The 103,218-nt window shown below is 41.9% G+C and overlaps 1 protein-coding gene across 5 annotated transcripts; it reads right to left on the minus strand.

Annotated features, from left to right (window-relative positions):
• Positions 1-877: 877 nt before the first annotated feature.
• Positions 878-89,845, minus strand: SLC25A26 (solute carrier family 25 member 26). Of its 5 annotated transcripts, none has more exons than XM_056334342.1 (10): positions 89,657-89,845; positions 87,692-87,848; positions 85,951-86,060; positions 69,452-69,556; positions 67,942-67,989; positions 27,514-27,558; positions 15,967-16,036; positions 7,718-7,782; positions 6,180-6,253; positions 878-1,349 (listed from the first exon to the last, which is right to left on the minus strand). In XM_056334342.1, the coding sequence occupies exons 1-10, from the start codon at positions 89,687-89,689 to the stop codon at positions 1,253-1,255; spliced, it is 804 nt and encodes a 267-aa protein (XP_056190317.1). In that variant the 5' UTR covers positions 89,690-89,845; the 3' UTR covers positions 878-1,252. The 5 variants fall into 5 exon arrangements, with proteins under 5 accessions (XP_056190317.1, XP_056190320.1, XP_056190321.1 ...); XM_056334345.1 differs by lacking the exon at positions 89,657-89,845 and adding an exon at positions 87,011-87,113 and having other exon boundaries at positions 87,692-87,829; XM_056334346.1 differs by lacking the exon at positions 87,692-87,848.
• Between the last annotated feature and the right edge of the window lie 13,373 nt (positions 89,846-103,218).

Genomic DNA, 103,218 nt, shown 5'->3' on the forward strand with positions numbered 1-103,218 from the left:
TGCTCGCCCCTGTGTGGCCCCCCATGGCCCCTGCGGCAGCCAGCACCTACCTCCTCCCCGCCACGCGCGAGGAGCCCCTCAGCCTCCGAGCAGCAGGGGTGAGCCCCCGTGAACCGCCACCGCCTGACCTGGCCCCCTTGTAACACCGCGCCGGTACAGCCCACCGAGGGGTCTTTTTGCTCTGCAGCAACTTGGCTTTGCCGTGCCCCCACAAACACTTTCCACACCTAACTGTTTTCAAGCACCACTTAGCCAAGTTGCTGGTGTAAACCTGGGGGCCCCCGCCCCAGACTCCGGTGGTAATTTTAAGTGATTTCAACAAGGCCTTTACACCAAGCTCATCCTTGCACCGTTTTGGCTGCTACAGCTTCTGTTTCCTAACATGAGAGCATTTGCTCTGCCTGCCAGCAGCCTCCCGAGAGCCCTCGGGATCCACCTGTACGTCGGCAGGAGAACCTGCGTGTTCTCTCTGCCCTGCCTTCCCAGCCTCCCTCCTGGGCTTCGGGATTTCCAGCCTCCTGCTCCTTCAGCTGCTGAGGGAGGATGACCAAAAGAAGGCAGAGCTGCACATCTTTGCACAAGCACAGCTGTGAAATAATATAAACCTGTGCTTTTACTGGAGAAACGTGAGTCTAATTAATAAAGCTGCACTAGCTACCACACAGGAATGCTTGCTGAGCACCTGTAGGCATAAATAGGAATATAAACTTCCACAAATACAGCTCAAATCAGAAACAAATGGATTATTGTCTTTTACAAAGAGCTCTCCCAACCAGGAATACTCTCAGTGCTGCTGGAGGGCAGCGGGCTGTAACTCTATCAGCCCCTTCCCTGCCCAGCGAAACCCTCCCCGCGGTATGAGGCAGGTGCCACTGAATTATGAAAACTTGCTTTATTTCAGCCTCCCCGCTCAGCCCACAATCTGGAGGTTTGCAAAACATTTCCCCTGCAGGAGTTCTAAGAACGCCTTTCTCAGCCACCGTAATTAGCTGTTTACCCCCCAAACATCACTTTTTTGGCACAACTCTCACAATGACCTCACTCACTTTCCATGCAGGAAAATTTCATGTTTGGGAAATTGGATTATTGGAGGATTTACTTTTCTTTAACAGTGAAAGTGGCTCTCAGCCTGCTGAACAGCTGCGGCGAAGGGGCGGCAGGAGGAAGGCTGTGTTCTCGGCCGGACTCCTCCTCCAGCTCGGCAGCTTCTCCAGCTTCTCTGGGAGCCACCAGCAGGACCGGCCAGGCTGGGTCAGAGCAGCAGCTGGCGAGTCTTCTCATATGTCCCCAGGAAGATGAAGCCTCCCAGGCTGATAGCTGTCATCCGTGGGACAACACCTGCGAACAAGCTGAAGGCAAAGGAAAGGCGGTTTCAGAAGATGAGCAGAGAGCGGATGCTGCACGGCTGGCTGCAGGGGCTTCAGGAAACAAAGCCAAGAAAAATTCTCACTTGCTGTTTTCTTAAATCCCACCCCACTGCTCACTGACGGAACCTCTTTGGACTTCCCTAACAGAGTAGTCCCAAGCCTTGTGATTTTTAACCTCTCTCCATACTCCTCAGGTGCAGAAGCAGAGGTGCAGGAGGCTACGGGCCACACTGTGGAAAGAGCAGCTCAGACACATCTCCCCGAAGGGCTGCAGGCAGATGGGAAGCACCCCATCCTCCACAGCCCCCAGCCAGCCTCGGCAGGGAGACCCCCTCTCTGCCAGGAGCTCCCCCACTGCACAGACAGCCCTGCTCACCGCAGCGGCTCGTTCCCAACAACGTACAAGGGGGCGGGAGCAGGCACGGCCGCACATTCAGCCGCCACGATTTTTAGGTGCCTCATCCTAATAGTTCTTGGAAGTTAACAGGAAACTCGTGCAAAGCCAATTGCTCGAGACAACGAAGCTTATAGTTGGTTTAACAACCTCAGGATAGGCCAGAGTATCCTCCCGGAGGACTATAGGCTTCCTTCGCTGCAAGCAAGGATTAAACATTAGGCTCAAACCTGTTTGGCATCCCCCTGCTGATCTGTCACCTGCACGGCAAGAGCCCTTCACAGCACCATGTGGCTGAGCTCCGCAGGGATGCTGTCCTCAGCTTTTTTCAACCGCTGCATGTCCCCGCTCAGTGTCCCCATAGTGGGACAAGGCGTAATTCCCAGTGTCCCCTGGCTGCACAGGAGGTGCACACCCCCCAGGGCTACGCCGGAGCTCTCTGCTCCCTGCCTGGTATCGTGCTGCACTCGGGAAACCTCTGGCTGCAGTAACTCTGGTTTTTGTTGTAATGAGCTTTGCTAAGGAGCCTGGAGCACACAGGCAGATGGAAACATTTTATGGCTTTACTAGACAGCAATTGGGTCTATTACCATAATGACAGCTTTAAAACAGAGTAATTTGTACAAGGCATGTATGGACAGAGTGCTGATAGGGTAAATCCTACGGCGCAGCACCGCGCTCGGAACGCGCACCATCCTTCTCCTGCTGAATTAGGCAGCCCTCATTACAGAAGCAGGGGCAGACATTCATTTACAGAACAGCCCACTCGAGGCACAGCTATTACACAAACAGGGGCAGATAACTGAGTTAGACAGAAGCTGCATCCCTGGCAATCTCTATTACTAACCATCACTTCCAAGAATCCCAGCCTTGCTCCCCTCAGTTTCCTTTTCCCACCTGCTACCCGTGGGCTCCCTTCTGCAGGAGGGCAGAGCTGAACGGCTCCAGGGCTGCCCCGAACCTGGAGAGCTGAGCTCTTCTGTAGGCCTGATCCCAATTGGTCCGCACTGGGAGACACCTGCCCTCATCAGCAGATGAGATAAATGTGGTTTTTTTCTGCTGGCCCCACCAGAAATCACTCTGGTGAACTGCCTATTTGTATTTGCTATCTGTTTGCAGAGATTTCACCTGCCACTCCTCTCTCCCTGCCTAGACTTTTCCTTTTGCTTCAGCAGCTCTTCCTGGTGGGATCCAGCACCAAGGGCTGGAGGGCATCACCCCTGCCTTCTCATCAACAGCTGCAATAAACACACAGCATGTCAGTGACCGGCGAAGACCAAACACGGGCTTCCAGGTACAGACACGTGGTGCTCTCCACAGCCCTGTGAGGAACGGATTGGCAGGAGTCACATATCAGGAATCACGTTTAAATCCCAGAGTGAGGTCTGGCTGCAGGTGTTAAACCTGCATGGTGTGCCCTCCCCAACGATGTGCATACCCTTCGTTTCAGGGTTCCCAACCCAGCAATACACCTAGCCCCACAGTCCCAGCAGTACAGGTGACATTTTTCGGTGGCAACTCTGCAACCCAAAGCAAATCCTTTCTCAAAAGACTAGCAAATCCTTTCTCAAAAGACTAACCAAGACCCCTGAAGTTACCCTTTAGAAAAGGCACTGCAGGGTCTGGATACAGCACAGAAGGGCCAGCACTGACAAAGGACTGCGTGCACAGCCACAAAACCTCCATATTACGGTCCGGTCCAAAGAGGCGGCCCTGCTGAGAAGCACCGCTGTCATCTGACTACAGCTCCGCAGTGAGTCCACTCCTGCGGGCAGCTTGCGTTTCACACAGCAGCAAGCCCTGAGCACAGGGGCTGCTTTCACCACTTGCATTGGTGAGATCCGGCTCACGGAAAGCAGGGTGCTTCGCACCTGCCATGCCATCTCCACGCCAACTGGGAAGCTCATCCAAGGAATGGGACACCTGGTGCAAACCGACAGCTCTGTCCTCAGCTACACACAAGCTGGGACAAACCATCTCACCACATTTACCAGTCAAATAATCCTCGTCTTTCTCATCAATGAGTCGTGAAGCCTAATCCACAGCTTTCAAACACCACAACCTCCTCACATGAAAAGCAGTTGGACAAGATATAAATTTGCTTTCACATGAATGGCTCATCTAACCCACTGGCAAGAGTGAAGAGGTGCACAGATCTGCTCACCCCATCCCTCTCCTACCTCCTGCCACAGGCCTGGCTCTCCCCAGACAGAAAAGGATGTGAAATTTCTTGGCGTGAAGCAGAGGGATTTACTAGGTGCAGACCAGGAAGCTGAGCCCCGTGCTCTGGTTTTAATAAGGTGGCAATAAGCAATGCTTCTTTCTGCCCTCAGAATTCCTCCTCTTCAAGTATGAGATTTATTAGAGGAGCCATAAATCATTTCATGTTGCAACTGGCCAAAAAAGCCCGACACTTTTATTGTTTTTGATTAATAGATTTATAATTGGCAGCAGGCATGGCAGCCTCTGCGTTTATTTTTCCCAAGACTTTCTTCCTTTTCCTTGCAGCTGACGCAGCTTGGCCTCCTTTACATGTTACTTTTTCTCCAGATCACTTATTGTTTTGATTTCAATTGAATCATGTTCCCTTTGGTCCTAGTGCACGGGTACTATCTTTAGGCAGAGTTTAATTTTGGGTGTTTAGAAAAGGGCACTGCTGAAACACCCTGAGAAGAACACAAACATAGATTTCTGTTTTCTGCTGTTGGCTGGGAAAGGGGGAGGTTTCCCCAGCCAAATCCATGCCTCTTCACACCCTTCAGAGCTCAACTGTCATCAGCAGCAAACCTGGCCTCACTTCTCCCAGTCCCTTTCTAAACATGCCCTGGAGTTCACCAAGCCACGTAGGACCCAAAACTCATCCATGGCCGCATCACCTCATCACCTCCAAGAGCAAACCTGAGACAACCCATCTCCGAGTGCTGCCGGGGGGGCACAGCTGGGCGTCTTCCTGGAACTGGTGTTCAGGAACTTCCTGCAATTTGTTTTGAATTATTTCCCACATGTGTAGAAAGAGGCTTGAACTTTTATTAGCTGGGCGAGCAGAGATCAGATGTTAAGAGAAAACTGTCTCCCGCAAAGCTGCAATGTGCATGCTGCTTTGAGCAACAGTTTACAAGTGTTAGAACAGCACCCTGAAAGTATCGGCCACATCAAGCAGATTAAAAACCTATGAGAAATTCCAGCAAAAAGCCTCAAGTAAAGCTTCCAAAAAACCCTCTGTTTCTCTTCCAGGCCAAGAGCAGGTGGGACACAAGCCCTACCAAAGGAAGCACAGGCTGAACCTCATGGACTGGAGGAGTTATTTAAGACATATATTCACTATGAGTGGCCAATAACTGGTATGAGTCATGCACTCAACGAGGGCAAGGTAGCATAAATGAAGCAGGTGTCTGTAAAAATCAATAATAATTTATAAGCTCGTAACACCTCAAAACATTCTACAACTGCTAGCAGAGGCCTTTGTGTTCGCAACACTGCTCCAAGGTCAAAAGAGCAATTCTCTGTCTCAGGACCAAGTAAAGTAAGCAGTTAAGAGACTGGATCAACATCACCCAGACTTCCACAGCTGGTCAGAAGAAAGCCCAGAACATTTCTACGCTCCAGCCACAGCAGGAAAGTCACTGGAAAGCCACTCTGCAGGTGCTCAGACTTAATCTTTGCACCCAGTCTGCCTCAGAAAACTTACATTTTTGCAACAACTGCTTCACTGGAGAAATCCCAACGGGCATGTGCTCAAGCCCAGACCTGACAGGAGGCTCAAAGGACAGGTCAGGGAGCACACGGCTCTCTTCCTTCTGCTTCAGCTTGTCCCTGCTGCTGGCACCTGCATCGTCTGCTCCCATCACACTTGGCAGTAAGATCAGTGAATATAAAGGAACCGGGGAGACATCGCTGGTGTTTTCAAATTGGTAGGAAATTGCCAGGAGGAGGAAAAGACTGTCCATAAGGGACACACAGAGGGCTCCTATGTTGGCCTTTCCTGAAATCTCAGGAGGGGCAATTCACACACCTCAAGACGAAACTGTGGTACCCGTTGCTACAAGATGTGCATGCCTGAAGTTTAAATGGATGCAAACACAAATGCACACATTCACGGAGCAAAGCAGGTTATGAAACATGAAACCATCCTTGCCTCCGAAGCCTGGAGCTAAGCTTAGAGATTGTACCATGGATATTCTCCCAAAAACGCCCCGTTTCTCTGCTCTCCCCTGGACATTGCTCTCAGCCAGTACTAAGGTAATGACATGAGACCTCCCTGGAGGGACTTGTTCTTAGCTACCTGACAGCTGCTCCCTTGCCACATGTACAGAAATTAGAAGTCTTTTCTGTATGACAGCGTTTAAATATAAGCAGACCATCCTCCCTCTCCCACTCCCCAATACACACACAACACCTGAAATGTAGCACATCCTTACCCCGGCAGGCCTTGTGTCCTCCAGATGCCACCAAGGGCAGCCAGAACATTCCCACTAGCGTTGCTGGAACCAGCCTGCACCACAGAAAGAGAGAGAGAAAGCGATGGCAGAGAGGTTTGGTTATTTACTGAGCTCCCTGTTCCTAGTTAGTGCTACATTACAGGAATTACAGACACCCTAACGACCTCCTTACCCCAGGCACAGACAAAAGCGCCTTGTCTCCAGGAATGAGGCAGAGGGCAGAAAGGGAAACAGAGGCACAGAAGAACAAAACAGTCACTCCAAGGTCACAGAGCTGGTTAGATCAGAACTGGGTATCCAGTCCCTTCTGCACTACACTCAGCTCTTATGTCCAGCAGCTGACACTAGAGCAAGATGTTAATAAAAAGACACTCTCTAAGCACTCAACAAGTGACTTTGCTACTTATGCAAGAGGACAGCATCCTTTAGATTTACTTTAAAAAACAACACGAGCAGTGTATTGCACGTGAAGATTGCCTTGAGTGCAAAACAGAAGACGAACAGCAGGACTACAGATAATTAAATTACATGTGTAATCTAGTTAGTGTGAGATGACTAATATAAAGATGCTGTTAAAGAGGCTGTAATATAGAGATGTTGAGGTCTCGGAACACCTCCAAGCACCATCATTCCCTTACCAATGCTGACCTGGTTGCTCAGGACAGCAGCAGACGTAAATGAAACCCAGTTCTTAGTTCTACCATCCACACTACCCAAAAGCAAAGAAGCTGCAGCAGGTGCAACACCCAGCAATGAGAGATACACAACACAGCAACATGGCAAGCACAGATGTGCATGACTCAGCTGGGGAGGGGCATGTCACCAACAAGAAACACCCCCGCGCTGAGGGACGTGAGCAATAGGGTAAAAGCTCCACACAGAAATACCAGGATGCCTGACCTTTGCCAACACAACTCTTTTCAGGGCAGGGAAAGGCTTTAGGAACATCCACCCGCTGGGGGCTTTTTTTAGGTGTGGGGCTGCTTAGCTCTGCTCTGGGTCAGCAAGATGACGATGGGAACACTAGACTTACTGACAATTTAACTACTTACTAAACTTACTGGTCTTATAAGCAAACTTCCTTCTGCCCTGGCTGGCAGACGTAAGCCATCAGTATCTCTATGACATAAAATTTTAGGACAGAAAATCCAGTGCCAACCCCCTCCTCAGAAAAGATACGCACCCACACGCTCAAGCCCAACAATTATCGAAACAACAGAGGAATAAATCCCCGATGGGCAGTTTAACTTTGGTGCATGAGACTCTGGAAGTCTAGCACACACACATGCTCTTCTCAGACAGCTCCTTTGGGAAAGGACCTGAAGAGCAATTCAAGCAAAGGAATACAACAATCTCATTAGTTCTGCATGCAGTACCTGTTTACATCTAAGCCTTCAAGGACAAGCGCAGAAATCGTTATTAAGGGGTGCTGGATTTCATTCTGTAATGACCATACAGAAACTCTGGAACTACCCGAGCCATTCACCTGCATGTCTCCTGGCCTCCTTCACTCTTACCTTTGCCAACATAATTCTCGTCTTCGCTACATCAAGAGGTGTGGTGACTGCAGCTGCAAATCCACCTGAGCAAATTAAAATACCAAACACAAGTGAGACATTGTTGGGTGAATACGAATGCCACACTGCCTAGAATTCCCATGGCTGTGGTCAACACTGCTCCATTATTAATGCCTGCGGCATGTTTCCTCAGTCAGAGTCCAGGTACGTTTGTTGAAGGTCTGTACACAGAGTGTTTCATTCCTGTGTATTGACTTAAGCAAACAACTCCACACTAGTTAACTGTAAATCCAAACATCTCAGTTGAGATTGCTATCCTTTTGTTTTGGACTCTGTACACATATGAACATATGAAGGCCGTAAGGATAACAGATTCTGCTTCCAACACCTACAGACAAGTTTGAAAGGAAGGATTTGCTTACTCATTCGCAGAGATGGGAAAATAAGCTAATCACACTGTGTTCTGCCTTGAGAATTAAGTCTGACCATTTAAATGCTAGAATGATAGAAAGAGAAGAAAGATGCTCTGCATCTGAAACACACACGCTTCAGGGGCAAAGCTATCTGCAAGTTTTGGACAGACTGGATCTGGACTTCAACTGCTAGACCTGGGACTCAAGCAAAAAAGACAAGCCAATGTTTGGGGCAGGGCTCATCTCTAATGAACAAAATCAGTTCCATTTTGGGTAACAACAATGTGAAGCTGCCCAAGGGTCTCTGGAAATTGTCAGAAGTCTGCTGCCACGAGGGCCATCTTCCCCACACGGGCATCTTTATTGTCTCTAATCACTCCCAAACCTCGCTCTTGGAGCTCATTACTTTCACTTGGAGCAGCCAGCTCAGCTGTGGCTTTCCTCCTGAAAGCCAGAAATCTTCAGCTTATCCATCTGCATGTCTCACCCACAAATGCGTGTGTGTCTGTCTCCATATTTTAACCCTGTGGCTACAGCCTGGCCTCTTGTGCTATCTAGGGACCAGCTTTGCTGCTTTTTCTCCCAGGATCTTATTCCCTTTGCCTTATTTCCCCATCCTAAAATTAACTCTAATCTCTCCTCCCCCCATTCATTTCAACAAGTAATTTACACTGAGGAAGAGCCAAAGTAAAGAAAACTTTTAAAATGCAGGAGCAGTCCAGAAGTGAGTGAAGAAAGAAAAGGGAAGATGGGGGGAAGAAAAGAGAGACAGACTTGTTCAGAAACCTTTTTCTTCTTCATCCTGCTTTTCTTCTCTGGAGCTAGTATAAATCCTGTATCTGCTAAAGCAGGGAACAAAGTGACTCCAAAGACTAAAGCCTACACAGTACCCTGGGAATAAACTAAAAATAATCTATTTTCTGTTCCAAGTTTTATGGAATGTAGAAAAATTGATCTCTCTTTCCTTGGGATGGGAGAAGGGAAAAGCATTTCTTCTAAAATCTGTAAAGCAATGAAAAAATCCATCTTTCCTGCTGGCTCAAGTTTATACCTGCATCTCTCTCTCTCTCAATCACCTTAGCTTTAACATATTAAAACCTTGTTTTATGTCAGAAAGGAGGCTGGCCAGCTGGCACCCTATCAGTTAATTAAGGAATGTCCCATGACAGTTCAGGAGATGCACTAAGGCACATGTGCAGTCCCCTGGATCTCAAACCAGAACTAGCAGGCAAGCCAAGTTAGCGAGCAGCCCCAGCTGCCTGGTTTAGGAGCCACTCCTGCTCATGTAAGGTTGGCCCATCTGGGTCACTCTGCCAGAACTCTCTAGCAGTGATACCTCGCTAAAAAGCAGAAAAATGGTTTGTATTCAAGAAGCCAAAGCAGAAACTATGAGCAAATTAAACTAAATTCCAGCCTTTTCTTGGACCTCCTTTAAGGTCAAAAATCTTTTTTATTGTAAGCCAGTTTTTGAGTAAGTGACCCAAAGGCTTTGAGAGAATGGTCTGGATAGAAACTTTGGTACTCATGTCAGCAATGTATTTTTAGAACAGTAAAAATAATCTCCATGGAAAATAGTGGCTTTACAAGTCTGGATGGAGAAGCCCTTCCTTTGCCCACAGAGCAAGAAAAATTTAGCAGTGAACCACATGGTTGTCAGGCCTGTATCAAGCAAAAAATCTCAATGCATCACTCAGCTATAGAGCTGACGGTAACACTTCAGTCAGGCTAACTTATTTCCCTTATCAGATCCTGGTAATTTTTCAATGCATTTGTTCCTAACCGTTTCTTATTGGCAGAAGCTTCAACGTTGGCTGATAGAGTGATTAGAACACACACAATTTATCCTGATAACATGTTCCCAAATTCTTATCTGAAAGGTTTAATCAAGGCTGATTGGTTTTCATTTTTTCCCCAGCTAACTGGATCTTTCAAGACTCTTGTTATTAACATTTCAATGTTCCTCCTTCCATCACTGGGAAGTATTTGGTACAGATTTACCAATCAATTTAGAACGACAACAGCAACAATGAAATGCTTCATAAGCACAACAAGCAGCAGGACAGCAGCTAAATTAAATGCAAGTTTGCGTATGCCTGACAAGAACACAAGACTAAAGCCAGCGTTTGTTGGGAACCACATTTCATTTAAGGCAGTGAGTCTGACAAAATGAATTTGCTCCGGCTTTAACTCTAAACGTCCAAGGTGATTTTAGAGTGACCTCTTCAACACTGGTTACATAGATAACCAAGACCAGGCTACAGTGCTGGCGAGGTACTGCTCAGTCCCACCTACTTTAGCTGGGTAAAACAACTTTAAAAGTGACTGTATTTAATAATCAGATTAACACAACAGATACAAACTGATACAGCCAGAGTCTACTCATTCAAAATAGGAGAGCTATGCGCGGCACTAATACACACCAAGGCCCAACAGATCTTTTAACTCACTTCTTCAGTCTATTCCTGTTGTCATGGAATTCTCCAAGAGCTGCCACGTAGGGCTGGAGCCTGCTCAACCAGTCAGCAACCAAGAAAAGTAGGTATGAAAGCATCAGGTGGGCAAGAAAGGCCCAGACACATCCAGCCTTAACACCCCTAATCATTCCGGTTTCTCTGCAGAGTTGCCAGAGAAAAAGGCACCTTAGCAGGCAGTCTGTGCCCAGACAGACAGGCTCACCAGCTCACTCTGGATGAGGCTTTCTCCCTTGCCCGAGAAGGATCTGGTGATGACTTGGGCTCAGCAAGTAGGCACAAAGAAGGACTTTCACATGAGGAAGGCTCTTGACTTGTTAATACTTCTAGCAGAGTGACAAACTCCTCTATTAGGAAAATAAAACTTCACGCAGTAGCGGAAAATTCATCACCAGTCTCCCAAGAAGACACAATGGACGCCATATTCACACATCAGCTAAGCAGCTAAACTTTACCAAGCTCAGGATGTTAAACAGAAAATCCTTCCGCTACTCACGCTTTCCCAGTGACCAGTTCTTGATGGAAGTGCTAGTGGCAGGCGTCTGCAGAGAATGACCTACCTTGATTTGACAATAAGAATAAAAAGTCTTGAAGACTTAAGATATTCCCCCAGGTTCCTGCTAGCATTTCCTACTCTTTTTAGCTGTCATATGCAAATAAAAATTGAGAAGTATCAGAACAGAGTGAAATAACTTCACCTGAGAACAACAGACAACCCTAGGTCCTTGAAGTAAGGTGGCTGCCTGCAGGATTTGCTGCTGCTGCTGCTTTAGGAAAATGTTTCACGGGTTCTTTGACACACTCCTCAAATAAGGTCCTATTGAAGGAAGGAAGACAAGTTCTTCTGCAGTCCCTGTATCTTCCTTTTCTGTACCATTTTACCTTCTGGTCACCCTTTCCAAAGGAACCAGGGAGGCCTTCTAGCCATCACAGAGGCTCTGTCCTGATTCTGTGTTTCTGTCACGTGGCCAGACCCCCGACACTTTCTTCTGCAACACCAGCCCAGTTCAATATAGGTCAAGCTCATTTCAAGAGATAGGAACTTGTGCTTGATTAATGTCCTTGTTTGAACTAGGCCAACTTAGGAAAATTAAAAAATCCAAGCTGAGCCGTATTATTGCCTTTCTTCATTACTGTTTTCTGTACTGACATCTGAATATAACCCAGGACTGATTCAGGATTGAATCCCAAATCCAGACTGAAAAACTGAGTCACACAGGTCCAACACTAAACCTCACAGAATCCTCTTACACTGACTTATTTCCAAGTTCACAAACGGTCTTTTTCAGAACTCTTCAAACAATCAGTTCCTTGTTTTGTTGCTGTTTTGAAACTTTTATTTTATTGATACTATACTGATTTTTTTATTTTTTTTTTTAAGAGGAAGTTCATTCTGGCCCTTTATCACTGTGGGAACACCTGCCAATGGTAGAGCAAAGTTACCCAAGAACCTCTTCGGATTTAAGCAGAAATACCAAGAGGCAGAGCACTGCTCCTCCAGCGATTTAACCAGCTCAGGGTTAGAAGCATGGTCCAAGCAGGGAAATCTTGAAAACTACTCAAAAATTTATTCAGAGCTATAGAGTTAAAGAGGCTTTTAGACACGGTGTGTAATCTTGTCAAAGCCGATAAGATCAAAACAAAAGTGACAGGAAGCCTTCACTGTTAATGTGCAAAAAGCTCTCGTTAGTCCTTTGTTATGCACAAGACTTGCACCTCCATTCTCAGTGACTCTGTCACCACAGAGCATTAATGATTAATGTTCAGGCACTTTTTTTTTTTTTTTTTTTTTTTACAGTAGGGAGTAAGAAGGCGCCTTTAACAGAGGCAATTTTCAATCACACTAAATGGACACTCAGGTTCTCTGACAAGCTGGACATCGCCTCACTGCTCCAGGGCAGTACTTTGCTCTCCCAACAGTCAATACCTGATAGTAAGATTTCCTTGCCACTGGCCCACTTCCACGGAGGACACATAAAACCCACCCAGAAGCTCTTCTGGGACAGCCTGCCCTGGTACAGTGCAGGGCTAGGGTGCAGTGGTCCAGCCAGGCAGCCTAAGCCCAGAGAAGACTCAAGCATGGAGTGCCACCACAACCATGCCTGGGCTGCCCACAGCATGGGGACACGCTTCCCCCCTCTGCCTCCAGCCTGCCAAAGCCTGTGCCCCAATCTGGGCTGGCATCCAAACAGCTCTGACATGAGGCAAGGTTTGGTTCAAACTCAGCCTTCGGCTTAGAATATCATGTAGATCTACCCTTGGGTTCCTCCCCACCGGCTGCGCAGATACCACCTTCTCTCACTCCCCGACTGCTTCAAACATCTCCCCTAGCTGAGACACCAGAGATGATGACAAAGCTGGACAAGGCCTCCAGGGATTAAATTATTAACAGATGAGACAGAAAGGATTCCAAATCTCTGATATTTATGCTATGCCTATTACGTTTCTATAAAAAGCCCATGGATTGCATACATACATCTTACACATGTGCGCTCAACAAGGAGGAGTCAGGCCTCTCACAGCACTCTGGCTGAAATTGCTGCCATTTCACAGGCACTGGGGATGGAATTCAATATATTGTTGCTCTTTGTTCTGTCTTCGCCAAATAATCTATTATGATTTAGCTAGGAACTAACCATTGCACACAGACACACACATATATGTGTGTGCGCCATAAAGGGAAGCCAAACAGGACTTTTCTTTCAGTTTGTTTCAGCTTATTACCCTTCCCCTCAGGACCTCTAACATATTTTTAGAAAGTATTGAATTCAAGCAAAGAGCACAGGAGAAAAGCATGTCTGTGATTTCACCATCCCACTACTACCATGGTGGCATTTGACAGCACCTCTGTGTTTAAAGATTCTTCTTTGGATAATTTTCTCCTTTTAAGGTGTATAACATGATGATTTTAAAACACTCGGATGCACGCATCCATCTTATTTTATTCACAAGGTATGGGTGAGATTCCGATTTGATTTTATTTTTTTGTTTTGGGGTGGAAAGAAAGGAATAAAGAGTTTGGTCTGTTTTTTCTTCCCTTGTTTGAAGCTATATGTAGGTAGGTAATGATTTTTAACCATGGAATCCATTTTTCACAAAGCAGGAAATTATTTTTCAACTGCCTCCATTCAGCAAGACTAAATATTTTCAGCGAAATAGAATGGATGCAGTACCAGACTAGATCAATACAGGGCCTGCCTGTTACGTGTCTGCAGAGGGAGGCAATGGAGACTGATGGGGAAGGTTGTGACCCAAAAAGAGTTGAACCTCAAGAGTTTTGAAGCAGATCTTCAAAGGACACAGAAGAAAGGAAGTTTAAAATACTGCTGGTGAAAAGGGAATTTCAGGGAGACAAAGAACAGAGAAGGAAAACCTGGCTGGAGGAAGGGAAGCTGGAAAGATAACTCAAGAGAATATTTATCATCACCAACTACAACACAATCTACAAAACAGGACTCAGGCTCTGCAAAGATTTGTGCTTGGGGAAGCCTCATTTGAGCCTATGAGGACAATGAGGCTGAAACGTCTCATCTGCCACCACCATGGACCTGGAAGCCTGTGCTGCTCCAGGACCTGGTGTCTCCTCTAGCACAGCGTCAGGTCTCCCCAGCATCTGCCAAAGGGCAGTGAACTGTTCACACATAGCCGTGCCTCTGGAAGCTCCTTCTGCATTATTTCTGCTAGAAAGCAAGCAGACAGTACTGAACCCCCATCAAAAAGTAGCAAGCCCAAGCACAACTGGTCAGAATCAAGACATACAGAGAAGGCACTGGAGGTACTGGGTTAGATTTCCAATTCAGGCACCAAATTGGACTCCAGGAAATTACTCCGCAAGGCCTTGGGTAAATCAGATAACCTTTCTAGTTCTCTGAACGTGCCTGAACACAGTTTTTGTATCAATCTGACTGTAAAAAAATCAACAGCGCTAAATTAATGATCCCCTATCACACCTGCAGACGTACAGATTGAATTTTAAAGCATTTTTAGTCTGATAGCTTGTTTTGTTTCAAAACAAAAATGAAAGATGTGCTTCAGCTGGTCTGATTTTGTTTGCACTGATTTGATAAAGTCAGTGTAAAATCCAACAGCAGATCAAATTTTAAGCAAAATAAAATTCCCTTTCACATAAACATAGAAAATACAGCTGGACAAGACCACAACAGATCATCTAAAATATCCCCCTTTGCCCCAAAATGGAATCATTCTACCTAAACCATTCCCTCACAGCTGACATGCCCGATCTACTAAACTGTGTGCAGCTACAGTCATGCTCCCTTCTCTCAGACACAGTTATAGTGCCCATCAAAATGAAGCCTCAGTCTCTGCTGGAATTCTGCTGCTATTTATACTTCAATTCCCCTAACAGAACTTATTTAAAAAAAAAAATTGCATACGATGTAATGGCTCTGATTTTGTAAATCATCAAAGAACAAGCTTTGCTTTTGATAATCTCTATTTCAAGAAATGCTATAATTTCTCTTTAAACAGGACTTATTTTTTCCACACATTCTGTTACTGGTTTGGAATCTCAAAATGTAATTTACCTCCTTGGGGAAAAGCTCTGACTATCCATCTCTTAACTACTAATCTGTTTTTTCTATTAGGACAGTTGAGTCTCTCCTCCCTCAAACTTGTCAGCTATACTGATGAGTCATTAATTGATTTTTTCTTTCTCCTCAACACCCCCCCCCCCCCCCCCCCAACTACAGTAGGCTAAAATCAAACAAGAAGCCTACTGAAAAATTCAATTAACTTCTGGCTTGTTTGGTAATAAATAGTGCAGTATTGTATTCTGCCACTCTTTATTCCTGTTCTAGTGTCTGGAGATTGCCCAGATGTTTCGTCCTCCTTTTCTTTTTTTTTTGCTAAGGACGGAAGGCTTTTGCCTCCAGGCTGTGCAGTGCTAGCCTCTGCTCTCCTGACTCTAGTTAATCTACATGGCTGTCAGAGCTGTCACATGAATGGTGAATCATGGCCTCTCACTGCAATCGCTTCAGCCCCTGGGGAAGTGCTCAGAGCAGACAGCTGCACAAACCCCCACCCAAGCAAAGTTTCTCCTGGACGAGGATTTTACAAATCAACTTTGAAATAATCGTAAAGCCTGACTGACAGGCCCCTGGTTTTTAAATAACAGAAATTTGTCAAAAACAAATTGGTTGTCTTTCAAACAGACACCCTGTTCGAGTCTTTTTTTTTCCCTTCTCTTTCCTTTGCTGACTTTCCTATTTCCAAACAACAACTGGATCCGTTTTCTTCTAAACAAACTTAAATTACAAAGGAATGTTGTTCTGCTATACTTAATAGATTTGCACATTTTTCCCTTTCTTCTTTAGTCTTTCCCAGTATAACATATAATCCTTTGCACCTGCAAAAGCTCCACAGACTGCTGACTGCCAAGAATCCACCACGTGACCCTGCTTCCATGACCAGAGATCCTGTGTTTAAAGAGAAAGGAAAATAAAAAGTTATTAAATGTTTGAATCTATCTGATCCCCATGTGAGTTAACTCTGAGGATGGGAACTTAAGTGAAAAGCTATTTTTGTGGCATTTTTCAGTGATGTAATAAGTGATTTTTCCCAAGGAACTTGTGTACTTGAACAAGCAGATGGAGTGAGAAAGACGTCTGGAACTGAGGAGGGCTTGAAGCAAATTGCTTTCAGGGATTTCATATGTATGTATTTAAGCCTGTGGCCATGCAACTTTGCAAATATTTTGTGAATTTATTTTATTTTTGGCAGATAAAACAGTGCAAAGCAAAACACTGAGCAGGGGGGCGGCATGCAAGAACCAATATCCGTTCAGCCCAGATGTACCAAACACTCCCATTTAAAATGAACAGTCCCCAGCACAGCGAGATAGAAGTCCTGTTTGCCCCCCTACATTTCTTAAACAAACCCTTCCTTCCCCTTGCACTCCCAAAAAAACCCCATCGTTAAGAAATTACTCTTATCACTCCCATTATACCCCAAAGCAGGTGTGTCTGTTTTTCCCTTGGCTTCATTAGGGACCACACACCCTTCTCCTCTCCACTGCTCCCACACACCATGCTCCAGTCCATTAACTCACAGCATCATTTAAACACGCGCACTTAAAAACACCAACAAGAACAGTGCCTTCCAAAAACCACCTATCAAGAACCATGTCAAACAGTTTGATGAGTCCAATCAGTATCAGCAAGAAAGGCCAATGCGTGCTGGGATGGTTTTTATTATGCCAGTTACGGTTACTTTGTTGTCTCCTCCTCTCCGCTCCATCCTTTCCCATCTCCTGAAATGCTTAACATGGGAAGTCCTCTGGAGGAGAGGTTTATGATGTGAGGATCAGGGCTGAGCAAAAAGGAATGGGATCCATGGCCCTTCTGACGCCTACTGCAGAGAAATCAGTAATTTCATTTTATAGCTGTGGCACTATCTCATTCTTTTCAGAACTGTATTACTTCTATACTATAAATTTTTTTTAAAAGCAACCCGATAGCTGTGCTAGGCTGAGATACTGTTCCTGGGCTCCTGGTCTGCAATACAGCCACTTTCCACTGGGGCATGAGACGTCGTTTCCCTCATTTGCTGACTCTCCATTTAACACACTGTCCTTGTGACTTGCTTCATCCAACTTGGCTGGTGGTTATATTTCAGTTGAGTGTTTTAAAAATCAAACTGTTCAAGCAACAATGGCCAGCCACAATGTTGTTTGGTATCCTGCCATAGCTAAATAGCTGCAGCTCTGCTGTACGAAAGCACTAAAAGGATTACAGTCTCTTTAACACTAGCCATTCTTTTCCTGGTGTTTTCAGCATGTGCTTCTATTGTGCTGTCACCCACAGCAGAAGATTATTTTCATTTCATAAAAAAATAAATAGGGATAATTCTTCAAAATCCATAAGATGCTTTTCTGGAATAACTTACACTCTTTGGACACCCAATTTTCTTGAAACTCAGTCCTGCTGGATGAAGGACACATGCCCCCTAAGACAAAAGGTGTTACCTTCCAAAGCATCTAGGTATTGTCAAAGCATAAATCCCACCTTCAAATCCCATTTTCTTAAGCACTACAGGTACTTAAGAAACCTCAAATTGAAAGCCAGGGTTTAGAAATTTAAGTGCTGGAGCCACTTAATAAAAACAGGATTACTGTAATTTTTCATTAAACATTCTCCATATGTCTATACATCTACAACTAAGAGAACTCAAAACAGTTACTTCTGTCATGCAAAAAAGCACTATGGAAGATCTGCTGGAGGACTAAGAAAAACCAGCACATTAATACAGATATTCATGGTTTTGCCACAAGCCCAGCCTATTCTCAGTCATGATGGGTTTTTATGTTAGTGGCATATGTTTATGTTTATGTTACGCTAATGTCCAAAGAAGCAGGAAAAGGTCATTCTTATTTCTTGGCATGTGGCTCTGAAGTTGAGTTTCTGATAAAGCCTGGCTTCCCAGTACAGTTCTGCACAAAGAGCCTTTGCCAAGCAAGGCAAACGGTGATGAATTCTCATCTGTTATGCCTGCAAATTGGCAACAGGTATTTGCAACAGTCATGCAATACAGAAAATTGTTTAGAAGGGTGGAGCCAGGAACAGTTCAATTAAATTAGGGAAAAGGAGAATTGAGGCTGGAGAACAGGAAGAAAATTCCCCAACAGTGAGGTCTACTGAACAGCACTGCCAGCCTCCCCGGGGAGGAGAGGAAAGCCCTCTCCTTTGAGTCATTTAAAAATAGACTGGAGAAGGCACTCAAGACTGTACTGTGGAGAATAATCCTGGGTTGGCAAGGGCAGGATGAGATGACTTCATGCATTTCTTTCCATCTCTGATTTCTGTGAATCACCCAGAGCTCCAAACCTGAACATGCAGAAGAGCTAGAGAGAAGCAGGGCATGAGGACATCATCCCCAAGGAAGCCAAGAGGAACAAGTGTCACAGGACCAGCAGGACTCTGGTCCAAATGCTTTCTAACCACACTCACGCTGTGGGCCAAGCTGATGTGCTGAAGGTCACACGTGTTTTCTCTCATAGCCCATGGACCCACACCCACCAATTGACAGAGCTTTGTGGTAAGTTGGGCTTGTAAGTTCTTCAAAATCACTTGCCTTTGTGCTGCACTGAACATGGTCTTAATACCACTAACACAGGGCAGAGCACAGAAGCTATTAGAGGCTTGTAGATCACTGTAAAACCAAGGCCTTGATCCTGGAAAGAAATACAGGATTCATATACATATCTCCCCAAAACACCGACTCTGGACAGAACTGCTGGATTTTTGCAGTGTCTAGATCATGCTCCACCATCCTAGGTGTTGCACAAATTCAGAAGAGCCTTCCACTTGGGGGGTAACAACGAGAGCTGAGGTCAGGCAGAAGACGGGTGTCAGAGGCAGGCTCGGAGCCCATGGGTCATGGCTCCCTGCTCAGGGCCTCCAAACACGGCAGGAGCACCCACATAATGTCTGTAGGAGCCCTGCAACTACACTGCTTTTCCTACACGTGCTCTGGCAATATGAAACATAAACCGGGAACTACAGACAACATAACTGCAACAACTGGATCAGCCTGGTTTCCCCACCATAACCAAACGGCTCCTACCTGCTTACACTGTGCTCCTCCCGCAGAAGGCTGCAGGAGATAACAAGACTTTTCCAGGGCAATACCCATTCCCACTAGTATTCACAGCCTAGGAAAGCAAAATGACAAGGAGCACATTACATGAAAGCAGGCCGCCATGCCAAGCCTGTGTCATGTGTATTCTATTAAGCTGAAGGCTGAATAGAAGACTTTGTTTTCCACTTCAAAGGACCCCATCCCAATCTCTCGCTCTTCCCTTATGAATAACAAATTGGAAATAAATCTTCTGGCTGAAGTGCATGGAAACTTGTACAGTTGGGGCCCTCTGCAGCTTCCCAGCTCAATCACATGCTAATTTTTTTTGTAAACACTTTTATGTGATATATATGTAAATCTCGCTGTGCATTGCCACACCATGTAAAGCAATACAGCGGGTGTGTCCTCAAGGGATGGGACACAGTGGGATGCCTGAATGCAGATTTCAAATTATTCACAGGGATAATGTTCACAGAGAAGGGTCAAGTTTTATATCTGGGCAGAGCCTTACTTTTCTCCCTAATGATCCCATTTCATACTGTCCCATAGGCCAGTGTCCTCTACTTCTCACCACAAATGTTATTTAGCATTTTTGATACTGACAATACAAGGACACTCCAGTTTGCTGAGCAGATGGCGCATTGGAAGAGTCACTCTTAAGATATACCAAAAGCTTTTCAATCTAAAAAACAAACAAACAAAAAGAATACTACTGCCTTTAAATACAGGGGGGAAGTATATGGTGCCCACAAACATGAACTCCTTGTGTTGTGGACACCTGGCCTCCAGATGGCCAATAAACTTCGACTAGTTCACACAACTCCTTACCTGTGCATGCCTGTCATCTCTGCTGTACATTTGTGCTAAAAGTTTGGGGCAGAAATTGGCTGTCAGGTCCATACTCCCAACACAGTTGGGTCTTGGTCTGTATGCAGGACACCTAAACTACAGTGATCCTGGGAAAGTGCAACACTCTCATCTCTCTCAAATCTGATGACCAGACCGACACCCCAAACGCTGCAGGAAGCACTGCAGAAAATGAGACGTCTCTGCCTTGGCCTTGCTATTCTTCAGGCACTAAAAGGCAAGCAGACTTCATAGCATACACTAAACTTGAGGCTTGCAGCTGAGTAAATATTTCAATTCAATCCAGTGATAAGCATCTGTACTATTTCTACGTACCCCTCTGTTCAAGGCAGTGTTCAACTTCACGATAACACGGAAGAAAAATCTCTCTGAATTAATCACATGGATTTGTGTGCGTGTGCAGTCCTGCAGACTGAGGAAAGAAAAGCAAATTTCACATTTGCCTTAGCTACTAGGTATTTTACTTGCAATGTGGCATTCTGCATGGCTGCCCCTTACAGATGCATGGCACATTAGCTACAGGACAAGCAAAAAATTCATAAGCCGATTGCAGTTACTATACGTAAAGTCAAACATAGAACATAGAGCCAAATGTCCTCCCCAGTGAATTTTTATGAACATATGTGCAGCATATGTGCAAGTACATGCGTATATTATCTTGCAGGAAACATGCAAGCCCAAACATGGGAAAAATTCAATGATCTAAGATCACTGTTGACATAAATGTTGAGACTCCATTTGCAGTAATGGAGTTGTGCTCACTAATGCCAGTACTGAATTTGGCCCTGGAATTAAACCCACCCAAATTCTAGATAAATTGAAAGAAAGAGAAGTTGGCGTACATGCATCAGCATATTTTTCATGTTAAAAGCATTTCATTCCCTTTTCTCCCCATATAATACTACATGGATATCTGTGACCCATTGGATGCAAATCAAAATGAATGTGCTAAAAGCCTGGTTAAAGAAAATGTCTTCCAAACAGTGTTCCCATGGCAAGGCAGAACATAATATACCAGCTACACTCAGTTTCTGTGGCACAAAGGGTCATATATGTGTCCAGGGAGAAAAACGCGCTTCTGAAAAATCACTTTGAAGTTAGGACAGCTTTCCTTGAGCATCTGCACTGCTACTACCTGCTAGGAAATCTGTGCTTCATGCAGGCTTGTGTGAATAAATTACATGGAAGAATTACATGAGTCTTTCAAGGTTCTTCAGCAAGAAGCAAGCGTCTGAATCAAATGGTGAGCCCTTCACCCTGATTACTTCTATAATCTAGCAAACATCCCCAGACATCACTGGCAAGCTCAGCAACTTCTAGAGAACCGCTTATAGTCTAGGCTCAACCAAGAGACTCAGTCTGGCTCTGTATCTACAGACTGCGCGAGTCTGTTTTACTTCTGCCGTTTCAAATGCTGCATTGATGATCCAAGACCATCTGACTTTCTCAAGCGTGTCTGCAGTGCTGTAAGGATTGCATTTGTTTCTTTCTCTTTGGTGCAGATGGCATATAACATTCCTTCGACTGTGCTTCAAGACTGTGTGAATGACACTTATTGTGACACTAATAAAGCGAGGGCTGTTTGCTGAACAGCTGTTGGGTACATTGTTCTTTGCAAGAAAAATGCAGCCGTTATGCTAATGGCATGCACACGCCGCACTGGCCACAAGTTACATCACGCCTTGAAACGCCGCTGTGGAAATCTGTTTTCCTGATACAGCACCTAAGCAAATGGCAGACACGTTAGCGTTATTTAACGATTAGGACTTAATCCCTAAATCAGCCCAATCGTTACTCAAAGAGGGAGTGAGGTATGGTAGAACACTTACTACACTGCCTGCAAGGAAATGGGTTTAAAGCTGGGCCTGGGTTTCATTTACTCTCGACTTACATGCAGCTGAGCACAGCAGAAAAGAAATACTAGACTGCTTCTCCAGGAAAAAAGGAAAGGTGTAACCTACCTCTAGAGCAGGGAAAGAGCCATTTTAGGCCCAGTTTGGCTACATTCCTCTATTTTCTACTTACCCTGTTAAACAGCAACAGATTTGATTGTAAATTTTAGGAGGGAAATAGCATGTGGTTTATTGTTTCAGTGGTGGAGTTATAAACACGTATTACTGCCGAGAACCCCAGCTGCCTGGGCAGCAGCATTCTGTAAACTTTTTATTCTTATTAACTTTTAAAATCAGGTGCAATGAGTTCCAACCAAGATTAGAGTCCTCACTCTCCATGGAAACCCACCAAACAATCTTTGCACAACATGCTTCAAGGTATGTCTCAAAGGTATATCTGCACCGACAGCTACAAGCAAGGCTGAGCCCACCCTTGAACCAGACTTTTCACACCCTATACTGCCTACATCAGCCCCCGGAAGTTGACCATTCTGGAGGGAAAACCAAGAGAACCAAGCAAATGAGTACACATGCCAATGCCTTCACGTAGATGTACAGTTCAGTCCACCAGCAGATTTCCCAAGCTCTGTTCCTCTCAACAGAAGTGGCTTGTGCCTGGGGTGACAGCTGAACCTGGACAGAAAACTAGGGACCTAAGGAAGCATAAACCCAATCCCAAACCTGCTCTCCATCATGTTGGCAGAAACCATTTTAGAACCAACATGGGGAACTCCTGGTCTGACCCAGCCAACTTTCTGATACTGATGAGCCTCACAGGGGAATGGCTGGACCATTCCCTTTGCTATGATGCCCCGCGTGCATCATTTCAGGGTGGAAATATGCCTGTGTACTTTTCAAACTGTTCTCCTGAAGCCACCAAAGCATTCCTCTTGTTCAGTATCTGACAGCACTAGCACATGCCACCATAGTCACCACAAGGTCCCACAAGAGAAACCTGTCCATGTATCTCAGCGCTCTGTCTCTAGCTATCTCCTCTGAAAGTCCAACCAAGTATCTCACTTTGTAAAACACTTGCTAATTTGGGAGACTTACAGATTTGAGAAAATTATCATGGCTAAAACCAGTGACAAAAAGACATATGAGCTCTCTGTAACTTCAGAAAGTCTAAGAGCTTTAGCTTTTGCCCAGCACCGAGACAAAGGGAAATCCTGGCCTCGCTGGGTGCCAGTACATCACCTTGAGCGTGGTCAGTCCAAAATTTTTATCTTTCCTTGCAGGTCTTGAGCCAGCAGAGCAGCACGGCCTGTGCCAGCCCTCCCAGAGAGGCTGCGTGTACAAGAGCAGGACCCGCTGGCACACACAGCCTGCAGGGTAAAGTCAGCCTGACCCTGGCGTTGTTAAATAGTCTTAGCAATGTCCATGTGTCTCATCTCAGAATCGGATGTGTCTAATGAAAAAGGCAAAAGTTATCAGGCTAGTAGGTTTGTTTTCCTTAAAAAATCCCCACTAAACAAAAATCCCCTTGTTTTTCAAGTCTACTCATTTGAGACCTATGTCCTCCTGTCCCATCCCTCCTCACTGGCTACCAGAGCCTTTTCTCCAGACATACAATACATTTGGTCTATAAAGAGAGCATTCTCCATGTACAGCTGCATTTGAGTAACTCTGAGAGGCTCTGAAGCGCAGCCAACATGCAGAAATATAAAACCCAAGAGGACTGAGTCTTGTTTCACCTGAGAAGGGTTTATCTTACAGCACTGTTCTCCAAGGGAGCTGACTATTTCCAATCAGCCATAAAAAGCAGGCATTTCTGACAAGATGTTTCTGGATTCAAACCTCACCAGAGACTCTTAATTTTGTGAAGCTTTTTTAAACTCTGTTTTGTTGGGAAATAACCTGATGTCCACAGCAGAAATTAAAGTTGTCTTTTTTTTTTTTTCTCAGTTAGGTATAAAAAAGAAAAATTACAGATTAAAACACAACATGAAACAAATGATAAATCACTTACATACTGTTGGTAGGTACTCAGATATGACGATTGGAAGTGCTGAATAAAATTACTGAACAGAACAGAAAATAATACAAAAGAGATGCCCTCCACAGTGCTACAGTCATCTGGGTGGAGACTACACACCCCTGGCAGCAGGGTGAGAGCAGGAGAGCTGTGCTAGACTCCCTGCAACACACAACAGCATCACACCAAATACACAGCCCTGTAATATGCAATTCCTACAATGAAGAACATACATATAGTACTTCCAAAGCAAGTTACAGAGGCACCTTGGAAATTCCAGGGCAGCATACAAGGGGACAGTATCTTACAACGTTATTCCAGAACTTGAACTAATATAAATAAACTCGAACTAAAATAAATAAAGCAGCGTGCTTGGCTGGCATTTGGGAAGCGCACATCTATGTTCTGCTGCCTTTCCTCATGGCCACCTGGCTTTGAGATGGGAACAGAAGCATTAGACCCACCTAAAAGAACCTAAATCTGATCAAACTGCCACAGTGGTAATCAGCCATGGTGCTCTTCTGAGGGATGGTGTAGCAGAGAATGAATGAGATTTGAAATGCCCCTTCTTTTCCTGAACTCTGAGAAGAATTCAAAATTGGATTTAGCCATAAGGCTTGGGCTAAAAAGACAGAGAAATGCTACACTAACTCATCCTAGTACAGAATTACAACGTCTGTCTGTCCTAAAACCTGACACGCCATAGCACAGTTGCCTTCTCCCCTTTGGTTTCTATCAATAACCTCTGTCTAAAACGGAATACTGAAAAATGAAGAATTGGGAAAAGGAAAGACACTAAGCATGCATTATAGGAGTGGATGCTACCTATGTCCAAAAAAAGGAGCTGGATTTTGTTTTATTAAAATCATCATTGTTTCTTTACTGTTGTTTCTCAAGTCATAGTGAGCTAAGAAAGGAGTCTTATTAACTGTTTCTAAATTGTGTGTTCACCTGGCAGTAAAGCTTGTCTTTGAAGCAGTATCTGTTTCTTACTAATTACTGCAATAGTCCCTTTGCCAGCAACCCTTAGTGTACGTGACCTTCTAGTTCAGTAATCTACACAATGCACTTTCTTCTTCTTCTAACTTAGTTTAATGCATGATATGCAAGTTTACTCTCACATAGGACAGGTGGTCTACATTCACAGACAGAAGAAAACTGTGCACATAAACTATGTGGCTAAAGCTTTCTGGAAGCATAAAGAATAACCAGAACAGCTTGGAGCAAAGCAGATAGAGAAAATGGCATACGGAAACACCTGATTTGCTACCTATGACAAGCCTTTATTAGGTTTCTTGAAGTTTAACACCCTGCTGCTGTCTGTGGCCAGTACATAAGTGAAGGAAAAGGAAACTTCTTCAATGTGCCTCACTAACTGTCCTTTATAGTGGGAAGATATTTTTCCTCATTTTAATGGTATTTAGCTTGTTTGGGGATTTACAAGACTGACTCTATTATCCATCAGATTGTGTAAGTTTGTACTCATGGCTTTACAAATGGCACAGCCACAGCACTTGTTCTGTTCAGCGTAAGATGATCCACACACATCATACACAACTGCTCCTGCATTTACTTTCTCAAGTAATCCCATTAATACAGTGCAGAACAGATCTTCAGCCATTATCTCTAACTCTTCTATGTTCAGGCTTTGTGCTGTTTTTCTCTTGTCCTTTGCACTCCTACCTCTTCTTAATTACTGTCTCCTCATGCTCCCTTCATGCATGCGTGAAATGCCCTAGCCTGAATCATAGTCCTGTTGATGCTACTGGTCACATCCAACCTGCTGATGGGACCATAATCTTTTGTCCTTTATTGTACTTTCAGGGCAATTTTTTAAGAGCTTCATTCAGATAAACAAAATGTATTCTGCTTTCACTGATGTGACAAACCTTGAACTCTCTCCATGTGCTGAGCCAAAGCGACTGGAGCATGCAAGACTGACTTTTGCATTTTTCTACTCTTGGTTCCACAGTCAGAAGAACATATTGCAACAGGTTCGTAGAGCAAACTGACCTGGTTTTGTTTCTCTTCAGATCTGTGCTGACCTCTTTAGATAAAACATGATGTCTCATCCTAAGTGATTCACTCCTGTAGCTAGCTAAACTCAAACTGTATTCTTTAAAGCCTGCAATCTAAACAATACATTTTATTGTCACAGCGACGTGGACATTAGTTAAAACAACTTTACATTCTGAAAACAGCCACACGATGTTGCTGGTTTATATGGTTTTGAAAAGAACACTGCACTTTTTCTCCTTAAGCACTGTCACCTCTTTCTCCCAAACACAGCTGCTGCACTAAGAATTAACAGCTCAGGCCACTATCGCTGCCGAAGAGTTTACAGAAAGCCATTCCTAGACACTGACAGGGAAAGAGATTCCTAATAAGGCAGCCAAAGCTACCCTGTGCAATGGGACGATACCCAGACACCGCATCAGGCTGAGTGCACGAAGTACCTACAGAATCTTCTACGAAGCACAGCTCAGTTCTGTGAAAGCTCTTGCTGTATTTCATGCTCCTCCTGTCTGTGGAGTCCCTTTTATTTGACTCCCTGAAGCCTCTAGGTACAAACACTTACACTGAAGGCTCCTCCCCTCAGAACAACCCAAGCTAATGACACCCAGCCAGAGGACAAGCTATTGTCCCAACCCAGCGTACAAGGACCAAGAAAAATGTAAGTCCTCCTCCCTAACCAGAAGCAGCAAGAAGCAAGGAAGATCATTACTGGTTCCAACCTTCCAGTACTTCTGCCGTTTGGGTCTCAGTGCCAAGTTGCTCAGAAGTCCTGCACCTTCAACCAGAAGCAAGTCACTCTCTCTCCAGCTCCTCTCTTATAAATATTATATTTTTCTAGAATGCTTTTAATGATCTGCAACAATTTTTCTGTACTTTCAACCCAGGATCTCAAAGCACCTGAAAATCCTTTCCTTCATCTTTTGCTGTGACTTAAAGGAAAAACAGAGGGACAGAGAAATTACATGTCTTCAAATCCAACCCTGGGCTCAAAAATCTAGACCCTGACTCTGTCCATGATAAACAAAGCAATCAGCTGGTGGGAGAACAGTACATTATTCTGAAAGGCTACGGTATTAAAACATCATCCATTGACACCTTCTTTAAAGGACCTTTAAATAAACTATATAGAGCAAATCAAAATGGCTTGTCAGTGACACACTGTCTCTCCCTGTCTACAAAACTAGATTCAATCAGTTTTGTCTGCATCATTCACAATTTCCTGTTACCTTGAAGAGTCAAACACAAAAAATTAAAATAAAAAAACCCTATCACACAACACAAGATGGTTCCCACTCTTCTTTAATCAGTAAAAAAAAAAAAAAGCTAGAGCAGAAGATAAGATTTTTGGCACGCTGGGGAGTAGAATTTAGACCACACATCAGTGGTTAGATATTCCCTGTTATTTTTCAGATATTCAGGCAGATGATTTTCACATGCACGGGTAGGTTGGAAAATACTTATTGATTCTTGGACATGCCCATAATTGTGATAACCAAGTTAGATAAGTTACCATGGAAAGCTTTTGCAAAATATATAGTTTATATTTCTATCATTAAAGAGGACTTACCTTTAAGGACTCCCAGAGGGGAAACTGCACCAGAGAGAAAGGAATCTAGAGAGGTGGGAAGAAGAAAAAATACACAACAACATAATGTTACAAAAGTAAATTAGGTTGGCGTGTTCCTCAGCTGGCTAAATTAGGAACAGTTATTGTTCACTCAGTGAACTGCAGCTTATTACATTTACAAATCTTTACGGACACTATGTACGCTGCCATTAAATGACTGGTTTCACTAAAACAGTTTTACTTTGTTTATCACATTCCCCGCTGAGAGGTTAATGTATTGTTACCAGGGTGGCCTCGAAGAGCAATAAGCAGTATGATCTAGTGCAGGGACATTCTTGGTTTGATGCTCAGCCAAGAAAGCCGTAAGGATGGTTCAAGAAACATGTTCAACACCAGGAACACAGCTTGGCAAAAAAACATCTCCAGCAATACACACTCACAAATACTGAGCTGAAAACAGTTGTGCTCCAACCAGAGCTTTGCAGTGGGGCATCAGCTGCAGAAACTTTCCTCAACATCTCCCAGTGATCTCACATTTACACACTCCCTTGAGAATTAAAAGCAGGTTGTGACAAGCTACCACAACCCAATTAAAACTCAAGGGATAAGCTTGGTGGTTCTCTTTTCACAACCTATAACAAGAGGTTCTTCTGTCCAGCAACAGCCTGTTATGTTTACCTAGGCTCATTTCTGCTGTCATGTGTCCCCAGCACTGCCAACGCATTTCTAGCTTCTTTACAGATTTTGCCCTGATAAATACCTCGCGACCAACCCTCTTAACGCAAGGGTAAAAACGCAAACATACGTCTCTGTCAGCTCTGTAGGCTATGTAAGGCTAATACATGTAGTAAGCCTGTTTGTACCACCATGAACAGGGCTCCTTTCCAAGAACACTTTCCAAGGTTGTATCTCCCCCTATAGTTTCTTCCTCCTCCAGTCTCTCTGCTAAGTTCTTCTGGCTCTTCCTCCTCCTTCATCACTCTAAAAAGCCCTGTCCAATATCCACCTCTGGTGTTGACCCTGCCTTTGCTATCTCCAGCCCAAGTATCCATCCCAAGACATCTCAGAGAAAGGGATCCCTATGAAAATACTAGCCTGTGCTAGAATTGCCCTCCAGCTGCATCTGCAGGTCCGCTCTGTCCCTTCCTTAATGCTTCTGCAGGTATCTCCCCTACAGCTGGTCAGCCCCAGTTTCAAATCTTCTTCCAGATAGCCTTTTTCTTCTACTCTTATCTTCCTGTCCAAGAACAATGCATGTTGGGTTAGTTTTCCCCCTTATTTAGGCTGATTTTGCAGGTTTTGCATCATTTTATTAGTCTCAGAAAGTACTTACACACCTTTTGCCATGAAAGTAGTAGACACTCAAAATGGGTCACACTTAACTAACACACAAATCTTTGCTCTTTGTAATCCAAGTAATGTCAGGTTAAAAACATTCGCTAGAGAGATGAGTGGCTTATTAAACCCAAATTAAAGCTACACAAAAGGAATCTGAAATGGTACATCCATTCAACATCACAAGAGTTAAAGAGTATTGTCTGCTTCACTGTCTTGCAACTAATGATTAATAAATGAGTCTATTTAGTTAATCTGCCAGGCAAAACTAAGCTTGACAGACACCTGCCACATAAAATTTGTTATCTATTCAGGCAGGAAATGGCAGTGAGAAGAAATCAATGTCACTGCTGTACACTGAGCTGACAAACTGAAATCTCAGAGGAAGTTCGTCATCTTGAACAATGAGCGATATCCCTGGTGGCATCTCAGAGCCCCACAATAAAGGTCAGACATGGCTCTTATTTATCAGGGCCTTGAAACTCTACTGTAGCAATTAAATTTCATCTTTAACACTGGGCAAAAAAGTCCAGCTATCTGACAGTAATGTGTGGTAATATATTTATGAGAAGATATATATATATATCTACATGCTGCTGCATCATTGTTGAATTGGCGTTAAATGGCATGATTTCTTTGCAATGCAAAATGAAAAGCAACATAAACTTCTATTATCTAGGCCAAGAAATAGAAAAAAAAAAGGAACAATGCCCACTACATTTGTTTCAAATTTGTTAAAAAAAGAGAAAAGGAAGCGCTCTGTATCCAGCTGTACACCAAACAAAACAAGCTTTCAAGTACAGTCTCCAAGTTTTGCTTTTTTATGCTTGTGAATGAGCGGTAAAATTATGCAGCTGTTAATAAGACAACAAGGGAAGTTTTTGACATAAACCCCTTTTTATCTCCTAGCTAGAAGTATTTCAATCACAGGGGAAATTTGTTCATGACTGCTGTTTCATTTTCGATGTTAGTGGTGTTTGCTTTCCATGTCCCACTCGGCGGGGACCAGAACTGGATGGGGTTTACAGGTTTCGGTTTTCCCCATGCACCCCATGAGATGCTGCAAGGACAGAGGGAAAAGATGACAATTGGTGAAAATAAAATTTCTTATTCATGTTATGAAAGCATTATCACAGGACAGCAAGTGTGCCAGAATTGCCCTGATGATGCCATTCAGGATATAGCCACGCAATTTAGCTGGGGGTACGAGTGAATGTTACTTTCTGTCAAAACAATGTATGAACCAACGTAAAAGAATTCATACATGTACTAATTATGACTGATGACACTGAAACCAATTTCTCTGTAATATACTGACTGAGGTCTGAACTTTCTTTTTGCCTTGAACAAGTTTTATGCACAGGCTTCCAAAATGCCTGGGAAGACTTCGGATGTGTATCAGTGGGATCTGCACAGCTGCTGGGCTCCCTCCTCTCTCAAATCCCTGCAGGATAAGGGCCTAAACATTCGTAAGTTTGACTTCAAGAGAGTTTGAAAACTTGCAAAAACCAAACAAACTAGGAAGCACCACCAACAAAACCAAGCAAAACAGCACCTTTGTCTGCACTAAGATCTTAATGAGGTGTCCTCCATTTCTGACAGTCATCCATTGAAGCCTATTTGACAGCATCCCGACTTAAAAACAAAACCCACACAAGCAATTTCATGGGTACTGGAATGAAAGGGAGTCTGGCTTCCTGCAGATTTGGTTTTTGTCATCAGGTTCTCTGAAGCCAAACAATTTCCAAGACACACTTGGTGATCCTCCCACGACAGGGACCTCCATCACATTCCCTCTTGACATCTATTCCACAGCCCCTGTTGACAGTTCAGTTCCTATTGCAAACCTTCCCTAAAACCCCTTAATCGCCTTTATTCTCCCTTCACAGATATATTTTCAAGAAACTTACAGGAACTTCTATTTCACTGCAGCCTCTGCCTTTCTGCCACATTGCTGTCGCCAGCGCATCCAAGGGCTGCACAGGCTGCTGTGTGTTCACGTACGCATACACCCTGTTTGCATAAGCCTATTTTCCCTAAGAGACCAGACTAAACAGCCCACACCCAAAAATGGGATTAATATATGCAAAAATAAATAGGTTTGCGAGGATAACTCATCCAACAATGAAAAAGCCTTTAGATGGCTTATTGCCCTTTACTCCTCTACCACAACAGACGTGACAAAAATCTTGCAGTCTGGGGACACTTCTTAATTTGAACATTTACAGAATTTCATTTCATATTTTGCTTTTTAGAAGAAAAGCTCTTCAGCAATGAAGAGAATCACACCCTGCCAGGCAGCAATATTTATGCCTGAAATAGGCTAAGGCAACAATAAAAATGTGGTCCACACATGTGGGTAACTTTCTGCCAGCAAATATGAAACCCTGGCAAGCTCCACCAGCCTCTCATTGAATGTTAATAAAAAATAGACAGAGAGTACCAGTTCTCATGTCTGGTCTAATGTTATATAACTGTGCTGTTCGTTCGACAGAGGCAACTCTCACACCAAAAAAAAAAAAAAAAAAAAAAAAATTAAAGCCCTCAGACAGCTGTAAATCATTACTCTCAAATGTTTTATAGGTTAGTGAAATTATCATTTACTGTGGTCCCTGTATTCCTTAGCACCTGATGCCTAACCTAATGTACCGAATGTTGCAGATTCTTATTTCTACAGATCTACTTAATTCTCCTGCTAGAGGAGGATTTTAAAATATTATTTTGGCACTTCACAGCCAGAGCAACAGATACACATCTCACTTCTAAAAAAACCCTAACAACAAACCAACCTGCAAGTACTGAAAATTGGTAACAGAGCAAATGTCATCCCACCAAATACTGTTTAATTATATAAAAGAAGTTTAAGGAGGAGCTTAATAATATTCAAATATTCTCAAATAACTCAAAATTCACCCATTCAATATGTGATGCTAAATTGCAAGCTGACATCGTCCCGAAGGGAATACAGCAGCCAGGGTGCAAGGAGAGCATGCTGAAGGAATGGCAAAGAAGTGGGGGAAGGACCAAAAGGGGAAAAAAACCCAACTGAAAAACAAAAAACCCAACAAAAAACAAAACCAACCTCATCAGCCCCTTCAGAACTGGGATTCCCTTCCAAATATGAGAATTCTTTCACACAAAGAGGAAACAGATGTCCATGGCTGGAATTTGCATGTGGCTTTATTCTCTTCTAGGATACAATAAAACTACTCTTCTTCTTATCCTTCAAGCTAGAAATTAAACAGTGGCATGTCATGCAGAGTCCAGCTGTGCTTTCCACCTCCAAATTTTATTAGCAATATATTTTAAAAGAAGAAGAAAACAGAGAGACAGAAAGAAAAGGAAAAACTAGAAAAGCATAAGAAATGAAAAACTATGTGGTATGTGTTCTTAAAACAATATAAAACCTACAGATGTTCTTGGTAATCTGTGGCACATGTTTGTTTATTCAGGTTTTCCCTGCCTCCAGTTCAGCGGGCTTTGCTCTCCAGAACAGCTATCTGTTTTTAGAAATGTTAGAGTAAATACTGAAAAAAAGATTGGCACAAACAGCCAGAGGAACAGGCTCACCTTGTAAGAGCTTTCTCAATGCCCCTGAAACTGTACCTCCATCCCATAAACCGCTCTCACCCATACCTCCACTTTTCCCTACATTAACAGCAATAAGAAAAAGGCTAACGGTTAGGAAGAGGGTTTTGAGAGTATGAATATCACAGAGGCCAACAGTAAGAACATCTGTTCACTTCAGGGAGAATGTACCGCAGTTGTCACGGGGTAGTTCTCAAACTTGCACCTAACCTGTCACTTACACGCACTTTGACAAGGCTCATAAAGATGCTATCACCGTTGAATCACTCCACCACAGTGAGCTGCAGGTGCCAAACTGTGGCTCCTCCATTGTAATTAGAAAGAAAAGTCTAATAATCCACTTCTGAGGATCAAGAAATATACTGTTTTCCAAGGATACATAAACTACAAATTTCAGGAGAACAATCTTCACTTTACCTAAGTCGCTTTTACATTCCTTTTATTTTTTTTTAATCGGTTTTTTTATAAAAGGTGGTTCTTTTCAAATAGGTTCAAGATACAGTAGACTAAAGCAACTTTGTCTGCCCACTGGAGTTAACACCAAAACATTTCCATTAATAATCACAGTAAATCTGGTTCGGTGTCTTGCCCTTCTAAAATTCTTCACACTCTTGCCCAATACATCAGGTGATGATAAACTGATGTTGCAGCTATAAATATACTTTCCCCATGTTGGGATTTGAAAAGACAGCATGAAATGAGGTAAGCCTCTCCCCACTCATGTCAGAGGGGATAACAAAAGACACCATTATGAAGACCTGTAGCTTTCTACTGTGCAGCCTGAAGGTGAAGGTGTAGAGGAGCTCAGCACAGCCATCATCGATAGTATACACCAAAGCTGACAAAATAAGACTTATTTTCTTGCAAAGCTTCAATTAACGCCACCTGCCAGATCCTCCTTGATAAATTGCAGACTTCACAAGCAATTTAACAAAGGTAATTTGTCATCTTAACACGAATGAAAGACCGTCAAAGCCATCAGCCACGTTCCTGCAGCTCTGAGAGATGCACGATGCGAGTGTGGTAAATGAATGGACAAGTTTACATGTTAAATAAATTATGGAGGGCTTTGTTAATAAACACTGCTGCAATTAGAAACAAAACTCTTCAAGCTAGTATGACAACACTGGTATAGCAATGACCAGAGAAGACCTTCTCTTGGCTGCATTCCTTAAGGGACACAGTGAAAGACCAAGCTCACATACAGCACCTTCCTATAAGACGGCACAAAGCCAAAGAGAGGTGGAACCCCATGGGAAGCTGGGCCATCACAGGCAAGTCTATCAAGTTGCATTTGTGACAAAAAACTTTTCACAGCTCTTTGGTGTTGAACGTGTGGCTCTGCAGCACTGCCAAAGGCAAAGGAACAGCATTTAGGGTGGTAGAAACACCGGTTTCAACAGTACCAACAGTATTGTTAAAACAGAGGTTTCAGATCATGCACCGGCAGCCAACTAAGGTAATCAGCAATTCCCTCATTTTACAAGCAAATAACATTAACTGTGCGCGCTGGAAGACAATGCAAGCTATAAATGGGAAGAAATACAAAATTACTGAATTATGCTCATTATTCTGATTCAAGCATCCACTAACCGTCAAATAAATATTTGCACCTTGTCTACTCTGTTTCCACAGCTCTAAACCTCAAGTATTTCCACTTGTCACTCTGCATATGTGAATGTTTGGAAGTAAATTCCTTTCTGAGACAAAACATCATGTACCCCACAAGGCTGCTTAATTTGGTTTCAAGCCATTCTCACAGACGTCATGCGGACCTGTGTGGCAGACCTGACTTGCAAAAGGGTTTTCTTTTAAACAGCACCGCACACTTGTTACAAAAGCAACATATAAGGACATTATGTAGAGACAGATAAACACAAGGAAAATTCTATCCAGTAAAAAAAAAAAGTTTTTCTGGAGGTTCAATGTTGACCAGCAAAGAGGAGAGGCACGATCAGACATCTGGCATGACCGTGTGTGCCCAAAACACAGGAAAAAGAGCAGCACTGAGGGAGACACACAAACTGAATGCAGGATGGACTGATTTAAGAAAGCCTGATGATCACAGAGCCCCAACTTTGCACACGCATTACAAACACCATCATCAAGCTATTGAAGGCTCCGTCCTCAAAGCAACAGTATTAATAGTCTTCAAATCCCCCACCTTTTGCACCAGAACCTTACTTTGATGGGAGGACAGAATCACTGTTAGGAATTGTATAATGTTAGCCACATAAGTTGATCTTACTGGACTTCAAACATAAGATGGACTGACTGGCCCCTAATTAAACAAATAATATCCATGTCCTCCAATCTTCCAACAAACAAGCACTAAAGGAGGTGCCTGTTTTGCTATTCATTCTCAAAAACAACATATCAAAAAATCCTCAACAAGAAAATGAATATGCTGACACTGATTTGTACATGCTGTTTTCAAGGCGCAGATAAAAATCTTGTAGGATAAAAGATGAGTTTAGCAGCTCTAGAAGAATGAAGGTATTGTTTAACAGGAAGCAGATGTATGTCAGATGGCAAACTCATTAAAGTGTCCCATCGTTAAAGGAAACGGGATAACAACGAGCCATCTGAAAAAACCTGAACTGATCAGGAAATACACAAGCCGCAGCTAATCTCCTATTTATTGGTAGGTAATGCCTTTAAGTCATGCACATGCATTGAGTTTAGGACCATGAAGGACTAATCTTTGTTCTCATGAAAAAAACATAGGAGCAGAACCCTAGAGCGTGGAGTGCAGCATTTCTGGAAAAAGTCTTCTGAAGAAAAGCCCTAACATTTGGAGAAGCTATTACACCAATATGTGGGTGCACAAACACACGCGTGGTTATGTGCTGCTGTCTGGGCAGCATGTCAGTTTGCTAACTTTGAAGGCATTTTAATATATGTTTTACATACATGTAACATTTTACATCTAAGTATAGTTACAAAAATGCCTTATAAAAGGCACCTATTAAGGGAAAGCCTCTAAATACAAATTTTTAAACTCTAGTCAAAGAAAAAAAATGTACAGTCAAACACTGGACTGACAGATTCACAGTAGCACAAAGTTAAACATTTCCTCAAATGGGAATTTTGCAGGAGATACAAGGACCCAAGCACAAGGAATTAAACAAGCAGTGTTTGATTCACAAAGCAATTGGATCTATGGAGAGGAGCAAGAGTATTTCTTCATCCAGCAAATATTCAATCAAAGAAACTTGGCAACAGTGCAGCTGTAACTGCACTGACATCACCATAGAACTCTTGTCCTTAGAGTGAACAGCCACAAAAAAAAATTAACAGACTGGGAAGAATCATGTGTTTCTCCCTCCCTGGATGTATCTGAACCTATAGCAGTTTCATTACAAATATAACACAGCAGCTCTTGCCATAAAAATTAAATACATCTCTCACCAAGAGATTTCTGAATGTCACTAAAAAAATTTCCACAGGAAAATCCTTTGCATATGGGCCTGACGCAAAGTTCATTGAAATTGCTGGGAATTTTGTACATGTAGCTTTGATAGCTTCTCCATCAGGACCCACACTGGAGATGGAGAAAAGAGGAGAGCAGATGCAAGGGTTCTAGCATATAACACAAGGATCAACTAATTTGGATCCTACTACATCCTTCCAAGGATGCACAAACTCAGACTCAGGGTGAGAGCAGGATCTAGGATGTGCTCTTCTTAACTTCATATGCAGGAACTGCTGCCAATTCTCTGCTATAACAGAAGCCTATACAACAGCCCTACTAGTAGCTGTATCTGAGCCAAAACTCTGTACATTTAATTACAACTTAAAGTCCAAATAAAGTTAATATAAGCTAAGCAAATTCTTTTGAATGTTTTATTAAATCTGAACTTTGGAGTTTTGCTGCATTGATAGCCCTGATTATTTGGTAAGGGTATTCCTACATATTTGCCTTTTTTAGGGAAAAAAACCCAACCCCACACCAAAAAACAGAACATGACAAGTAATCAAGTGTTGCTTTAAACAAAACAACCACACAGATACCATGAGAAAATTACTTCCATCAAGGCTAGTGCAAAATCAACATTAACGGAACAACTCTTACAAACCACCAAGTTGAAACTTCTTTCTTTGAAGTGCATGACCCATGCAGCACTATTTATATAGTTTACACCATTATCTCCATCATGTGGCAGAGAAAAAAAATGCAGATTAATGTCAAATCTAGAAAATACTATTCATGTAAAGGTATACACAGTGTATACACATTCAAAATGTTCTCTCACAAAATGGGCCACTGCTAAGCTTCCTTCTGTGACTGCTATTTTCAATTATTTAGGAAGAGCTGTATCTGCATTGCACGCTACAGGTAGAAGAAGACATAGCCTTGTCCTGCAAGGTGCTTGCCATCTCCCAGGCAGTGTCCCAATGGGTGCCAACGACACAATGCTCAGGGGAAACACAGAGGAAGCTTCAGTAGCCTGGGGTGAGCAGTCCATCATACAGCAGCCTAAATGGCAAGTCAGTACAGGCGGAGTTAAAGGACTGATCTTCAGAGACTCCTTGAAAGAGCTCCCCGTGCGTCATCTCCATCGGTGTTAGCTGAATAGTTGTTTCTGCAAAGCACCAACACACATGCCTAATTTCCAAGCTCTTTATAAAAAAGCAGTTAAATATGTCCTGAAGTCCTGTACTGAATAGCCTGACTGTTCCCTGTGCCTGAAATAAGACTGGGCTATATTCTATCCCTCATCTACCTTTTTTATTTTTTAATAAACAATTGCATTGCTTTAGCCCAACCACAAGACATGCTCTTGTGGAAGTCACTGAGTAAAATGACAATGGGGGACCTACTAACTTATGACAATGATCTCTCCTGGCTTTTATGTATTAAACATAAGCTTTCCTGAACTGCAGCTACAGTTCCACAAACTTTAATCTGATTCTACATTACAAAAGACCTTCTCTAAAACTCATTAAAGTGAATTGAAAAATCACAACAAGCATTTGATCAAACCCAAACAAAGTTAGACAATGCATGTACAGATACTGGAAGGATGGTTCCGTTATTTTTTTTTTTTTCACCCTTCATAATGTCTTTTTTTTTTTTTTTTTTTTTTGACGGTTTAACCAATTCTGCAGACTCTGTAACTATTTAAACAGGAAGCCCCCTGGACCCGGCAGACCTCCCTGCCTATGCAGCTGGAGCCTGCTCTGCTCCTAATGGAGCATTTCTTCCACCCCCACCCAAAGGCAGCAGCTGTACGATGTCGGGTCGGACACTGCTGGGCCACCTGGGACCCCCTGCCCTCCCAGGTGTGGACTTGCAGACTCGTCCACAGCAATCGAGCCCCTGGGAAAGCTGTCTCGCTGCCTGCAACCCCCAACTTCCTGCATGTCAGCAAGCTGGGAAAAAACTTTAGTTGCCGCTGGCTGCATACGCAAATCCAGCATGCAGAGAGCAGGGAGGGTTTGCCTTCAAGAACCTCTTGTAGGCTTCCTCAAAGGAGCCTAGCTCTGCTTGCACAACGGCACCACCATCATAAGAGCTGTGAAAATAAAAGCCATGACTCTCAATTACTTGTTTTAATTCATGTATGGAGAAGTCGCTTTCACCATAAGCCTTTGATTTCGTTTGCATTTCTTCACACAGCCACCTCATTTCTGTCTGCCTTGAGGATCTATCATAACCACAATGGTAAACCATAAAGCTACACCAAAACAATTTCTCACACTGTTACCCAGCTTGGACATGAGAAAATTGTACCAAACTAGAAGAACATAGGAACAGGATCCAGAGGAACAAAGGTGCTTTGGTGGGCAAGAACTAAACAACTGGAACGTCCCAGACACACACAAGCCCTTATTTTCTTCATTCGCTCATCCTGCATGGCTGTTCACATACCCCAGCTATAGTTCTGGTCTATTTTCAGAGCCCAGTGGGAATACAGAGTGCAACAGCAGATAACTCTTGTTCTATGAAGCCCCGGTTATAGCTGCGATCAGCGAAGTAGACACTATTAAGTGTCCACTTTACCAGTATAAATCATGCCCTCCACGCTTGGCAAAGCACTTAAGAACATGCTTAGCTTTCACTATTGCTGAATAAGAACAAGATTATGCTTTAAAAACATTAAAGACCAGACCCAAACAAGTTCTTAGACTCCATATTCTTCTTTACGCTTCCAACTTCGCATTAATCTAAAAGCTCTTCCACAGCTGGAGCTGGGCCAAAGTGTTTTTGTTGAACTGACGCCTAAACAAAGTTTTCTGCTAATTTGGGGCTGCAACCAACATGGTGAATGAAGAGAAAAGCCAAATAAAATAGTCTAAACTTTTCTGTGGGTTAATGTAGATATACAATAAAGCACTCAAAGTGACCTCCAACACTCAACAGAGGATAAGATAAGCCAAGGTAACGACACAACTGCAGCTCCACCAAGCAGTCAGTGTGGCTCCCAGGGCCCCACAAAGGGATCAGATCCCACCATTTCCAGCATGCTCCTCTCTCAGGCAGCAGGTCTGAGCACAGCATCTGTTACACTGATGGTCCCTTTAAGAAACTTAGTTCTGTGGAAAACATTGACACCAAAAGGAAAAAGCCAAATTGCACGCCCACTGCAGCATGGCCTCTAGAGGAAAAAGGACGGGAAATGCTGCTCTCGCAGCTTTAATTCATTTAAAGGCCATTTTGCATCCAGAAGGTTCCACCGAGATGATTTCTTTTCCTCATTGGTTTTGCAGCCATGTCAAATGCCCATCACAGCCAAGTGGCAGATTTGCCAATTCCCTGCTGTCACAGGTAGATTCATAAAACCCACAGTGCAATGGCTGAGGTTGTGTTGCCTGGTATGGGCTTTTGTCTGTGATACACAGCAGTAGATGGGATTTACAGATACATGATTTGAACCATAGTCTTCCCAATTGTTTTCCAGCTGGAAATCAGAAAATCAGCAATTAAATAATTTTCATGCTAACAGGCATTACTTGAGGGGACAGAAAATCAAACAGAAAAATGTCAGTTGGGGAAATAGCCAGACATTCCCTAACCATGAGGAATCTCCAGAAATTTTACCTCTTCAATGGACAGTATTTTAGTATCTGCTTGAGATACCTGCCCTTGGATAGGTCTCCAGAACTGTTTCTGCTCCTGCAGCATTTAAGATGCCTTATTCTGGCTGTCACTCACAGACCCTATAACGCACGTGTGATGCTCCTTTCACCCTGAGACTGAGATATATCTGTCCAAATCAGTTCAACAAAATTGCAAGGCAGCATGTGAAGAAAAAAAACAAAAACCTGATCCTGATCAAAGGCACAGTGTCCCTGAGGTAGCGCTGCATATACATAGATGGACTCAAAGAACTGGGCAACAGGTAATGCAGTAAAGAAAAATTAGCAAGTAAGGTAAGGACTGAAGGGCAAAGGAAAGAAAGCAGTGCTATTGCCTAATACAAAGAATGAGCTGATCTCAAAGCAAATGCCATTTCCAGTGTAATGTTCACAACCTTTTGGGCTGAAGTGGAACAGACTGGTATTAGCAATGTATGATATATTCAAGTGACTTAAACCTGTTTTTTTTCTAATGAGATTACCAAGGTATACATTGCAATTCCCATAATGTTTCAACCTCAAGGCATTTTAATTACTTTTTTTATTTATCTTCCCTGGGATTTTCTGATTTGTGCCAGAATGCTTTCTTCACTTATAACACAATTTTTATCTCAGCACAAGTACTAATAGAACTCTTCAGATAAAACCACCAAAATTTGCGGAACTCCCACAAGAGCAAAAATTAACTGTGGCTTTCAATCAAAAGATGTAAAACCATTAATACCTTTCTTTAAATAGTACCACCAAATGCTGCTAGTGGCCTTTGGGATCATGAAAAGAGTTAAGAAACCTGAAGAACAGTGTGCTAATTCTGCATTTGCACATACAATTTTAGAAACTCAGCTGACATCATGCCAGTACGTGATCTGACTTCATTTGGAAGTCCTGCTGTTGTTGGTGTCTTAGGCCTAGGACTAATCTGGGGTGGAAAGGAGGTTCCCAAATTCATGCTGAACTGCTGATAGACATGGTGAAAACAGCCTGTTATGCTGGGGAAAAATTTCCAGTAGCCTAAGAAACAGAATCTGATACAGAATGAGCTCTACTACTACTGTCTGCTTGTACTTCCCCTTCCAGCTGCAGCTGTGGGGATAGAGGGCGGGTTACAGCTTTCATTCCGCTCCCATGTGCTTATCACAACCCCCGCCACACCTTAGTGTCCCCATCTCTCCCATGCACTGGTCTGGCTCCTCACGTAACTGCTCCATCCCCACTTCATGCCAAGTAAGCCGGGTTAACGATGGCAGCTAGCAACAGGGGCTGTAACCTGTTCAAGCTGGCTGTGTAGACAGAAGAGGATCTCTGAGCACAGCCTAAGGAACAGACAATATTGGCTGATTTCACTCTCAAGCTTAAACTAAGGATAAGCTATTCCCACCACCACCACGGTGCACCCAGCAGCGGTCATCCTAGAAAAGATCCCGACATGATGCCCTGTGCCCACAGAGCAGCTGGTAAGCACCTATTTGGAAAGTGTAGCTGAACACTGGGAAAATCCTACCCTGAGAAACAATCTTTAGAGGATGTGCTAGTTGAAAAAAACCAAAAAAGCAAAGACCTCATGCCTTTGCTTTGCAACACGTAGCAACTCAGTAAGACAAATGACAAAAGCCTTTACTGTGGCAGGATGGTTAAATACAATCACAATAAAATTCCACCTGTCAGCTCCAAAAGCACCCCACATGTAGAATTTACACAAGCTGAACTGGAACTGGTTCAGGGCATGTCATAACAGTCATTTCTGCACTGTGCACTGTTAAAATTGGCCTCAAGATGAATTGAGTGCCTGTAAAGGGTAACCATATTTCAAGCAAACCAGGACATGCTCAGGGTAGTTGGGCTGCCCCTTCAGCTGCATTCCAGAGTGTTTAATTTTTGCCACTCGGTTTTCATGAAAAATATTTCCCATACACCTCCAAAAAATACTGCAATCCAGTAAAAATACCTTGTGGTAAAACTCTGGAGAAGAAAAAAGAAGAAAGGTATTAGTTTATATTGAAAGGGTTTTGCACAGCATTATTTAACCTACACTCCTAAGCTAAAAGTAAGAATCACAAGTATTTTTTGCTCACACAAGTTACTTGCTATCTGTCAGTTCCCATAACTAAAACGCGGCATTTCCAACCTAATAGTATCACATTGGGTTTTTTGAATGGCAGCTTATTTTGTTTGTGTTTGTGATGCTTTCCAGCAAAAGCATCACACTTCTGGCATAGGAGACAACATTAGTAAAATGTAAATAAAAAGGGCACTGTAAATGATCTCACTCTTACTCCGGTTTTTCTCAAGAGGCTTTAGCTTAAGAAATCTTCTCACTGTTTGCAAAAGACTTTTGAATCAAGCCAGTGGTGCTGAGCACCTTCATCCCTTTTTCAAATCAACTTAACCTCAGGCAAACAAGTATGGGGGAAATAATGAGGCATGGCCCTTCCCAGAGGCTGCGCATTAGTGAAGTCAGCCTGACATGAATGGAAAACCTCTTGGGCTTTCTCAGAAATTAATGTACCAATAACGTAAGATTAATATGTAATAATGAGACAATTTCCTTCCATGTCACACAAACTACATATACTGTATCGGCACACCACGCACACTTTGAAGCCAGCAAATTACACTGTCAGCAACAAATGCATTTCAGATGTAGCAACTAGAACAGTTGTTAGTGGCAGTTTTGCAGGGAAGGCTGCAGTGAAGCCCATGTTCCCTTTACCCACACAGCTAAATTAAGTCTTTAGATGCTCTGGTGCACAGGTCAGACACTTTGGTAACACATTTTTAGCAGGGCATTTGCTTGATTCTGAAGGTAAATATTTTTGTAAATGATTCACTTCTAAAATGCTGCTATTCTCACATTTCTTCAGATCTAAAAATTGCCCTCTCGGAACCTTCAAAAACAGATCTTTAAACTTGTATCATTAAACAACAACTTAAAAAAAGAGAGAGAGAAAGAGACATTCAGGTATCCTGGATTTCTTCTTATTCCAGGTAATTTACAACGTACACAGTCCAGCCAACCTGTTAAAACTTCCCCCCCTCCTTTCTATTTCCTGATGCCACCAACACTCGGTTCACAAAAACCACCATTTGGAGAGATAATGAGAAATCCAAACAGCCAGCTGGGCTGCACAAGGTTTGTGGTGTCCTCTGGGGAGGCCAGAGGCTCTGCCGGGGATAAGTCATTGAGCACGGAATGATGGGGCAGCAAGATGTGATCACACGTTAGAGAGAGAGAACATGGGAAAAGCAGCTATAATTTTGTTGCAGGTCACTTACGTACCAAACACCTCACAAACAACTGAAGATTTGCCCCAGGACCTACAAATATGGGAAGGAAGGGAAATGTCATTGCTTAATTCACTTAAAAGAAATGCAGCACAGACACTGCATGCTTAAGTGCCACTTTGATGACAGCTCATTCTTGATAAATAAATCATTTATACACCTGATACAGCTCATTTCTTCCTTTCATGATAATTACAGTTTTAGAAGCCTCATTTAATGGGTGCAAATTAATTTCCAAATTCCACCTACTGCCAAAGAATGTATTTTATTAGGTGATTAATTACCTGCAGGAGCACTGCAGGAGACACCTTGGAGGCAAACAAGGATTGCTGTGACAGCTCCTTTAAGATATGGCTCCACTCCTAAAGCCTGATGAGCCCAGAGATAAAATAACTGCATACAGGTGTTATCATCTACAGCACCTTGGGATGTTTGTGCTTCAGAGAAGTGCATTTCCCCCCTACAATATGCAAATAGTTGCCTTGATGCTATAGCCCTTGCTTTGTGACAAGTCCCATAAAATGCCTGGGGTTGGGTCTGCTTCCACAGTGAGGCAGAAAGCAAGAACAGCCATGGGGAACTACTCCTCCCCCAGTCTCAGTGTACTCCTGAAATCTCCTGCACTCCTAAAACACAGACCAGTTGGCCTTCTCCAGCTTATATGCCTGGATGACATACAACAGGTTTCAAATTTCTGGGCCAAAAATACTTTTTGTAAGTTTTATGTAAGTCAGTTACAGAGGTGGCAGGATTTGTAACAAATTTTACTGCAATTTCCTTGCAGTCATTTCAGACCTCTACACTGACCAGAGCTTCCAGCAGACCTACACTCTTCACAGTACAGCAAAAAGATCCATACACGTGCCATGTAACTCCTCTTTGCAATCAAGGCTGGTGCCCAAAGATCACAGTGAGAAGAAACCAATGCAGCCCAGCACAGCTTATATACATACCTATGCACCTACACACCACAGTCACCTTGACACATCATGTAGATACTGAAAACATCTCCATAGAAAAAAAACCCTTACTGGAAGACAAGTGGAGAAACACAGTGTTTAACAAATTTTATAGGCTTTATTCATCTGTTTTGCTTCAGTCTCTTATTCTACGCAATATCCAAAGCACTGCTGCCACAAAAACATCTCTGCTCCCTTGCAGTTCTTGTTTACCTTCTCTTACAACAACACTTGCCTTTCCTAGGAATTACAGTATTATGGAGAAAATGAGATCCAAAGGCCGTTGACCAAGGGCAGGGCCTGTTCCAACACATTTGTCTAACCTATTTTAATGGCCTCTCCTGATGGATGGACTGCACAGATGATCAGCTCAGGTGTTGCTTTGTTGGATAGTTCCCCAGAGCAATTTAAATCATTACTTCACCCTCCTATCACAGGCATAGGCACAGATTTTTCTTTTCTCTCCTTCGCAGAAAATTTTCAAGTACTTGTCTTTATCTATCATTCTTCCTCCCTGTGGCTTTTCCAGTGCTCTTCCTCCCTTTCATACACAAGGACATCAGTCTCAAAGACTGCCAAAGGCAATCCTCACTGTGTATTTCATCAGCAAGCTTAAGCCAGATAGTTAGAAAAAGCCGGTTAAGTCTAAACCAATATTAACCCTTCAAGTTTGGGAGCAAGAGAGAATATAGAGTCCGAATAGCCTAAGAGAGATGCTCTCATCTAACAGCAATAAATTCCTCCTGATTTCAGGCTAGTGGGACGTCACAATCTCCCTTCAGCATGTGTGGAAAAAGGAACATCAGAGCTGAATATGGCTAAGGTAGGAGAAAAGAAAATAAAACCAGATTTTGAAAATCTGAGAACTTACTGCTTTCTAACGAAATAATAATGAAAGACACAAAGTCTTTTCAGAAGCATTTTGCAAAGCTGAGGATACAAGGTGAAGGAAGGATTGCTCTGGACTCTGAAAAGACCACCTGAGGTCAGAATGTATCCATAGCAGTTGTAGTTTTCAAGATGTGGATGCCTAACCTGACTTCCTATTACAGAAGTATAAGCCCTCGATATAACTCTCAGCTAAAACAAGATCAGAAGGCTACGTGTTGTACTTTCTCTCAAAAAACCCCCAACAACCTACAGCAGCAAAACAAAACACCCCAAAACTAACAACTACACAAACTTCCCAGAAAAACAATCAGATCCCAGTGAAGATCAAACTGGAGCTTACTGCTCCAAATCTGCCCTTGATTAAGTACGGAGCCTTCCACCACTGAACAGTTGTTACAAGGTTATAGAGAGAAGTCTCATCTAAAATAACCCAAAGTAATTAACCAACTCTGACAAACACTGTACTACAAACCTACTTCAATTTTAACCCATATCGTATGCTAGAAACTTCCAGTCAAACATTCTGTATTTTCTCATTTGCCCACATACGCTTGTTATTAAAACCACATGCGGGCACCGAATCATTTCATGGTTCGTTTAGAGACAAACACGCAGAAAATTGTGGGAAACAAGTATAACCCTAAGAGTCTGTGCAAGCCTGTGTATTCCGAGGCATGCTGCGGTGCAGAAGCTTGAGCTACAGGACTACGTTATTCTGGGGCTCAAAAGTGAACAGGAGGGAACTCACCATATATGTACACTGAATTTCTGAGCAGATCGTTAGCAAAGTCAGTCAGTGTGACAGTTTCAACCCTCAGTGCCTTGCAAAATGTCACATGTGTGCTCAACTCAGTTCACAACAAAAACCCTTAAGTGAGGCAGTAGGATAGTCTTTCCATTTCTGAAGAATTCCCCAACTGCATAGGAAGTTAGGAGCATAACCTCAGGCAAAGCATTCAATCTTTCTGGATCTGACATCTGGAAAAAATGGTAGCCCTTCATCTTGCCCATTGGACTAGAAGGTCATGAGCTCAAAGATGACCTTTTGCCAAGAGGACAGTCAGCAAAACAGTAAGGCTTTGCTTTTGACCGAGTTTGTATGGATTATTCGTATCACAGCACTGGCCGAAGGGCCCAAACATAATGTGCCAGCTCAGATGTGCAGTGATAACACACATGAAGTCCACCTGAGAACACAACCTCTTTCCATTAATGATTACTGTTGCATTCAGAAGCATCAATTCCCTGAAGGGAAAAACTTATAGATAAGCATTTTCTATAAGAATACATCTCCATTATGGATCTTATTGCCCAGCAACACAAGGGATGTTCAGATTATGTCTGCAGATTTCCAGTTTTGCTTCAAAGCCTAAAGCAGCAGGTACATTATCCAGGCTTCTTCTTGAGCCCTCTGTAAGGCCTGTAAAAGGTCAGATCCTGACATGATAACACAAATTTTTAGTAGCTGCAAGATTTCAGCTTTCCTCTTACTGGAGTGTATGTACACACATACAAGAGATTTTCCATGGAACCCAAATGCTTCAAGATAAAATTAAACCATTAAGTGATGAGGTTTTCCAGGAAGTTCTAGGAGAGACCTCTCAAAGACAACTCTGATCAAACAGCTGTCTATTAGAAAGCTTTGCAAAAAGGTCATCTGTGAAGACAGACAAGGAAGATGATAAATCTAAAGCTCTATAAACCATCTGGCCAGACAAAGCACACATTTCTCACAAGAACACTGGCTTACCTATAGCTTTACAAGGACAGTAACAACACTCAAGAGCACTAACCAAAATTTCAGACTTCAACCTTCTACTAATGTTTCCCCCTTGCTTTAATGTAATACTATAAAGTAGAACTTCTAACTGGTATTAATGAGGCAGTGAACAACCCCTTTCAGAAAAGGGAGCTGTAATTTCAGACAGCTGCATACGTAAAACTCTATCTCATGCTAAATAGCTGATTCCTGAAGAGGGAAAACAAAGAAAACCCAGCCAGGTTCCTATGACTGAGACTTCTGATCGATAGTTGGAAAGGTGGAGGGGAGGGGGGAGGGAAGGTCACAAGACTAGCAAGCGTGTAACAAACACAGAACAGTATTTATCAAGATTTTGATTATTGCAATTATTTCAAAACTAGGGAAAGAGGCGGCTTTAGTACCGAAAGTCCTAAGTATATACCAAACTTCTTTGACCAAGCTTGTGGGGTAATAGGAAACTACATTTGCTGCTCTGTACTGCTCTAGGAAGACCTATTTATTCCCATCTCACTTGCAACACCGGTGAGCTGCGGACATAAGACAATCCTTTTCTCCTCTGTGTTTCTGAGCAGAAACAAAGCTTTTTCCATGAGGAAAATCCATATCTTTGAAGGAAAGAACTTTATAGTGCAATCTAAATGTTCATCAAAGCTCTACTTGTAACAGCAGGAACTTAGCACAGGGAGGCAGGTGGGGTCAATAAGAATTTATGGGATGTCTGTAGACATATTAAATATCGTAAGTTCTTCAAAAAACAGGTAACACTGAAATGGAGTTTACAGACACAGTTGATTTAAAATATGCACAGTCTCAATCTATACTCAGTACCTTCTCATATTAGAATACATTCAGAAGATACCATCTGCTCTTTATAGGCACTAGCAATCAAAAGGTTTTCTGTTAGTGTAAGCACAGGCATTAAAGGATATATTGGGGTAAAGCTCATGCTAAAAAAGGAGCAATGCTCAACTCTGCATTCTTTCATCCAAAGGTACACCTGTATCCTTGATCACAAAGTTTATTCAAGCTGTGGCACCTGCACTGTGCCCATATTCACAATACTTTAGTTTACAAAACCTGCAAAATACTTTTGGTCAATTGGATTTTCTAATCTTGTCATTTCTTTACTGTCAAAGGACCATTTGATCATTTCTCTGTTAGACAACAAACTTTTATTTCCTGATTATTCTCATGGAAAAATAGGAGGAGAGAGACAAGGTACTAGTAACTTCCCTTTAATTCAACATACTTCACCAAGTAAAGAAGCCCGGGTATCTTCTATCTAGATGCCTGGAAGCAGCCTGACCCTGCAAACATCTCATTTAAGCAGTTCACACTTAACAGGAGCTTGGAGAGCAGAACAGCTCTTAATGTACAGAAACGCCAACAGTTCCATTTCATTGTGATTTTTCTTTGCTGTACTGAAATACTTCAAAACACACTTGTACAAAAACCTTTTCCATTCCAGTACCATGGAATGTTAAGATGTGGTTGAACAGAAAAGCTTTAGGGTCACAAAAAGCTATCCAATTTTACTGTCTCTGATCCAAACTGTAGCCTGGGTATCCATTTTCAAACAGAACCAAAACACATCGGGAGCTTTATGCTCTCTGAAATGTTGTTAGGCTGCGCTATAAATTTAATTATGGAAACACCTTTGATGGAACTAAATAGTAGTGCTTGTAGTCAGCAATAAGATCACCAATGGCAGAAATAACATTGATAGATTTACATAAATCTACCAGTGCGAAAGCTTAAAAGTGGCAAAGTACCCTCCATCTCAATTGAAAAAAATTTCTAAACTCATTCAAGTACCTGTAAGAGGTATGTGGTATGGATACAATTAATTAAAAATAAACCAACAATGGCAAAACTCCACCTCTGCAAACATGCAGTATTTGCAAGTCTGATTCATGATGGGTATGGGCCATTACAACCCAATGCACATACAACACCATACAATTCTAATATCTTGGCTTTAAACTCCCTGATCCTCTTTTATAGGCTGGTTTCTTTTCCTTGCTATTTCAGGAATTTCACTCTAATAAACTGTGGAATTCTGCTCATAGAGAGAAAATTCCTTAACTAAATCTTCAATTAAACAGTCTCATATCTACCAGGAAAAGGTAAGTGGTACCTCAGACCAGCACCATCGTTTGGTTACTCACAGACTATCCATAACTACTGAAAGGACATCTGCGCTGATCAAGTTTGAGAACATTTTGTACCAAAAAATATTGCTCATTTTTAACACCTGAGTGGTTTCAGGAGTGCCCTGAACTAAACCTTCAGCTTGTTAATCTCCACAGGTATTTGGACTGTAGCCCATGTATTTTCAACAGGTACCTGAGACAAGATAAATTACAGTATTTGGTTAGTACAGTAAAACTCAGTGCCTTTGCCAATTATTAATACCGTAACATGGTCCTGATCCAAATTTCACTGGCATTGTTGGGCTTTGCCTTCCACCAGCTCCAACTACAGAATATCTGGATGGTAAAATTTTAGTTAATCACTTGGATAATGATACTTAACCAGTGCTAAGGTTTCCACCTCCACTATATGCTTATAATCTGGCTCAGAAAAATTAATTATTTCCATCACTTACTGGTACAGCAGTGAACAAGCCATTCAATAGGATATTTATTGACACCTTGTCTGACTGTATAAAGCTGCATTTTTAGACTGGTTTGCTGTTGAAGCAGTGCATCAAATTGCCCTCTTTTTCCCTCCTCCTTAGCTTTTGAATTCATCATCTGATTTTAGGCAAGTAAGGCAGAGGAGAGCCAAAGCTCCCAGAACTTCTGTGAACATAAAATAAACACCTGAAACACATCTCTAAGTGTCTTGGTTGAGACGAGAGACTCAATCTGGCAATGTTGCAGGAAATGCTGCAGAAGGAGCTCAAGAATTTTCTGTGTGGTTGCTGGCTGGGCAATCAGTGGATATACACAGGCAGGCAACCAGCACACAGATACCTGGGGAAGCACGCTAGCATCTATTATCACCCGCTCAACCAACAGCTCAGGGCTGTAGGAGGAAGTTTTGAGGCCATGAAAGCAGCACTTTAAGGCAGCACAGTAGGGAAAGCACAGGTGCTGTGCATCACAGGTCCATAGGAAAATGTGTTTCTTCTGTTTATAGAACTACTTCAGTGAAGAAAAGGTACTATGGCCTTGAGAACACGCTGATGCTCATATACTGCACAATGTGCAGAGATGACTAGGTGAACATCCAGGGAAAGCTGCGTGCATGCAGCTAAACAGCCTTTTAGAATTTCCTACAGAAAACAGAACCATCCAAAACACAGCAGGGGGGATATCACAGATGAAACAACAAAGAAACAAAAAGCCACTGCAGACCTGTGTAAATAAATGGTGAAGCTGCTTAAACCCCAAGGATTTCTGGTTTGTGGTGCTGGATTAAAGAGTAAAGCAAGATCCCAAGAGATTCTGCCTGTACTCTGCTCTCAAAGGAAACATAATGCACAAAAAGATCCGTAGCAGAAAGAAGATCCAGTGTTTGGGTCTCAGCGTACAACTATTAAAGCTGAAGTGCTCTTTAACAGGGTTCTCCAAGACATAGCCTCTGTGGGGAAGCTCTGGAGACCATTTATAGAGCCCTTTCCCAAGCTCAGGGCACCACTTAAGTCTTTCTTGGCCACAAAATGTTATCTCTGGCTGTTTAGAATGTGTTCAGAGTCCTCAGTCCTCCTGAGGAGATGGGGAAATCTGTGAGGCCAACAGGCCAGCAGACATCTGAGGAACAGCTGCTGAGAACTTTAGAAGTTCCAGGGACCTTAAAGTTGATTAAAAATAGAAATAATTTAATCAAGGTCACATTACTGCTCAGAAAGAAGGAATTCTCTTTAAATACACAGTATTTTGTTACAGTAAAAGTACTCCCTGTGTTGGCAATTCATGGGCCTTGGGAAAATAAATACTTTAAGTTGTTCTAGGCCATCCCGTTTCAAGATCGTCATTTCCAAGGGGACTGAGCTCAAACATCAACCTCAACAAGTGGTCCCATGTTTCAGTGCCTGCCCCTTAATACAGGCAGGATCTTCCAGCCACCTACTTCGCACAAAATTCATATTGGATACTTCAGTTGGCTTCTTTCTACCAATATTTCCCAGCTCTGCTCCCTTTTTTAATTAAAAATGAGGGGAAATTCCAGAGAAAGGAAATTTAGCAATGGGAATAGTTCCCTTACACACACAAGAGACATTTCCAACTCATATACTTAAAGAGCTAAACCAGATTTAAGCACTTAAGCAGCCTTACTTGTTTCTGGAAGTACTAAGCTCCTTCCTCACTGTTAATGGCAGCTCTGCGCATCTGGTGGTTTTGAGGAGAGCATGAAGGTAAAATGAAATCACAGGTGAGAGGACACAATCTTTTCAGGTCCCTTAGTAATACACAGGATCGCTGTGTCCTGAAGTAGTTAATTCCTGAACTGCTGGGACTGTCAAGAAAACCATGCAAAAGCATTACCTTCTTTGTGTTCCCTTCTGTTGAAGTAAATTAACAGAAGACATTAGCTTGTCAAACCATGGATATTCATAGGCTTAGCTGAAAGTCATCATACTTGGTCTTCTGGAAATTTTTAAATGGACACAAAATTAAAACAGGATAAAATGAGGAAAGGTACTTTGAGTCACTCTGAGCACAGGACACAAATGGACAGATTGAATTTTCCTAGCATTAGCTGCAATAAATACATTCCAGGGCATGAGGGGTGACGGAGCAGTGGAACAAGGAAGTATTCTTGACTGATTTGCAAGGTTTTCTTTGTGCCCAATGGCTTAAAAAATTTGTTCATCCTTCCTTGAAGACGACATTTGTAATGCTGTACCGTTGCCAGGGTGAGTCAGAGGTTAAGTTACTGGCCAGATAAATCCCAACAGCACAATTTATGTTCACCTGACCCATGGATCTGTGCAACATACTGACTCAGATATTAGAGTAAAACAAAAGACTAAATATCTTTTGCATCTTGCTTTTCACCACACCAAACACAGTGTGCTGCAAGGTCTTGGGCAGAATTCTCTCCCCATCGTATGCCAAGCCCAAACTCTTTTTAACTTTTTCTTCCTCACTCAAATTGTCATTGTTTTCCCTCATTTATTTGCTCCCATAGGCATCTGGAATATCAAGGCAAGGTGAGTTTGCTCTCAGTCACCATGCATAGAGGCCATGGCAGTTCACCAGCCTCTTAAATCACACTACACTCACTGCTTTCCTCAAACACCCCCCTACAATTCTGAATCAAGCATCACCAATCATGAAATAGGCTCTAAAAAGTACAGGAATGAAAACAAACACATCAGGGCTCTTTTGTTGGCTGGCATTTGAAATTGCACCACGGCATCTAGTTCACTTCTCAGGCATTTTTTTTCCATGGTCATTAGATGTATACACACTTCTGGTTTTTAAAAGCAGCTCATACTCTACATATTCACATCAGTCAGAGACATGGATCTTAACAGATACAGTAACATCCAAGTTTATCCAGAGAACATTTATCCACCGGGCACATTCATATTGTCTCTCAACAGAGCGTATGACATGTATCATAACATCAGGGAAGGGAATGCTTCAGTGATTTGTAGAGGCACTGTGAGCTTTATTCTTCTTCCAGACAGTGACAGTTGAGGCCAGAAGTGCCTGACCTGCCACAGAAATTCCTGGGCTTAGTCTCTAATTGCATTCTTTCGGAAACTACATGTTCTGAAAATAACGGTTAGTACCATTAAATATTCAAAGTCAGCATCTCTCAACTATCTAAAATTCAAAACGAACTGATTAAACACACATCTAGACTTACAACCAAAGTGAAAAAACAACAGAGAACACTGGCAACAGAGCTGTGAATCCAAAACAAAATTCCTACTCATTACTTTTAAGGTGAAGCGTTAGCACTCATAGAAAAAGTGCATACATTTCAGAGCACCAGAAAGGGTAAATGAACTGGGGGGGGAAGAATAACTAAAAAATGCATAAGATATAATATTGTGGGATATAGTTCTGATACAAATACTAGAGACAACCAAAAGAGGAAAAATGTTCTTCAGAATCTAGATCTAGTTCTATCAGAATTTTCAGATATTAATTTACAAAACAAATCCTGCTGAGATTCAAGCCTAAAGCCTTCATACAGACACCCCTTTTACCTTCTCAGAGCAGTCCTCATTGTCCTTTTGCTCATCATACCTTCTTAGCCAGTTCCAAGCTGAGCGAGCCCACCTCTTCCCAACTGCTCAAACCAGAATCTTTAGCTTGAATGACCAGCTGATCAAAATAAAAAATCAGTAGCTCAGTGATACCAACTACTCAAGCTAAAGCTAAGGAGTAGAATTTCACTGAATTGTTTCTCTAAGAAAATGCAGAGCCTATCAAAACTTCTGAAAGAATTAAAACCACAAAAGATAGATGGTCCCTGCAGTGGCATTCTCTCTTTGTTTTTAAAAGCCTGTTCAGAAACCAAAGGCGTTTAAAACTGGCAAGAAAAACCCACCACACTGAAAGTATCCACAAAGATTTCTCGTGCTGAAAACTACAGGCACTACCCATTCATTGCCTTTGCAAAACACAAGGCCTTACAGCCAGCCAGAGCACATGACAAGAACCCTCAAGTGTCCATGAGCAAGTGCATTGCTCCCAAAAGGAAACCAATGGATAGGAAAGCAGAAAATCAGTTGAAAATTCTTGCTGCCATTGGCATGTTTTGACCAAGTCTAGAACTAAACACGAGACCTTACACAACACCAAGAGCACCAACTCCTTTCACTGCACCTCGGTGTTCTCGCTGTTGCCACTTCTCAGGTCTTCCTTGTCCTCTGCTTTTGTTTCCTTTTTCGTGACAGCTCCAGCTGAATTTTGATGTTAACTCTTCCTTTCATATCACACTGTACCTACATACCTCAGGGTTTGTTGGATGCATACAGCTTTTTTTACCAGCCCTGACACGGAAGTGAAATCCTCTGCCAAGCATGGCAGGTGTGGGATGAAGTTGTTCCAAAGCTGCCAAGAATTTTCACGGTGAGAACTTCTCTTTCTGAAGCATCTCCTCTGTCCGTAGCTTTGTTAGCTGTCTTTCTGGTTCTCACTTTTCAGACAAGAAACTGCACTGCTGAAACGATTTTGAAACAAAGGTGAGGGACCACATCAGCACCCTGAAGAAGCCTCTGCCACAAAGGTTCAGGAGACACATGGTTGTGGGTCGTGCCCCAACTTGTTGGCTCACAATTCTGCTGAGAGGGAAGTCAGCAGGAAAACACTGATGAGAGCATGATTTAGCCCACAAAGTTTATCTGTGTAAGATGTTGTTTTGCAAGGAAGCATACAGAAATAAATAAGGGTGTTTTGGAGGAGAATCTTGAAGGGAAAGATAAATGGGGAATAAGTAGGAAGAATCATTTGTTTTCCCAGAAAATAAATACAAGCTGCCCCCCAAAAAAATATCAATCATTGGTGTAAAAACTCTGAGCCAGCTGTATCCATTCAAAAGGGTTAATGTAAAAGTTCAGGATTTGCAGTACCTACTTCTACAGTCATTTTTGTTTGGGAGTGCTGGTAGGAACAAGGACTCACTGAAGGGAGGTTGGATGCTTGCCTTTTAACAGCTGCCAGCTGTGAGCCTGAAACAGCAGGGCACCTTTCCTACCTCCTGACTTCCCTGAGGATTTCACATCTGGCCCCAAGGACAGACAAGATACTGGACTGGACAAAACATAGGTCTGATCCTGTCAGGCAAAGTCTAACATGCCTGCTCATCTGCCACCCACTAAAATAAATGCTCCAAGTGTGAGGCATCTGGCATCTCATCAAAAGACTATAAACAAAAAAGGACAGGGTTGCTTAGAAAAAAGAAGCTCGTCTTTCAGCTAAGTTTCAAACTTTTGGGTGGTTTGGTTTTTGTTTGGGTTTTTTGGGTTGTTTTTTCTTTGCTTTTTGGGGGCGGGGGGGGGGGGGGGGGAGTGGAGAGTTGCAGTGAATTTTCACCAGGTACAAAATTATATATTAGGTGTTGCACAGGACAAGAACTTTATCTCAGCAGACCCCAAAGCACCATGAAAACAACTCTTCAGCATTTGTGTACAACTCAGGTAATTACACTAACTACTCAGCAGAAAACAACCCCATAGCACTACCACTGAATACTGAACACTTCTAAGCAAAACACTGGGAGTTTAATTAGTCGCAATGGAGTTACCCAGCTGGAAAGTTGATGGTTAAAACACTGAGAAGCCATAATTCCCCACATTCCTTTGCTACCAAAAAAGCATACAGCCCTTTTATAGCTAATTGGTAAGCTCAGAGGCAGTGCGTTCAACAAACTATTGAAAGGCAATGATGCTTATTGAACTAGGTCTGTGACTGTGTATATCTTTAAGGAGTAATACATAGCATAGCGCCTGTCCAGTTATCTCCAGCTACTGTCTGCTAGATGGCACATTGTAGTTCAAACCACTGCAAAGTTCAGAACTAGGAAGAAGGTTGCTATGTGCAGGCTACAGCAGGGAAAAAGAGTTACTGAAGTAAGCTACTACACGGTGCAGTGAAAATAAACCTTTTTATTACTGTTTTATAAAGAATAAAGGAAGACATCCATTGCCATCAGGTTGTAGAGGATCTGCAGTACAGGAGATGGCCGCTTTTGACTTCACAAAGCATCTGTTGATGTGTCTGGGCTGCACATTAAGACAGAGAAATGTTAGCTGCTTCTCTTAAAACACGAAGAATGAAAAGAGCTATCTTTGGTTGCTTTCTTTATGAAATCTCAAAACATGAATAGCTTCATTAATCTGATTCAAAACTGTAACTAGAAGTGAGGTCTACATGTAAAAGCAAAAGTCATGAATGCGTTTGATGTATTTTAAGTAAGGCACTGAACTGCAGTTGTTATTTACAGATCAAAGAAGCTCCAGCAGTGTCCTGAAACAATCTAAGTGAGAAATGCCAAAATCTGATTTCATCCATGTCCATATGTTGCTTTGAACTCATAATTCACAGAATTGGTCACTATATTGAACTAATTATCAAGCTTAACGCTTGCCAATTTTGATGGCTGTGCTCCCTTATAAAAAAGTCAGGTTTGAAGGGAAGTGGAATGATATATTGGAAGACATGCAGCCTTTACTGAAATCTGGGGAGGACAAGCAATGAATATAGAAAAAAAAAAAAAAAGGAAAGAAAAAAAAAAAGACACCCTCCTGCCAAAACCCAGACATAATTTAGTTTTCTAAATGGTTGCTGTGACACAGATTAGAAAAATAAATAGTTTGCATTAACCAATACATATAAAAATAAAGTGGTTAATTCCTCCTCCCTCATAGGAAGCAGTTAAGTGGAAAAATATCTATGCTATCTAAAAATCTAATGATGACATATTGTACATGGAAGTAAAACTAAAAACAATTTCACAGCATAGCCTTGCACATTTAATTTAAAATACTAATAACAGTGAAAAGAAACACTGATAAGGTATTTCTGCAGTCAGGAATATATAAGCAAAGTGTGTTCTGGTATCAGTAAAGACTTTAAAAATTACTTTTTTGCCAATTAGTTACAGTGGTTGGAAAAGAACACAAACATTGGTTTGCCAAAGAAGTGATTTCAGGAATCACACAGCTTAGGCTATAATTAAAAAGCAATCTATGGGAAATAGGTTATTACCTGCATTTAGCAGCTAATTTGTTAGTTAATGCCTTAACAAAGCTCTCCTTTGATTGCAGTGGAGGGGGGGGGGGGGGGGGGGGAACAGCTTCAAGAGGATTATTTGCTATTAAGACTTGTACTCAATTATTGAGAATGCTGATGTGCCCCTGCAATTCCAATTGCATAGCAGTCACCAGGAAAACTAGATGGATTCAGCCTGTGCTGCAGCCAGCAATTCCCACATGCAGGGCAGAAGAAGTCTGGCCTCTGAGTTTTAAGGACAAATCACAAAGTACCCTCACAAATTTGAGTGTCTGCTAATTAACAGAGAGGTACGAGCTGAATGTTCCTTGATGCCAATCACACATTTTATTTTATTATCACTCACATCAATGTGAGTATTTTTTCCCCTATATTCTTTCTTTCCATTTCTGAAGTAGTCATGTAACCGCTGGAGTCTCTAGATAACATTTTTCAGCAAGATAATATGATATTCATTTGTTCACCCTTCTGACAAAAGTAACACCACAAAAGGTATTTTCTGTCAAGTACTATGAATTTAAGTCACATTAAGTCAGTAAAAAAGAACAGTAACCTACAAATACAGTCCATGTACCAACAAGTTATAATTGACTCAAAGCTACTACACTTGCTACTATATCCTATCATAGTTACTATCCTGCTGATCAGAGGAGGAATTAAACACCTCACTAAACTCCAGATTTAACTTCAGTCACAAGAAACATAACCAACAAACTTCTAGGTAACAGAGGGGAAAAAATCCACACTCACCCATATTTATAAGTTGTTTTTCCTGCCAATACTACCTCTTCAGGCTATTATTACCATATTTCAATTGCAAAGACTTTCCTATAGCAAAAGCTGTGAATAAAAATATCTTCAACAACGTAACTGAACCTGTGGCATACTTTCTATGCAAAGGTTGGTTTGGGGAGCTGTAGCACAGCTGACACAGAATCTCAGGAAGTCTTCAGCTGCAGAGCAAAGCAGAGAGGCCTATTAATCATATTTATCAAGATTGTCTACCCTAGCTTTCATGCAGTTAGGGGAAATGTGCTATTCTACTTCAGCAACAAGGAGCAAGGCTAAAACAAACTGACCTAACCACATGGGTCATTTCCAGAAATAGAAAGTATACTAGCAGCACAGCTGTACAGGCCAGAAGGCAAAATGCTGGGAGGGCTGGAGAAAAAGTGGAAAAAAACATCCATCCAAAACTTGTGAGGTATGTAGCCAGTGGCAAAATTAACACTGGGCCAAATTTTGCTTTAATTGGCATTAAAGAAACAAGATTCACAGTTAAAGTGCCTTATGGTCTTGTATTTCACACAACTCCTAAAATGTTTTCTTGACCTTCAGGATTTTGTATCAGCAAAAACAAGAACGAAGCTGATAACTTTCTGCTAAGGTACGAGCATATTATTTATTTTGATATGCATGGATACTTCTTTATTTGCTCTGCTCTTTTACATCAAAAGACTGTACAACGTCAAATGCAAACACAGAATACAACGTACTGGCTGTTCTCCCATGGGAAGGCAGGGGTAGTATCCTGGCTTACGTTTCTTATGTTTCACTCTCTCTTTGGGGGGGGGTGGGGGGTGTTCTTGAGATGCCTAGTTTACTCATGACAGAAATTCACCCATGTCATGTGTTGTGCATCACTAGCAGCCTTTACCTGGGAAAGATTCAAGCCTTGGATAGCCAGATCTGGCAGAGTGACCCAAGCATTGCTGCATCTGCAGTGTGATGCCAAAACATTCAGGCCAAGCTCTACTTCATTGTAGCTAGACCTGCTGGCTTTGAAAAGCAAGAACACAGTTTTCACATATTCAACTGGCATAAAAAGAAAATTTGCAGAGCTTATACTTTATTGGCTTCTATAAAATTAACAGAAAAATAAAAGCGAGATAAGAGCCTCGTTTAATAACACCATTTCCATCTGCAGTATACACACCAGGCCTGCTTTGCCTCCATTTCTATAAAAATAATGAAAATCACGTTACCACCCGTCTCCTGTTCTATCCCCCACATGCATTTCCAACTACAAAGTGACAAGGGATTCTCAAATTAAGGTGCACATTATGTGGGCATTATCCCAAATATTATAAAGCTTATTGTATTTGTCTTAAAAACAGAGAAGCTAAAGAAATTCAGAATCTTGGCAAAAACTGGTGCTAAAATAAAATTTAAAATAGCTTACTACATAACCTATAAAGTCTCACCGTGGACAGTGTAATGTGTCACGATCATACAACCTCCTTTCTCTTCTTTATGATCACATAGACATTATTCCACTGGGCAAGACTACAGACCTATAGACCTTATACAATCAATTCATATCAAATGAAAACCTAGTCAAAGTTAAAAAATAGGAATCCATAAAAATCACTCCCAAACGAAATCTCACTCCATTTACTCACACAAGTTAGTCCCAGGAAATTCAATGGGACTAGTCCCCAGAGTCAAATAAAATTAATAACATTTCAAATTTTATGTTTCCTTTGCAACTGGGTTGAGAGGCAGGATTAAAGCAAAGTCAATTCCAAGATCCACAGGTCATGCTAAGACTGGGTCCCCTGCGACAGGCATTTCCTTGGGCTGACACTGCAGCAAGTGCAGGCAGCGTGTGCCCTCTGGTGTCTCTGACAGCTTGTAGCACAGAGGCAATACACCCAGAGCAAGGAGGAAACGAGAAAAGTCACTGTGCTCCCGCTTTTCTTTTCTTTTTTTTTTTTTTTAAACAGAAGCAAGAGATCCCATGCCCTGAATTGACTTATTTTCCCTTAATTAGCAAAAATGTTTACTATAAGGATTGAATGCTAGTGCACTCCCAATATTCACCTTTAAACAAGCTAAAAAGAGTCGTTTTATCATTCCGTCCCCTAAAACTAGCCAAAGCTGACCCACAAAGTATTGTGAAGCTAGGTATGACTTTCAGTATTTTCTTTTTTTTGGGTCACTTCCTACACTCAAAACAGTGGAATTAACTCCTGTTTCCTGCAAGATAATAACAAGATAGTCTTTCAAAAAAATTGAAGTATGATCTATATTAAGCATTTGGAAGAACGGTTCTTGTAGCGGACTCTCACAAGTGCCCCACTGGCCATGCTTCCAAACATTATCATAACTATGATAAATTACATAAGCTCTCTGCTGCAAATCTGGTTTCTTTTCACACCTTCACAATAACCTTTGGGTTACAGATTCAACTTTTCAGTTTCCTATTTCTCAGTAGATGCCTAATATTTATACATAAACATTACATGTAATGTAAACAAGTAACAGAGAAAGTATTATATATCTAATAAATAAATATATAAAAGTAAATATTTAAAAATCTAGTGGCCTGTCAGGATCGAGTGGAATTATTTATGGTCAAATGAAGGCATGGTTTCAGCAGCAGCTTAGACTAAAATCAGTTTCCCCTCTCCTACATGCTCACTACTGTCTCCAATGATCCGCAGAGAAATTAATTCGAGTGTTTAGGCTCCCACCAAAACCAGCACCACCAGCAGGCACGTTATTATGGATACACACAGACCTGAATTTTCATATTGAGAGTACAGATGACACATTCTTGCAATCAGCGCTGGGATGATTTAAGAGATTTTCCCCAACCGCCTGCCTCACCCCACTGCTAGAGGTTCCTTCCCCTGTACCAGAACCAGAAGAAGCTAGCATCCATCAGGCCCTCCTTCGAACGCTGGCTCAAAGCCCACTGCTTCCTGCTGCTCCAAGCTACAGAGGTGCTAACCCCACCACAGAAGGGAGGGGATTCTCCCAAACAAATCACTAGAGCTCATGTGTCAATGTCTTCAGACCTCCCTTGCCGAACTATTTCACCCAAGCTACAGAACACGAAAACATTGTCTTTCTGAAAACACCATCTTTCTGACAAAAGAGAAAGCAAGACGACAGCCACCGCTCCATTAGTGCCTGGAGACTCACAAGTGCTAAAGGCTCTCGGTCACTGCCAGGTTCAAGGGCAAGCAGAAAGCAGACAGCCCAGGCTCCTGGGCCATGCCAGCCCTGCCCAGAACTCCCACTGTGCCCTCGGGTCCTGAAGTGCATCTTCTCTTGACCAGAGCAGACACTCGGCTCTTTGTCTTAAAGCAGAACTGCTGGTTGAGATAACATTATACAAGGAATTTTGGGAAAAAGCTTTTGATCTTGGATTGCTGATTCTTTTCACCATGCTTCTGGGTTTTAGCAGATGTAGACAATCTAGGTAACAGCAGCCCAAGTATGAAAACCAGTTAATTGCTATTAATACTGACAGCAGCGTGATTCTGCTGGTGGAAGCCTTCCACTGTAAAAATCATGTTTTGGTCTACTTCAGGCAAGAATTTCATCCTTGAAAGAAAGTCCTGTACTTTTAGAAAATTGCTAAATTGCTTGTTGTTCCAGACAGATCACACATTTATAGGACTAGTTGCTTCAGAGAGTCCAAGACCCTTGAGACAAGGTATTATCAAAAACAATACCATATTTTACAATTATATGCATCCATATGTTGTTTTGCACAGATTTTATATAAACAGATACAGCACGCACATGTCTTTTTAGGGTTAGAGAATTACCCACTTCAGCACAGACATACAGAAATCGTTTCACCCATGAAAGAAACGTGGTCTTCCCCAGACACAGTCCAGCAACCCTTTAGCCACTGGCAGGATTACTCTAAAACCTAGTAAAACAGGAAATCTCGTCTCCCACTGAGAACTACAGAAAGAATTTAGACAGACAAAATACAGTTGCCCATAGCGGAACGGAGCTATGGAATTAAAACTAAAAGCCACCACTCAGCCAAAAATTCCACAAATTGTTTGATTCTTTCTTTTTGGCTTTTAAACAGTCACAAGTGTTAAGGCCAGCCAAATTTTACAGAAGTAGGCACAACTGTCTAATCTCATTAGACATGTAGTGGTTTCCCTTGACTTCAGTGTCATGCTAGAGACTTCAATGACTGAAGATTCAAAGTTATGCCATTAACTCTAATATCCTTAGTTTACTCTGGAAAGCTTTAAAGATGTTACTCATCCAATGGCACTATCAGATAGCTTGTTGGGTTTTTTAAAACTACCACCTGTAATCACTTTTATTTGCTACTTACTACTTCTACTATTTTAAGCCGTTTCTCCTTTCATGAGGACTCTGTCTCTTGGTGCTTGTCCTCCTTCTTGTTACAGTCCCACCTTCTCATCAGGGAAAGGGACGCTTTCTGTGTGTTCTCCTTCATCAGGGATTTGCAACCACTTTCTGATCCTTTATCACAGGTAGTTTTATTCAGGTGGGGAAACAGAGGGGGGAAAATTCACATTCTCCACTGGAGATAGCATGTGGAGTATGCTCTTCAAACTACTGTGAAACATGTAAAAAATAAAAGCAACCAATGTAAAGAAAATAGTTCTTAAGTTGTATAAAAATTTTTAAAAAAAGCACAACAAAAAAACCCCAACCAACAAGAAACATCACAGCATGTTGAAAACCAGAACAAAGTTAGACATTTTCTTCTTCTCAACTTGTTCTTGCCCACAGTGTTGCTACTGACCCACAAAACACATTCCTACGCTGTGAATGCTGCAGAAAACATCACTTGCAAAAATTCTTAAGTAAGCTGCTTAGAGAACGTATGGAAATAGTATCTCTATTTCAAGCATGCAGCACAGTATGCTTCCTGCATGACTCTGCTTGCATACACATTCATTTGGAAAGAATGTGCATTATCAAGTCACATAAGCTGTTTTTAGCGCATATAGTTTTCAAAGCATTTTTTCTGTTCAAAGACCCTAAATGCAACACTGTAGTTTTCAAAATACAGAAACACTCTGCATGTACGAAATTCTTTTCATCTGAAAATATCCACTGATGTCAGACAGATGCAATAATTGTATGCTCCACTGGTAAACTGCAAATCAACGGTGGCAAGGGTGGCTTCTTCTGCCTCTAACCAGTATATACGGATACTGCATCTAGCCTGAGAGAGGGAGCATTCTCAACTGGAAAATCTGAGATCATTGCACATGCTTGACAGGAGGTGGAGGGAGAAGACATCACCCCCCCTGAAACTTCAACAAGGAATTTGCTTTAGATCTCTATAGGTCTCTATCCATCCCGGCCAGTTTATTTACCATTCAGACAATTCAGTCACAAAACCTATTTCCCACAACTGGTAAAGTAGAAAAAACAGGGTTATTTTGTGGTCTGTATAAGTAATTTGTAAGTGCTTTTTGAGATCTTCATTTTCACTTCCAAGTGCTATTCCAGCATTTGCAGGGAAAAGGTAACGAGCCTAACCTACAACAGCAAAGAACAGTTATTCCTTTTTTGTCCAGTTACCAGTGTTCCAGGTCACAAGCTAGGATGTGTCTGAGCCCTTACCCAAGAGCATGGACTTGTCTCCTGCTCTTACTGCACAAGAGTTATCTTTAACCTTTATATACCTTTCAAAATGGTAATCCCTTGAATATAGGTATCTAGAAGGATTCAAGTGTAGAAGTGATACAAGAGCTGACACAACTCAAGTGATCGGCTTTCCAAGACAGAGTAATGTTAAGGGGAGGGGAAAAGAGGGACTTATTTCTCCCATTAATCATGTCACATAACTTCCGCATAATTTTCCACATGGCAGGGACTAACTAGTTAATCCATATTACAGTTTCTATCCCTTTGATGAGACTGTTGTTGTTCTTCCTATATGGAAACACCGAAGCCAAAGAAATGCTGGGTGCTCAGTAAAAGTAAAAAACAGGTGTTACAGATCCTGCCTGGCAAATTTCTGGTTAAACATAATCTATCTAGAATCACAAAATAAAATAAAGCCAGCTCAGTTTTCCAGAAGGTAACAAAAGACAGATACTACACATTTCATTAAGGAGGATGTTTGTTTTTCCAAATATTGCATTAAGATAGCATCCTGTTTGCCTACTTCTATCGACATCTGCTCTGTAATATACAGAGAATGACAGAAGATCAAAGTTTTAATTGTGCAAGTAAAAGAATGTATTAATAACATTCTTTCTGTCCTACAGCAACAGAGATAAACTTTAAAAAAACTCTAACAGCTAGGAGAACAGGATATTTATATAAAGATGTCCTAACAAAAGAAAAGCATGCAAAACTACCTCTAGTGAATAAACAAACTAGGCTGCCTGTTTGCAGACTGTTCCTATCAAGCTCAGCCCTCAGAGATCCCCTCCCTCCCCCAGTTGCAGGGTCAACATAGCTCAGCTGGGTTTCACATTTTTATACAAACCCTTCTCGGCATCCTTTGTTCACAGACCCTTCAAATTTAGGAAAATGCAGCAGGTGTGCCTTTAAGGCCCGTTTTACTGCTAGTTGCTTTAGATTCCCTCTCTCCCAGGTAGTAAGTCATTTAAGAAGGGGTTTTTTTGTTGATCTTTCTGCTAGCTCCTTCTTCATCTGCATAGGCGGTATTGTGTATCCTCCACATCCCTTTTGATACACTCATTATAACAGTACACTAGCTCTGCAGCATACATACAACAAACAGTACCTCCTCCTCTGGAGACATTATTAGTTCTTGGCTTTCTGAGATTGAGAAGAGCCTGAATTTGTGCCCTGTTTGTCACACTGCTGCCACTCATTAATGCAACAGCATACTCTGAATTAGCTGTTCTTCTCCTCCCCAAAATTAATGTAGCATGGAGTGTTCTCTTCCTCCCAAGACAGCAGTAGCTGCCTTTATCCACTTAGGGCTTTGACTTGCATACAGTGAAGGAAAAAAAGCAAACACAAAAAAACCAACCCAACCCGCAACTGTACTAACTTAAAAACCAAGGACTCCCAAAAGCGATGACTAGGCTATCTCACTGGAAGTAAGATCAATAGGATGCTGTAAAAGTGTGGGTTCAGATTTATCAGTAGTTTTCTTTCAAATTTAGAGCTCTGAGATGAGTCCTGAGGAATGGAGGCCACCACAAGTGGATAATCTGCATTTTCTCAGGAAAGCCTATGAGGCACCACAAAGGACAAGCCCACTCAGGGCTACCTGCACCGCAAGGACTGACATTTGAAAACGATTCTAAGCTCCCTTTCAAGACACCTGTGTAAGGATCCAGTCATCCTCCATACCCTTTGTCTTTAAGGAAGAGTTTCATATTAATTTTAGCTCCTTTTGAATCTACTTCTGGGCTAGGGCCCAGTCCATCTGCAGAATTTTTAAGTGACAAATTAAACTAAAAATACACAGAAAACTCACTCAGTTCTTCCAATCTATGGCAACTCAGAACAGAAGAGACACTACAGTTAACCATGGCACTGCTTGTGCGAAGCTGCAACCTGCACGCAGACACACAGAGGGTGAAGTAACTCGTTGTACAGCAAGCTATTGTACACGGGGAAACTGAACAGGCACTTCATTTTCTTTTGTGTTGTCCTCTCATTCATAATGTCCTTTAAGACATCTGCTAGACTCCTGTAACATTAATGGAAATGGAAAAGCTCCAACAGGAACTCAGGGGTTTCTCTCTTTTTCCCATGAACTGAACATTATGGAATTTTAACAGATGTTCTACTTGGTCATAGTTAATAAAATGAATTATGCAGGAATTAAAAATCTGGCTCCATTTGCTTATATAAGATCTCAGCAGCAGAACTACATTCCCATTAAGAAATTCTAGAGGATTTACAGCAGATTTATAGTCTGCTCCTGCCTTGTTATAAGATGGCTGGAGATTTTACAAATGAACTTGTGTGTGTTGTGGAAAACATGAATAAATTTACCTGCACATTGACTGTTCTTAGTACAATGATCCAGTTTCCACACCGATGCACACTGGTACACTACAACCATAGGAAAGGACAATTCTCACTTGGATTTGCTTTGGAAATGACATCATGGGAATTCCACATCGTTTCACAGCCTCCGATTTCTGCCATTTACTCAAAGTCTCATTCAGCAACCTAATAGCCATACTCCCACTTTGTGCTTTTGCACAAAAGCTTTCCTCTTGGAGCACGGATGTCTCTTTCAGGCTACTACTGCCAACAGAATGAGGCACTGTACCTCACTTCCCTTTCAATTTTAGGATTAGTTCAGTGTAACTACATCAAAGATAGATGTAAAGACCAAAAATGTAATGGAGGTACAAGTGAGAGAAGAGGCACCAAAACGGAGGTAGATGAAAGAGTCATAGCCAAAATTTCCAAGCACTGAGGTTCACTTGAAGTTATTTCCAAAAGCATTACATATTTAGCCATCTTCTTTCTCTTACAATATTCATCTGTACAGAAAGTATTCTGATGAGAAGATAAAGGGAATAAGTGAAAAAGTGAAAATAAAAAATGAAGGATGAAACAACTACCTTGCACCAGAACACCAGAACAGAAGCAGCACAGCAGCTAATGCAAATTACATGGAGCGGAATAAGGCTGTCTTGAAAAGATCTACTATGCTATAGTAAAAAGATAAGGTTTCAACATTGTACTCCATTTACAAACAGACTCATTTTCACTGAAGTCCAAGCAAGTCACAAGCAGATCTCTGTCCAAGCACTGAAATCCGCTTTGTGTATTACACAGAATTTTAGCCTGATGCAACAACTAAAATTAACCTTCCTTTTAAAAAAAAAGCATCAATATTACCAGCCTCTTCCAATTATTCTTTTTTTAAATTAAAAATCATGGACTGAAGCCCTCTATCCAAAAAACCCACTCCACTGTAACTAAACAAAGAGTTTTGTGTAAGTAAAGAACCAAAGCATGTAAACAAACTCGGTAAATACAGAAGTCAGCTGGAATTAAATATCAGTCTATACATACTATGCAGCTACCTGGATGTGTGCAATAATGAATTAACATAGATTTTTATCTGAAAACAAAGACTTTTCTTAAAGGAAAAAGTATACTCAAATAGAAGGGAAAATACAGAGATTAAATGTCAGGCTTACAACAGTTCCAGCTGAAGGTTCAATATGCTGTTCTTACTCAAGTGGACATTGCATTACAGTATTTGTGTCAGAAAAATGCAATGGTCTTAACAGAGTTAAATTCAAAGACTTATATTTTTTCTTAAACATCACTTATGATTTGTTTCATTTTGAAGAGAAAGCACATTTCATTTGGTAATCATTTATTTCTCATTCTATTGGACAGATTCTCCCAAAAAGCAATACTTCAACTGAAATCAGTCCTGAAGGATCTTTTATGAATATACATAATGGAGAAGACCCCCATTAAATTTCCAACAAAGTGCTGCCATTTTGAGTAAACAAAGTTATCTCAGCAGGGTCACACGCTATGCCATGAATATGGTCTGCAAATTAATTACCATCCTGACATATGTCAAAACAAATTTTAAGGGGAATAACACCCAGTAGTAACCATGTGTTTTATCTACCTGTTAGTATGCAAAATCTGTATTCAATGGGATCTAAATTTATTCATTTATTCAGAACCCCTCAGAGAAATCAAAATGATTCGTTGGCCTTTTTTGCCTGCCTCCAAATGAAAACTGAGTGAATAACGTGTTTAGTGAGCCAGAAAATAAGTATAGGACGAAGCTATCTATGGTGGAGGTTACATTTCAGAAAAGCAGGTGCTGTCTTTGCACAAGTAACTAATTTTTAAGCACTCAAAACTGCTAAAATAGACTGCAATGCATTATCATTTGTCAACACGTTTAGGAACACCACATTTGGTATTTCTTATTTTGGTATTTCTTATTTATTACCCATCTTTATTCCATAATTGTAACAAGAGCTGGCTAACATAACTGCCTTTAAAACAGTTTTTAAAATAAAGGCTTTTAAAAGCAGAGCTATTGAATGAAGGCTTAAAAAGCCTCTGCAACTGGCTTTACTATCAATGGCAACACAGCCAATAGATCTGATCCTGTGTTTAAAAAAATAATGAACCCAAGATCCAAACCTGGTTTACTCAGTTAAGTAATATAAGATGACAAACTGTGTTCAATGTGGTATGTGTGGGTAAGTAGAGAACCCTTCCTGGGCAAGAGCTGTTATGATTTCATAGGAATCAAGCCTCATCTCTTGATTTGAGGTACTCATGGTGCAACTTCTGCTTTGTCAAAACACAACCTCTTGGGATCCGATTCTGAAACGCTTTTAGAGTGGGCGTTCATCAGTATGGTTTTCTACCTCTTTTATAATCTGCCTTCAGTTCACACAGCACGTGAAACAATTACATGACACCAATACTGTAATTCACAGTACATTTACGAAGAGATTTTACTTTATGAACTATTTTCTGCCAAGCAGGCCAAAATATTTTTAGCTCCATTTTTTTCCCAACAGTGATGTACTTCTGATTTAGAGTTAAGTAATGCCATATCACATCTATAGACTGGATAACTAAATGCATTTCTTTCACACGTTTAAAAAAAACCCAACAAGCACAATCCTCCCTATATACAGAAGACTGATAATCTCTTGGCATCTGCTGATGAATATATTTAAAGAAAGCCTAAATCTGTCTATGCCAAACTTGGCCTGATGCCACCAGTTCACCATTGCTGGCATACACATACTTCACATGATGCAATCATAAGACTTGGGGAAGTTTCCAGTACTTCATTTTCTGGTTTTCATCATGTTAACATATACATTTCCATCCTTTTACAATTAGCAGCAACAGAACAGAGAGACAGCATGGTAGATGATTTTTTGCATTTAACACAGGTTTTCTTAGTGCACATTATCAGTATTCTATTTAAATTACAGACTAGTAACTTATCTAGAATGAAATACATTAGGGCTTAAGAATTTATGGTTAGAGCAATTTATCTCAATTGCACTACTTTCACTTGTTAGAAAACAAACTGAAGCAAAGGAATCAATTAAAAAAAAAAAGAAAAGTTTTTTACCTCTCTTAATACTGTGCTTTTATAACCCCGATAAAGTCCTTCAATACCCTGTAAACCAACAAAAGAAAGCATCAGCTACAGTGAATTAGTTTGCCAAAGACCACAATTTATCAGTGATTACAAGGCAAGCATTACAACCTTACTGAATGTCAGACATGAACTTCTTGCAAATTGACTATATTGATTATAACATTGCATACTATATTCCATGGTTTACAATGCCAGAGCATTTTATGTTTATTTCAAAGATCATTTAACCACTGTTCAGAATAATCATTTATAGAGAAGATAATATACCTTACAGTTAAAATTAGAAGGGCAAGAAGGCACAGAAACACATTACTTCAACCTCTACTTGCCCAATATTTTGCTCTAGAAGTATCCACTATCCCATAAGTATTTTGAAACTACTACTCTTCTGTTTAAATAGTCTGCATAAAATGAACCAAAGAATGACAGCTTCCTATGCCCACCTTCTTAGCCTTGATTCAGAGCTTTTATCAAGACAAATATTTCATATTTTAAACCAGCTGATATAAAATAAATTGTTTTGAATGTTAAGTGTATATAAAATTATGTTTATTATCTTACAGGACAGTTTATTCAAGTGTTTGGCAAGTCTTATAGTTCTGTGGCCAGTTACAAAGAAGGGCAAAACCATACTGTTTTGAGAGCACCAGCTTTTAGAGCAAAATGACCAGGTCACAGAAAGAAGTTCCAGCAACCCTCTTGTGCAGGGTTATCACAATAGTTTTCATTTACAAGCAAATAAAAATCAAGTGGATCATTTAAAGGTCATATTTATTATTTCCGTTTTCCTGGCTTTTACACATGGAAGTGTGTATAATATTTTTCCCCACAGCGTTTTCTGGAGCCAGTTTCTTTTATGGAACACAATTTGAAAAACACCCCTTGTGAGACTCAGTAAAAACAGCCCTGAACAGGTTTTTACAGGAAGGAAGAGTGTAACTACTGAAAAGATGACAGAAGCCTTTATTTTTCAAAAGTTACCAATACTGGATGAGCACTCATTTCCAGAGCTCCTACATACCCTCTCCAAAATGGTATCTTTAGGACATCCTCTACAAAGCCTGCTTCAAAAACTGGAAACCATTCAGCAAACTCTATATACAGAGACCCAATGTTCTGTTGTCCCAGACAAAGACTGCTTACATACATACAAGCAGAGCTTTGGAAACTGGAAAGCTAAATTCCACACCCTACTTACTTTTTTTTTTGAAATGTAGGTACCCCTTATAAAAAGAGGAACAAAAAGAGTTGTTTGAAGTGTGTATGTAAATGCATTCACATGAGGGAGGTAGAGGTTTGGTTTCCTTAAACATAACACGCCAATTGCTTTTAACAACAGAAGAATAGATGGGAAAGTTCTGGGAGAGCACTAGAGAACCACAGAAAGATCCAGAATAAAGCTGTAGGAATGCTTCTGGACATGTATGGCACTGAGAAGGAAGAATGAAGCAACTTATTTGACATTGTGCTCTGAACTCACCTCATGATACAAGGTACGGTAGAGAATCTGGAGGGTACTAGAGGAAGGAGAAACCTGGGCCCTTTGCTTGATGACCTCAGATGGCACCCGTATGAGGCATGCAACCTGCAAGAGAACCAGACATGGAGAGAGCAGTTCCTTTTGCTGCCTTGCTCTTCATATAGTGGACACATTTAGAGATTGTTCCAAGGACAGAGAAATGAGGAAATATTTTTTGTAATTAAATGAGTTTGACTTAAAAGCTGTTTATGAGCAGCTCATGGATTTGCATCGAGAGCTACGTACTTTCTGAACATAAAATTGTACAAACAGAAAAATGGAAATACCCTTGAAATTTTTAACTTCCAAACCAGAAGTACATTTGGGTGGGGAATATCACTGATGAAGCTAAAATTTTGAAGCCATCTTGTCTTTTGGCAGCCTTAGAAATTCCATACACACACCCCTGCCACCCCTTTCACAGATCTAAACTAAAGATTCAGGAGTTGAAGAACAACAGACTTCTTCCCTAGGTAGTTCCTTTGAGCCCTCTAGTGACTGACCGCAAGAAACACTCCCGTTAGCTTTAGATGCAAATGATATATTCAAGGTTTACATAGAAACACGCTGGACTCCATTCAAGGTGAAGCATCAGATTGATTCTTTCCTACACAATGAATTTATTAGGCAAGAAAGGCCCCTGCAGCTGGATATAATAATGTGGCTGCCACCACAAAGCTCCAGCTTTTCTGAATAAGCCAGACCTGGCTTTAGGTAGGAGTTAAGCTCATGGGTACATAATTTTGAGGAACGGAGGATCCCGAAGTGTCAGAGAATTACAAGCTTCTCATCTCTCTACAAAATGCCTGTTTATCAGCACTTAAACTTTCAAGAAGAGTTTGTCTTCAGCTGGCCCCAGGGATACTTAAAGCAGTCCTGGGACTGGTGGCCACAACACCAGAGACACCCTGGGCCTTTGCCAGATGTTTAGCCTTCCTCAGTCCCACACTGTGCTGGGCTGGGGAACACACTGTGGTTCCTAGATGTATGGGTGATCACCGAGTACTTCAAGTCAAAAGCAACCTAAGTGACAGCTGTCCATCTGAAGTGGCAAACCAAGCTGCTAGCTCAAAGGCAGGCACCAAAGTTAGTTCAGGAATTCACTGCCAGACGGCAGAGAGACAGTAACTCAAGTAGTCATTTGTGGGTAACAGTACAAGGTTTAAGTTCCATTTTCTCAGAGACCAAGAAAAAGCCTGCTATCCTGTTACATTCCTACAAGTTTACCAGACAACAATATCCAAAAGTCATTACAAACAGATCTAACTCCATGTGCTCTTCAATTCTCAGGGTCAAAAATAACAAGTGACCCCAATCTGTCAAGAAAATAAGAACTGTCAAGTTTTTTGATAGTTCAGCATAAATATTTATAGAACTTCATGCTTCATAACACTCCATGTGCTTCATAACACTCCATGTCCTTATATTAGCTTTTTATTCCTTAAAAATATGGAGGCAGGAGGAAAGCTTTAAAAAGGCTCGGATGAAAACAATCCAGTCAATCAAGACCAGACAAAGAGCGCAGCATGGCTTCCTGACATCTGGGGTGCTGCAGTTTTGGCAGGAGAAGGGTGGCTACAAAGTAATGTCTCCATTTCCCCCGGACTACTTGGGGTGCATTTCATTTCAAATTAACTTTGATGTTTCTCCCATTTGAATTTGCACTTACAAGGGAATCTGTGGCTGCACAAGAACAAAAACAGTGATTACATTGTGCTGTTATGAAAGGAAATAAAGGCTTGTGTCACCCGGGCTGCGCTGTCAGATTGGCTCCATAGGGCACTTCTGGTACTAAAAAAGCCATAAGCTACAGCTGCCAACATCAGACTTAACGGTGACATTTGTGCTGTGCACCTGAACTTACAATGTGTTACCTTATTTGTTCCTACATGTGTACCTTACTATCAATAACAATCTGAGTAGTCTTTTGATGTCAAACACAGGTCTCTGAAGTAAAGTATGCAAGATTAAATTCACATGTAGTCTTACTCGCCTACAAGGTTGAAAAAGAGTAACAACCTGGGACAGATGGATGCAGAAAAAACTCCAATCTATTACACTTAGATCTCAATCACTGCAGCACCTTCCAGGTAATGCTGCCAAAGTTGAAAGAACACAATGCACATCTCCGCAATTTGCTTTCTTGGCTAAACAGGTTCAAGCAGCACCAGTATGATAATAATGAACCAAGAGAACTCATACTTAAATTTTCAGACATCTGAAACCTATAAGCAAATTGCAAGAGCAAGGATGAAAGGCATAATTGTGTGACTGCTCTGCAGTAACTGTTCACATATATGCTTTTACCTGCACCGGCTACTAGATAAACAGATGCGGAAGTCAGACAATAATGCGACCTCGCATGGTAGGAACTCATTCACCTCCCAAATCACCTAGATCCCAGGAAGAAATTGCTTTTTAATCTCTTGGCTGTTCACAGAGATGTAGCCTGTGGCTTGCCACAGAAGAGCACAATACAACCTGCAAAACTCAGGCCATTCCTCGTGCATCCTACTGGTTTGGGGGATGACCCTATGCCAAATCAGCTCTCTGTCAAACCTCCGCATAGGCAGACATGGAAAGGGTACAGCAGTGGGCCCTCAGCTACCTTGGCCAACATCAAGGCATCAGACAACAGCACACGCACACAGTTGATAGGGGCCATGCTAATTTTTCCAGACAAGCTCTGGAGCCAGGAGTTATTCCCACCTTTTGATGGGAACAGAAAGACAGAATCAAGACCTTACAGAATAAGTTCAGGGGAAAAATGAGTGCTACCCTGTAAGCTCCTACCTTATTTACCAGGTCAGGTAATACAATTGTCCAGTTTTCAGACTTTCCCCCATGTCAATGCACATGCATACATAAGGGCAGGAAGAATAACGCTGAAAACAAAAGGCTCAAGGATTTTAGATTTAAGCTTTAACAAAACCCAGTTTTACAGCTACAAGCAAAGCTATTATTAGTTTACAGAGCAGGCATCCAGAAATGACATTAGCATCTATTACCTTTCTAGCCTTTTAATACTACAACCACTTCTGTACAAAAGAGTACTGAATTTCAAAATCCTTGTCTTAAATCATTACCAGGTCAAAGGGTGACTCCAATATTTAGACACAAACCTAACTACATTTTTCATTTACTGACTTACATTAGCCAGTTAGGGACAAAACTAAAAATAGGACTATTTTGTTAACATTATCTATGTATTCCTAAGACAGTGCATCTTCCAATTAGATGAAGGTTATTTTTTTCCTTTGCGAGTTCAGGGAAAAGTTTCGGGTACTCCTTCCATGCATCAATGCTGCCATCTCCTGGTCAGATTCATGTCGGACCCAGGCTTATCCTGGTAGCTCTGACCAGTGTCTTCTCGGCTGATCATGAAGAATGACCAGTGCAATTAAAGGCTCAAAAGTGCCTTGAAGTCAACACAAAGCCTCTTTATATATACCGATTTAAACAGCTTGTTTCAGTGTATCTGAAAGCAGTTCCTATGTGGCTGTAGTTAACAAGATCGGCTGCAAATAGCACCAGGAACCTGCACGAAGCCTTCTGAATGGCTTCACTGAAGTTTACTGGAAACACCTTATCTTAAAGCACTAACTTCGGTATAGGCACCAATCCTACTTAAAGCTGGAGCAGCTGTTCAGAACGAGGCAGTACTCATCTAATTCTTCAGCACAAGGCTACCGAGCATTTTTCTGTAGACAATAACACAGGACACACAATAAAAACGAACAAAGAGGGTATAGCCCCGCTTACAAGAGGGTTCGGTGCAAGTAGGTCATCCAGGCCTTGATGATTCAATAGCCAGGGAACTTTAAAAGCTGCAAGACACACACACCTCATTCAGGGAAACCAGCAGCAAACAGCCTCCTGTGAAAATGGCTGAAGAAAATTCCCTATCAAAAGGAGATTTTTATTTTTTTTAATGATCTCATGGTTAACGTGACAAAGAATCTGAAGCAGCTGGTTGGACTAGACAAAACCCACTGCATTGCCACTGCAAGTTCTGTAGTAAGCACTTCCTTGCAAACCACCATGACATCATTTTTAGCTCACTAGCAGGTCTATGCTCCTCTACCCAGTATGTTCTGTTCTTTAGGCAAAGCCAAATACAACAACATCTTTAGAAAAGATCAGAACTCCTCCTGGTCTTCAGAGCTACTTTATTACCCAAATATTAACATATTCCATTTAAATTAACAGCCTTTTGCTTCCATCCTTTGTGCTCCAGGTTAACCATTTTCTACACGAATGGTTTTGTAGGATTTATTAGAGAATCAAAGGTAACGTGCATTTGTTTTTAGGCATCTATACTACAGTTAGACCACCAACCTTGCAGGCATGATCTGCGCATGAGGTGTATCCAGAAACGTTTGGAAGAGGACAGAGCAGGTGTTACTGCTGCTATTAGGGGCTTATGCTGGGTATTTAAATTGCGTTGATGCGTGGCAGGTTGTTCTCAGAACCAGGGACACAGCTGGTACAACACCATTAGCAGCTCTGTACCTCTAAGGAGAACACTTGAGAAAGCATTTCTTTATGCAGCCTGGCATGCACCTTGCACAGCTGATGACCTGACTCACACTCTTAAAAGCTGCCACAATCATACACTCTGAGTACTTCTTATCTTTAATAAGAGACAGATATTACCTACACTCTTAAGACAGGCTACTGCAGGGCAAAGACTAAAAGCCCATTCTGCTAAGATGCTGGTACCTGATGTGCTCCTGGCTAACAAGCTGATCTATGCTCTGCACTAGCCTGGGCTTGGGTGAGGATCAAGACCAATTTTTTTCCACTTAGTAATTAGCCAGCCATTCTGCTACAAGGCAGGAGAAGAGTCATCTGAGGACAGAAACTGTTCTGGAATACATTAGTGGCTGGTGATTTAGGAACCTCCACTCAGTGACACTGAGCAAATCTCCGACTTGCATAGCTAAGCCTGTTTTGAAAATTGGGTACAGAAGCACATAGCAAGCTCCAGAAAATTCTGTGTTGCAGCTTTAAACCCTTTAGAACACTTTCTAAAGGATTTTAGTTTTAAATTTCCCAAGAAGGAGGTTAGTTTTAATGACTTTATCTGTCTGAGTAGTCTGGGAAGCTTTAATTGATGCTCACCATATAAATATAATTTAATACTTAACACAGAACTAAAGGAACATACCTGGGGAGAGTTACTCTTAAATGTCATTTGCGTAAGTTTATTCTTAATCAAATAAGAATCTAATTTATGACACTACACAACTTCGTATCCAGAGAGCAGAGACTTTAAACTAAACCTCACTATACCTGTGCAATCTAATCACTAACCCATTCAGGAAAAAAAAGCTGCTGCACAAAAATTACAACAAAGAGGCTATGACTTAGAAAAGGACATATGTTTAAATTGCAGACAATCCAGTACCAAAATCCTAATCATTCATCCCATTCTTGAAGCTCAGAAGGATTGCTCTTTCTACACGATGTTGGACCAGGCAACAAAAATGGAGCAACTCTATAACCCCATTCAAAAAGAAGAAGGAACAAAGACATTTTTGGTGGTTTGGGATGCTTGTTTTTTGGTTGCTTTTTCGGTGGGTTTTTGTTTTGAAGTGCAATCTGCATTAGCCCTAGTCATACTCCTGCAAACAAAAGCTACCTTAAAGTTCAGGTTTGTTCTGTTGTTGGTTTTTTGTCTTTTAATATAAAAAATTGCTGCTTCCCAAAATAGGTTAATAAATATTACACAATCTGAGCATCTCGATTTCTGTCAGATGCTACCTGCTAAGTAGGAAGTCACATTTTTAATCTGAAACATTAAAAATGTCTTTTTTCCATTCCTCAGATAACTGAACGACTATAATAATAGGCAAATCTAAAATTAAGAGATAGGCAAATCTAAAATTGCACCGATTTCCTTTGAATCCTGCAAAAGAAAGAGGAAATTTCCCTCTTGGTTGAAGTCAGAGGCTCTCAACAACTTTGAATTCAGTGCTGTAGCTTTCCGAGCCTCTCCAAACCTAAGTTTGTTTGGTTCTTCAGACCTCAGCAGGATTCCCCTCTCCAATGAAAGTAAAAAAGTGAACTTTTCAGTGTAGTATTATAAGATTAGTAAAGTATTTCATCCTCCAAATAATTGTTTCTAAACTCTGGTCACAACCTTTGGATTAGGAATGTTTGATAGCAGGCAAGTTGGGGAGCACAAGATATATCTGTAGATGGAAGATGAACTGCTTCACCCTTTCCACCATCAGGAAAATTAATAGAAAAGCTCAGAAACATGAAATACACTTTTGTCATTTGGTTTCATATTTTCTTTGAACAAGGAAGCCTGAACTGCTGCAATCATGGACTCATAACAGTTCAAACACCAATAAACCTTCATCTAAATAATTGCTGCCCTTTTGACCAACACAGAACAAAAATTTAAGTTTCTATGGCCTGTAATTTGCTATGGGTCACAATGCAAGTTGTGAACAAGTCTTTCCACATGTGCTTGTCAGCAGGCTGTGCTACCTGCTAAAGCAAAACTGAACTGGAAAATTGAAGCATTAACACTTATGTTAATGAGGAATGTCTCCAGCGATGACAGAAACTGCCCAATATATGTACTGTTCACTGTCAGTTTCTGCTTTAAGTGCCAGCCAGAAAGTGTTCATCTTTAAAGTAAAACCTCAGAATATGCTAATCTTATTTTCCCCTCCCACATCCATGCACAGCACAGATGTGCCCTTCCAACATAGTTAAATTCAGTCCTGTGCAAAGCTGCTGGGGTCATGAACAGGTGACTCCACTCCTAATTTAAACCCCATGGAGAGAACAAGTTTTGACTAATGGGCTCTGGATGGGATACTTTAGACAATGCCAAGCTCTTTGTCCCATCTTTTCCTCTGACTGACACAATAAGGCCTTCATTAATTTAACTGCAGCTCCCCTGTATGCTGGCAGGAAACAGCTCTTCCAAGAGCAATCTCACCCAGCAAGATCCCTCAGATCTCAGCACTTCCCAGAGCTTAAAAACATATTATTTCAGAGATGAGACCATTCACGGGGACCAAATGTCACAAGCATTTGGAAAACTGGCACTACTGCACAAATGTTTTCAACTTCCTCCAAGTTTCTACCTTGGATGACTTCACCTGGAATCTACAGAGCTGTTTTGCAGGGTGATATTTTATCCTGTCATTGTCAAACTTCAGTCCACTCCTTGGTATTGCTTTCCAGAGCTCACTTCTTCCTGCTCCAGAGCATCATCTGCACCACCACACACTTCTTCCTTCACAATAGCCAGATCTGCGTGTATCTTCAACTGCTCAGCTACACACCCTACAACCCTTGCTGTGGGTTTCCCTACCCCTTCATCAGCCATGTCAGGTACACCTTGAAAAACTTTTTTTTCCTCTAACAGTGGAAATTTCTGCCAAGTTCCCTTCACCGCAAGGAGAAAATGTTACTCCAATTATATCAGCTAACAGGCAAAGAACAGGGAAAGTCTGTGAAACTGACAAGACTAACACTAAACACTTCCTCATGGAAGTACTTCTCACAGCAGATGTTTTGAAAGTATGAGTGGTTTGCCTAAACAAACTAGTCTTTCAAAGTTTAATCAATGTAGAGTCTTATTACCTTTTTAAAACTAAACCTAAAACTTACTGAAAGTGGCCTGATGTTACACACATCTCTTTTGCAGCACAAACTAAGTGTTCCATAAATGTTGAAGTTCCTCAGTACAGTCACAAGCTGTTGGCTTAAACTTGAATGGCAAAAATCAGACTGCTGAACAGCTTTAAAAAAACCCAACCAAACAAAAAACCTTCCTTAAATTGGTTGATGCTTGCATCATAAATTACTACCACGTTTAAACACAGAAAGCCTTAAAGCTGAAGAAAAGTAGACCTTTAATTCAACCTACGTAATTGTCTGCATGATCCAATCTATCCCAGCAACTCTTTCACCACTGAGAGTCTGTTAAACTTATTTTAAAAGGCTTAAGAAACTAACCACATCCACCAGCCAAACCGTTCTTTCAGCAGAAGTAGCATGGTGTATCCCATCCGACATAAAACTGTTTTCAAGGAGCCAAGTGGGGTCAGGCTGTGTTACAGGAGGACAAATGTTAATGAGATTCCAGGCAAGAGAACACAGGCAATATTTTCTGAAAACACATTAAGTCTCCTGTTGAAAGATGACTAGTATTTTAAAATTTGCTCAGTCTCTTGAGGTTACATTGGCCTGCAACACGGAAATTTCAACTACATTGTATTTTATCAAGCATTTTCCTTTAATTGATCCCTTACTCTTTCCTACAGCCTTTTCACTCAAAGAATTACGGGCTTGTCCACATATAGAGGTATTCAGAAATAGCTATTCCTGACAAACCTTGTACAGAACTTTACTTTGGAATAAACTTCCTTAAACTACCTCAGACATTTCCAAAGCTAACTCTGGCAGAGTATGTTGCAAACCAGGAAATCCATCAGGAAATACTTTTAAATTATTTATTTCTCACTTATACCCTTTAACCCAAACTAACTTTCCCCTATAGACACTTTGAGCTACAAATATTTCTAAATCTGCTGAATATCAGCAGACTGAAAGAAAAGAGATGACAACCATCAAGCTCCTACTCTTTACTGCGAAGTAGTATATCCTCTAAGTCCTGAACCAAGTAGGAATCTAGGAAGGGCAGCTGATGAAAATGAGGCAGTACATGCAGTTAACATGGAGCATGCAAGAAAAGTTCAGTGTGGGTGGCTGGTTAGGTGTTTTGACAGTTCTTAATTTGATGTTCCAGCCTTTAATTGTATGATGAATTTGTTGGCAGCATTTCTGGATTCATGCCTCCATTCATCTTTATTTACAACCATTTTCAGCTGCAGCTCTAATTTGAGTTTTCATCCAGTCTAAATATGCTCCTTCTCCACTAGCTCTTAATGGCAGCAGTCTCACCTTCACAGCCATCTTCCAACCACAGCTCAGCTATGCTTCTACATAAGCATTTGGTGAAAATCCTACAGCACTTGTATTGCAGACCTGACCTCATCTTGATTAATTTATGAATATTTCAAAATCCACCATGATTAATTCAATAGACCACCTGCATTGCTGCACTCCACACCACTGTGCATCTTGCCAGGGTCAACACGTTCCCCTTCTCATTGTCCTTATGCACCTAGATATACACACACACAAAAGACACAGTCACATCTAAAATGACAGGCACTGATCAATGAAAACATCAAAAAATGCTTAAGTACTGTGGAAGAGGTCACATCAGACTGACTGCTGTCACACTTTGGATACTACTTTGAAGACTATGGTCTGCCAGTCGATACTACATTGATTGAGAGGAGACAGGATGAAGAAGAAAATGCAGCTTTTCATTTTTAAACAATTTTGTCCATTTATCAGTTCAGCTCTTAGAAAATGGATAGTTAAAAATTCAAAGCCAACAGCCTAAAGTCTAGACACAGTAAGTACTAAGTCACTTCTTCGTTGCAGCAGACAATTGGATTTAGAAGCAATTCTCCCTAGCGTCCGACTTGCCTGTTGAAATGAAAAGCTACATCTTCCAACATGCAAGTTTTGGAGTTTCAAATAGCTAGAATCTTAACTCCATGTCTGATGTGAGTGGCTGTTTCATCTCTGTTAGGCTGGGCTCCCGCAAGCTGATCTTCTAGGGCTTACAATGCTGTCAAGCCTGACCAATTATTCTGCTGGAAATTCTTTCTTAGTATTACTCTCTGGATTTGTCTGACTCATGCTTCTGCCTTTTCCTCAGAATGACATTAATAGCAACTTTCTTCTTGCAACTGACCTAGCCAGTTCCTCAACAGAATTCATACCAATACACTTCTTCTATTAAATAGAAACCAATTAACTCTTTTAAAAGATACTGCCAGGGCATTGGGAAGAAGGGGCTAATTCATGGACAGAGATAGACACCATGATGTTGTCCATTATGACTAAAAGGCCTTTTTTGCCAAAAAAACACAACCCACCCAAGCCTAACAAAGAAGGAAAGTGCATGTTCTATGTTATTTGAATTAAAAGCACACTTAAAATGTCATTCTACAGGACGGTGATTTGTAAACCATAAACTTGCTTGCATTTGGGCTTGCTTCTTCTAAGAAACAAGTTAGGTCTAGTAGAGAAAGCTAGCTGAATTCCCCAGAAAGATAATTCCTGCATTAAGAAGCTTTCCTGTTTGACACATCCCAACAGCAGATAAAAAATTCCCAAGTTATTAATACCGAGGGTCAGATGCTAATCACAGATGAACCACACACTTTGCTCTTATCACAAAAGTATCTTATGTGGCAACCCACTGGAATACACAAGTGAGCTTGGAATTTCACCTTGAAATACCTGTCCTCACCTTGCCCTGTAGAGCCACATGATCCTCTCTCCCCATTGAAATGAAAAAATTTTGGATGTTTTAATCCAAACTGATTCAAGATCCCCCCTTTCTCAAATTTTGGAAAAATTTAAGTGTGAGGCTGTGTCAAAATCCTTCTTGCTGAGAACAGCCAAGCCTATCATCTTTGAAGGGAGTAGTCCCTACCTAACCATTCTCTGTCTCAGAATACAGCTGAAGTTTCCATCTTTTCCTATGAGGTTCATGCTCCACCAAAGCCTAGTACGTAGCCTGAGTTTTAGCATTCCTGCAGCCAGACCAGAAACACTTTTCTAGACCCACGAGCTTTTCCAGCATTTATACAACTCAAAGGACCACACTGCAGAGACAGCGAAGCAGAATGAAAACGAGCCAGATGAGGAACCTAAAGTATCATGGCTACATCAGCTTAAAAATTTAACAGGACAAACAAATGCAGGCACAGTGTCAATAATATGACTAGGCAGCTTTCAGGATCTGCGTTACTCTGGTGCTACAGCATACTCTGTAAACACACCACTTCATTGCAAATAACCTGGGATCTGGCAGTCTTGGGGATGCACTGCACAGCATCAACACATCTCCAGTGCTGTAATCCTAAAGTGTTCTGGAAAGTTACACAAGAACAAAAGCAGTCAGTAACCTCAGCTAGTAATCGACTTCCAGAGCACAGTCATTACTGCTAGCTGCCAAAAGAACAGGACATCTACCTCCTATCCTGGTCCTCAGTCCTCCCGTACACTTAGACAAGTGAGCTGAAAGTCACTACAGAGTATGAAAAAAAAAAGAAGAAAAAAAAAAGAAAGAAAAAGACAACATCACCAAAAATAGCAATTAAAAATAAAACAAAAGGTCAGAAAGATAAGAGGGAACCTGATATTTAGAAGCCCAAAACTTTCACCAAATATCTTGCAAAGTTCAGATCGTAACCATAACAATATCTAAACACTAGATGGAAAAAGCTTCTCTCGAACGTGATCCAAACTACTTTACTCTCACCTCCATGGAAAAGCCAGCAGGACATAAAATTAACTGTGCTGGAGCCAACCATGTTGGCATTCATGAAGGAAACCTCATGGGTCAAACTGGGACAGTCTTAAACTTGTCCCATAAAACCATGTTTGCAAAAGGCTGGTGGGGGAAGCCCAGAGGAGAACTTCTCTTTATCAAGGTTTCTTGTAATTAATAGTATACACTGTCATATTAAACTGACATTAAAAATTCTGTACAACTCAATCTGGAGCTGTACAATTAACTCTGGATCTGCAAGACGCACCTGGTTACTATTTAAAATGGGCACTAGGAGGTTAAACATAATGCTCCTTCTTAGAGTTACTTATACTGCCTTAGAATATTAAAAGTAAAATTTTAGAACATCTGGTTTTCCTTTCCACTCCCTATGATATCATGTTTCATGTTTTCCAAGCACATTTGGCAGCTCACTGTAAAGATACAGGCAGACTAAATATACAGGACAATGCAGAGTCAAGATGAAAAGTTCCAAAGCCCTGGATGCCGTGTGTTTCCTATCTCCCAAGTTTCAGTTACACAAGTGGTGTAATAAGGGTTTTCCCCCCATTGGTAATTCATGTATTCTTCAACCTTCTTTTTCCTTGAAGAGACGAGATGATATACCATATATCTGCCCTCTAGAGTTTTGGCTGTGTCTTTGTAAGTAATTTTGCATGTATTATGGGATATTCCAAGTCCCTATACAGCAAGATTCAGTTATAAGAAAAAATTATGTTTAACAGGATCAGACTTTGTATGTACTTTTCTTTATCTCACTTCAGGAGATGAGGTTAGCCTTCTATATTCCTTCTGCCTGAAAGAAAAAGAACACCAAAGCAAACCACACACACTACAGCCATTGCCTTTTCACGGCTTGGTTTTGTGCCTCCTAGCCTGAAACTGAGGATTTGGACCAAACCAGTTCCAGGACACTGTGTTTCCCATGAATTTATACAGGCTGAAAATAATACAGAAGAGTGGCTGTTATAAAAACTAAAAGCTCCCATTTGAGCAATTTCTCCCATATATTTAAACAAATCTTGATGCAATCTTTGCATTTTTTCCTTTTTACTTATTTTATTATTTTTACTGGGTCACATTCAAAACTTAGATTAGTCAGCATTAACACACCTTCAAACTTAGCACATACTCACATTTTATTGATGCACAAAAAGGTAGCTGACTCATTTATGCTCACCAGTAAAGGAGCACCAAACTTAAAAAATCCAACATCAGTTTCTTGCTCTAAATCTTAATTTCTCCAGTTTGTAAAAAGACAGTTTGGAAAAGCAGAGATGAGTTGGGAATCCTAACATGATAAGAGTCTTTGGTTTATTATTTCACATTTAAAAGCAATTTATATCATCGTAATTATTAAAGTGCACAAAGGAGGAAAAGTACGTATTAGGGAAAAAAAAATGGCAAAATAATAGTCCCAGTGGTTATACCCTGATTAAAACTTAATGACAAATCAATACAACTATAATTATAACTTTCACCCTGACGCAATTTGGAATAGTTTATATATATCTATTGATTGGTTAAGACTTTATATAAAACAAGTATGAAAAGATCTTGCTTTGTCCTATTTTTATTACAGGTTTGTTGTAGCAAATCTCTAAATCCCTACCTCAATTATTTTACAGCTTAGTTCTCCCATAACACAAGTGGAGAAAAGCTAGCAAAAAAGCACAAGCTTATATTAGTTGAAAAATGGCTGTTACAACATCACAGCTTCCACACCATAAAGTCAGATTGCCATTTCAATAGCTATTATTATATATTTCTCTTAGAATATGTAATAAATGGCCTTAGAGTAGCAAAAGCCAAGCACATCAGACAGCCCTGAGCAACTCATTTAACTATGCTGCATCTCTGTCAGCATGAAAAGGAAAGCAGTAAGTGCCTGGGTTGTGAGTGTCACAGGACTACAGACCACCTTGGAAAAAAAGGACAACAGGTACTGTAATCATGAAAGGAGTCATCTGTAGGCAACGGTTCTTTGTCTGCTGATGATTAAATTACCCAGTTACAGTTTTCTCACAGAACCCTCAGAGGCAGAGGACATATTCTATAGATAACACACTCATAAAAAAAAAGAGGGATTTTTTTAGAGGATGTTATCACAGAGCACCTCTTCATGAACACTATCACCATTCTACTTGATTCTAAAAGAGTACTTGAGAAGCTTAAAACACCTCTCGGATCTTCTGTTCCATAAGACATTAGGCAAACAAGGAATTCAAGGGCCATGCACTGCTATAGCGGTGAAGAACCTCTCACTGATTTCTAACAGCCTTTAGAGAATTTCCATAGAAATAAGTTCTGTGCATTGCCTTAAGTTAGAAGTCATAACCTGACAGCACAGGCTCAGATCAAGATCAAAAAGAATCCACCTGAGGCAGGAACACAAATGTATCCCACCCAGCCCTAAATCTATCACTTTCTATCTCCTCCTGCATATAACCACTACCAGAGTGGTTAGTAAGTGCTGTATTCACCTATCTTCATGTGCTTGGTATGTTAAGTTCCCTGGCTAAGTCCCACTCAATCTAATCAGTATCATTTTAACAGAAGAATAAAAAATACTTTGGAATCAAAGCTGAACCCACAAAGAGCAGACAGAGCTGGCCTGCTTCCCATGGGAAGGAGCTAGGCTGTGCTGCTGTAATAGTGAGGCACCTGGTGCTAAGCTAAAATGGCATGGATCTCTCTGCACTCTGGTAGCTTGGCACCGACCTACAAGTAAGCTAAGCCACCACAGGGAGTATAAATACACAGCTACGTGTAATGGAGAGAAAGAAGCCAGTGTCACAAGGCACGAAAAAACTCAGTTATTAAAAGCAGAATGCGGAACCACAGACAAATACACTTTTCTGCCCCACATCATGGGCTAAGTTTAAGTTGCAAAAGAGCCAGAAAAGCTAGCTGCATACAGCCCACTTCCTTCCCCCAAGCTTGTGAGGACACAGCAATTCACCCCATTTCATGACTGCAGTGCCAGAAAACACCCAGTGTGACAAATGCAGAAGAAAGGAGGTGGACAGTGCTGGCAGGAACAGCAACGGGACTGTTGACAGCTGAACACCTAGCCCTGAACACTGCCAAGGCACTGTGCCAACTCTGCAGTTAAAAACAAGAGAAGTATCTGGGAAAAAAAGGATTTTGCTTAACCTGGAATGTATTTGATTCAGCTAACCCAAAGCAACCTTGCCCTTGTTATTTGCAAATAACTTCAGTAACAGTTTTTAAAAACACAACACTCAAGTTTTAGGATAAAGTGTCTTCAGTATTTACCTATAGTTAAGTTTGTGTCTGGATCAGATAGGAATGGTCATCATTTCATCACATCAAGAAGTGTTCTCTCTCAACACCTGCTACAGTCTATTAGCACAGGAAGTTCCTGTTATGGAGCACCATGTACTAGCTCTTCCCAGTGCTAAAACTTCAACTCATTGGATCTACAGGTTGTCCAGTCATCCTGGCATTGCATTTTGGCAATGAAGTGAATGTTATGATCTTAAACTGGAACATAATGTCACTTTCAAATACAGCCTTGATATTTCCTTAATACTGAAAAATTTTTCTTCCCTCCAAAAAAATAAATTAAAAAAGATTTCTAAAGAGTGGTGAATTTAACCTGGGAAAGAGCCTAGATATGCCAGATTGGAAAGTCATGAGGGCAAGAGGTATTTTGTTGCTTAAAGATGTTAATGCTATTTCATTTTTAACTTACAATATAAAACAAACAAACACCTACCCACGCACACAATCAATTTCTGCAAAGTACATGGTGTTAACAAGGCAAGGGCGACCTAGGCATCAAAACAAGCGAGGCTTCTCTTGTGAATTCCCTTAATGATCATATAAATCAGGGGTCCTCAAACTACGGCCTGTGGGCCGGATACGGCCCCCCAGGGTCCTCAATCTGGCCCCCTGGTACTTACAGAACCCCCCCGCCGGGGGTTGGGGAGGCGAACCAAGCAGCCGCAGATGATTTCCTGCCACTTCATCCATGTGCCAGCCCCCTGTTTAAAAAGTTTGAGGACCCCTGATGTAAAGTGTTCAATAGAATCTGATCCTGATTATTCTGGGTATTGTATAAACCTTGGCAAAACAAGCCATTACTCGCAGCTCCAGAACCTGCTATAAACAAACTAATGGATGTAATGGATATGAAACACAGAAACTTTTCCAAAAAGTGGGGGGCAAGAGTTTTCAAAGAGCTTGTATATAGAAAGTATTTTCATTATTCACATGTATCTTTATGCTGCAATATCCCAATGAAAAAACTAAATTAAGGACTATCAGTGAGATCATGTGAAAAGCTGTCACCAAAATATAAAGCTGTCCATCCCATGGGGAGGAGCTTCAACACATTACCCATGCCACTTTTCACTGAGACAAGTTTCATCAAGAAAGCATTACCTGTCATTTTGGTACGTGAAGTTACACAGCTGCCAGTTGCCCTAACCTGTCATGTCACTTTGTACATCCACTTAGAGAGTCTGTTTAAAAATACAATAAAATATTTTGGTAAAAGGTATTGACTGAACGTGAAAGCATGGAGGGGAGATTTATTAATTAGTTAATACTGTTTCTTACGCATGAAGGTGCACGCATTTCAGATGATGGCACCTACCTACTTTACATCTAACATCAGTGTTTACAGCTATTTTTAAAATAAAAATCCATTCCATGACTACCTCACATGAAGTTGAAAAGCTCTAGAAGTCTTTCTTGAATGTTAACACTGATGCATGACGATTACAATGTGAAGGTGTGTTCATGTTTTGGAACAATCCATGTTTTTACTGTCTACTAACTTAGTAAGGTCAGCCAATAGGCCTACTAAGAATTGTACTACTAACTCATTTACTCACTTTGAAACAATCCTTACAAGTGCCAACACTTCAAAAAAAAATAAGTAGTATCTTTCTAAGAACTCTCACAAGTACAAAGATGGTCAACACTCAAAAAAGTAAGATGTGACACCTAACCTTAGTTTTCATAATTGAATGGTTTCCACTCCTCTCACAAACACACAATATATGAACTTTTTTCTTACCACTTCTCCAAGGGAGGCAGCCACCATGTGTGTTGCTGGAGTCAAGTAAGATGTAGAGTCATGGTGCAGCATGGATTTCACATTCTCATAGGTGATAAAAAATGCAGCAGCTGAAATTCAAGAATACATGCAGCTGTTTAACTGTTCCTCCTTCACAGAACTAGCACAAAAACATTGAGACATGGATTTTGTCACCTATTATTCTGCAACTGTAGTTGAAAACAGGGTATTTTTGCCCGAAAAGAGTACCACAGTACCAACACAATCTGTGAGATAATTCCTTCAGAAGTTCATGCTCCTGGCTCTCAATGGCTAACCTCCCATTAATATCAAAGGTGTCAAGACTTAAGGCCATATTTAGTAACGAGATAAGGAAAGATGTGTTAATTAGTCATTAATGTCCAGTTTTGAAAAAATGTTATCTTCCATATTCATAGATAGGAAGGGTAGAGAGGTTGTTTGGTTGAATGGTCTTTATTGGGGGGAGGGGGGGAGGCGGGACAGACACAAATCAGTTGATTAACTGAAAAGAAAAAAAGTAAAAATAACTCAAAAATAACCCAGAAATCATCAAGCTACTTGATACAAGTTTGCTAACCTGCAACATGCAAAGCTGTTTCAGTAGCAGTTATTAATAACTTCTTCCTAGTTATCATCCATTTAATATTTTGCACTTTAGCTCCATAAAAAAAATTCTTCCAGGCTTCTGAAGGACTCATAAAAGTCTTGTCCATGAACAAGAAATGTACAAAACTAAACAGAGCATAGCAACAGAAGCTGTGTTTATTCACTGCAAGAGTCAACTACAAAGGCACTTGCACCTTAAGGGTTATTCCTCCTAAAGATAATTTCAGTTCTCAGTCATACGTTGGAAAAGTAAAACCACAGTTCACATTTTGAAGATGTAAATCCTGAAAAAACTGACATGTCTGGCGGGGGAACAGATTTTAATTGTAAAGAAGGGCTATGTGAATTGCCTTCTGCTAATCAAAAGATGCTTATCACCTCAAAAGGAGATAACAGAGCAGACAAGATAAAGAACTGAATTTTTTTATATCACCTTATGAAGGACATCAAAGATCTGAAGGTGTCGGTGGATTTGTCAGCAAAATTCTCCTAACATTCACTACTGACAAGATAGCTTGCTGCTTTTTTACCCCTCCCTACGAAGACAAAATGGACAAAGAGATTAGGAATTTTAGGTGCCTCTTCTCTGCTGGACTACAAAAATTTACTTTTTTAAGGCTTTAGCTTTCAAAGTATTCCTAATGTTTTCTCATTTTAAGTGTTGTAGATGCTTCTAGGGAGAAAGAGATGGGCAGAGCATCCCCAGGGCAATTAGCTCAAAGACCTCCAGTGCTCAGTCACTCTGAATTTTGCTCCGTTCCCAAAGCCATGGAAGAATGGGTTGCAACAAAAATGTCCAGGGCAAGCAAGACTCAAGTCCTCTTTGGCAGTGGGAAATGCTTCAGGGTGCACCTATAAGTAAGGACAGGCTTATATCCGGGAACACTTCCAAGGAGTAAGGGTTACTTTTCAGATTAAACATGCAACAGCCTTCATTCTAGGCTCGCTCAAAGGTTTGTTCAATAACATACAATTCTACAAACTGCTTTTCACAGCTGGACATGGACTCACAGAATCCAAACAGTCACCTGCAGCAGAGGAAGCTACAGGCATGACTGTCCTATACTACTTGAGTTCCCAGTTAAAGACAAAGCACAATCCAAAGAAAATTTACCATTTGGAAAGGATCCTATAGCAGTGGAAGGGACACCAGCATAGATCCCACGAAAGCCACCAGCCTTCCTAAATCCTTGAGGACTCTGCAGTCTTGTTTTTACAGTGTCCAAGGGAAAAAGGATCAAGTCAACACAGACACCAGCAACTCCACCAGCCTTCAAGACAAAACCATGGAGTAAAGTGCATTAATATTCATAGGAGTGAAGCTGTGGTGCTTATGCGAGTAACTGAGGCATGCCTAAACCAAAGTACTACTGACCCTATCCTTTCTGAGGTCGAATTATAAACTAATAGTCTTACACAGACCTCAATAGCTTCTATAGCTATAAAGATGCTTCAACAAAAGAGAGAAAGCAATAGATATTGCAACTTTGAAACCATTTTTAAGGTAGTGTCAAAACAATCTCAGTGTTTTCAATAGCATAAGCAAAGCAATGCAACACTTAGCCACTACAAATAAAAACAAGACAGTGAATGTCATTTATCAAGATGACACAGCACAAAATGACCCACACCTCTAGGAAGTTGTGTGATAAGATCAGGTAAACACAGAAGAAACTCTGCTTCCCCCTTAAGCATCTCTAGAAAGCACATGCACATTTCTCTAGCAAACTTCTCTATTTAAAGTGTTACCCTCCCCTTTCCTTTGTTGAACAAAGCCCAAACTAAAACGGCTTTATTTTCTTTTGCTGACAAAAGTCTACAGGAAAAAAAGTCATATTAAATAAAGATGGTTTTGAAGTCATAAAGAAAAGGGGAAGGTTTTTAGCCAAAGCAATTCTTAAAACCAAACTTAAAAAAAAAAGGGTTTGACTCAAGCTCAATCTTTTCCATTGTCTATGTTTCTAGATGACTTTGTTTTTCTAGATGACAGGAGGAGGAGACTAAAATAAATAGAAAAACTCATTTCACAAACAGAAAAATAATCAGTATTTAGTATTAATCCATTATGAGGCATTACTTAGATGCACTGTTAATCAGAATGGAAAACTTAGTTTGAAGTCTATTTCACAGAAAGCTGCGCACAAGAAACACACAAGAAATGCACAAGGAACAGCTGCAGATTTTTAACTCTGCCTGAAAACAAATCACATGTGTGTTACCATTTTTTTTTTTTCAGGGCCAACAGAGGATTCAGAGAGGTGTTCACTATCTGCTACTAAAGTTTTAATCAATAAGTTAATTACTCTTTTAATCTAGTTGGCTATTTTGCATGCATTGATTTTTTTTTTCACTCCTTTCATCAAAATCCTTATCTGCTCACAATAACATTGATCAGATTTAATCTAGCCATCTGTTAAAACATGAATCAAAGTTACTAATTGCTTCTTTAGTTTTCAAAGTTCTGTATCTTAAATGTCATTTAAATTCATGAAGCAGCTCACAGAGCACCTGCCAGAGGGTGACAATACCTGCGTGCTCAGGCCACCTGCAGAAAATAGCAGTGATTTTTAGATAAGACAACTAAAAGGCACCTTCTCCCCCACCTTTCAGTTACAATAGCATTATGAGAAGTCAAAGAGTTGAAAAACCTTTACCGGGAGTGGGACGCAGCGGTTAAAGCTTACTCCACCAAAACGATTAAACAAAATTAGGCCCGAAGGCAGCTGCACCCAACCGTGCCCCGGCGGCCCTGGGCCCGCAGCTCTCCTCACAGCCACGACTTCCCACACAGCGCCGGGAGCCAGCGCCGGATACCCCCAGGGCAGGCCCTAGCTACGGAGACCACGGGCTTTTACCCTCTTGTATGTGACGCTGTTTGAGAGCACACGTCGAAAAGAAGCTTTTAGGGTGGGAAATGCTGCGCAAAGCGTCGCCAGGCTGCCGCCAGGCCACGGCCCCTATATGCCCGCCCGGCGGCGGCTGGCGAAGCCATGAGGGGACGAACCAAGGCGCGCTCCCGCCGGCACCCCAGGCCGCCGCGTCGCCGTGGCAACGGGCAGGCCCGTGCCCGCTCACTCACCGCCAAGGCCGCCCAGGACTCCCGCGGCTCCATGCAGGAGTGGCGATACCGGGCGGCGACACGGCGCAGCACAGACAGACCGCCCCCACCGCAGGACGGGACTAGACGCCCCGCTGCAGCCGCGTCCCGGGCGCGAAGCAGGGCGCAGCCATGTTGCTGCCCCTGGCCCGCGGTCAGGCGGGAGCGGGTTGTCACTGCGCCTGTGCCGGCGCGCCGCGCATGCGCAGGGCGGGCAGCGACGCCGGTGCCCGGCAGCGTCACCCGTCCTGCTGAGGGAGCGGGACCCTCGGCCTCGCAGACAGGGGTTGCCTGTCTAAGGGCCAAAGCAGCCATCAGCTGTCAGTAAGCGCTGATTAGTTATTACATAGTAGTGATCTGTAGATCTGGTTTCGCTCCAGAAAAGGAGGGAAGTGGCGCTTCCTTCAGCCCGGGCTCCTGCGCTGCCACTGGGCCCAGGCGGCCCTGAGGCGTGGGTGGCCGCCATGCTTCCAGCCGCCAGCGACTGGGATCTGTTCTGAAAGCAGATCCACTGGAAAAAATACGACATTTTTAGGTGAGAACATTTGTGAAGTCAGTTGAGGTTTTTCCTCAATCGATATCTGCGGCGCAGACGCCCTGGTTTTGGTATGTCCTGCTGACACCATCCTGCACAGACTTTCCGTGGGCCATTCCTACAAAGAGCAGATTGGAGCAAGGCATAGCTCCGAGGAGATGTGCTGGCTCTCCCTGGAAGGGAAAATGCCATTTGTCACTCCCATCAGAAACGCTTTTGTGTTTTGCATTTGTGTCTTGCTGAGGCGTCTCCACAAAGGGCATTCAAATCAGCAGTGGTTTCCAAAGTTGCAGAGAGGGTTTTGGCACAGAGTCCTCTCATAATCCTAGCCCAGCAGGAAACTACACTTGAAATTATAGGATATGGAGAAGGGGTAAATGTTGGAAAGCACCATTGTGCACACAGAACCAGAAAATAAGCAGGCTTCAAGATGCCCTTGGCTACAAGCACATCACATGGGATGACTTTTGGGCCTAGCAGCCAAGGATGTGACGATGCCTCACATTCTCAGCATCAATAACCACCTACAAGCAGCTCAGCTGCTCTTCATCAAATTGCTCAGGGTTTTTGCAGGTGGGAAGCACCATGCTGTCCTGTCCTGTACCATCTGCCTGCAGCAGCATCGTGATTGACATCAAAGAGTTGCCAGCTTCAGCAAATTTATTACAGCTCTCCTGCAGTGCTGTGGGTTTTTTTCCTGAACTGCCTCAGACCCCAGAGACAGGCAATGTTAGTCTTCATTTCATTTAGTTTTCATTTTCATTTGAGTGAAAAACTCAAAAGCTCTGCAGGCAAAAATAGAAAGAACCTGAATGTATTGTATGTCTCAACCTCCTTTGAACCAAGGCAGCTCCTTGGTTTTCTGGTCCTAACTTAAAATTTTTACAATAATCTGGTGGATTATCAGTACTTTGTTTTAGTTTAGGCTTTGTTGTGTTTATCAAGGATCACTTCTTGGTTTCATATCAGGACATGAACAAACAAGTGAACTCCTTTGACATCACTAGCACACCTGTTTGCAGTATGGCTGTCTGACACTCTTTTATTCCAAAGCCCACAATGCGTGTGAAGCTTAAGGCAGGCCAGTTTGCTGTCCTAGGAATTAATTCCTGGAAACTTTGATTCTGATCTCTGGAAGAAGCAGAAACCACCATTACATATTTCAGCTGTAATATAGCAAAGACTGGACTGTGAGCAGTTATTATAGTAACACCCAGCAGAGTACCTGGCTTTCTGAAAGAACCCTGCTATTCAGACAGAAATAAAAATGATCTGAAATCTACCATTTCCAGCTGGTGTTCTGGTAAGTGGCTAAATAAACACAATAGCTGAAAGTTCCTCAGTTTCAAGGTTCACATCTGTCATTAAATTAGGTACTTTGGAGTGATATTGAGGGAAAAATCAGACATCTGCAGTAAATGAAGCATGCTTTTAGAGTTACTGCTATCCCCATACGACCCAGTGATGGCAGCACTTAAAATGAGACCTTATTCCCCTTGTGTGCCCAGGAGGTTTCTTGATGTAAAGGTTCTTGGGGTCATAGCGAGCATTTTTCACATTGTTCAGTGCAAAGCGTTCAGATACACTCTGAGGCAGTGACTCTTTTATTTATCACCTTCTGTCAGGACAACTGCTGCTGCATCAGAGGGGTCATAACCTCCCATTCTTCCAAGCCACTGTCCCGTCTTAAATGACCAAGTTCTGCTTAATGCCGCAGGCCAAACATTAATCTTTGTGCTAAGTCCTTCAATGGACTCCCTCTGAGCTTGCAGAGTAAGTTGAGTGAAGAGAGATCTGCTTTCTCATGTCCTTTCTTCCCTGTGCAAAACCACTGTGGGTGCTTCCCAGAATCTACACTGCAAGTGAAGAAAATGGGCTGAGCACAAAAATCTAGCACAGGCAAAGGAAGTGTCAGTGTGCACCTGAGCGATGGGTGTTTGTAGTCCCATACCTTCACTCAACCTTGTTTTCAGCTCATTCATGGTCGTGTGGCTTCTTCCAAGCCTGCTTTCAGCTGTAGCTGAAGCTTGGGAACTGGTGGGCAAGCTGGGGAGGCTGAGGAACAGCCACACAATGCTTTTCCCAGGCACTGCGTGTGCAATACCCTGTAGCAGAGAAGAGAATAGACAGTTGTGTCCCTGCCCCTGCCAGAGCTGACTCAGCCAGCACTGGAGCAGCTTGGTGGCCACCAGGTTTTTCCTCAGCCCCTCCTTCCACCTCCTTTTTCATTCCTTGCTCCTCTCTTTCTTTGCCCTTCCTTGCCCATGGCTGCAGGCTGGTAGGAGTGCTTTTACAAATGACCATTATGCCTACAGCACCTCACCTGCTTTCCTCAGCCTTTGCAGCACATAAAAGCCTTGGCAAGAGATGAAAAGCCTTTTAATTATAGTGTGATAAAGAACATATTGCATCTATGGATGCACTGAGTGGGATATGAGCTGCCAACAACAGCAATCCTCTAGCTTATACTCTGGAAAAAAGAGAGGTTGTAGGGAACAAACATGAGCCACTGATGGGTCTTCTTTGTCAGGGCTACTTAAGCACCATTTTGAATCAATTTCATATTGTTAATCCTTTCACTGATACAACTATGTACACATATAAAAATGCCGATATATGTATATCTGTATATATGTATGCATGGCTATATGCTTGTTTGTGTGTATTTCCTCCCTCAGTCTCAAGCTGCTATAGCATATCTGACACCAGCAGCAGAAGATATATTGATCTGGTCATAGCATATTAAGGCTGCTGAAGAGCAGATGTTAAAAACAGACTTCTTGGCATATATCTGCCCCTGGCGGTATCAGTCGCACACATGTTCCCGTTTATTTATTAAAGCAATTGCTCTTCTCATTCTGTTTATTATCTTTCTCCTGGGCAATGCAGGCACATCAGAGCCAGCCCCTTCCAGTCAGTCAGCCCTTCTTGGACCGTCATTTTTTCTTCAGCTCGGACAACACCCTGCATCTCTTCCTTCCTGAGAAACTGGGTCTGTCCCACTGTTCTTAAAAGCAGATGGAAATTTATCAGCTGCAAAAATTTATCCTGGCATAAATATAGTGAAAATAAAGACTCAGGGAGCCCTTTAGCCCTTTAATTTGATACTGTGCAGGTACAGAATGGGGCCAGAGGGTCATCTGAAGGGGGAGTTTCAATAATAAAGCCACATACAGGACCCAAGAGGTTGTGATGCACCACAGGAGCACATCGTGGCAGAGGGGGCCTGTTAATTGAAAAACAAGGAACAAAACATAATCCTTTGGCCATAAAAATCTTGTTTGTCCCATTTTATTACAAACAGCTGCAGAACTGTGAAATTAGTGCCGAGCCAAGGGCCTTTCCTGAGATCACATCAGTGTATAGGGGAGCGGGTGGCTCCATGCATTGGAAAAGTGTGACACTGGTCCTTCTCCAGGAGACAGGATTGTCACCAGCCTCCTTAAACACCTGATACGCACATGCTAAGGTGAGGGCTTCTGCCATACTCTTGCAGAAGCACAGGCTTCTTTATTCTGCAGTTTATTTTTGACTGGGATAGGGCAGCAATGTTCTTGGCCATAGCTTCACTGTAGTAAATCCAAGAGGTCCCCTGACACCAAGTGACCTGGAGCGCTTGCGCAAGGAAGCTGAGTCCTGTGCTCAGGACTTACCACCAGGACTGGTACTTGCCTCTAGCAGCCACCACATTGCCTGGTGCCCCATAGCCCCTCTGCATGCTCAGTAGCTGTGCTGCAGACCTCTACCCACTTCCCTGGCTGTTGCATGTGCTTCTGGAGCTGCCTCCTTCAGAAAAATGAAAATTATTATCCTAATATCTAGCCAGCAGTGGACAGCTGGACCTGGACAGGCAGCAGTTTTTCCAGCGTCTCTTCATTTTGTCTCCCTTTTGTTGCCTTAACCCTCCTGCAAACTACAGGGAAGGCTGATTTAATGTGGATTTTAGATCATTTCTTGCCACTCAGACACCATAAGCTCCCCCTCATGCTTACGGTAGTGTTCCCTGTTCTTAAGAAATCTGGCAGGTTTTAGAAATTTTGCTGAAATACTAATTGCAGTAAATTTTTATGGAAACAGATGGAGGAACCAGACAGCCAGAAATTTAATAACTCCTTTGAGTACTTAGCAGCAGAAACACTAGTCCCCGAATTCATTAAGGAAAAAAGTGATTAATGAAGATATAGATTCTGCATAATGATAGAAAACCTTAAACTGTACGGATTTCTGATGCTTCTCATTTATTCTGCCTTATTGGCTGCCTGGACAATTGAAGATGAAAGGTCTGGGAGAGACAGAAAACATGCATTTTAGCTACTGGCTAAAGTAAGTGAAATAACGATCCAGTGGCAATGTAGTGACCTTTTCCATGTGAACACATCTTCCAGAGACTCTGCAGTTAGTCTTACAGCACAGCTGAGTTAATCTAATATTTCCATTTAGCATGTAAGAGAAATGGAGGAAAATCTTAATTACACTTGCATTTGTGGTTGTAGTCCAAACCCCTGACACTGGAATCACTCACATCTGTTCTCAGCTCATTTCATGGGCTGATGCAATGACTTAGTTGACTCAGGAAGCAGAGTTAAGAAGTTTGCAGCAGGATGGCCCTAAGCTGTCCAGACAGTTGTGCATTTCTAAACGGTCCCAGAGGAGCATCCCTGACATTCCTGCAGAGTGGCTGGAACTGGGACACTGGGGTCCTTCAGTCACCAAATTGCTTGAGTTATTCTGGTGATTTAGTGCTTTCCTCTGTTTAAAAAAGAGGATTAACAGACCTGGTCTCTTCCAAAGGCTACAGACAGTGTTAATGAAACATGGGGTGGGTTGTCCCCTCCTAGGAGGAGGAGTGGATGCAACATTAATGCTGCACCCACCGTCCCTCCCCTTCCAAACAGTATTGACCAACAGGAGACCAAGGCCATCCTGGTAGACGACCGGCATGACCCCTTGGGCTATTTCACTGGACCTTTGTAATAAAAGGCTTAATTAAAATTGGATTTCCTTGAATTTCATGTTTTTGGAGAGCTGAACATTGACCCCTCCCTGTTCCACAGGGATGGATGAATCCTTCATCCCAATGCTGTGGACCAGCACTGCCCTGCAGCAATGGTGAGCCTGGCTCCTGGGAGAGGTGTGTGGCTCCAGCTCAAGGACAACCCTTACCTCCACTGTTCAGCTCCATCAGCCTTCTGGCTTAAATAAATTGCAATTTTTTCTGTACAGACAAGGAGTAATATTTTAGAAAATTAGTTCATTGCCAGATGTTTGCTCAGCTCAGAGTTTTTATCAGCTAAATTCATTCTCCAGCTCCCAGGGAGCATGGCTGATGGGAAGCGCTTGCAATGACATGTAGAGCAGCCACCGTGGCTGAAACGATCCACCTATTGGGAAATGCCAATCAGGTGACTGACTGAAGAAAGGAAGTTAAGGGTTTATTTGAACAGCTGAACTTCAGCATGTAAACTACAGCTATTTTTTAAATGTAAACTGTAAAAATAATAGTTTGCTTTAAAAAAAAATGTGCTGTGCGTTTGGTGCTGTGTACTTGATAATAATTAATTTTTACTATCATTTAATTCAAGGAAAAAATTTTTCTCAAACTGTTTTGACTACTCAGAGAAGGACAAAGAACAAAAGTACGTCATAGGGACAGGGAGCAGAAGGATGAAGGGAGTACAGACTCTTCTAAGGACTAAGTGCTAGGGCACATGTTGCTTGCACATCCCATTTTGCCACCACTGCACACTGCCGGCTATGTCCTGTAAGACTACATGGGGTTCCTGCTGCTTCATTTTCAAATTCTTCAGGGCCAGGGACAGCAGTGGAGTGGATGAAGGCGACTGCCTCATGGAGAGTTTGATCCCTAAATCCAAAACAGAGACAGGCTGTGTATGCTTCCCTGACCCTAAGGAGGAGTTCAGCAGTGAGGAATGAAGGCTGCCTAAACTCAGTCTTCCTTTTCCATGTTCTAGTAACTGAGTCATCGATTGCAAGGCAAACCCACAATGATACCCCTGGGGGAAGGTGAAACAGCAGCTCCAGAAGAGCAGGGAATGGAGCTTTGTCCACACCCAGCTCCATTTGGCAGATTGACCGTGTGCCACAGGTGCCTGCTCACAAATCCCAGACTACACAGTGTTATTTGTGCGGGTGAGTGGCTTTGAAAACTTGGTAGCTCCACTACTCTTTCCAGAAGACTCACCATGCCTCCAGCAAGCTGAGGTCTCTGGGAGGACACACGTAGCTCTTCCACTGTCTGAGGACCCATGGGCCAGCATTGCCCAGCTGAGCTAGCAGTGCCCTGCATACGCAGCTCTCCTCCTCACTGCTGTGCTGTGGCTCATCACTTTAGCTGTCAAAATGCTGCTGTTAACTGACAAAGGGACAAAAGCAGCTGCGCTACTCAAGGACTGGGTATTTTGAAGGACTGCAGCTGCATGAGGCTTTCAGCCAGCACCACCAGCATTTGAGTGGTCTATCAGAAGAAACTAAGACAGAGTTGTGGGTAGCAAGTTTAAAAACACAAGACCTGCAAAAGCTGCAGACATCCATGCACTGAAAGAGGTTGGAAAGCTTTGCCTAAATGTCTTGAGGGACTTGGTGGGAGGGCCTATACTGCTGTTGGAAGCTCAGCTGAACTTTTACATTAGAGAAGCATCAGTCCGGCACAGATTATACCTCAGCCTGGACAAGTGCAAACCCCATCTGTACACAATGCTTGATTTTTTGATTATAATCAAGCACAAGAAGTGACTAAAACTTTTGTGGGCCTACATGTTGGGCTAAAGTATTAGTAGTCAAATGATGCTATGATTACAGTGATAGAAAAGTGAGATAAAGCAGGATCCTGAGAGCCTCAGTAGTGCCTAAACATTTTCAGGTTCATAAATGCTGTTGACTGCAGAGACTTAACCTTCTTGGGCATTTTAGACTATCCCTAGAGGCACCTACGTGCATCTGTAGATACCCAAACCCCTGCACCATTGCTGTAATAGCCACTGAATCCAGCAGCCAAGCCCAAGCTTGACAGTCAGGAGATGATCTGCCATTACAAAAAGATGTTGGTTTATCCCAATAGCGCATGAAACCCCTGGGCAGCCACACTACTGCTCTTCTGCATGAGGCTCCCACTGCCTTCTCCCTCTGTGCACCTCAGTCTTTACTGAGATACTTCAGTCTCATCTCAGTCCTGGATGTGAGACATCTTCCATGTTTTCTTTGATGTTGTGGAGCACAACCCTTTGGTGAGAGGCAGCCGAAAGGTCCTTCCCAGGAACAGCGGAAGGAGGCTGATGACAAGAAAGTCTTGTTCACCTTCCTGCAGCTTTCCAGGGCCCTCTTCCTTTTCCTTCTGTTTTGCAGCAAGAGAGACTTGCCAGCTCCTCTCCTCTCAGTAGGATTATCGGAGCTGGCTTCCGATGTGAAGTTTCCCAACAGTGAAAGTTTCTGATGATTTCTTCATATCATACCATCGTGAGGCGCATTGCCATTCCCAGCTGATAACCTATCATTAGTATTCTGTTGCAGAAAAGCCATTATCTAAGGGAAACACAAAAGCATGGGAACACAGGCTGTTTGTACATGGGGAAGGAGAAGCATATGACATGTGAATTTGCCAGACGTTACCACTCTGAATCTTACTAAAATATGCCCTTTACTGACCACGACTGCTTTATCTGTATGTGGAAGGAGTTGGAAGATAAGAGGCATTTTTACTAACAGCGCTGTAATGGCCTAAGTAGGCAGCCTGGGAGAAATTCCCTGACACAGCATCACAATTTCTTGAAAATATACAGGCTGTTGACCTGGGTTTTCTGTAGTCCTGACCACTGCTTCATTTGACAGTATCCTTCCTTTGCATCTGTTCGGACTGGAACTGTTTTCCAGAAAATTATACTAGCTCCCAATATGTACATTTGGTTTATAAAGGGACCTGACTTTTGTCCAGCTCAAATGATGTCTCAAGGCATGTTTTAATGCTCTTCTGACACTGTCTTGTGTTTGTCTAGTTGGAAATACTCCAGGTGATTCAAAAATTACAGAATGCTTCTTAAATCTATTCGGTATATATTTCACATATTTTAATTTTAGAGGAGACTGATCCAATTCTCCATTCTGCCCTTTCCTCAGCCCCTCCCGTCTCGCACCTAGAAGCGCTTTGGGGCATGCTGTTGGGATTGAGAGGTGTAGGAGAACCTGAGCTTAGCCTGCATGCACTTTGATCTGGCTTGGTCCACACTAGGTTGGATGCAGAAGACTAAGAGCCACATCAGGTCCTCCACAGTCACTCCTAAGGCTGTACTATTCTGTGCACAGCATATGAGCAACAGGTAGGGAGAATTAACGTCAGTCCATCCTCCTCCATTTTCCGTCCCAGGCTTAGCGATGCTCTCCAAAAATGGTTCACATCTACCAATGGTCCAGATCTATGAGTCTTCTTTTAATGCAGCTGCAAGTTCAGCTCTCTATTCTAGACAAGCTAACTCCTCTGCAGAGCATCCACCCTTCTGGTACAGGCAGGGCCCATGCAGCTGCCTGCAAGCGAGATGTGCCGGCTCCTGCTTGGAGATGCCAAGAGAGCCCTGCATTCAGCTTCCAACTCAAGCACCTCCAGGGCAGATATTGCAGCTGCCAGACCTCCAGCATCCAAGTCTCTTTTCTTTCTGCAGGCGAAAGTCTGAATCTCCCATGCCAAGACTTGAGCCCAAGCTCTTCTGAAGTCTGCAAAGCCAGAGAGTGCCCTTAAGTGGTGCCTGTTTATTCCTTATTGCCTTTTGTTCTTTACAGGAAACAATATGGGGAGGCTGTGCCAGAAATACATATATTGTAATTATTAATTTTATTATTATGGAGTATGCACAGGAGCTTAATATTTTTAAATCAGGTCAGCTCTGTACCCTGCAGTGCCTCAATTTGGAAGTTCACACTTGAAGGGAGAGGGAATTGCATCCATACTCATCATCTGTCCTTGTCAGCAGGCACAGGGCTGCACTGATGAGCTCTAATCACACACGTGAGTCCAAAACAGGGAGAGGCAGCATTTCTTTGTGCACAGAATAATCAACTCTGAGTTAAATGTAGTGCTTTAAAGTGATTTGTATCCATTCTCACCCCCAGCTTCTCAGTCTAATTAACTCCTCTAATAGAATTAATCAGCACACTAAATATGAGACTCGCTAACGACTAAAAAAAACATACCGCTATCTATTCCAAAATACAATTACACTGACAAACTCAATTACATGCCTCAGTCGCTTCTGAAATTACTTGCTGATATTGGCCTGCACACAGTTTAAGTTTCATTGTTGAAAGAAATCATAAACACTTTCTAAGTCGTACAATGTTTACAGAAATACACAGAAGCACAGCTTTTATTACCCATGTGGCAAAATTAATTTGACACATTGAAAGCAAATGAATAGAGCTGGAGGACTCTATTCAGGCAGTATTCTTCCCACTGATACAATTTACACTGGGGGAACATCTGACACATTAACCTTATTAGACTCTGATGTAGGTAAATAGCATTTCAAAGGGAGGGAGGAGGGATCTGAATCAAAATCTTTTCTGCATTTGAATGGGAAACATCAATTTCTGCATTTTGAACTGTTCATTTAGTACAAAACTCTCTTTCACTTAGTAGGTTTTTTGCACTGAAATCAGGAAAAAATTTACAGCAAGGGCAGTCCACAATATGCAATTATGGTCTTGGGTTTAGTCTTTTAAGTCTGTGGTAAACTCTTCAGCTGAAAATAAACTCCAATCAGATTTGATTATGCAAGTTTAGCTTAATTTGCAAATCAAAAGAGGAAGAAAAATGCTACTTTTTTTTAATAACCCAAGTTTATCAAAGTTCATCTTGATGTGAAGATACAGAGAGAGGCTTCCTGAACTTTTTCTTTGTCTGGTTATAGGCAACACCTGCTTCTCAGTTTAATTTCTTTTCACACTGTTATACCAGTCAAACAGTAATATTCCTAACCTAAGAGGTAGAGCTGCCCTTGCTTGCAGTTGGCCACAAGTAGATAAAGATTCAAGCTCCAGGCTCGCAAAGCGTGTGTTGAATTTGAAACACCCATATCCTACTGCAAGCAGCAACCTCCTATGCTTAGCAAGAGTTTACACCTTGCAGAACCAGTACCTGTTGAGCCTAAAAATTACAGTGGCACTTGCCTAGTAGGGATTTCTCATCTCAGTAGAGTAGGTTACTGAAGGAACTAAGGATTGCTCAAAACTTACTTGAAAAAGAGAGGCCAGCATCTTGAGATGTGCTCCAGGGAGGCAATGAACATCCTGCTGGGTCTCGCTTTCTGCTGAATCTGAGGGAGACCTGGGACCTATCAAAGGAAGGAGGGAGCAGGAGTCCCACTTTTAACCAGAACATTAGAGGTGTTAGACATTTCGAGACCTAATACCAGCTCCACTGGCTCTTTTCTTCTGGCACTGGGATGATGGTGGGAAGTTGTGTGTGTACCTACATGTTTGAACAGACTGATCCCACATGCTGTGCTTTGTTGATGTCCATCCCTCTGGGCTCCCCCATCCCCTGCTCTAAAACAGAGGAGAAACCAAAACATTGGAAAGGAAGATTGTTAAATGCAAAATGGTGATTGGCCTGTATTAGCGAGAAAGACTTTCTCCTTCCATTTCCCTTAAAAGCTATTGATGATTGTTGTATGCTGGGACAGTAACATTTTAGGGCAGGGGTCCTCAAACTTTTTAAACGGGGCTGGTGCACAGATGAAGTGGCAGGAAGTCATCTGCGGCTGCTTGGTTCGCCTCCCCAACCCCCGGGGGGGCAGGGGGTTTCTGTAAATACCGGGAGCCATATCCAGCCCACGGGCCATAGTTTGAGGACCCCTGTTTTAGGGGATGAACAACAGAAGAGGAAGGGATCTCCAGAGGAACCAATCCCACATCTTCTGGGGAATGTTTGTCATACTTTGGCTTTTGTACATACCCATTTATTTCACAGCATTCCAGTGATCCATATCCTGCTTTACTCCCCTTCCTGCCAGAGCTCCCTTCATGTGCAGCCTGCCAATTCACACCCATCTACTACCTATTGCTCCCTTCCTCTGCTTCAGATATTTAAAGGTGGTAAAGTCTTTAATCAGATTTTATTCTAATCGACATGTTTGCAGCCCCATAACCACTCCTATTAGAAGTGCTTGACCACATAGCTTCACCACAACTGAAGATGCACGTTGGGATAAAGACAAATCAATGGTATGAAACTGAGGCCTCAAGCAAAGAGCTTCTTTTGCTGGAGCTCAAGAAGAAGACTCACTTTGTGAAAAAATATATTTTATACTTTAATCAGAGGAATATCATACATCAAACTGAAGCCTTTCAGGAAGATTGGAAGTAGGTAGCTAGTCCACATCCAGGCACCTTCTTTATTAATTCTACACATTTCTGCAGTCACCAGTGATGCATTAGGTGACACTTGCAAAGGATTACAGATCTGATACAATATTAGATAAAAATTACAAGTGAGAAGCTATTTTACTGCTATTTATTTTCATCAGCTAAGCATCGCTCTCCTAAATGCCATTTTAGTTTGGTCGATATTGGCTTTTCAGGCTGCTGAGAAGTTTTGTAATTCTTTTTTGTTTGTAGCTTATGTATAGAAATCAATACTGGTTTGCAATTTGCTGAAACTTAAATGGTCATGTTAGGAGTAACACATGCCTGATTTCTCCTTGCATTCTATTCCCAGTCCCCTAGCAGAGTCAGAATTGGATTCACTTCTCAGTCAGCCTATGATGTCTAATAATTAAAACCGGTTATTTCCACATCCCACACACATTTTTTAACCTCACACTGAAATATAACTGAACAAAGCAAGCAAGGAAGACTCACAGCCATATTCCTAACATTACTGGTGTCAAAGGGAGTCCTTTCTTTGATTCAGGGAAAGCGGGAAGAAGCTCCATCCCCAGCCAGCACATCTAAAATAGCCTGAACGTTGGTTAGTGGGGAATGAAGCCAACTAAGTCTCTTCTGCTTCAGTGCTGCTATTGAATTCTTCTGTTCTTGAAAGTTTAATATCATATGTGGATTTTATTTTTCATAAATATATCTGCAGTAACTGTAAAAAAAGCCTTAAAAATTCTGACTTTTCAGGGGAAGAGAAGCAAGTGAAAGGGAAGCGTTGGGGCCTGGCTATGGAAGATACAAGCTAGTTTCTAGCCCAGTTCCTTCAAAGAATAGGCTTATTGGATCCCTAACAAAAAATGCAAGTCAGCAAGTATTTAATGATTTACACGAGGTAGAAGATACCAGCGCAAACACACATGATAAAATTACCATGGCTTCATGGGCCACAGTCTGTTAATTTCAAATGTGAAATACAACAGCTTCACATAATGGCCTACAAGCTAGGACACTTGCTTGTAGGACACATGGTCTCAGCTGACACTTGTTTATACATCTGCTCCAAACTAAGGAGAAGGGGGGGGAACCCAACAAAAAACCCCAAACACCAATGTGTTTTCTACATCCCATTGTCTCCAATCATTATTGAGATACCTAGGGACTGGGTTTATCTTTTAATCAGAATTTGTGCTCACACCATCAGAAATAGAGATTTCACTCACTTTCAGGTGGTATCAGTAAGGGTTAACTGCAAAATTATCAGACTCGAGATCTCCTTTTCTGGAAATCAGCTAGGAATTTGTTACCAGCTTCTGAACTTAACTGCAGAAAGTTCAGCTTTGGATAACGTTTCCACATCACAAGCGATTCACCTCAAATCTTGTGTTACAAGGAGCAAACCATACTGAAACAGACATGATTTACTGTTACTGCAGTGTCAAACATCCACTGGAGTGTTTCTGGACTGAGACTACCATCTAGTGTCTTGATGACAGACTGCAGCTTCTTTAGACGGGGAAAAAAATGTACAATTTGCTTGTTTGCTCATTTTTATAATTACATTATTATAAATAATCTCATGAGACACATGTACAGATAGAAGACACACTGAAGGCTATGCAATGCCATC

The sequence above is a fragment of the Falco biarmicus genome, chromosome 4, assembly GCF_023638135.1.
Source record: "Falco biarmicus isolate bFalBia1 chromosome 4, bFalBia1.pri, whole genome shotgun sequence".
NCBI lineage: Eukaryota > Metazoa > Chordata > Aves > Falconiformes > Falconidae > Falco > Falco biarmicus.

Excerpts from the sequence above, each read along its gene's own strand:
- SLC25A26 (XM_056334342.1), bottom strand. The coding sequence starts at position 89,689 with ATGGAGCCGCGGGAGTCCTGGGCGGCCTTGGCG. Across the intron at positions 7,783-15,966 it reads AGTCTGTGGAGCTTTTGCAG|GTGGATTTGCAGCTGCAGTC; the intron begins GTGCAAAGGATT and ends TAATTTGCTCAG. Across the intron at positions 6,254-7,717 it reads CGAGAATTATGTTGGCAAAG|GCTGGTTCCAGCAACGCTAG; the intron begins GTAAGAGTGAAG and ends TCTGTGGTGCAG.